Source organism: Panicum virgatum, chromosome 2K (genome assembly GCF_016808335.1).
Source record: "Panicum virgatum strain AP13 chromosome 2K, P.virgatum_v5, whole genome shotgun sequence".
Classification (NCBI taxonomy): Eukaryota; Viridiplantae; Streptophyta; class Magnoliopsida; order Poales; family Poaceae; genus Panicum; species Panicum virgatum.
In genome coordinates, this window is record NC_053137.1 from 14,934,795 (window position 1) to 15,078,973 (window position 144,179).

General features: G+C 44.6%; 7 protein-coding genes, 3 long non-coding RNA genes and 2 other non-coding genes across 17 annotated transcripts; 6 read left to right on the top strand and 6 right to left on the bottom strand.

The window, feature by feature from the left end:
* Positions 1-2,661: 2,661 nt before the first annotated feature.
* Positions 2,662-4,661, top strand: LOC120668465 (putative F-box/LRR-repeat protein At3g18150). Its single transcript, XM_039948184.1, has 3 exons — positions 2,662-3,716; positions 3,829-3,963; positions 4,093-4,661. Exons 1-3 carry the CDS (start codon positions 2,676-2,678, stop codon positions 4,456-4,458), a joined length of 1,542 nt encoding a protein of 513 aa, XP_039804118.1. The 5' UTR covers positions 2,662-2,675; the 3' UTR covers positions 4,459-4,661.
* Positions 4,662-11,201: 6,540 nt separating this feature from the next.
* On the top strand, positions 11,202-11,698 carry LOC120695935. The gene is made up of 3 exons (XR_005683954.1): positions 11,202-11,270; positions 11,345-11,452; positions 11,525-11,698. It is a non-coding gene; the product is annotated as an uncharacterized LOC120695935 (long non-coding RNA).
* An 18,169-nt stretch (positions 11,699-29,867) lies between these two features.
* On the top strand, positions 29,868-31,561 carry LOC120695141 (F-box/FBD/LRR-repeat protein At5g53840-like). Its single transcript, XM_039978450.1, has 3 exons — positions 29,868-30,848; positions 30,943-31,077; positions 31,199-31,561. The coding sequence occupies exons 1-3, from the start codon at positions 29,868-29,870 to the stop codon at positions 31,559-31,561; spliced, it is 1,479 nt and encodes a 492-aa protein (XP_039834384.1).
* A 1,696-nt stretch (positions 31,562-33,257) lies between these two features.
* LOC120668474 (putative F-box/LRR-repeat protein At4g15060) lies at positions 33,258-35,164 on the bottom strand. The gene is made up of 3 exons (XM_039948197.1): positions 34,130-35,164; positions 33,877-34,011; positions 33,258-33,748 (listed from the first exon to the last, which is right to left on the bottom strand). Exon 1 carries the CDS (start codon positions 35,029-35,031, stop codon positions 34,210-34,212), a length of 822 nt encoding a protein of 273 aa, XP_039804131.1. The 5' UTR covers positions 35,032-35,164; the 3' UTR covers positions 33,258-33,748; positions 33,877-34,011; positions 34,130-34,209.
* A 3,353-nt stretch (positions 35,165-38,517) lies between these two features.
* LOC120695936 lies at positions 38,518-39,494 on the top strand. Its single transcript, XM_039979132.1, has one exon. It carries the CDS (start codon positions 38,864-38,866, stop codon positions 39,233-39,235), a length of 372 nt encoding a protein of 123 aa, XP_039835066.1. The 5' UTR covers positions 38,518-38,863; the 3' UTR covers positions 39,236-39,494.
* Positions 39,495-63,860: 24,366 nt separating this feature from the next.
* On the top strand, positions 63,861-67,279 carry LOC120668480. Its single transcript, XR_005672443.1, has 4 exons — positions 63,861-64,175; positions 64,445-64,499; positions 65,330-65,580; positions 66,762-67,279. It is a non-coding gene; the product is annotated as an uncharacterized LOC120668480 (long non-coding RNA).
* Positions 67,280-67,738: 459 nt separating this feature from the next.
* On the bottom strand, positions 67,739-94,425 carry LOC120668487 (WAS/WASL-interacting protein family member 3-like). 2 transcript variants are annotated; one of them, XM_039948221.1, is made up of 4 exons: positions 94,135-94,351; positions 71,206-71,813; positions 69,540-69,688; positions 67,739-68,805 (listed from the first exon to the last, which is right to left on the bottom strand). In XM_039948221.1, exons 2-4 carry the CDS (start codon positions 71,535-71,537, stop codon positions 68,711-68,713), a joined length of 576 nt encoding a protein of 191 aa, XP_039804155.1. In that variant the 5' UTR covers positions 71,538-71,813; positions 94,135-94,351; the 3' UTR covers positions 67,739-68,710. The 2 variants fall into 2 exon arrangements, with proteins under 2 accessions (XP_039804155.1, XP_039804146.1); XM_039948212.1 differs by lacking the exons at positions 67,739-68,805; positions 69,540-69,688 and adding an exon at positions 69,833-70,612 and having other exon boundaries at positions 94,135-94,425.
* A 363-nt stretch (positions 94,426-94,788) lies between these two features.
* On the bottom strand, positions 94,789-97,046 carry LOC120668499. Of its 5 annotated transcripts, XR_005672458.1 has the most exons (6): positions 96,933-97,046; positions 96,569-96,857; positions 96,291-96,438; positions 95,941-96,018; positions 95,632-95,797; positions 94,789-95,068 (listed from the first exon to the last, which is right to left on the bottom strand). It is a non-coding gene; the product is annotated as an uncharacterized LOC120668499 (long non-coding RNA). The 5 variants fall into 5 exon arrangements; XR_005672456.1 differs by having other exon boundaries at positions 96,291-96,357; positions 96,569-97,036; XR_005672455.1 differs by having other exon boundaries at positions 96,569-97,036.
* A 14,599-nt stretch (positions 97,047-111,645) lies between these two features.
* Positions 111,646-114,105, bottom strand: LOC120668513 (paramyosin-like). Its single transcript, XM_039948255.1, has 2 exons — positions 113,758-114,105; positions 111,646-113,660 (listed from the first exon to the last, which is right to left on the bottom strand). The coding sequence occupies exons 1-2, from the start codon at positions 113,804-113,806 to the stop codon at positions 111,727-111,729; spliced, it is 1,983 nt and encodes a 660-aa protein (XP_039804189.1). The 5' UTR covers positions 113,807-114,105; the 3' UTR covers positions 111,646-111,726.
* An 11,551-nt stretch (positions 114,106-125,656) lies between these two features.
* Positions 125,657-128,145, top strand: LOC120668520 (paramyosin-like). Its single transcript, XM_039948264.1, has 2 exons — positions 125,657-126,009; positions 126,107-128,145. The coding sequence occupies exons 1-2, from the start codon at positions 125,961-125,963 to the stop codon at positions 128,038-128,040; spliced, it is 1,983 nt and encodes a 660-aa protein (XP_039804198.1). The 5' UTR covers positions 125,657-125,960; the 3' UTR covers positions 128,041-128,145.
* A 7,190-nt stretch (positions 128,146-135,335) lies between these two features.
* On the bottom strand, positions 135,336-135,444 carry LOC120696294. Its single transcript, XR_005684072.1, has one exon. It is a non-coding gene; the product is annotated as a small nucleolar RNA R71 (small nucleolar RNA).
* A 7,483-nt stretch (positions 135,445-142,927) lies between these two features.
* LOC120696420 lies at positions 142,928-143,036 on the bottom strand. Its single transcript, XR_005684190.1, has one exon. It is a non-coding gene; the product is annotated as a small nucleolar RNA R71 (small nucleolar RNA).
* Between the last annotated feature and the right edge of the window lie 1,143 nt (positions 143,037-144,179).

Consider the following 144,179-nt stretch of genomic DNA (forward strand, 5'->3'; position numbering starts at 1 on the left):
ACAATATCTCCAAGACACAAGTGTCTAATGGAGAGTTCCTCAAATCCACAAAACAAATGTAAATGCAATGAACATAAGGATTTGTTTTACCGAAGTTCAGATTCACCCCGTGCACCCACGTGTGAATCCTAGTCTCCGTTGAGGAAGCTTATATCGACCCCAAGGTCAAGCTATTTCCTCCTTCCACTATATGACCATGCGCCCTCGTGACCCAAGATCGGTGCTGCAACAAACTTGCCGCTGCTCACCACAATCCTTGGGACCTAGCCGGCGACGCCTAGCCGTCTAGGAGGCTTCACCTCCAAGAGTAATAAATGCGAATCACACAAATCACGGCTAATCTCAAGTGCTCAAGGTTTGCTGTGCTCTCTAGTGCTCTCAAGTATTCACTCTCTCAACCCAACTCAAGGATATACACTAATCACACAATCTCACAAAGAGAGGCTGGGGAGAGCTCAACTATGACTACCAAGTTTCTTGGGACGACCAGTAATGAACAGAATAGAGCCTGGAACAGCAGCCCACCAAGGAGGGGGCTAAGGGGTATAAATAGCCGGTCCCAACAAAACTAGCTGTTATGTGACAGTTAGAACCCGAAACTTCCATATTCTACAACCCGGAACCTCCGGATTTTTAAACCAACAAGCCGTTAGTGCCACGTGTGCCAAATCCGGATTTGCCGTGGCAGCAATGTTAAAATGTATACGTGAGGTTTTTGTGTCTCTCTCAACTCACATGGGTTACTTGAGCACTGAGACTAAGCCAAAGACCATTGTGATGCATCCCTCTTGATAGTACGGCATACCTAAACTCCAGATCAAAGATAAATTACATTTCAACTTCTTGAGCTTCTCTTTTTCATCCTATGCCATGTGTTGATCAATCACAATCTGAGGTGTGCATCCAACTTGGCTTCTTTACTTTGAGCACATCTTCCTTGAGCTAGTGACCTTGAACCTTTATTCTTGAATGAAATCCACTTCTAGTTCAAGTCACCGTCTTTATAATAAGATTCTAGAAAGATTGATACTTAACAACATGAACACCACACATGACCAAGATTCTTCAAGTTGAACCCAAAAAATATTTCGTCACTCTAGCATTGGTTCCTCAGCACAACCACAATTGCCCTTCTCCAAGCTTAGTACCTAGAAACCCATTTCCGAATTCTAACTCTTCATCCTTGCATCACATATAGCTTCATGTAGGCTTGTATCACATTAAACTTACAATGAAATCCATTTTGATTCACAAGCAATTTTTCTTCTCTAATGAATGACACTTGTCAATATGAAATTCACCATGTCTCTTAGAATTCTTGGACTTTATCATTATCGGTTTCTTTGCTCATGCCAAGCCTTTGCTTACATAGCCTCTAGAAACACGCCTTTCGATCCCATCCATTTATCCTCAAGAGCCCTCTTGAACTCACATTGATTTTGCCATTACAATGAACATCATTTCTTTCATGCTTGCTTGATCATCAACTATCTCATACATTCCTTATGACAAGTTTCTCCAATTGTGAGACTATGCCTAAGCATACACCTTTGTCTCATTCATAATACCTTGGCTTGTCATTTTGAATTCCACTTACATCAACAAGCTTCATTTGGATATACGAATAAATTTTTTATCGTTGATACATATCTTAATTTCCATGGTAGCTGTTGCTTGTTAATATTCTCATACTAGAACATGTCATTCATCTTGTCATATGAGCATATGTCTTGAATCTTGATTCATTTCATCACATAGATTACAATTATGATAATCAATTCCTGCTCATATACTCAACAAGATAGTTAGTCCTTTAATCGTGGTGTCAATCAATCCACCAAAACACACTAGGGGCCGAGATGCACTTTCAAAAGATAAAATTAAAAATAGAAAGAAAAAAGTGGAAGGAAATAAATAGCTTGAAAAAATAAGCAAAAAGTGAAAGGAAAAAAAAATAAAATAGCATGGGTCGTGAGCCCTAGCTGTGTGTTGGTGCTGGAAATAAAACAACTAAACATATAATAAGAAAATTTAAATAAGTAAATAAGAGAAAATAAATAAATAAATAACTAAATAGATTAGCAAGATACAAAAGAAAAAAAATAAAGATGGCGACAAGAAAGAAAGGGCGGAAGAAGATGGAACTGTTAACAAAGGAATAAAAAGGAACGAGAGATGAAAAAAACAAAAGTGAAAAAATAGAATAAAGCACGTCACATATACATACACACAACAAGATGCCGGTGGTTAGGTCATTAGGTGGGTCTCGAACGAGGCTGGATAAACATTTGGAGTGATGGGCCACGTGAACAAATCGAGATATTATATATTGGGCCGAATTTCTGATAACAGCCCACTTAAAATCCTTCAGGCGATGGATTACCACTTTGTAGTCCGGGCGATATATATAGCCACGGGCGTGAATCACCTTCCAGCACAGCCTAAGATTTCGCTTTGGAAGCCCACTCGAGAAACCCTTTAGGTACGGATGCTCCAACAGTTCAACTGTGAGCGGACTTGAGCTGGTCTGGGCCGGCATTTTGTTGGTGTTGGGCCATCAAACAGGGCATAAAAACAAAGGCAGCCCAACTCTCACTGTCTGGCCCAGATCCTCCACCCAGGGTGTTTTTTTTTAGAGCGCCGCCACCTGCCGGCTGCCGCCCACCCGCACCCCCATGGCCACAAGCCGCCGGCCGCCGGCCGCGGAGATGGAGCCGCCGGGTTCCAGTTCTAAAAGGAGGAGGTCAGATTCGGTGGAGCTAGAGGCCGGCGAGCCCCCGCAGGTGGAGGCCGAAGCCACGGAGGTGCCGAATCCCCAGCCCGCTACGCCGCCATCTCCCTCCTCTCCACCAAGCGATGAAGGCGGAGGCGGCGGCGGCGGCGGCGTCGATTACATCAGCAACCTCCCCGACGCCATCCTCGGCGAAATAGTCGCCCTCCTCTCAACCAGGGACGCCGCCCGCGTCCAGACCCTCGCCTCCCGGTGGCGCCACATCTGGCGCGACAACCCTCTCAACCTCGACTGCGGCGAGCTCCCCCACTCCGGCGACGAGGCCCGCGCCCAGACCGTCTCCCGCATCCTCGCCGACCACCCCGGCCCCGGCCTCCGCTTCTGCATCCCGTCGCACCTCCTCCACGACCGCCCGGCCACTGTGGACGCCTGGCTGCGCTCCCCGGCGCTCGACGGCCTCCAGGAGCTTGACATCCGTTTGAGCCGGATTTACTGGCCGCGCCGAGAGCCGCCGGCGCCTACCTTTCGATTCGCGGCCACCCTCCGTGTGGCTACCTTGAGCAAGCTCGACCTCCTGGGTGGCATGGTTGAGGCGCTTCACTTCCCTCGGCTCACGCACCTCGCACTTGAAGATGTCTGCATGTCCGAGGGCTCCCTGCACACCATGATTTCCAGTTCCACCTGCCCTGTCATGGAATGCTTGCTGCTCGAAGACTGCTATGGGTGCCGCCGGCTGCGGATAAGCTCAGATAGCCTCAGAAGCATGGCTGTCGGTGTTGATAGCGATACTGAAAACCATACTGGCAAGCCCCGGTTAGAGGAAGTCATCCTTGTCAACGCCTCTTGCCTTGAAAGGTTCCTCCATATTAACACAGACGAGGCAGTCAATGTGTCTGTAATTGTGGCGCCGAAACTGGAGACCTTAGGCTGTCTTACTGATGAGCCCGGTTCCTCCAGATTCGTGTTTGGCACCACGGTTCTTCAGGTAGCCACTGGATTCTAGTTTCTTCGCAACTAAAGGCTGGTATGTATTGTTTTGGTTACTTAATATAATCTGCATATGGCCTGATGGTATGTTCTTTTTATGCTTGATTTAGGGATTCCTTGTTGTGAGTTTGACTACGGTCGTGCACAGTGTCAAGATTCTGGCTCTCAAATCATATGAAATTAAACTTGATAAGGTTATTGACTTGATGAAATGCTTTCCATGTTTAGAGAAGTTGTACATAAAGGTTAGGTTCTCTTCTTTGACAGTTCTCGAGTTGTTCATAATTGTTCTTTTCATTGGCTTGTTGCTATATATGCCAATCCTTGTACCAATCTGGTTTGAGTTTCCCCATTTTAATCTGTTTGCTCTGTAGTCTTGTATTTCAGGCCGAGCAACGAATCTGTGGCGTCGCAGACATAGGGATTTCATTAGATGCTCTGATATCCGTCTTAAGACAATAGTGTTGGAGCAGTATCGAGGCATCAGATCACAAGTCAACTTTGCCTCATTCTTTCTACTGAATGCGAGAGAGTTAGAGTTACTGACACTTGAGATTCAAAGCAAAGATTACAATGAAGAGTTTGTTGCAGAACAACATGGGATGCTTCAGATGGAGAGAAGGGCTTCAAGAGGTGCTCGGTTACATTTTATTACAACAAACAGATGTCAGCATTTTCTTATGCACGTTAACCATGTCCGTGATTTGTCTATAACCGATCCCTTTGAATGTAGATGTTAAAATTAGCCTTGGTCGTGACGCTTTTATCATTTTTCCTTTTCACTCTCATTTGGTACTTTGTCTAAACAATTGTCTCATGACTGTAGTGTTTTAAATATTCCTTCACTCTGAAAACTTGGGATATCAAAATATATCCATTGTTAGTTGGTGGTCTATGCAGTAAACAGATTTTAATAGAAATGGTGTTTATTTGGAACTTCAAAGACCAGCTACCTCCTCAGTAGACTATAAAATCTTCATTTTGTAGTACATGTTGCCTTGTACTCCGTAACTTGCTTGCCATGTACTGTAATGTAGTGTTTAGTTAGTTGACTCATGTGTCTGGGTTATGAAATCTGCATACTTAGCAGCCAACCATTTTGCTTAACAATCTCGTTAATTTCCTTAGCCTACCATGTCTTCTAGTAGATCTGAGCCAGCTCGTGTTACCTAGATTTTTAAGCATGCCAGGATCAATTTGTTACTGTTTCGGTGTTTCCTGACCCTTGGATGCCTTGCGTAGTATGATACTTTTCAGAAGCTGCAGTATGATACCTTTTGGAGTTGCTATTCCAATTCCGTGCGTGAAATAGAATTTTTTATGCTGTATTTGTATCTTTATGTTCTTTATATATATGCTGACCCTATTGGACAGTGGGGATGGGTGGGTGGGGAGTTTCAGTCTTTCAAATTGACTTTCCCTTTAAAATATGTTTTCTCACGAATCTTTGATCCATTTGTGAAACCGATTGCTCCATATTTGTGAGTTCCATTTATAAAATTCAATAGTTAAGGTGATGCAATCAAATGAGATCCAATATGAATATTTTTATTTAACTTTTAAAATTAATAATAATTCAAATATTCCATTAGGAGATTCTTAATGATCCATTTCAACACTTTTAAGTAAAATGTTGATTTATAAATTTCTGTAGTAGGTTTCAAAAATTGATTAATGCAGCATTTTAAAATTCTGAGTGCAAAATAAAGCTAATAAATTAACCTAATAGTTAAGGGGGAAAGGGGAAAAATAAATTGAAAAGGAAACTACTGTAGATGCTCCGTGCGCGCACAGGTGTCCTCCGGTCTGATGGGCAACCGTGACTAGGGGTGGTAATGGGCCATGGCCCTAGTGGGCTCTTCACAGCCCAATAAGGCTCTTAAAATTTTTAGTTCAAAATTACATAAGATTAAAGCACGGCTCTTAGATTTTCTAGTTTAAAATGTTGGGTCCTTTACCACCCCTAGCCGTGACTGGCTTTCTGGGTTGTGCGATATTGAGTTTTTATCTTCAGATAAATAGGAGCTCCCGTCGTCTCATTTGGTTCCTCCCACGGCGAAAGAGAGGTAGAGTCGCAGAGACGTCTCGGGGTGGCATTCGGTCTGAACCGAACCGATCGGTTCCTTAAATTTTGGTTCCTTAAAAACAGGTACTAATCGGTTCCTTAAATTTCGGTTCTCTATAAACAGGAACCGATCGGTTCCTTAACTTTCCAAGAACTAATGAATTTCGATCTCGGTTAGTTTGGTTCGGTTTCGGTTATACCCGAACTACCAAGAAAGAGTAGAAATCGGCGACGCTCACACTCGTCGGTGTCTTGGGCCAATGCCGCTCTCGCTTGCGGCAGCCACCAAGCAGCGCACGCGCTGTTGTCGCATCATGCACGCGGTCGCCGCCGATCGCTCGCCGCATAAGCTGGTAGTCGGAGTCACTGTTGCGCAAGCTGGGGACGCCGTCCCGTTGCCGCTGCATCGTGTCGCGGCACTCGCTCGCCTATCCCCCGCTCGACTCAACGGCCGCGCTACGGCACCCGCATCACCTTCGACAGCGGCGGCGCGCCAGGGAGGGGAGAAGGGCGCTGCTGCCGTGGATGGACAGGGAGGGCGCCGGGCATGGCGGCGGCGTGGGCGGGGACAGGGGTCCGGTTGTCTGGGGGCGCAGCCTCGGATGGCTCCGACGGGCGCCGATAGCGGTGGTGGCAGCGGCGGGCTCCGGCGGACGCCGGCGGTTGGGGAGGCTAGCGGCGGGTAGGGCAAGCTATGGGACTAAGGTAGGGATCTGGGGTCAGGGGCAGCTGGGGCTGGGAAGGAGGCTGGGTGGGGAGGTTGGCTGGCGTGTGAGTTAATGGGCTGCGTAAGTTGGGTTGAATATTAATTAGCTCGGTTCTCTTGATTAAACTGAAAATCGAACAAAATTAAACGAGTAATTTCGGTTCCTGAGAAATAAGAACCAAACTTAGAATTGAAATTCCCGGTTCCAGTTCTTTCGTTTCAGTTCTCGATTATTTCGGTTCGATTCTCAGTTCTCGGGGAAATTTGCCCATCCCGAGAGACGTCCAGCTGACCTCCACTGGGGGCGGCTCTCCTGCTAAGAGAAAGCAAAAGCATACTCACACTGATCACGGCAAAAGTTATTTAGATGGAGAAAACGTAGCCAAGAAACTACTTCGATTACAAATTACGGCTATAAAATGCTTGCAAAATTGTATTAAAAAGATCAAAATACTATCAAACCACTTTTGAAGACAAATCTGGCTACCACTTTCAAAATTTGAATCGAATATTCAAAAAAGTGGATGAGAGTTATTTTTACAGGCAACTCAAACCTACGCTTGTTTTCTTTTTTCTTATCAGAAACCTACGCTTTACTGTTATCTAGCGATGATATTGCTCATTCCTTTAGTTAGAGCATATCAAAAAGTCCAGTCAAATCTCACTCTCTATTTTCCCATTAGATATCCATTTAGCTAGAATTTTCTTTTTGTATTTAGCTACATTGAGTAGTAAAATCTCACTCTCCTCTCTCTCCATCCTAAAAAAAACTCTCCTCTCTCCAACTCACTGACGTAGATCCCATAACGTCATCCACTCTCCTCCTCCTCGTACTCCCCATCCATGGCTGCATGCAGCATCACCCAGCCCAGACCTTCCACCGCTGCCGCCGCGGCCGATCCGGTCCGACTGCGGGCTCATATCGTCCCTAAGCTCGCGGTCACGGGCCACGCGGGCCACAACCTCACCTCGCCACCCGTACCCTCGTGATTGCACCTGCAGCGCATGCGCAACCACCGGCCAATCTCCCCGAAGGAAGGCTGGTCCGAGCCCAGGAATTGGTGCCCGCACGGGGGGCACCTCCGCCTCCCATCCTCTGCTCCCAGCGGCGGCGTGGCGTGGCCGGTGTGTCGCGCGGCCAGAGCGGAACGCCGCTGGGCACCAAGAACGAGGGTGAAAAGGGCAAGGTAGCAGCATGTACGTGCACACGGCAAAAAAGTGTGCTCGAGCTAAAGGGGGAGGCTTGCATGGTGCCGTAGCACTTTAGAAGGCAAACACGCAATGTTTGCCTAGCATCTGCTCACAGATTGGCTTGGGATTAGTTTGAGATGGCAACCACCAGAAGGCTTACACGTTGGGAGGAGGAAGAAAGCTGACGGGGCTGACCCCACCCGTCAGTGGCTGGTGAGGGAAGGACGCCGTGGTGGGCTGGTGGCGGTGTTGGGCTGCTGGGCCGTGGTTAGCGCTGGTGTGCTGGTGCTTGTGGCGTTTTTTTTTTATTTTTATATTTTTTATTTCTGTTTTTTACAAAAACATATTTTCGATTTGGAAATTTACAGAAATATACCCCGGCCACCCCGCAGCCGGGACCTGGCCGCCCGGCAGGGGCTTATTAGCAAAAAAAAAGGAAAAAAATTGCGGACAGGTCCCTAGGAACTGGCCGCCCGGCAGCCGGGCGGCCGGCCTCCCAGGCCGCCCGTCTGGGGGGCGGCCGGCCCCCCACCTCTATATAAGGGTGTTGGCTGCCCCTCCCCCCTCATTTGCCTTGCTAAAAATCCAGAAAAAAGAAAAGAGAGGGAGGGAGGGAGAGGAGGGGTGAGGGAGAGGCAAAGCGGCGAAGCCCTGTCGGATTTTCAAGCCCGCGACTTTAGGTAACTAAAATTTTCCATATTTTATAAATAGATTATGTTGTAATTATTTTTTTGAAACAGTAGATTACCAATCAGTTCAATTATTGTTAGTAGTGATTAGTGGTACATTTAGGTACATTTACTTATAGTGATTAGCGTTGATATAGTACATTAAGTGTTAGATTTAGTATTAGAAAATACTAAAAAATTGTTAGAGAAGTATTAGAAAATGCAAGATAATATTAGAAAATTGTAGAAAATGTTAGAAAATTGTAGAAAATGTTAGAAAATTGTAGAAAATTGTAGAGAATGTTAGAAAATTGTAGAGAATGTTAGAAAATTATAAAAAATTATAGAAACTATTTTGTTTAAATAGTAGATTAGCAATCATTTTAATTATTATTAGGACTGATTAGTGGTACATTTAGGTGTAGTTAATTGTAGTGATTAGCGTTGATATAGTACATTAGCAATCTAATTAATTAATCTTAAAAATTGCAAGATAATATTAGAAAATTTCTAAAATGTTACAAAATATTAGAAATTATTATTAATGGTTAGAAAATCTTATAAATTATTTAGGAAATATTAGAAATATTTAGATGTGTGTGATTGTATTGTATTATTTTGATCTTACGTGGTAGGTATGGCCGGGGTTACTCCTGCGTTGCTGGACTCAACAATAGACTCGGGTCACCGGTCCTTCCTTGCGAAGGTTCAGCACCAAGAACTAAACGTGCTGCGTCCACGTCCACCTGCAGAGTTGGTTGCTGTAGACCCACGATGGGTGCCTAGGTGACATGTCGTATATTTTCTGTTTTTATCCGTTATACATTTCGTTATATAATGTATTAACATTTGAGCACTGTATGAGGCAGGCTGAGCGAGGCAGGTCTTCTCACAGTGGCTCGTCTTGCTGAGAGTGCTTTGGTGAAGCTAGACAGGTCTCTACTTTCAGCTCTCGTTGACAGATGGAGACCTGAGATACACACGTTCCACCTCCCTTGTGGGGAGATGGCACCGACCCTGCAGGACGTTGCGATGCTGCTTGGTCTTCCTATCACCGGAGACGCTGTCGGGCCCCGCGTGGTACCTTCTACGTGGCTAGAGGATCTTGAGGAATGTTTTGCAGGTGTTGCCACCACGATTGATCCTGAAGATTTCAATGAGCACCCACAGTCGAAAGGCCCTTCCAAGTCATGGCTACTACAGTTTCAGGTACAATTTCGTACAAAACGATGTGTTGATGTATTTTATGGCTTTGAAATAACTCATGTGTTTCTTATTCTCAATGTTCGTACTTTATTGCAGCCGGATCTGTTGGCAGCCCATGCTGATGACTACAGCGTGACTAGATCACTCGAGGCATACCTGCTGTGGTTATTTGGGTACATCTTGTTCAACAACTCACACGGGCACTGTGTGGATAGGGTGCTTCTACCATACGCACAGGAGATCGCCGATGCAGATGAGGATGCCATACCCTTATATAGTTGGGGGTTCAGCTGCTCTTGCATGCACATATCGTGGACTCTGCAAGGCATCACGGCAGAATGATAGGAATGCTGTCCTAACGGGGTGCCCAATTCTGCTACAGCTTTGGTCTTACGAGAGGATTGCGATCGGTCGTCCCATGATTGACCAGTCACCGTACACGCCGGATATGTACGGTGACATGGAGGACGACAGACCCACCATGGGGACTCTCTGGTACTCTCGACAGGTATGGACCCGATAAAAATTTATATTCTATGCGTACTATGGTCATACATTGTTCCCTCAATACCTTTCTTATGGACACATAATTTTTATTTTTGCAGAAAACATGGGCACATGTACAGACCCGGCGGTCTTATCCTGAGTTTGTTGCCGAATTTGATCGATTGACCCCAGAAGACATTGTGTGGGAGTCATACAGTCCTTCGGCTATAGCCGCACGTGCACCGCTTGGGATATCTTCGGTGTACACACAGGATCAGGTCCTATGGATGACTACTGCAGCTTTGGTGTATGACGTTGCAGTTGAGGCCCACTGCCCGGATAGAGTCATGAGGCAGTTCGGTCGACGCTAGTCTTTCCCTGTGTCTTCAGCGTTGGATCGTGTTCAGCGCCACGATCATAGGTAACAAAAATGTATGAGCACCCATGTACTAATAACGTGAAACTAATTTCTATTTAACGTGCAGTTTATCAAGGGCTGGGCATCCTTTCTCGACAATGTGGGTCACTCGATTACAACCATGGGTGGCTGCGTGGGATGATGCAGACGAGTAGTTGGCTGAGGATACCGGTCCACACACTGAGCCTTCGTTTCGGGCGTACCTGACCTGGTACGAACCGAAGACTCGTTGCCGTTTGACGTATGTTGACATGCATCCACAGCCGCATGTTGCGACTTCGCAGGATCGCTATGCACGACACAGGGATGAGGCATTAGCTGGGGCAGTGAGTAAATGTTGACGGCATTTTTGATCTTTTAATATTTGTATACTAAGTTTTTTTGGTTGCAGTTCGAGGCATGCAGGCTGCTTGAATTAGATTGCTCACTGAATGTAATGAGGATTCATGGCGGGCCTACGATGAGCGTGCCGGCACAACTCGAGGCCGGGACCACTCAACGTGGTAGAGCCCGAGGTATGCTTCAGGCCTTTGGTACGTGGACAAAGTACGAGGATTCCTATGGATCGTCGCAAGCGTCGATGTCGGTTCCTTGTGGTCCCGCATGGCAGCAGCCTCCCTTATACCACCGATAGGCAGAAGGTATGGTGTGATATTTACCGATCCGTATGTTTATATGCATTATTTAAATACGACTCCACACAGGGTACGGGTACCCCGGTTCTCAGCCCTATGGAGGGCCAGGTGCCTCACAAGGGGCTCCATTTCATGGAACCCCGTTTACCTCTATACCACATGCTGGAGGGACTTTAGGTAAATACGTGATGCATAATTTTATTTGCTTATGTTTTATGGTCGAAGGCTCATACGTTATTATTTATACTCAGGATCACAACAGTTCACCGGAGCGGGGCCGTCTTCGTATCACCCTATGCCGTCACCAGTAGGATATGAAGGAGCTTCTTCCTATCCACCACCACCTCCTCCAACACAGGGTACGTACAATAATTTGTACGGAATTGCATTCACCTTTTGAATGTTACTTAAATTTTTTTTGTGATCTGTAGGGTGGTCTGAAGACAACGCTGCGGCCTCCTTAGACGAGTTTACACGGTTGTTTGCTATGCCTGCCCAGGACGATGATCCCAGCTTGCATACACCTCTGGCTCAGTTACGCCATCCTGCCAGAAACGTGGGGCCACCGGAACGTCATAGCTACCCTATAGATCACGTACACGCACAACGTAAGAGAGGTCGGAATGGTAGGGGTCATTAGTTGTTGGGTCAGTTGGATCCATGCCACTCCAACTTCTTGAAATTGGATTTCATGTTGAAATCCATACCATTGAGTGGCATGATTTTGAACATAAAACCCAATTTCACGGAGTTGTGGTGGCATGAATCGAATTTTCCCTTAGTTGTTTGCACTTGTTTCTCCGGCGGCATTATGGACTGTTTCGACTGTTCGGATTATGATTGTTTATGATTGTGGTAGTTTACTTGTCATTTGTTTCTATAGATATTATTGATGTGAACTTGTTATGTTGTTTGTGGGTTCCATAATGCTCGTGAAATAAGGGAATTTCTTGCGAATTTTTTCCGTGATTTAATGAAGGACAAGTTAGTTGTGGGAGGAGTTAGCGGCCGAGATCCCGCCGACGATGATGATGACTATCGCATACAGAGTAAACTTTGTGACACGCTCGTATAGCTCAAAATAGGGACCATAGTGTATCTATCTGCGAGTACGAGATCATAGGTTGCCACTGCTCAGCACGGCGATCACGGGTTTCGCATATGTCGCATTGTTTGCCCAGACAAACGTGACAAAAGACGACAGCCCAATAGTAGTGCCCTTTCACCATTTCAAAAAGATGTGACAACACGGCAACTACAACTAGCTTACATTCAAAGCAGTCTCTCGGGCGAGGACGACGGAACTGTCATTCTACAGCGAAGCTCTGTGGCGTGTAGTGGGGAAGGAGGCATCTAGGCACGATCGACCGAGCGGCAGCGATGCAGTGCTGTGAGTCTGCATGCACTTAAATGCTCTGCATGCACAGAGATGCATCGAGTAGTCAGTTCGATAATTGAATCTAGCATTTTCAGTGTTCGGTCAGCTAGCCTCTTCACTGTGTTGTCATGTAGACTTTTGAGGTCCATTTACACTCCACACTCCGGGTATCAGACCTTTGTGTGCCTATAAATACTCCGAAGTTTGTGAACTCCCAGCAGCACTCAAATAACAAAGCTCATTGTATACCCAATGTCTAGAGGTGGGTCTAGCGGGAAGAATTACTACGGTATTGGAAAAGGAAAAAGGTGGAAGAAAGGGATACCCCATAATATGGGAGGGGCCTCTTGGACCTGATTCTTTTCCGGAACCAGTATTTGAGTTTCCGCCACAGCACAAGAGTGATTTTACCAATGAAACTCCTCTACGACAATACGATAACCGTAGAGAACCGTGGCCAAAATGCAGACATGGTGAGGACTGCTTAGTGCAGATGTGCACCGATGGGATGGATGACGGTCGGCGTTTCTTCAAATGCCCACACGCATGGGTAATACTTAGTTGTTTTATTTCTTTATCTTCGTTGAGATACCTTACATGAAATTTATTTTGCAGTCTTCAGATGCTCCAGAAAACTGTGGTTTTACCAGATGGGTCGATCCTGCACCAATTGATTCAGTTCAGGAGTTCATCGAGTACCTCCAGATAAAGATCTTTGATCGGGAATGCAAGGTAAACCATTACGAGGAATTGAGCGAGGGTAACAAAGACGACAAAGATGATGATACCAGCAATGTTGCCGCTTCACAGGATGAACCATGCACTATTCCTTACTGCAACTGCCCTTGTCACAACTCACAAGAAGAAGGGCCCTGCCCCTCCGGCACCCCCGCCTGCACCACCTGCAATGGGTGGATACTGCGGAGAAGGCTCAACGCAGTTTGCTACGTGGGGGTACGACTACTAGGACTACCTATTGCTAGTCACATGCTGTATCGTTGTGTTTGTTGTGTTTTTCTAAATTACCTAAGGCATGTTAGCTTAGTTCAGAATCTGTTTACCGTAGTTGCAACGGGTTCTGCCATGCCACTGCATGTCTGATGTGTGCTTCATTAATGTTGTATTATGATGTAATTCCTATGGTTTATATTATGTAATGCAGTTTTTAGTTCTTAATTCTTACCGTTATATTTGATGTGTGGTTCACAGTATTCTAGTCTCCTGAAAATGTCCGAAAATATTAAAGGCAAGTTCGAAGATTCACTAGATTGATTGCTTGTGCGTGCGTGGCACCTCGGCGCCGTGATCTGTGGCGTCAAGACGTGTTATCTCGGTGCCACATATTACAGCGCCCACCCCAGGGTCTATTTCTGCAAAAAGTTACAAAAAGGGCACATATGTGAAATTATTTCGCGAAAAGGACTAAATTGCAAAAAAAAAATCCGGCCGCCCTGCAGTCGGGCGGCCGGTTTCCAGGGGCCTGTCTGCAATTTGTTTTTGTCTTTTTTTTGCAGGTAAGCCCCTGCCGCCCGGCAGCGGGGCGGCCGGGGTATATTTCTGTAAATTTCCAAATCGAAAATATATTTTTGTAAAAAACGGAAATAAAAAATATAAAAATAAAAAAACGCGGTGCTTGTGATCGGAAAAAGAAAGGAGGAGAATCCACTCAAAGAAAAAAAGAAGAAGAAAGGAGAAATGGCAGTTGGGCTTTACGTGCTCGTTGACGTAGAAAAAAGAGGATTGGGTTTGCATTCACAGGCAAGGAAGAAGGCCGGCCTGTTTAATTTGCTTGCTCGTCGTTGAGCACTACTAGTGCTTCACGCGAGGAAAAGGAATTAGCTAGAGTGAAGGAGAAGGCCAGGGCATAGCGTGCTCGTCTAGGCTGGTGTGCTAAACTGCTACGTGGTTACGATTAGCAGGTTAGATATAGGGCCGGTTAGCTCCACGTGAGCAGCAGCATGCACAAGAGATAGGTGGATCAGACTAAATAGGCTGTGAGAGCACGTTGATGTTAGCTGTTAATTAATTTGCTTTTGAATCAACAATTCAAATACAAATCTCACTCATGATGGCGGCTTTGATGATCGTGATCCTTCTCCTAGCGTCGTCTCCGCCTGGGCAAAGGGCTACGAGTACTACGACTCCTCCAGCACTGGGAGAAGAAAAAAAAAGACCTCATCCTATCCCTCCCGCCGGCTGGCCCCAACAACAAGAAGTAGAAAAAGGTTGAAAAGAAAATAGGCCCCTCATAAGAAATTAGGTTACGAGATGACCAACCAGAAAACAAGGGAGCAAGTGGCATGCGAGGTGACAAAACATTTCAAACCTAAAGTTTCAAAGGAAAGGGTGCCAGTAGATCTAGAAGTAGCAGCAAAGGTCTACACATGCGTGAACAACCCACCAGGATAAAAAAAAACTTCCCTCAAACTATGACCGCATGCTGATAAAGGCCCACCAAAAAAAATAAGAAATGTGAGAAGACTGGGCACACAGCAAAAGGAACTCGAGCCCCTCCTGGTGCCGAGGGAGGAAGACCAACACGAGATGGAATTCATGCATGAAACGGGATTCACGCGTGAGCAGGCGGCAAGAGAAACGAATGATATTCCAATCACTCAAGTTGTTGCTTTACCATACGTGCACAGAAAACCTTTTGTCACAGAGAAAAATGAGATCGGTCTAGGCACATAGATGTTCAGATTCCACCAATGGTACCTAGCTAAAAAAGTCGAAGCAAGAATAGAGTTAGTATCGCGACCAGGATTTCTTCCGTGGGGAGAACGACTTCTTGGTGGACTTCGAACATGTGCATGCAACGTCTCTATCCTCACCATTTGGATTCTGTAAGTGTCGATAATCTATAGATTAATATATTTTGTTAATTAGCATCGTATTCTTTGTGCACTATCTAATTTATATTGTATCATGTAGTATCGAGATTCAAAGATGCAGAAAAAAGAATGGCAACATCAGGTGGGCTTCGTGATGCTCTTGCTAATCAAAGGGGAAATTTTGAGGAACAAATATAGGAAGACGTGTACAAATATGTACAATTCTCTGACTGCGCAATATTACAAACCCTATATAATGACACCCTATGCCATTAAGTAAGTCTTGATCGACTCGTAGCTCTTATATTCCTAAATAAATGCTAAGTTTGATGCATGTATATCTATATCTGCAATTTTCATTGAATTTTGCTCGTACTTTGTGTGGAGAGCGGCAGACTAATAGTGTTTGACTCGATGAGGAGGAAAAAGGAGACAATCCAACATATCATAGACCCATTGAATAGGTAAATTTAATTTGCACAATCAAATACTTTTCATTTTTGGATCAATTAAACATCAAAAACATACTTTTAAGTGCTGGGTGTAGAAAAAATTATGAAAAAGAACAAAGGAAGCGGAATCGAACATTAGGATTTTTCGATATGTGTTGTCGCTAACATTTTTCTGATCTCAATTGTTATTTATAGACATACACAAATATTGTATAACTAATTTATTTCTCCTATAGTGTGTGAGATAAAAATAATGAAATAATTGGTGTAGGTACTATGTATGTTAGTTCATGCACTATTTAAGCCATTGCAGGAGGACTACGACAGAAGACCTAAGAGTATGTACACACCGTTCACGACTACGTTTTACTAATTAAACTGATGCGATGAATTAATGTATTCAACTTTTTTTTTCCCAAAATGATAGATGATGCTTATAAGGGATGAAGTTTATGATGTGGATAGAGAATAAGGGTTGTGTTGAAACAGCTCATAAGATTCATTATGAAGGAGATCCTTGATCCTAGAGACGAGTCCTATCACGACGACCATAGCAATAGACAACCCGCATCGACTAATGGTGACAACCCGCATAGACAACCCCTAAATCCTAAACCCTAAACCCTAAATCATAAACCCTAAACCCTAAACCCTAAACCCTAAACGTCGTGATGGGCTACGTACTGGCACTGTAATCGTGACAAAAATGATTGGTCATTACATCTCTATAACTTGTGATAGTGACATTTGTATAATTGTAAATATTATTATGTCTAAAAATTTAATTACATCATTAATAGTGATATTTAGTTATTTTCACATATTATTTTAACTCAAACACGACTAATGGACGTGTAGTAGTGTATAGCTTGGGTATGTATAACAATTCTGAAAGAATAAATAGTAATAAACAATTGAAATAACATAGAATTTGGAAAAAAGGGGAAAACCTTTTGGTACCGGTTAGAAAGTTCAACCGATACCAAAGAGGGCCTCCTGCTTGCGTCAGCGTAGTGGCCCCATTGGTACCGTTTGGTCTTTCCAACTAGTACTAAAGGTGGCTTTAGGCATTGGGTGAAATACCCGGTGTATAAAACCCTGACTATTGGTCTCACTTCCCTAGTATCGGTTGAAAAACCGGGACCAAAGCCATTTTCCAACCAAGTACTAAGTGGCTGTTTTCCGGTATTGATCTTTTCTGATAACTGTGCGACATATAATGTACTGTATAGAGGTGCATGTATGTTTTTTTTACCAAGGGAGGTGCATTAAGGGTGGTAAAGGGCCGGGCCCTAATCTTATATAATTTTGAGCTAAATAATTTAAGGGCTTTGTTGGGCTGTGAAGAGGTCACTAGGGTCATGGCCCATTACCACCCTTAGGTGCATGTATATATGATGAGTCAACTATTTATAAAGTAGGAAGCAATCAATAATAGCCAATATCAAAATTCATATATACTGCCTCATCTTGCTTCATTTACGCAAGTCATCATGGCCTATACTATACCCATCCTTGATTTCCACTCCATCGTTTTCTGACAATCTGCTCGCAGGCTGCGTGACCAACGAGCAACGACTGATATATGAGTGCATTTCATTGCATCTTTTAGAAAGAGGATAACATCATCCGAGTTGGTGCTCATTCACACAAAAATGATACATACATATGGCCACACGGAAACACTGACCCAACTCCGAATGCCGCGGATAGTTCTAGTACCTTGTTTTGTTACATTAATTCCATGCATCTATCGCACTAGTTTTAAAGGATTTAAAAACGAATTGAAGTTTAAGACATAAATATTTTCAAAAAAATTGAATCAGCACACACCTTACCTTTTTTTTTAGCACAGCACACACCTTACCGATAAGTATGCTGCCACTGTGTAGCGATTTGTGGCCGCTGCCACGCATAGCTCTGCACCAATACCAGTAGGAGAGCAGCAGTAAAAACATGGGGTTGGCCACTTTGACTTTGTTGATGGACCAGACCAAACACTTTCTCCTCGTGTGGAGAACAGAAATTGTTTCAAGCTATACAGATTAAGAATTTGTCACCCTAGTGATATATAGGGGCCGTTTGGGAGGGTTTCTCCCAAAACGGATTCACTAGTGAAGCTAAATCCGGTGAAACTAATTTAAAAAATAGCTTCACCCAGCTTCTAGTTCATCTTAGCACAGGCTTACAAAGCGGCTTCACGCTACAGTATCTCGATTTGCACAAAACAGGTGAAGCCACCAAAATAAGCCATACGAAACAGGCCCATAGTCGGTACATTGAGGCAAGGTGAGGGTGGTCGCCCAGGGCCACTAGTTCAACAGTTCTATAGATGGCCAACGGGCCAGCCCGGCACGGCCCGGCACGACATCGGGCTGGCCCGGCTTGAAAGGGGACGGCCCGACACGGGCCGACGGGCTTCACGGGCCGTGCCGCTGCGGGCTTCGTGCCTGACCATCAGCCCAGGCACGGCCCTATGGGCCGTTTTTCGTGTCGTGCCGGCCCGTACAAGAAGCACAGCCCACTTCACGGGCCGTGCCAGCCCACGGCCTATCACCCTTAAAATACCTCAAACACTTCACAATTCTTCAAAGTCATCAATCACCAATAGTTTTAACATTCAGTCAGAAAATCACAAGTCACAACACACAACACAAGAGATATAGCAAGAACATGATAATCAAAATGAGCTGATGTGCAATGCTGCCTCATTAAAAACCTTTCTAGGTAAAACTCAGCCTTGTGAGAAACCCTAGAAAGAAAAAAAAGAGTGCAGCCAGCTCAGAATAAATCTTAGTTATTAGTTACAATCCATAGTGGCACAGTTCAAATGGCCACCCAAAATGACAATGAGTTCAAATGGTCACTCATCTCACATCAAAAGCTAACTCACTCTCTCAGACTCTTAGCTCACAGCATGAGCACCACCACCACCAGTTGCTTCTTCTTCGTCAAGGTACAGATTCTCTCAAATGCATCTTGAAGCTCTGTGTCCAAAGCTTCGTGCTGCTCCCTTCTTGCTCCTAGCTCCCAATCCTTGATGCAACTCAGCATCTCCACATTTTCTGGTAACAGGCGACACCGCTGCTCTTCAAGTATCCTGCCTGACAAACTGAAACAAGATTAGGAAGAGACAGTAGATACAAGAACTGACATGATATCTCTAGCCATTATAGACAGGATTGGATAGGTTAGCTTATGGTCATGCCACCAGAGAAGTAAGTCAAAATCATCATCATAAGCAGTGACATAGTCACTATCTAAGTAAGCTGAGAGCTCACTAACAGCACCAGATGAAGATGAGGAGGAAGAGACAGGGGGAGGACCAACAACACCCGAACCAGCATGTTCTCCAAAGATCTTTGCCCATGCTTGCTTTTTCTTACCTGAATGAGCTGATGGCTATGGAACCCTTTGAGATCTAGCTGCACCAAACTTAGTCTCATATTTTCTAAACAGTTTATACAGTTCAGATTTGACATCGGCATAATATGAACTGTAAGAGGCTCCAGTACTATCAGCAAGTAATTGCAGTGCATTAAAAAACCTTTCATCCTAGCTCTAGGATCAAGAATGAATGCATATGAATATAACAGTGGTATGCCCTCCCAATATTTAAGAAATTTAAGCTTCATAGGAGCAACAATGTTTCTAAAGTTATGATCTCTTTTAGCAGCATGCAAATGAGATACAATCTCTAAGATATGATGCAAAACAAGTGGACTTGTGGGATAATAAACACTAGACAGAACAATAGTAGAATCATAGAAGAGTTCCAGGAATTCCATTACTTTTCAGCAACAAGCCAATGATATCTAGACAATAATTCTAAACCATAATGAGAATTAATGAACACATAAAAGATATCCTTGTATGGAATCAAGTGTTTAAGCATCTGGTAAGTAGAATTCCATCTAACATCCATATCCAAGCCAAACTTTCTAGGTCTAACACCCTAAGCATTACAATACTCTTTAAACAATACAATTCTTTGATTAGAGGAATTCAAGAAGTTAATTGCAGTTCTAAAATCTTCAGTAACAAGTTTCAACCTCTTCAATCCAGATTTGACAATAAGATTAATGATATAATAGGCACAATGTTGATGCACAAGACAATACTTGCGCTTATTAGGATAAGGAGTAGGTGCAGGATTAGAACCCAAGTAACCAAAGAACATAGGTGTCTCCATAGCCTTAGCATTAGAAGAAGCATTGTCTAGAGTGACAGCAAAAATCTTATCAATCAAACCAAACTCCTCAACCACACTAGCTATCCTTTCAGCAATGTTTTCACCAGGATGTTTAACCTCAATCAGCCTAAAACCAATAACCCTTTTTTGCAACTCCCAATCGGCACTAACATAATGAGCAACCACACTAATATAACAGAAGAAGCAGCAGGCAACATAGATTTCATAAACACATCACGTCGTTCAGCAAACAATTTACCAAGATCTCTAGTGGTGGTCTGTCTAGAAACCTTAGCAAAGGAGGGTTATGAGCACGACTAATGTAATCCTCCCCGGCCTGTGAGTCACCTATGCCCAATGGAAGGTCCAGTCTAGCAATCAACCGGCACAACTCAGTATGAGCTACAACAGGATCATACACCCAGTTATGGAAACCATCATGATTAAGGGCAAGCCTAGACTGGACCCTATGAGCATGATCAATCTTTTTCCTACAAGATACCTGGTGCCTAATCAAATGACCAGTACCAGCACAAGATCTAGCACTACACATCTTATAGATAGCAGCAACTCTAACATCATTTTCCTTGACCTCCTTAAAATCAGCCCAAACACTAGATTTGCGCTTACCACTGGATGAGGTACCATGAGTGTCAGTGGAGCAAGCCCCTGTCGCTGCTGCGGCCCCTCCACCAGCGTCGCCAGCACCGGCATCGACATCGATGATGTTGTTTGGAATGTTGCTGTAGCCGACATCGATACCGAATAACGCCGCTGTAGCAAAAATGGCCTCTTATGCCATATTTCAATATAATATTTTGGTGATTGATATAGACAACACAACACTTGGACTAATATAATTGTTAAGATAACCATTCTCAGGCTTTTAGGTTCAAGTGATGACAAAGAGAAGATAGACGTAGCAAGGCCCGAAGGGCCGCCCCTACGGTGGTTCCGCTAACCGATTAGCGGACGGGGGTCGAGGGGGAGCCACCCCTCACAAGTCTCAAGGCAGCGCCCTGAAACCTCTTCGGTCCAAGGGACAAGAATTTAAGAGACCGTGAAGAAATCCAAGTCGAAAAGATCAAAACAGAGACAATTTACTATCACCGGTTAAACCGACGATAGGGAAATTGTACTCACCGGTGCAACAGACTCAGAGAAGGCAAAATCAGCAGAGTATGCCAGTTGAACCGACGTTGGTTTTTGAAGCGTCGGTACAGTTGTCCAGAGACTCCATTTTTGGGGGTTTCTATGATTACATGCACCGGTTAAACCGACGTTAGTTTTGAGAGCGTGTTAGTTTTGAGAGCGTCGGTCGATTGAAGATTACATGCACCGGTTGAACCGACGTCAGTTTTGAGAGCGTCGGTCGATTGATCAAGTAGCCGTTGAAGTATAACGGCTAGTTGGAGAATGCACTCACCGGTTAAACCGATGATGACAAAAGCTAGAGCATCGGATTAACCGGTGTTAAGGGTTTTTGTCAGCCTTTTTCCAACGGCTAGTTTGAGGGGTTGGGGCTATATATATGCCACCCCACGGCTCATTTGAGAGTGCTGGAGACCAAGGAAGTATACAAGAGCCAAAAATCATCTCCAACCACCATAGTGCTTCATTGTACATCATATAGGCTTAAGCACACTTGTGAGAGTGCTTAGTGCTTGATTAGGCTTAGTTCTTGAGAGAACTAGCTTGAGAGAAAGCCTGGTTGCGGCATACAACTTGTGATCCATCGTGTGACCCTCTGACTTGGTGTGGAGTGGCAACGACACTTTGTGCGGGGGAAGAGGAGACCCCCTCCTTGGTGGAGAAGCGCCGTAGTGGATTTCGGCCGGGTGACCGAGAGAGACGGTGGCGGTGCACGAGACTTAGTGTCTTAGGGGCACTTGCCTTTGCTTGCCGGCATCGCCTTGGTGGCGTAGTGCAAGACAGTGATCGGAAGAGCCTCGGTGTCCCGTGGACGTAGGCGTTTGTGCCGAACCACGTTACATGACCGTGTCTACTCGGGAGTTTGCATCCCTCTTGCACTTACCTCTTTACTTACCGTATTACATTTCCGCATTTACTCTATCTTGCGTACCTTTACTTTCCTAGTTGGTTTGATTAGGATTGGCTAGGTTGCAAGTCTTTTAGGGGTAAGTAGAGAGTAGCATAGATAAACCTTAGTCATAACTAGCATGTATAGGACGTGTTAGGTTTATCTTATGCAAGTAGTTTGAGCCCTAGGTTAAAAAGCGATTAGCGACCCTATTCACTCCCTCCCCCTCTAGGGTCGGACACTCCGGTGATCCTTACAATTGGTATCAGAGCTTGGTCTCACACCTCTTATGAGGATTAGCCAATTCCGTTGGTAAATTTGTGAGAAAGCTCGTAAGAGACCCGTCGACTTCACCGTCGAGTTAGTATAATGTCCGGGGAAGGGATGAGTACTGATAGGGCTCTGTTTTTCGATGGCACGGGGTTTCCATGATGGAAAGTGCTTATGCAAGCACATCTCCAAGCCCGTGGGCTTGATGTTTGTCGCGTCACCGAAGTGGGCATGAAAAATAAGAATAAGGCCGAGAGACAATATGATGCCATTGCAAAATCAATTCTATTGTCTTCTCTATGTGATAGTGTGTTTAATCGTGTATTTGCAAATGAAAATGCTCATAAGCTATGGAAGCAAATTGTCGAGAATCATGAGGGCACAAAGGATGTTGCCAATCAAAAATATCATATTCTCGGCGATGAGCTTAGTAGCTTTAAGCAACTTCCAAATGAAAATGCTCATGACATGTACTCACGACTAAATACTCTTGTCAATGAAATTAATGCCTTAGGTCTCAATCAAGTCAAGGATGAAGAAATTAACCGCAAGATCCTCCGAAGCCTTCGCAAGCCCGATTATGACATCATCAACACACTCTTGCAAAAAGAAGACTTGGTCAAGCTTACACCCAACCAAGTCATCAATCAAATCATTGCCCATGAATATAGTATGGGGATGACAAAGAAGAAAGAGCAAGAGTCCACCTCTTCTTCAAGCAAAAAGAGTCTCGCCGCCAAGCACTCATGCAAGCATCAACCAAGGCGACAAGACTCATCAAGCTCAAGTGAAGAAGAAGAAGAAGAGGATGAGGAAGATGGTGATGATGAATCAAGCTCAAGCGATGAAGAATATCCAAGGATCGTGTTATACCATCACCGCAAGATTGCCGAGCATGTACATGAGCTCTATGAGCTTGGGTACAAAACACTCATTAAAGGGAGTGCGGTTGGGATGGAGAAGATGGCGAAGAAAAAGAACAAGTCAAGAGCCCAAGCTCTCTCCACCATCCACAAGCCCAAGAAAAGTGGTGAAAGCTCAAGTCACAAGAAAAATTCCAAGAGCTCTACCACCCATCACCCTCGGAGATTATCACCACCACCCATGTGTCTTATGGCACTAGGTAATAACGATGTAAGTGATGACTCCTCCTCAGGTGATGAATCCGATGTTGAAACCAATGAAATTTGTGAGATGATGATCCTTCTCCATAATCAACAAGAATATCTCATTAAACAAAATGAAGAAGTCAAAGCTCTCAAGGCTAAAGAAAAACTTCATGCCTCATTTGTCTCAAGATATGAGAACTTGCTAAACAAATTCAATTTGTTAGACAATGAGCATAAAGAACTTAAAATGAAATATGAGAGTCTTGAATCTAAAAGTGAATCATCATCGGATAAATCTTTTCCTTGCAATATTCCTTGTGCTATTCCTATTGACAAGGTAGATGCGTCTATCTCTTGTGATCTAACCCCTTGCAATGAGGATGTGATTGTAGAAACTTGTAATGATCTCATTGCTAAGGAGAATGATGAGCTTAAACAAGAGGTAGAAAGGCTAATGGCGGACTTGAGGCGGCTCAAAGGAAAGTACACTCAAGAGCAAGTCCAACCTTCTCAAGATAACACCTCCGCGGGCGTGAAGAAGCTTGAGAAGGGAGAAACCGTGACTTGCTTCAAGTGTCATAAAGAAGGCCACAAGTCCTACCAATGCAAGGAAAAAGAGGGCCAAGCAAAGAGCAAAGAAAACGGCAAGCCCAAGAACTTGAGCAAGAGCAAGAAGGGCCACAAGAAGGCTAAGGAGATCAAGAAAAACACATCTCCATACTTTAAGGCATCCTACATGTACACCAAGCCCACCCACAAGAACAAGCAAAAGAGCAACCACTACATACTTCAAAAGAAGAAAAATGGCAAGGTGGTAGCTCATATCATGGGGTGGAGAACATATGGATGGAACCGGCCTATTTGGGTGCCCAAGGATATTATTCATACCATGAATGGCTCTCAAAAGGTTTGGGTCCCTAAGACTTAGGCACCAAACAAGAGCGACAGGGAATTTGGAGGCTTGACAAGGTTTGGGATGCATGAGTAGGGATGCATCATGCAAAGATAAAGTAAAGCCAAGTTGTGGATTAAAGATTAGTAACCCAAATTCCCCTCCCATACATATGAGGTAATGAGCAAGGTAAAAGGATGATCTCAATTTAATTTGATATCCTTCATGCATCATTGTAGCTCAATGCCTCTCTAGGAATGCATGATCTTATCTTTACAATTGGTATTTACTTTTGGTATCTTTTATTTGATATGCTTTCCTAGAAATATCATATGGTAGGTTGTTTTGGTACTAACTTCTTATCTAGTGCAACCTACATGGGCGAAAAACCGTTGCTTCTCCATGACACATATTTTTGAAAGAAAATACCAAAGTCTACAATTGGTATCAATCCTATTTTTGGTATTCTTTTGGTGTCATGTTTTCAAGTTGTAGAGTTTGATCCCCATTTTGTGAATTACAAGTGCATACATTTGTTTAAAGTGATTCAAACACTAATGCACACATTTAGGGGGAGCTAACTCTATAGCTTGTGTTTTTGTGACTAACATGCTTTCAAAGTGATATTTGTTGTAGTCACACTCCCTTAGTCCATATGGTAATACACTCAATCCTTCGATATCAAGATGATGCACATTGCAATTAACCTTACAATTGGTATCAATTGATCAAGAAAGATTGGACAAGGGAAGAAGATCAAGCCATAACTCCCAAAGGTTAAAGAGATAAATGATATAGGGAGGCATGGCTAGTCACCTAGAGCTATCTCCATGAGTTTAATTTCTTTTGAACACTACCCCTACAAATCACAATTGGTATCACAATGGATGTCAAGATAGGAGGTGCCACAAGCTTTGAAAAAGGGAGAGCTTGTTCAAACAAAGGGAGATATGCCGAATTTAGTTGGTATAACACTCTATCACTAGTGAATTTCTTTTTGCTACTAATGCTCTTTGTTGCTAGTGGTGATGAAGCTTTTAGGTGTTTGATGACAAAGGGGGGAGAAATGTACCCTAAAAGCAAGCAAATAGTTTGGAGTAAATGATGCCATTAGCAAGGGGGAGGAATGGAAAATGCAATGCAATAAGGATGCATGGTGATAGGGGGAGGTACTTAGTCAATGTGGGGGAGAAGTGCAATTTGATGATCCCATGGACTAAGGTACAAAAAATTTTCATTGCTCATATGGTTCAAACCTCACACAAGCCATTGTTCTACAATTTTTTCTACAAATTGGTATCAAGGGCTTTTAAAATGAGCATTGAAATGTCATCCAAGCAAGCTAAGTAGTTTCTAACTTTTCAAATTGGTATCAATTTCATATTCTTGCAATTCATCTTGCTTGCTTTGGTTGTGTTGTCATCAATCACCAAAAAGGGGGAGATTGTAGCGAAAATGGCCTCTCATGCCATATTTCAATATAATGTTTTGGTGATTGATATAGACAACACAACACTTGGACTAATATAATTGTTAAGATGACCATTCTCATGCTTTTAGGTTCAAGTGATGACAAAGAGAAGATAGGCGTAGCAAGGCCCGAAGGGCCGCCCCTACGGTGGTTCCGCTAACCGATTAGCGGACAGGGGTCGAGGGGGAGCCACCCCTCACAGGTCTCAAGGCAGCGCCCTGAAACCTCTTCGGTCCAAGGGACAAGAATTGAAGAGACCGTGAAGAAATCCAAGTCGAAAAGATCAAAACAGAGACAATTTACTATCACCGGTTAAACCGACGATAGGGAAATTGTACTCACCGGTGCAACAGACTCAGAGAAGGCAAAATCAGCAGAGTACGCCAGTTGAACCGACGTTGGTTTTTGAAGCATCGGTGCAGTTGTCCAGAGACTCCATTTTTGGGGGTTTCTGTGATTACATGCACCGGTTAAACCGACGTTAGTTTTGATAGCGTCGGTCGATTGAAGATTACATGCACCGGTTGAACCGACATCAGTTTTGAGAGCGTCGGTCGATTGATCAGGTAGCCGTTGAAGTATAACGGCTAGTTGGAGAATGCACTCACCGGTTAAACCGGTGATGACAAAAGCAAGAGCATCGGATTAACCGGTGTTAAGGGTTTTTGTCAGCCTTTTTCCAACGGCTAGTTTGAGGGGTTGGGGCTATATATATGCCACCCCACGGCTCATTTGAGAGTGCTGGAGACCAAGGAAGTATACAAGAGCCAAAAATCATCTCCAACCACCATAGTGCTTCATTGTACATCATATAGGCTTAAGCACACTTGTGAGAGTGCTTAGTGCTTGATTAGGCTTAGTTCTTGAGAGAACTAGCTTGAGAGAAAGCCTTGCTGCGGCAAACAACTTGTGATCCGTTGTGTGACCCTCTGACTTGGTGTGGAGTGGCAACGACACTTTGTGCGGGGGAAGAGGAGACCCCCTCCTTGGTGGAGAAGCGCCGTAGTGGATTTCGGCCGGGTGACCGAGAGAGACGGTGGCGGTGCACGAGACTTAGTGTCTTAGGGGCACTTGCCTTTGCTTGCCAGCATCGCCTTGGTGGCGTAGTACAAGACGGTGATCGGAAGAGCCTCGGTGTCCCATGGACGTAGGCGTTTGTGCCGAACCACGTTACATGACCGTGTCTACTCGGGAGTTTGCATCCCTCTTGCACTTACCTCTTTACTTACCGTATTACGTTTCCGCATTTACTCTATCTTGCGTACCTTTACTTTCCTAGTTGGTTTGATTAGGATTGGCTAGGTTGCAAGTCTTTTAGGGGTAAGTAGAGAGTAGCATAGATAAACCTTAGTCATAACTAGCATGTATAGGACGTGTTAGGTTTATCTTATGCAAGTAGTTTGAGCCCTAGGTTAAAAAGCGATTAGCGACCCTATTCACCACCTCCCCCTCTAGGGTCGAACACCCCGGTGATCCTTACAGCCGCCGTGTGTTCACAAACGTCATCGTCGTCATCCTCGATTTCCAGCTCATCCAGGTCTGCCGAGAGTCAAAGCCATGGAGGGTACTCATCCGCCCCCACCATGGCGACCCTGAGCTCGGACGGGCCCTGATCCCCAGCACTGTTCCTTGACGGTGCTCGCTGGCGGTGCCTAGCCATGTCTATGCCAGAGGAGGAAGACACGGCATCGGGCACCGACCTGCGCAGAGGACAAAGAAGGAGAGTGAGAGACTGAGAGTGTGAGATAGATCTAGGGTTAGGGTAAGGGTTCGCATACCTGCACTACCACCTGAGCTTGGTGCCGAAGAGGACGCGGGAATCACAGAGGAGATAGACACCGATTAGAAATTAGATCAACGGCGAGCGGCGGAGGAGGAACTGGTCAGTAACACGGACTCACATAGCTCGCTGAGAATTCGAGATACAGAGGAGAGGAAGGTAGAGGAGGAGGGAGGAAGGAGCTGAGGAGACAGGGTCACCGGAGGCGAGGTGGAGGAGCAGCGGAGCGGTCAATGGGGTCGGTCGGAGGCGAGCGGCGGCGGACGGATCGAGAGGCGAGGCGAGAGCGACAGTGTGTGGAGTGAGCGGCGGCGGATGGCGGGTGGGCGGGTGGGTTAGGGTTTGGGGGGCGGGGGGGGGTTCATTATATAGGGGCGCGGGGCTGCTAGGCTAGGCTCTCGGCTGGGCCGAGAGAGCCATTGGGGGCACCAGGCCGGCACCGGGCCGACGGTTTAAAAGGGCCATGCCCGTGCCGTGCCAAGGGCCTGGGATGCGACCCAAGCACGGCTCGCTTCCTCGGGCCGTGCTAGTCTAGGCCCGTTTGTCACCGGACCGGGCCGGGCTTGGGCCGAGCCAAAAAAAACGATCCTCATGCAGGGCTAACGGGCTCGGGCTGCATGGCCAACTATAAACAGGTCCCCCAACTTCATATAATTTTTTTGTGAAATATAGTACAGATACAGATGCTCACATACACGAATGCAACCTGACTCCAATTAGCATCTTCAAGAGACTGATCCAGTAGATCATCAAAATTGACAAAATCAACACACGCCTCGCTATCTATGGGGACATCGCCTACCACTAAAAGAATATAACACCAGTTAAATCTTGGAATAAATTTAAAAAAATGCGAGCACCCGTGGCGAGTCGAGGACTGAAACTCGGGTGGATAGATTTAACCACAAGAATCTTTACCAGTTGAGCTACGCTAAGTTCGCCAACTTTTCATATAGTCACTTTCTAAAATTTGCATCTAAAAGCCTCAAACCATTTGTTTCATAGCATTGTTTGTTGCAAATGTCACATAAATTCATACCATCTTTGTTTAGAAATAATTAATTGTTGTTTGAGATAGAGATGGGCTAAACATGAATCTATTTTTATTACTATCTGCTATTTATAAGATGCATGTAAAATATAGAAATTATAAAACCGCTTTTGAAGAAAAAATTTGGACATTACCATTTTCATAAGTCATATTACTAAATTAGAGTATTGGAAGAGATATGGATAACCAAAGTTTATTCGTACATGCAACTCAAACCAGCACTTGTTTTTTTAACTAAAGGGAGTATAGCAAATATGGAGAAGTTCTTGCAAGACGTAAGAAAAGAGAAGTGAGTAATATATCTCAACTATGGCGTCATTGCTGCTATCAAGTGAGGACCAAAGTCGATCTGGATGGTTTGCTAGGGATGAGTCTCCTCTGCAGTACTGCAGGGGACTCACCCGCTGATGTGTGGGCCCGAGTGTTGTGGAGCCCACACAACAGTGAGGGAGAGTCTCTCTGCAGTACTGTAAAGGAACTACTTTCTGCTTGCTAGACACTAGGCATTCTATTGGACTATATATAAGCACAACCTCACATTTTTCCTTCTATGCGCTGTCCACATTCATTACCCAAAGGTCAGGGCACGTGACGGTCCACAGGATGCAATACACCCCTCGAGTACTTACCTTTTATTCTCCCACCGCAATTCCTTCCCCTTCCCCACCTAACACCATCGTGCCGTGCAGCCTTCCCCCTCCCCTCCGCCTTACAAGAGACATCTTCGGCGGTGGCGTGGCCCGCCTCCAGATTCTTCCACCCAAATTTTTTCTCTTCCCACCGAACACCACCGTGCCGTGCAGCCTTCCCCCTTCCCTCCACCTCACAAGAGACATCTTCGGTGGCGGCGTAGCACGCCTCCAGATCCACTCCCCTACCCCTCTCCCCTCCCCCCCACCCCCTCTTCAAGATCTACCGATGCCTTATTCTTCCAATTCGGCCTGGGCTCTCCAGCCTCCCACCTGGACCTGATGCCGCATCACCGCCCTCAACGATGCAGCACTAACCACATCAACTCCCTTGCCCCGCCGGCAACCCGACCCACCGGTTGTCCTCCACCACCTGACCGGTGATGTTATCACCACCTGCCGCATTCACCCCCCCCCCCTAAGTAGGGTACCGCCGAACCCTAACCCAGATCCATCGCGGGAGTGCTCACCAGAGGAGTTGGTGGCTGTCGAAGAAGCTCGCGCAAGCAGACTCTGGTTTTGCTTTGTTCCTTCATTCTCTTTTTTTTTCCTTTGCAAAATTTAGAAATTGATTTGGCTAAGCATGCAGAATCCCCCACAACTCACCCGAGTGCGGAGATGGAGCCATCAAGTCCCGATACTAAGAGGAGGAGGGGGAAGTTAAAGGTGTCACCGCCTGGTGTGCGACCGCCTGATGCTAATGCTAGGGGTGACGAAGAAGAAAGTGTCGATCACATCAGCAGCCTCCCAGATGCAATCCTTGGCGACATAATCTCCCTCTTATCCATGAAGGAAGGTGCGCGCACCCAAATCCTGTCCTCCCGGTGGCGCCACTCTTGGCGCGCTGCCCCTCTCGTCCTTGATGGCTCCGAGCTCGTCACTCCCATGGACCTTAGAACCGATGAGAAGGTACTCGCCGCTGACGACGAGGCCCTCATTGGCACGGTCTCACTCATCCTCTCTACCCACCTGGGCCCCGGGCGCCGCTTCTGCATCCCAGCGCACCACCTCTTTGAGCGAGCCACCACTGTCGACTCCTGGCTTCGCTCTCCGGCGCTCGACAACCTCCAGGAACTTGATTTTTGGGATGATGGGATATATGGGTATCTTCGGCAGTTTGCACCGGCACCCCCACCAGCATCTGCTTTCCGGTTCTCCGGCACCCTCCGTGTTGCTACCTTCGGCAAATGCCAGCTCCCAGATGGCTTGGTGGAAGGGATTCACTTTCCCAACCTCAAGCAGCTCGGCCTTGAATATGTCAGTATCTCGGAGGGCTCACTGCACGCCATGATTTCCAGCTGCCCCGTTCTGGAATGTCTGCTCCTTCACCTCAGCTTTGGGTTTAGCTGCCTCCGGATAAGCTCCAGCAGCCTTAAGAGCATCGGTGTGGGTACTAATCGTTACCATTACCAGCCCCAGTTACAGGAAATCATCATTGCTGATGCCCCGTGTCTTGAAAGGTTGCTTTTTCTTGAACCATACATGTCCATCGATGTATCTGTGATCGCAGCACCTAAACTTGAGACCTTAGGCTGTCCCACTGATGGGCCTGATGGGTATGATCCTTTCAGAATCGTGTTTGGAACGACCACTATTCAGGTAGCTGCAGAATTCTTTGCTTCTTTGCCACCAAACGTCTGCTATCTGCATTTGCTGATGGCTTTGTTCATGTTTTGTTTAATGCTTGGCTTAGGGATTGCAAGTCATTAACATGACGACGGTGGTGCGCAGCGTCAAGATTCTAGCTGTGAGATCAACGCATATAAATCTTGATATGGTGATTGACTTGATGAAATGCTTTCCATGTCTGGAGAAGTTGTACATAAAGGTGACAGTTCTCCACTACACTACAACCTGTAATGTTCAGCTTTTCTTGTAATTGACATGCCGTCGTTCCAATCCTTGTTCCAGTATGGTTGATGGTTTTTTTTCCCTACTTTCTTCTATAGTGTTGTATTTCAGGGGATATGAATCGGTGGCGCCGCAAGCAGAGGAAATTCATTAAGTGCTTTGACATCCACCTAAAGACAATAGCGCTGCAGGGGTATCGAGGCACCAGATCACAAATCAACTTCGCCTCGTTCTTTCTACTGAATGCAAAGAAGTTAGAGTTGATGACACTTGAGGTTGACAACAGAGTTACCAATGACGCGTTTTTCGAAGAACAGCATGGGTTGCTTCAGATGGAGAAAAGGGCTTCGAGGACTGCTCAGTTACATTTTAGATTAAAAAGATGCCGCCGTGATGCACATGTCAACCATGTTCGTGATTTAGCTATAACCGATCCCTTTGAGTGTTTATATAGATGCTGACTTTGGCATTGGCTTTTGCCCATTCCAATCTCAAGTGGTGAAACAATTAGTTCGGGTGCATATGGTGTTTCATATATTTTGTTATCCTCAAACCATGGACTGCTTTTTTTAGAAGAAATGCTCATTGTCTGTTTTATGTATTGCTTTTCTATAAATAATAAAGTTTAGAACTATGCACAATAAAACAATATCGCTTGTACTATTTGTTTTATTCAGATGTCTTAAGAGCAACAACACTATTATATTTTTCTGTTGTAATCAATCATCCAATGTACCTTCACTACTGTAGAAAGGACTTTTGTCCTGGTTAACCCGAGACCTCTTGCCACGTGCCTAGCTTCCTTGCCATCGTACCTATGCAACTCACACACATAGTTTTGAGCTAACCTGTAGAGAGCCTTTTGGTCCGGGTTGGCAGCACCAACCGGAACCAAAAGATAATCATTTAGCTTTGGTTGGTGACACCAACTAGAACTAAAACTTTGAACTTTTAGTGGCCTCAAGTGGTACTAAATATCCCTGCCTCAGGCCACCTAGCTAGCTATTGGGCCCGGGACTAAAGCCTCTCGGGCCAAACAGGAGCCAGGACTTATGTTAAAGATTAAAAACCATTTCTATAGCTGCTGACGGCCCGAAACGCAGCAGGACGGCAGGACGAAGCCGCCATCCTGCGGGCGCCGAGCGACAAACCAAATCTACGGTGAAATCAAGTGTGTGGGTTGTGGGGGGGGGGGTGCGGGTGACTTCGCGAACGGCTTTGATGGCACGACGGCAGAGCCATCACGAGGGAGGGGGTTAGGTCGCACCAAATTTTTTTCTCCTAATCGTTTTTTAGTAGTGTATATATATATAAGTAGTAGAAGTAGATAGTAGAAGTAGAGATAGAGATGACGAACTGTTCTTAGGGTAGATATTTTGATATATGCATGTCAGCGGTTCTGTAGGTCGTCTCATGCAATGTCACTTAAGATTTTTTAGTGATGTGGAGGAGAGAGAGCATGGTGAGAGAAAGAGGTGGTTGCCTCGCGAAACAATATCTCATAGGCTAAAATTTAGGAGTATGAGACTTTCCCCATAATTATACAAGTTGTTGTTGTCATGCAACTCAAAATATTTCTTTATTTCATCCACAAATCAAGGGATGTGGTATAACTATGAGACAACTAAAAAGAAAAGTCATTGTAGAAATTGTCTGGTAAATCGACTCAAGATTACATGCCATTGCATGAGACCGCTTTTAAGACGATACTAATGTACTTGCTCTTAACTGCACTGAAAAACAGAAGGCCTTGGGCTGCCCCGTTTTGACGATAACTTGTAACTTCTTATTAGTTATGTCTAACATCCATCCATTGTTGTGTGGAAAACACAAACTACCATGTCAAAATCTCGCACCCATCCATTATTGTTCTATAGCTTCAACTTATTCAAAATAAAATGTGGGCAACTTGAGCATGTACACTTTTCTTGAATCCGGTGCAATGTATGATGTAGCACTCTTAACTTTATTGAAATTGAAAAATGTATGATGTAGCTGATTACGTCAAGGATGAAACAACAGCTGTAAATCGAACCTAGACATATGATCATGATGATTGAATAATATGAGAAAAATATTCCTTTACTTCAACAAAAAAAGAGAGAAAAATATTCGAGCAATAATAATGTGGTGAATCAAAATGAGCACGCCAAGAAGTTGTATTCTACAGGTAATCTGGCAATTCAAAGGCAAATAATATAGCTCAAAAACGTTGTCCAAATATTCACAAGCAAAGTGAACTAAAAAATTTGGTTAAAGCAACACAAAGTAGAGTAACTGGAAGAGCTATTTTTGAAATTTTAAAGTACATATTCAAAGGGCTCTGACAACTCATGGATGTCTTGAGGGCAACTGAAATAGTGAGAAGTTGCAAATTCAATCTGAGCAGCACTAGAAGCCCGATTCTCTAGCTGGAGATGCTTGCACTGATTTTCAGCCCACGTCATGTTTCGCACTTGATAAGTTTCAGCAACAAGTATCATCGACTCCAGCACCCTCGCATTCAAAATAAAGAACGAGGCAATGTCAACATGTGATTTATTGCCTGTATAAAAGCCCATCACTATCCTCTTCAGATGGAGGTCAAGGCATTCTATAAGATCTAGGGGTTTATTGGCTTGTGTGTTTTCCATGCCCGAAGCATTCGTCTGAAAAGCGAAAAGGTTATAAAAAGTTGATCTATTAACATTAATTCATATAAAGGAAGATGCAACAGTAATGCAGTAGTAAACATTAGTGAGTGAAACTTGAGCAGCGAAGCCGAAATTGTTGTTACCTTTATGTACAACTTTTCCAAGCATGGGAAGCATCTCATGAAGTTAATAATCACATCCAGGCTAAGATTAGAATCTAAGAGGGCTAAGACCCTCACGGACCTCATCACGGTTGCCAGTCTAATGAGGTGAAATCCCTGAATTGCGTACGGGTCAATAAGGATCATAGCACAACAGAGAGAAAAGGGCATATATATATATATATATATATATATATATATATATATATATATATATATATATAATCACCAATACCTGAAAAACAGTGGCACCGAACTCGAATCTGCCGATTCTATCCGTGAGGCGACCCAACATCTTCAATTTTGGCGCTGAAATTACTGAGACACGCATGCCATCATCTCCAAATGTTCCGCAATGGAGCAGTGTTTCAAGACACGGGGTGTCCTCAAGAATGAGTTCCTGCAGCATGAGTTCAGTGCCTGGGAGATAATGGTAAAGCACGGCGAAACATCTGAGGCTCGGGGAGTTGATCCGGAGGCGGCGGAAGCCGCAGCTGTATCTGAGCACCAAGCTGTTGAGGGCAGGGCAGCCGGCGAGCACGGCGTGCAAGGAGTGCTCCGAGACGTGACGCCGCGGAGCGCGAGGTGCCGGAGGCTGGGGAAGTGGGCCTGACCCTGGCCGGCGGCAGCGTCGGGGAACTGGCAGAAGCCTAGACGCGCGGCAAGGAGGGTGGGCGAGAAGCGCGCCAGGGCGGAAGGCGGCAGCGCCGGCGCGGGCCACGCAGCGGGGCTGAAGGCGACGTCGAGCTCCTGGAGGCGGTCGAGGGCCGGGGACCGGAGCCAGGCGTCGAGGCCGGCGAGCGCGAGGTTGGAGACGGCGAAGCGGCGGGCGGGGCCCCGGTGCGCGGCGAGGACGCGGGAGACGGCGGCCTCGTCGGCGTCCTCCGAGCCGCCGCGGGTCGCGAGGTTGAGCGGCGCCAAGCGCCAGAGCGGGCGCCACCGGGCGGAGAGCGCCTGCGTGCGCGCGCCATCCTTGGTGGGGAGGAGCGAGATGATGTCGCCGAGGACCTCGTCGGGGAGAAGGCTGATCAGATCGGGGCCGGGGCATCCGCCTCCGGCACGCGGCGGCGGTTCATGGCCGCCCGATTGCTGCTGCAAGCTCTTCCGCTTCGCTTGGGCGCGGGTGGCCGCACCCATGACGGGATCCGATCGGAGCGGCGAGGGCTATCTCCTCCTCCTCCTCGATGGGAATTGGGAAGCGGCCACCGGAGGATTCGAAACGGCGGAGCGGCCGCGGCGGCGGGGGAGTCGAGCGAGGGAGGGAGGCTGGTGGCTGGGCCGACTGTGCTTAGTCAAGGTCCAATCTCCAAGGCCCATATGCGGAAAGAGAAGGACATGTGCATGGACGCAGTTATATGTCACTTCAAACGATAGGATCTCCCAACCAGGGTTAACAATTTCGGCGAAATTTCGCCGAAATTTCGGAAAATTTTTCGTTTCCGCTAGTTATCGGGATTCGAAATTTTGGTATTTTTCGGAAAATTTCGTTTTCAAATTCAAAATTCAACAAATTTCGACCGAAATTCACCGAAATTCGCCGAAATTTACCGAAATTTCGGAACGAAATTTCGTTTCCGGTAAACACCGGGATTTGACCGGAAAACGAAATGGTTAACCCTGCTCCCAACATCATCTCAAGCAGAAGCAGAGTCGCAGCAGAAGCATGTTCGGTGGGCCGCTTTCTAGCGCAATAAATATGACTATTTACTTGGAGAGAAAAAATATGTATGTAGAAAAAATAAAACAATAACATCACTCACATGCAACATAAGTTTGAAGTCAAAAAAATCCATAAATCCCATAATGAATATCCAAATTAAATTCTGATTGCACCATTGTATTTATTACGTCAAGATCTTCAAAATAAGACTACACTTGACTATTTAAAAAATTTATTTTTCAAATTTTTTAATAAATCTCAAATGTGTGTACTACTGTGAACAAATGCATATCTCTTTGCGAACAAAATATTAAACCCAACAAACAATTAATTGTACACTGGGAACAAAATTTGAACGTCGTGAACAAAAATTGGTGCATGCATGTTGTCAGCAAAATAGAAGAGAGGTGCTGCGCATGCACTTAAAGAAGATCACAATAGTTTTTAGAAATATTTTTTCAATATACAAAATAATTAATTTTATTTACTGCGAACAAATAATTACGTAATGAACAAATAGTAATATACAACGAACAAAATATTACTTATTGTGAACTTTTAGATGTATAAATAATAAAAAAATATGAATATCTTGAAGAATGGATCAACATCGTGAAAAATTTAATCTATAAAAGTCAACAAATAATTAGCGTTCCGAACAAATAAATAAAAAAAAATCTACCAAAACATTGCAAATAAACAGTAAAAATGATAGGGAGGAAATTAGTACAAAAGAAATAAATCAAATAAAAAACAAAACAAAACAAAAAAGAAAGAAAGGCGCGTCCGTTGGATGGTGACTAGTCAAACAGTTTTGCACGTGAATGGAATGAGGAAGTTGCATGCATGTGCATGCAGCAAGTAGGTGGATAGTCAAACAGTTTGCATGTGAATGGAATGAGGAAGTGTGGGCTCCAAAGTAATAACACTAAAAAGGATCTGCGCATGCATGTAGTAGACAAAAAGTTTTGACATCACCCACATACATGCAAATCCGAGTCTAAAAAAGTTATAACTATCAAGCTGAGCATTCAAATCAAATTTAGATTGCGTCATTATCTTTCTTATAACAAGATCTTCAAAACAAGACCACATTTGCCTATATTTATATAATTATTTTTTAAAATATTTTTTAATACTAACTACTAAATTTTGGAATCTGGGAACAAAATTATTTTCTAAGAACAAAAATTTAAACATAACGAATAAATAATAATGTACAACAAACAAAAATATTATACATCTCAAATATTTAATTATACAAAATAAGTAATAAAAATAAATATTATGAACAAATGGGTCAATGTCACGGAACAATTTACTCTACAAAATGAACAAATAATATAACATCGTGATCAAATAATTACATGATAAATAAATTATTCTTACATGTTAACAATTTATAGAATGGAAATGAATAGAAAATAAAAGGAAATAAATAAAGAAGGAAGGAAGGATATGTTTTGCATGTTGCATGTGCAGCTATGCTCGACTGCATGCATGATCTGCACGGTAAAAAGCTAACAACATGCCATCGCATAACTCGATGACAGGCTGACAGCAGATGGTCGTGTTGAATTTTTCTGCTATAGTTTGTGTGGATCTGATAGCATTCTCTAAATTATTTATGGGCCGAGCGTACGGACCTATGTTTCTGTTTTTCTGGAGTTGGAGTGCTGCCAAACAAATCATTAATTGGGCTGATTAATTCCATACTGACGGCAATGGAATTCGATTTTATCGCGAGAGCGATATATATCTTTTCCGATGTACAGGGTCCGGGGGATGTATTATTATTTGTTTCCTTCTCGTCACGCGAGTTTTTGACTGTCATTCAAGTGATTTTGTTTCAAGTTTTCATTCACTTTCTAATCCGGTGATATGCATGATAACATATGTTTGGAACCCATTTTAATTTGCATCCAACCGTTTTAATTGTTTCTATTGTGGTGATGACCCCATGCAAAGCTACATCCAATCCTACATTATTGTAGCGCAATTGAGGCCATGCATGATGACTGCGTTTGTGTTTGCGTGTGTATAACGACCCGGCCTGAGATAACGGCTAAGATCTACTCTACATGTTGAGTAGACCACACCTACTAATTAACTCTCTTGCGCTTTCGTCCTCGCTTCGCGCAAAAGGATCGATCCGGAGTTACTAGCTTCTCGCGACCGGCTATTTAACTTGGTCTGCCTCTCGTTCCGTTTCCGGTATGGGACTAACTGGGAAGTACTGTGCTGCTGCTACCGTACCCGCGACACTACAGTAGTTTTTTGCTACAGTGTCACACGTTCGGTCTGGCCCAAACGGCCCACGGGCTGTGACAATCACCCCCCGTTGAGGACTCGACGTCCTCGTCGAGACATCGAACCAGTTTACCCATACGGGACAAAAGGAGCAGGATCAGCTCTCTTGGCCCACGTCCCATACGTCTAGTGCTAACGATCCCATGTGCCACGTCCGTGGGTTCACTGCCAGCAGCCCATGTGTGTCCGTCCACATGCTGTTGTCATCTGTGTTTCCACGCGCTGACGTGCTCATGTACGCGCACTTCTACGCGTACGTGGCGTGAAACCGCGAGAGTATGGCTCTGATACCCCTTTAACGACCCGGCCTGAGATAACGGCTAAGATCTACTCTACACGTTGAGTAGACCACACCTGCTAATTAACTCTCTTGCGCTTTCGTCCTCGCTTCGCGCAAAAGAATCGATCCGGAGTTACTAGCTTCTCGCGACCGGCTATTTAACTTGGTCTGCCTCTCCTTCCGTTTACGGTACGCAACTAACTGGGAAGTACTGTGCCGCTGCTACAGTACCGCGACGCTACAGTAGTTTTTGCTAGAGTGTCGCACGTTCGGTCCGGCGGCCCGCGGGCTGTGGCTGTGCCTGACCGATTATATTTCTAGACAGAGGAGGCCATTGCAGCAGCCAAAGACACTTGAACCAGTGACAGTTCACCACAATGTACGCTAGCTAGGTAGCCGCTCGCGAAGAAGCCGCGCCACCGCGGTCTCCCATCGCCGGTCAGCCGGGCTTCCTTTCCTCCTGTCCACCACCCACCTCCATCGATCTGGGTCACGTCAACGCGCCACCACCCATCCTCATCTCCCTCTAGCCCACCGGTTTCTCCTCACGCACCAATTCTGCTGAGGCCCATGCATGAATTCATGCAGCCTAGAAATACACACAACCTGTTGATGCATCCTCTCTTCGTCGACCTGCAAATTCTAATTCGTTCGTTCGTCTCTGACGAAACAAGATCGAGAAGGTCATCGTCAACCTCTGTCTGAGTGCAACGCCCACAATGCAAATGGCAGGGTCGTCGTCGTCGTCGTCCCGCTCCGTCCTGCTCCTCGTCGTCCTCGCCGCGGCCGTGGTGGCCGCCTTGTCCGCCGCGCCCGCGCCGGACGAGTCCGGCTCCGACGCGAGCGTTATGGCACCCGTCGAGCACACCCCGGTCGGCTCCTTCGAGGGCGCCGACGGGCCCGTCGCCGACGACGCCACGGAGGACAAGGACGCCGCGCCCGTGGGGTCCCCCATCGGCACGACCATGACGGAGCCCAAGCCGGAGCTCGCGCCCCCGGGCCCTCCCGACAGCGGAGCCACCGCTGCTTCCGCGCTCGTGGCTGCTGTTGCCGCCGCCGTGGCGGCCGCCGGCGCCGCCTTTGCCTTCTGAGAGGAGGGCGTGGGTGCAGCACGCACGCACGTACCTTGTTTCCTTCCTCTTTTCATTTCTCTTTCATTCAATCACTTGATGAGGCTCTGTGAGGGACAGCGTGAAAGCAAGCCTATTGTTACTGACTAATTGACGGGAAATTCCTAGTATCGGCCAGGTTAATTATTAGTTTCTTTTGTGTAGAAGTAGTGCTACCAAAATGTAATAGTCCAATTCTTTTGTTGTATCTCAATCCATCAATGAAACCCTAGTCTAATTTATGTCCATTTTCATTATGTATTAGATCCATTGTTGTCCACTTGGCATGGGTGCTTATTACTCCTTCCGTTCAAAATTTTAATTCGTTTGACTTTTTTGACCCTAAATTTGATCACTCATCTTATTCAAATATTTGTGCAAAATATCACTTTTTTGTTGTGGCTTTCTTTATATTAATAAAAGTTCTTCAAGAATGACTTAAATTTGACTATAGTTGCATAATTTTTTGAATAAGATGAGTGATCAAACTTGTTGGTAGCTGGTTGTGCATCATCCACTGGATTGTTGGGCTTGCATATATATGGCTTTCCAACAATTACTCATTTTCCTCTCTCGGACTTATATATTCTGGTCTAATCTCACAATTCTTCACCACTACTAGCGTGCTCTTCATAGGAGTAAATTTGAGAGATAAAAGTGCGAGAAATTTTTCGATAAATATGGAACCCAATACAACCACAAGACTCAGAGAGATATTTTTTTATCTTTTATCGCGTTGTAATAGACTTTAGTTATTACCAAGAGGAAATTCCTTATTTGACACTGTGAAAATGACCCGTTCGTTCCTTGGCCCTTAAAAATTTTCCGTTCCTTATTTGACACCCACATTATGTTTCATTCCCTATTTAACATCACCGTTGCTTCCATTAGTCTCTAGTCTCTACCGTGAATCACCCAATAGGAACATTTTGACACGACAAAATTACCCCCGAACCTCCCACCCCCAAGCGAGACTCGTTCTCTCCCCCCAACCCCCAAGCCCGACTCTTCTTCCCCTCGTTATCTATGTTTAATGTATTTATCGCCACCATTATTTATGGAGATATCTTATTTATGCATCTATCCAGCTGTTACACATGATGCAAATAACGACTTGTTATTTATGCATAATGGCTTGGTTATAAATGATGCAAATAAATTGCAGCAAATTTATTATTGATGATGCAAAAATAGTGGTGCAGAAAAATATAAACAAAGTCAATATATTGCAAATAGAAAAGAAGCAAAAAAGAATACATGCACCAATAAAACTACATTGTTGTACAGGTGCACAAGGATAGAACTAAAGCTACATTGCTGTCCAGGTCAATATGAGGGGCAAATGCGTCTTTTCAGGTGGCATTTAACACCGTTAGCATCCAAATTTAACGGCAGTGTCATTTTGGAAATGAAACATAATGTGGATGGCAAATAAGGAACACAAAATTTTTTAGGGCCAAAGAAGGAACGGATCACTTTTTCAATGTCAAATAAGGAATTTCCTCTCCAACTGGGGAGGTGGGTGATTTTTAGAAAACACAGTAGATCTAATAGCTATTATTTTTCAAGGATAATTTGAGTTCACCGAATTGATGACCAGATGTTTCTTATTTCTGTTAGAGTTTTTATGGTTTATCTTTGTTCTACTTTGTTGCTTAAGGATTAATGTAGAGGCTTGCAAGGAGAACCTAATTAGTAATAACAGATTATCACAACCATTTTCCAACTTTCCCATACATGTAGTAGGTAACAAAAGTAAAAATTTTAGGCATAAAATATTTTCGATGGTTATTGTATTTGATAAGCTTAGGAATGACTCACATATTTAAGTGAGTAACAACAATTTACATCTTTAAGTGGGGTTTCTGAAGTTGGTGGAGGAACTTATGTAGTGATCTACACATACTCTCCCTAGTGAAATCCAAATCGTCTTCAATGAGGTATATGTTGGTAATGTATGTAATTAGCAACATTCAAGGTATGATTCACTCAATATTGCTCATGCACAACAATAGGATGTCGTTTATCCATACTGTAGGATCCCATTCAATCAATCAATTAATCCAAGTAGCAGCAATTCAATAATGTACAAAAATAAATAAACATACACTATCATGATAGAATCCTATATTTCAAATGATACTCAAGTTATTTAATAAACACGTCTACTTGAATTGTAACGAACATGGCACCACTTATGCCATTTCGAGTGATTTTGGTGATCGAATGACAACGCAATCAATGGGACTAATGGTTTTATTAAGAGAACATTTTTAGATCACAGGGATGAAGTATAAAGGCCATACAAAGCAAAACATGAGGAAAGAACTCAAAGAAACGCTGAAATGGATGAGTTCTACAGAAAACTGTAGCGCCGGATGAACCGACGCCCCCAGCATCAGTGCATCCGATGGTTGTCGGATGATCCGACGGCCCGGCTCTGACACGAGTCTGTGCGCCTCTGAAGATCAAGTGAAGATCATATAGGCACCGGTTGAACTGACGGCGGCATGTCAAGGCATCGGTGCATTGGACATACTATGTACCAGAGACGATGTCAAGCGTCGAGAAGAAGATCCTTCAGCACCGGATCAACCGACGGGGCATCGGAGCAAAGCATCGGTGTAATGACGTCAGCAGAAGAGAAGAGCCCAACGGATAGTCAAGTTGCCGTGAGAGGCCGGTTGAACCGACGCCCTAAGCATCGGTTTAACCGATGGTCCCTAGAGTTGCTGCAACTATGTCAGAGAAGCCAACGGCTACTTCAGTTGCTTAGAGAGACTGGATGAACCGACGCTACCCATGCCAGAGGCATCGGTTCATCCGATGATACGCAGATTTCTGCTGACCGTTGGAGCAATGGCTATAAGACTTGGAGGCCTATATATATGGCATCCCCCGGCCATTTGATGTTTGCTGGAGTTGCTAGAAGTCACACACACACCCAAGATCATCTCCAATCCATACAAGAGCCCATTGATCATATCCTTAGCCTTTAGCACTAGCCTTGTAAAGTGTGAGTGCTAGATTAGCTCTTAGTGAGTGAGATTGCAAGGCCTTGAGCCCTTGTGCTGTGGTTCTCTAGTGAACCTAAAAAGAAGAGCTTGGCGTGCCGGCCCCTTGGAGCTGTGAAGCTCGCCAGCAACGTCATCGGCCCTCCGACTTGGTGTGGAGCGGCGACGACATCTTTGTGTGGGGGACGTGGAGACCCCCATCCTTTGTGGAGAAGCTCCTTAGTGGAACCCGGGGCCAAGGTGACCGTGATTGTGTTCACGAAAGAGACTTGGTGGCTGAGTAGCAATACTTTTAGTGAGTGCTACAACAACGTGGATGTAGGTGTGCCTTTGTGGCTAACCGAACTACGGGATAAACACCCGCGTTAAGAGTTTGCTATCTCCTATCCCGCATTAAACTTCCGCATTTCATACTAGCAATTTGTATGCCTTTACTTTCATAGAGTAGTTTCTTGATAGGAAAGGCTATAGGTTGCTAAACTCTTTTGGGATAGGGGTTTCACACTAGAACAACCATAGTTGCACATCTAGATAGCTTGTTTTAGTTTAAGTTTTGTGCAAACTAGTTGGAGCCATAGGTCTAAGTTTTTAGAGCGCCTAATTCACCCCCTCCCCCTCTTAGACTAGAGCACCCGATCCTTTCATGAATACTGAATATGTAGTGTACACTTAACAAGGATCAAATTATGAATCCATCATTATACTCACCTTCAAGAAAGCCACAAATTTTGATATCCTGAAGTTGAAATATGAAAGAATTAACAATACATATGTATGGTACGGTGTACATATGAATCAATGGAGTCAAGATAGTGCCTTCCCTGTTTTGGACATCGTTTTCAGCATTAAACATGACATAGAATGGAGACATTGCATTAGGTGAAATGTAGAGCATATATTATTCAAATCAACAAACTGGAGACTAAATCTGAGGTTTAATGATGTGTTAGATAACCAACTATATTTCCAATGAAACAAACGTATTGCCAAATTGTGCAATTCTATCCATCAAAGGAATTTATACGTAGCCTTGATACAAGTCATCAACAATGCTTACTCATAAAGTATATGATTCACTCCATTTCCAGAAAAAGGTGCAAGATCTAATTTGCCACGGTCTCCAAAGGTACACTTTGACCCATGCTCTTAAATTGCAACATTTTAGTAACAAAATCATAGCCAAGATAGTAATTTCAAATATAAAACCAATTATACCACTTTTTGTATACTGAATTTACCTACTGTAGTACTAATTTTTAGTTAAAGAGTATGATATTTGAACATTGGAATGTGTGTGTGTGGGTAATAAAAAATATAATGTGATGTCATAACATATGTCGACATACTTAGGTTTGAAGTATATGATGTCATTACTTACGTCACCCTAAGATGAAGTCATCACTTACGTCACTATCCTTATTGTGTGGTAAGAAGAAGCAAAATTAAACATTACAACCATGCACTTTATAAGGAAAATGGTTTGTAAAGTTAAACTTTACAACATATGTTGAGTTTTATGTGAGAGTGGAATTATATTTATGGTATGAAAATACAAATTTCTTTTAGTTGTAAACAACCAACCATGACATCATTGCATTTGTTAGGGTGAAGATGATGCCATCACTTATGTCATCATGTTTGTAGCACCTATGAAAGGTAGAAAGGGTAAAGTTGAAGTTTACAGCAACCACTTTCTTTGGGAGGGTGAGGGGGAGTTGGGGGTGGAGGATTTGGAGCTGTGAAGTCTATTGAGTTGGATTGGAACTTAGTTGTAAATAACCATCCATGATGTCATTGCAGATGTCATCATCATTAATATGATGTCTACATAGCTGTGATGATGAGCGTGGCATCCAAATAGCGAGCCATTGACACAGAATGGGTCACATAGGATACATCAAGACAGCTGGCATGCACCAGGGCCATGGGGCATTACAAGGGACACCCACACTAGCCCCCATCAAATCATAAAATGAGCCAAGAGGATCGTCTGAGGAGAGACATGCAAGATCGTACCCTTCCCACCAGTGACTCCGGATTCTCGATGGAGTTTGTTGGCCAATCCAAACCAGTACACTACCTGTTTTCATATGATAGAGAAAACAAAGCAAGGTTAACCTGTTTAAGCAATAGCTACCAATAAATGATATAATCATAGAACATTAATAAAACTCTTAACTAGTTCCTTCCCCGGCAATGGCACTAGAAAAGGCTTGTTGGTATATTTAACGATCACGAATAAATCCGCAAGTGCACGGATATACTGTTGTAGTATTTCAAACAAGAGTACTCCCAAGGGTATCGTATTTCCCAAAGGAAGGCAGGTTGGTCAATAGAGTTACTATGATCATGAGTATATCTTAATTCGATAGACCAAAGTTCATATAGGGGTAAGGATAATAGCAGGGTAGAGTGGCACACAAGAGAATCAAACTTAAGATAATAAAGACTATGTTGACACCCAAAATTGGCGAATACCGAGGTTTGCTGGACAATCTGGGCAGACTGGTCAGACCTGTTATATAAACTGGTCAGACCGGTCAGGACAACATTGTCAAATCATCAATTGGACTTCACCATTGCGTAGATCTCATCGAGATGATCGAAATGCATATATAGAACGTCTAATTTGGAGTCCGGATGAGAAAGTTATGCCTCCAGGAAGACTTGCATCTCGGTCTGACCGGTGAGACCGGTTCGGAGACCGGTCAGACCTGTCCGAAAAGGCCAATCCGAGTTAAGAGTTGTATTTTGACACGGGATTTGTAAGGGTTTCGACTCCTAATGGGTACAGACCACCCCACCCTATATATATAAAGGGCCACGGCCGATTGAGGGTATCCCCAATCTAATCAACATATTTACCCTACTTTTTTCTCCAAACCCTAGCTTTTCCAACCCTATCTGCTGTTCTTCTTGCGTCTCTATGGCGTTCAAGGGCGTTTGAGTGGTCTGCCGACCTCAGGACAACCCTAGATCTACAAGCCCCGATGGGGTTCTCTCCCGAGCTCGTGGTTCTAGGTTTTCGCAGCGTCTCTGTCTATACCGGTCAGACCGGTTTGTATCCCCAATTTAATCAACATATTTACCCTACTTTTTATCTCCAAACCCTAGCTTTTCCAACCCCATCTGCAGTTCTTCTTGCGTCTCTATGGCGTTCGTGGGCATTTTGAGTGGCCTACCGACCTCAGGACAACCCTAGATCTACAAGCCCCGATGGGGTTCCCTCCCGAGCTCATGGTTCTTGGTTTTCGCAGCGTCTCTGTCTATACCAGTTTGACCGATTTGCAGAACCGGTCTGACCGGCCTGCGCAGGACTTTGCTAGTGAGGATCGTTTGCGATCTGCGCATGCTAGCGCATTCGTGTGTTGACCAAATTTGCGTCAATATATTTTGGCGACTCCACTGGGGACGAAGAAGTCCACATCAGTTAACATGGCCGATGAAGATGCTTCCAAGATTGATCTGAAGAACAACGTCGATGTCAAGTATGATGATATACCTGAAGCACATTGCCAAGATTTTGAAGCCCAGCTCAAGAAGCAAGCTGAGGAAGCCAAGATGAAGTTGCTCTCGAGCTATTGGAGGACTCGGAACAAGGTGATAAAGAAAGCAGAATTTACCATGTCGTCATTCCCATCTACTACTTCATCAACCTCTATGAGCAACGTAAGCGATCTGCCCTCTGATTTTGTCGGTAAACTCATGGCTGCATTAGTTAAGAAATACGATAAATCACAATAGTTTACACATAACTTGCTCATTGGTATTGATGAAAAAATTCAATCGTTGGAAAAGGGCAAAAGGGTAGATAATAGTTATTCTACGAAAACCCTTAATGCCAGTTCATTGGCAACACCCATATCTACATCACAATCATTGTATGGTATGCTGTCAAACTATTTTGCTGGGTAGTCACCGCCACCACGTTCGGCCCTACCAAGCATGGCCGAGCCGGTTAGACCGGTCCAACTGACCGGTCAGACCGGTGCGATGGTGGCCAGCTCGGCAACACCAACACCGATTCATCTATTTTTTTCTTCGTCTGACCCTAACCGAACGACTGAATTGGCAAATTTTGATTCCTCATATACTACTGTAGTGTGTAGTGCGCCGCCTATTCCTCCGCAAAGATCAGGTGTCCATCTTGGACCGATTCCGGACGATCTGCATAGTGATTTGTTAAAGTGCACACCCGTTAGTCCTGTACAAACGATGACACAAACTGATCCTATCATACATCATCTAGCTTCTAACGCGCAAGCATCTACGAGTGGTAATTATGAGGCCGATCTTACTAGGATGAAAGAAGATCTGGCAAAATTTCTTAAAACTCAAATTGGGCAACTTGGTTTGAGCACTAGTAGGAACAGTCTATATCAACGACCATATCCTGATTCTTTTGATTTGGTTCCTTACCCTGCTAGTTGGCGTGTTCCTGATTTCATCAAATTTAGCGGCGATGATAATAGATCAACTTGAGAACACATAAGTCAATATGTTGCTCAACTTGGTGAAGCTAGTTCCTGCAATGCTCTATGCGTTCGTTTGTTTTCTTTGTCTTTGACTGGAACTGCTTTTTCTTGGTTCTCTTCATTGCCCCAAAATTCGGTCCGCTCGTGGAACGAATTGGATCAAAAATTTCATGATCACTTTAATAGTGGGGACAATGAAGCTAAATTGACAGATTTAACATCGGTTAGGCAAGGAAGAGATGAGTCAATCTCTGATTACTTAAGAAGATTCAAGGAAATTAAAAACCGATGTTTTAATTTGTCAATTTCTGAAAGAGATTTGGCTGGTTTAGCTCTTGGTAGTTTATGCTCTCATTTTAAAGAAAAGCTTGAAGGTTTTGAATATTATTCGATTAATCAATTGCAACTTAGAGATTTAAACCAAGAGTATAAATTTAAGAAGGCCAAAGAGAGTTGTGAATCTCATCAGTCCAACACACATGTTGAGTGCGAATCCAATAGTTCGGACGATGAGAGAAAGGAAGTTTAGGTTACTGAGTTTGTATGGCCATCTGAGGCTATGCCATGTTCTTGTCCATCGCTTAAGCCGATTAAAAAGAATCAGTGAGAAGAAGCTCGTTTCACTTTTGATGTTTCTAAGTGTGATCGCATATTTGATAAATTGCTTAAAAGTGGAAACATCAAGTTATCTCATGCCATACCACCGCTTGAGAAATTGAAGCGACATGCATATTGTAAGTGGCACAATTCATTTTCTCATGCAACTAATGACTACAATGTGTTTCATCGACATGTACAATCGGCCGTTAACGAAGGACGATTGACTTTGCTTGAGTTGCAGGTTAATGAATCTCCCTTCCCTGTTCATACAATTGATCTGAACAACGCTAAGGTGCTCATTCGGCCAGAACAAGCCGAAGGAGCAAAAGGGAAGAATGTGATCATTGGTGAGGAGAGGCGAAAAAATGTCAATCACAGGATTTTGGCCAGGAAAGTGGTGCTGGAGAAGACTCCTGATGGTAAGGAGTCATTGAAAATTACTGTCAAAGCTTCTAGACCCGAGGGGCAAGCAAATCCTCCATTAGACTTAAGTCGGCCTGCTACCTAGCGCGACCAGTCAGACCGGCCTCTCCGACCGATCAGATCGGTCAACCCCAGGTCTGACCCAAAACATTCAAGCCCAAGCGCCCGGAAGTGGGTACTCGAAAGGCAAATGAATTGAAGGTGCAGGGGAAGATGGCAAGGCAGAGACCGACCTTTGATCAGTTGCTGAAAAAGTACTCAAAGGCCATTCAACAAGATCGACCACTAAAAAAGGATCAAGATCACCTCCACATCAAGGTGGTTCCTCTTCTCCTAGGGGAGGACCTAGCAAGCGCAGGGGTGACGCTACTACATTGTTTTTCCCCCAGAAGGTATATGCTACAATGCCATGGGCGTCACTAGCATCGGATTCTTCTTGCCCAACATGGGAGCATGAAGGGGTTTGGATGCAATGCTATCCGATACCACATCCACCATCTCATCAGAGGGGGAAAGACTTCAGAAGGCCTGTGTTTGACAGGTTGTCACGACCGGTGCATGACCGATTGGGCTCTTACCAATCAGGTCAGAGGCAACAGCTCACACCAGTTGCCGACCGATCAGACCGGTCTCACAGGGATCAGCTCTTCTTCATTCTTCATGGCAAGAGTACCGCATTAAGGAGAAGAAGGAGGGAGCACAACCCATGTGGGTTGATTCAGAGAAGACAACAACTCACGATGTTGTGTAGATTAACAATGTTAATGTGGTTGTCAAGGACGTAGGCAAGAGACCGATGAATTTTGGCAATTCAGTCGATTCTTCTGTCCAGAAACCTGTTATGGGCAATGATCATGAGGCCAGCATTAGTAATACAACCTCAAAGTACTTTCAACCAAGGTGGTGTCTGTTGGGGTTGACTCATACACAGAAGAGAAAACTGCAGCGCCTACGCTTTCAAGAGAAGAGGGAGCAGGAGTCCAAAAAGCTAAGGGGCGAACAATTCAACCAATACAGGCCCTTGGTCCCTCAGGGAAAGGTATGGAGGGTCAAAGCAGCTGGCCAGCCAGCACGACTGGTCAAACCACCTCAGACGACCGGTCTGACCGGTATAAACCGGTCTGACAGCCTTGAGCTACCGGTTAGACCGGTTGAGCCTTCAATTTAGCAGAAAGCCGAATCAGCAGTGCCTGTTTCGGTTTATTGCGATGAAGAAACACCACTGGCACCTTCAGTACAAGATGATGAGGAGTTAGTGGATTATGAGGCTACACCAAGAATGCAACAATATGGAGCTCAACGAGACTTTAGTGCTTGGGGGGCAAAATATTGGCGAATGATAATTTACCTCATGAAACTTTTATTCAGTAGATCAGTTTGCAAAGGGTGCTCAAAGTTTTGATTATGTTTTGAGGTCCTAAGCCGATCGAAAGATTTGACACTAGCAAAATAAAGCTGAATTAGATTTTTTCCTTTTTCAATTCGAGCTAGAAAGTTTGCAAACTGTCAGTAAGGACATGTAGAGGTATCTGGTGGCTCGATGTTGAAGATATCTAGACATGAAGGTGCAGGATTGACACTCTAAAACAATGGGCATCAGGTCACCATGTGCAAAAGATATTTTTCAAAGACCAATGTTTTGCAATGCAGAGGGGCACATCCTGGACAAACCGGTCTAACCATCATTGACACCGATCCGACCGGTAGGACTGCTACTTCGGCTATTGAAGTTTCATAACTTATTGAGGTCGAGCTTAGTAGTTAGAAAGCTTGTTGTTGGACATTTGCATAATCCAAGATGCATTGAAAGATCTGGTGAACGCAAACAAGACGGGTTCAAGAGTGATCTGGTCATCATCAAGTCCAGAACTGAAGTCAAAATATTGAGCAGAATCGAATGACATGGCCGATATATAATATCACCTTTGAAAGCAAGATGGGATTGGTGCACATGTGCTTCTCATTCTTTTAGTACAATTTTGGGCTTTGAGAGATGTTTCTTGGTATGCAAGCTTTACCAAGAAACAGGAGGACATATGTTGACACCCAAAATTGGCAAATATCGAGGTTTGCTGGACAATCTGGGCAGATCGGTTAGACCTATTATATAAACCGGTCAGATCGGTCAAGACAACATTGTCAAATCATCAATTGGACTTCACCATTGTGTAAATCTCATCGAGACGATCGAAAAGCATATATAGAACGTCCAATTTGGAGTCCGGATGAGGAAGTTATGCCTCCAGGAAGACTTGCATCTCGGTCTGACCGGTCAGACCGGTTCAGGGTGGTCAAACCGGTTCGGAGAGCGGTTAGATCAGTCCGAAAAGGCCAATCCGAGTTAGGAGTTGTATTTTGACACGATATTTATAGGAGTTTCGACTCCTAATGGGTACAGATCACTCCACCCTATATATATGAAGAGCCACGGCCGATTGAGTGTATCCCCAATCGAATCAACACATTTACCCTACTTTTTATCTCCAAACCCTAGCTTTTCCAACCCCATTTGTTGTTCTTCTTGCATTTCTACGGTTTTCGAGGGCGTTTTGAGTGGTCTACCGACCTCAGGACAACCCTAAATCTATAAGCTCCAACAGGGTCCCTCCCGAGCTCGTGGTTCTAGGTTTTCACGGTGTCTCTATCTATACCAGTCTGACTGGTTTGCAGAATCGGTCTAACCGGCCTGTGCAAGACCTCACTGGTGAGGATCATTTGCGATCCGCGTGTGCTAGCGCATTCGTGTGTTGACCAGATTTGCATCAACAGGCTGAGGCTAGGGAGAAGGACAAAGACATAGCTATAGGTTCATATGTACTTTCTGTATATAACTGCACAGATTATAATAGTATACATACACACATGTTTAGAATGAAGCCTATGCACCCAGGCACACACGAGGAGATAGTACCTGCACTACTTATGCCCAGTGAAGTTACTATTGATTTACGAACTCCTACAATGTACTCGAACATGAAGGATTACAAAAGATCCAACAGGGCTGTCACCACCAGTGGCCTACCTCTATCTATCCTTGGGGCACACCCATATCTAATGAAGTTAAGCAACCCAAGCACCATGCTTGCATTGATGAACAACACTATAGCCCCCCATGGACTCCTACCATCCCGGACAGCGAGCGTAGGGCTAGAGCCATCATAAAGATCATTGGACTGATGCCATAGCATAGATCAACTAGTCTAAACATGTATTGCATATGCAAACTCATATAAACCATGGCAAGGGCATATGACTATCACAAGAGCATATAAGCCTAGCATACTAGTATGTCACGAGTATATGACTAACAAGGAAGCATATGAGCCAAGCACAACACTATATAAAGAATATATATCTTTGAAGTAGAATAAAGTCTTACAAGGAAATAAAGATACACGTGCCATAACTTTAGCCCTAAGAGGACTTGGAACCTGAGTAGAGCTACTACAAGCCTAACTCCACTAGCCTTAAAACTAAATGGAAGAGAGAGTGCTTCAAACTTGTGGTGCTTAGAATGGAGCCCCTCCTCTCATATTTATAGGCACTTGGGGGTCGGTGACTGAGAGAAATAGTCAGGGAATATTTCACAACCGCCATTGGGACACCACGAGGAGCCAACACATGGAAGATGGAAACAAGAGCCCACCAGAATGGTTCGGCCAAACTGGGGTTTCGGCCGACCCCTAGTCAGCTCCCCTCCCACTGTCTTTCGTCTAAAACACTACCAGGTGGGTCCCCAAGTAGGTACAGGGTGTTTGGTGGTTAGTTTAAGCGGTTTAACCCCTGATGTGGGCTCTCCAATCCGTGTGCTGCCCCCTTGGCAATCTCTCATTGGTTGGAGTTGTGTTTCTTCGCCACTTGGGTGTGTTTCCTCCTCCTTTCTAAGGATAAGTCACCTGCATACAAATTCTCACCAACACTTGTGGAAATGGTTAGTAATAAACCCCTACCACTTGGTTGATGCTTGTCTTTCTAGTGTTTATGCAGGATTTGACGGCCTAAATTGGTAATTAAGAGCCATCAACAATGGTTTGATCTTGGCATCTTTCTTTCACAACTCGACTTAAGGTCGATGTGTTTGGAAGCACCACTCGACTTGTTACTTGAAAAGAATATTGCAGACAGATTATCACAATACAATGTTATTGGTCTTGAAATGTTGTCAATTACTCTAAGGTCTGGAATAAAATTCTGAAGCCACACAACTTGTCCAGCTACTTCATAGCATGCCACAAACTCAGCTTGCATCGTTGATGCTACAACTAAACTTTGCTTAGAGCTTTTCCATGAAATTGCTCCTCAAGCTAAGGTGTAGAACTGTAGATATAACCTGATGTAGATTTTCTACTATCCACACATCCAGCAAAGTCGGCATCAGAATATCCTATGACTTCAAGATTATCTGACTTTCTATATGTGTGCTTGAAGTCTTTGGTCCTTGGCAGTAACGTAACACCTTCTTGATACCTATCCTGTGGATCTTTCCTTGATTCTTTTGATATCTTCCAAACACTCCGGTAGCGAATGCCAAATCTAGATGCGAATAGACTTGTGCATACATTAGGCTTCCAACAGTAGAAGCATAAGGGATATCCTTCATTTCATCTGATTTCAATTGGTTTTTAGGACATTGTCCTTCATTAAACTTATCGCCCTTTGCTATTGGAACAAGTGTGGCTTTACTCTTGTCCATGTTGAATATCTTAAGCATTTTCTCAATATATGTCTTTTGAGATAATCCTAGCACACCTTTGGCCCTATTGTCGGTGTTTTGTACCAGCACCCTACTTAGGGGTATCACTAAGTAGTAGATTAGTTGGTGCGGCTTCGGCAAGATCAGGAACTCGATGGTATGCACAAGGGAGACAAGACACAGATTTATACAGGTTCGGGCCGCCAAAATAGCAAATACCCTATGTACTGTTTGACTATAGTATATTGCGCCCTGTGCTTGGTTGTTTTGGTGTTGGTTCTGGTTCACCTGTATGTTGTGTAGTCTATTGATCTATGGACCCCTGCCTGCCTTTATTTATCCCAGGGGGGCAAGGTTTACATGACAAGTATCCTAGTCAGTGACAAAGTAGGAATCCTAACCATAGTAGGAAATCTATCTTGTGCCTTCCTTAGAGTACCGGGGGTTTCTATACCCGACAAGCCCCCCGAGCACTTCATTGTTGAATCTGCAGTCATCTTGAATGATTCCAAAGCTTTGCCGGTAGTTTGTACTCTCATCCAAGTACTTTCAATAGCAAATCTCTGGAAATTCTTCAAAGGCTGCGTTGAGGCTGTGATGTGCTCAAGCCCGTCTTGAAATATTTCATTGGAGTGCACCGGCAAGGTGCACCCAATTGGGTAGCCACCGAGCCTCGTGCTGCTTGTAGCAAGTAGGTCGAGGATCTTGAATCTTCGCTTTGTATCCAAAAAATATCGGACAACAAAATATATCTATGCGTCATAGCCCCCGAGCCTCGAAGTGAATGGTTCACCATTCGATCCGAGGGTCTAGAAGCATAATTCTTGAAGTAGCTCCGGTGAAGCATAGATGTCCGAGTACCGGCCAGAGAAAGTACTCGCCTGACATCGTGGTGTTGCGATGATTGAGTCCCGACTAGTCTGAGTACTCGGCTGGCATTATGAAGCCATGTTATCTGAGTCAAGACTAGTTCAAGTACTTGGCTCGCGTCGTAGTGGCGGAGAAATGAGGTAACGCTCGGGTCCTGAGTAGTGCGACTACTTGGCTGGTAGCCCTGTAAAATAAACATGCAGAATGAGTAGTGTCTGATGTTGAAAATATTGTCTTTAAAGAAAAATATTTATATCTCAAATTATAAAATTTCTTTTGTGTCTATCTCTTTTTAAGTTCATAGGTCCGAGTAGTTAGTCCAGCGCTCGCTCGCCCGCTCCCTACAAAACATAGTCACGACGAAGAGAGCATGGTCTCATTCGCATTTTAATGACTTAGGTTGCAAGTGAGTCTTGGTTCGCGATCGATGTCAGACGACATGTTCTCTCGAGTGCCTCGACTTTAAAGATAAGATGGAACAATAATAAAGAAGTCGACGAGGGTTTTTCACCCGTAGGCGAGGGTTTTCTACACATCTGCGAGGGTTGTTTTACCCACTGGTGAGGGTTTTCTACCCGCCAGCAAGGGGGTTTGGTGTAGCCCCGAGGTCACCACCGTCAAGGGTCATACACAGAGTAGTCGGCTCGAGGCGTAGCCCCCGAGCAATCATACACTGAGTGGTAGTTAGCTCGTGGTGTAGCCTCCGAGAGTCATACACACAGTAGTAATCAGCTCATGGCGTAGCCCCCAAGAGTAGTCGGCGCGTGTCCAAATGTATGGATACGAGTTGGAGAAATTATATTGAAGAAAATAATAATTTAAAACAATAACTTAGCTTGATTTTGATGAGGCCTCTTACATTTTGGGCATTGAGAATTTGAGATACACCGATATTGGGCCAAAGGTGTACTAGGATTATCTCAAAAGGCATATATTAAGAAAATGCTTAAGAGATTCAACATGGATAAGAGTAAAGCCATACCTATTCCAATAGCAAAGGGCAATAAGTTTAGTGAAAGACATTGTCCTAATAACCAATTGGAATCAGATAAAATGAAGGATATCCCTTATGCTTCTGCTTTCGAAAGCTTAATGTATGCACAAGTCTATACACGTCCAGATTTGGCATTCGCTATTGGAATGTTTGGAAGATATCAGAAGAATTCAGGAAAGGTCCACTGGATAGGTATCAAGAAGGTGTTACATTACTGCCAAGGTACTAAAGACTTAATGCTCACATATAGAAGTTTAGATAATCTTAAAGTTATAGGATATTCTGATGTCGACTTTGTTGGATGTGTGGATAGTAGAAATTCTACATCAGGTTATATCTACACCTTATCTAGAGGAGCAACTTCATCGACAATCTCTAAGCAAAGTTTAGTTGCAGCGTTGACGATGCAAGCTGAGTTTGTGGCATGCTATGAAGCAACTGGACAGACTGTGTGGCTTAAGAATTTTATTCCGGGGCTTAGAGTAATTGATAGCAATTCGAGACCAATAACATTGTACTATGATAATCAGTCCGCAGTATTCTTTTCAAGTAACAATAAGTCAAGTGGTGCTTCCAAACACATCGACTTTAAGTATCGAGTTGTGAAAGAAAGAAGCCATGATCAAACCATTAAGATTGAGCACATAAGCACTAAAGCTATGTTAGTGGATCTGCTCAGTGAAGGCTTACCACCAAATGTATTTAAGCAACATGTTACCAACATGTGTCTGGTTGATAGCTTTTAAGGTCTTGGTCTAAAGAACAATATTAACTCCCAAATGAAGAATAAGGGTTCTAACAAAATGTTTCAATGAGACTGTGGGTAATGGAGTCCTAGTATTGAATCAAGCCACTGACGATGCATTGGTCCAGTACTTAGTGTTACACTGAGGGTGAACATTAGCAATATACGGACATTAATCCTTAACCGTTCGATCAAATGAGAGAATATTTGAAAGTGATCTTCACTATTAAGGAAAGCAAGAGCAAACATGAAAGGTGATTTTCACTTTTAAAGAAAGTCAAAAACATATAAGAAAAATGTTTAAACCACCTTAAACATGATTAGCTCATGATTAACACATAATCACATTAGTGGGCTGTACTAGATGGGCCCACACTCAGTTTCCATCTAGAGGGCAAGGCCCTGCCCCCACAGCACTATGAATAAAGAGAGAATGGCACAGCCATTTGACACACACAAGCCCTACTCGTGATTAGCCACGAAATCCGATTGCTTAGAGTGTTGGAGAGGAGCAGAAGCCCTTGCCCTCGACCAGGGCAGTATAGGTGGCGCTCGGAAGGATGCCGCTACCCTGCAGCGACGACTACGACCACTACAACGACTGCAGGAGGATACCTGATGGCTGCTAACGCTGGTATAAGCAGTACCGTACCCACCACCACTTTCCGCATTAGTAGATTGATTCATGATTGGGCTAATTAGATCCTGGGTGTTTAGGTGCTAATCTTGTCACTGTTAGCACAGATTAAAAGATCCTGCAGAAACCAACCTAAAAACTGAACAAAGTTACGATATTCACCAAACAAGCTTCTTCAGTTCATAAGCAAATATCACAATTCACTTCAATTTGCGAAGCAATTAGTTCACATATACCCCTTGTAATGGTTTTTGCGAGCTCTTTTACAGTGTCTTATGCATACTACTACTTAGTGGTATATAGTTTAGAGAAAGATGTAACCATCTATTGTTATGGGTAATTTAGTAATCATTACATAGTTATTGATTGACTCGCTTACACGGCTCCATCTTTAGTGTCAAAAACATATTATAGTGACGCCATTTGTGTTTTTTATCCAAATATCCTTGTACTACATATACTACATATCATTGGTGAATTTTTTGTAATATATAATTAATTTTAACCATCGGATGTTTTTAGGAGTATTTTTTAACACTAGTATAGCATAATTTAAGTCACCATAAAATGGCCATTTTTTTCAAGCAGTACAGTAAAAGCAAGAGGCAAAAATAAGAACAAACTTCGGATCACAGAAATATTATAAAGTAGACTTGCAGAAAATTTGCACGAAGACATTTATTCACAACTTTCACATAGAAAGTACTGGGGAAAACACCCGTCACCCGTCGGATCATAGCATAATTTGCCTGTTGTCCAAGAATAAATTTCTCACCCAGGAGCAAGCAAGTCTGTTCTCCCTCTGTGAAAGATTGACTGTTCACCACCTATTTTTATATTGCTTGTTGCTAAACGTGCTTGGACCTTACTAGCTGAGATCTGTGTCTTGGCAGTAGCTTTTTTTTCGAAACGGGGTAGATTGTATTAATGAGGCACAGGACATCTAGTACATCCCCTTTTATATAAAAGACCCTTGAAGAAGTAGAAATTACAATGAGGTCGTGATCTTCTTCTGCTTCGCCTGAGCACCAGAACGGAGACTCCAAATCCACCCATCTCCATCGCTGGAGCCTGGAGGCTCCAAGCAAGTGGTAAGCCGCAGGAGCCAGCGCCTCAGACCCGCTGGGACGCATTTTCTTCCATTGAACGAACATCGATTACCTCTGCACCATGGACGATGGAGGAACTGCCACCGACGGCAACACACTGGAGCAGGAGTCCAAATCGGCTGACGATGAAGCCGCCACCCAACCAGACAGAGACCCCAACAAGGGGAAGGACCACAACTCAACCCTAAACGCGAAGAGGTAGAGGTCAGCTAACCTCGCTCTCTGCACACCGAAGATAGCGACGCCGCCGGCGACGCCCCCGAAGAGCACAGGGAGGCCCCGAAGAGCACAGGGAGGAAGAAAAGGCTCCTATGACCCTCGCCGAAGATGACGCCAACACCGACACCGCCGCCGCCATTGCCGAAGAAGCACAAGAGAAAGATGACCATAGACGATGACCCGCATGTCGTCACCGGTAGAAAAGAGATAGTAGACCTACATCTATATCTGTATCTATACAGGTCCCATCCGCCAAGGTGCTGGGCTCCCCTGCCCACTTCCACCCCCCCCCCCCCCCGGCCGCCAGAGGGGAGGGGGCTGGCGGATCGACGGGGGAAAACGGATCGGCCCTTGGAATCGCCTGTGGCTACTGTAGCAAGAGGGAAAGAAAGAACCTATGTAGTGCTGCCTTTGATGTGTCTTGGCAGTAGCTAGGGGTATTGATGGTACCGATATTTCCCAACCGAACATTTTTTTGGATATCTGATATTTTTTTTTGCGTATCTAGTTATTTTTTCAATATCGAACATGGATTCAATGCTTTTTACCAGATATCGGATTCAAATACAAGATGCTCAATATCCGTAGAATGTCGAATATCTGACAGTTTATTAATAGGATATATCCAGCTAAAATCCAGATAGGTATCTGACTATATCTACATATATTTGTTGAGCCATTGGCTTGCGGCGCTGAGAGCTTACGCTTTGGGCCGCGGCGTCCTCCTATCCGCTGCATCGCCCCCCCCCCCCCCCCACCCCCACCCTCCTCAATGACGTGGCACAGATTACAAAAAGTATCTTCGAGAATAAAATCTGTAATTCACAGCTAAAGCATCCAAATTATTTTTTGATTGCACCATTATGTTTATTATAACAAAATCTTTTAAACTAGACCACACTTGGCCACGTTTGGCCAAATTTATTTTGGAACATTTTTTTATGCAGATATGAAAGGATCGGGTGCTCTAGCCTAAGAGGGGGAGGGGGTGAATTAGGCACTAATAAAAACTTTGACCTATGGCTCCAACTAGTTTGCACAAAACTTAAACTAAAACGTGCTATCTAGATGTGCAACTAAGTTGTTCTAGTGTGAAACCCCTATCCCAAAAGAATTTAGCAACCTATAGCATTTCCTATCAAGAAACTATTCTATGAAATTAAAGGCACACAAATTGCTAGTATGAAATGCGGAACCTTAATGAGAGGGATAGGAGATAGCAAACTCTTGACGCGGGTGTTTATCCCGTGGTTCGGTTAGCCACAAAGGCACACCTACATCCACGTTGTTGTAGTACTCACTAAGAGTATTGCTACTCGGCCACCAAGTCTCTTCCGTGAACACAATCACGGTCACCTTGGCCCCGGGTTCCACTAAGGAGCTTCTCCACAAAGAATGGGGGTCTCCACGTCCCCCGCACAAAGATGTCGTCGCCGCTCCACACCAAGTCGGAGGGTCGATGACGTTGCCGGCGAGCTTCACGCTCCAAGGTGCCGGCGCACCAAGCTTTTGTTTTGGTTCGCTAATGAACCACAGCACAAAGGCTCGAAGCCTTGCAATCTCACTCACTAAGAGCTAATCATTTACACAACACTCTCAAAATGTGCTAAGGGCTAAGGATATGATCTTGATGCTCTTGTATGGCTTGGAGATGTTCTTGAGTATGTGTGGGAAGTCTAGCAACTCCAGCAAACTTCAAATGGCCGGGGTGAGGCGTATATATAGGCCACCAAGTCTTGTAGCCGTTGCTCCAACGGTTAGCAGAAAATCTGCGTATCATCGGATGAACCGATGCCTCTGGCTGGGGTAGCGTCGGTTCATCCGGTCACTCTAAGAGCCCAAGTAGCCGTTGAACACCTGACAGCTGACACAGTGACCACCGGTTGAACCGATGCTTGACCGTCGGTTAAACCGGTCACTCACAGCCTTCTTCTCTTTTGCTGACGTCATTACACCGGTGATTTGCTCCGATGCATCACCGGTTCATCCGGTGCTGAAGACTTGGCTCTTGCGCGACTTGCAACATCTTTGGAACACAGTACGCCCAATGCACCGATGCCCCTTTTTGAACCATCGGTTCATCCGGTGCCTATAAGCTGACTTGGCTTCGAATTCCTTTTGCACCAAAATACCATGGCGTCGGTTCTTCCGACAACCATCGGATGCACCGATGCTCATGCGTCGGTTCTTCCGGTGCTACTGACCGAAGAGCGGAACCCCCGTAGGGGCGGCCCTTCGGCCTAGCTACGCCTATCTTCTCTCTCTTTGTCATCACTTGAAGCTAAAAGCCTGAGAATGGTCATCTTAACAATCATATTAGTCCCATTGATTGCGTTGTCATTCGATCACCAAAATCACTCGAAATGGCATAAATGGTGCCATGTTCGTTACAAGATAGAACAATTAATTTCATTTCGATCGAACAAATCATCCCAACTCGTGGAACAAAATGTTATACCGAAGGAATAAACAATTATACAAGTGAAACAAATATTGTACGATAGAAATAAACAATATAGGAATAATAAAAAAAATATCATGTAATATCTCATGTAAACCATGCGAACAATCCAAACAAGATCATGAAACATCTCATGTATATTCTGTGAACAATCCAAACAACATAAAGGAACATCGTATGAATGTTTTGCGATCAATCCAAACAACACATAAAACATCTCATAGATACTATGTGAACAGTCCTATCATAGAACATCACGTGGATAGTGTGGGAACAATCAACATCATGGTATATCTTGTGGGTATTGTGGAACGATCAAAATTATGAAACATTTCAGATATATTACGAGAACAATTAAAAAAACATTATGAAACATCCCGTGGATGGTACATGAACAATCCAAGCAACACTATAAAACATCTCGTGCATACCATACCAATAATCCAATAGGATATTTTATAATATATTATTATTATAGTATAGAAATAATATAAACAATATCATAAAATATCCCACGAATATTATCATAACATGGTTTAAAAAAAATGATCACCTACAATAGCAAGGGATTAAAAAGAATTAAAATAATAACAAAAGAAACAAAAGAAAGTATATAAAAAAAGAGAGAAGAATATACATACATCATACATATATATACATACATACATATATATATATGTATATATATACGGCGAGGCTAAAATGCAACAAGGTGCATTCGCTACAGCAAATGCACAGATCCTCCGTCGGTCTCATATAGCTGCTGGTCCAGCCTTATGCATGCAAAATTAAATGCAGACAAACAATCACAGCTCATTCCTCCGCCACCCACCAGGAAGCTTGCATGCGGAGAATCTTTTCTTGATTCAAATTAAAAAAGTGCAATATCTCCTAAACCGTAGCTCCGATTTCAGATCCGTTTGCACCAGGTTGTTGGAAAAAACTGTGCTTAACAAACCGAGATCCATGAAGACTATATTTAATGAACTTATTTTTTCAAGTACGTAATTGCAATTTTACTGTATTATGAGTTGCCATAATAGCTACAACACAATTACAACATGGCTGTAGCGTAGTTAGTGCTTATTGCAACCACTTAGAACCTAGTTTTTATCCAATTGCTACTAGTGCAACTAGTTACAATCTAGTTGCAAGTCTAGTTAGCGAAAGTTGTTACCCGTTACTACTCAATTACTACTTGTGTAAGCAGTTACTACTTATTGCAAGCCAGTTACTATTAGTGCAATCGGTTAATACTAGTTGAAAATCAATTACTACTCATTTGCAACCTAGCTACTGCTGGTTGCAATCAGTTACTAGTTAGTTGCAACCAGGTAGTACTAGTTGCAACCTCTAATTACTACAAGTTACAATTCAGTTACCGTTCCAGTTGCAACTTAATTACTAATAGTTGCAATCCAGTTACGTGCAATCAGTTACTACACAGTTGCAAGTCAACTGTTACTCTTGTTGCATACAGAATTATAGATGAACCTAATTATAGAGATCAGATGCAAATAGTACATATAATTATAACTAGTTGCAACTCAATAATATATAGAGTTGCAATCGATGGTACACAAAGATGCAATTTGCATAAAAAAATATAATGATATTGGATCTTATTTTGTTAAGCATATTTTTTTGAGTAAGATGCAACAAACGGTTTGTCAATCGAAGTTACGGTTTAGTAGAAATTTTGTTTCAAAGAATTGAACCAACAAAAGATTCCATCCACGCATGCATGCAGTTTGGTTGATTTTTGTGCTACATGGCTTTGTATGGTAGATAGACGATATAAATTAGTACGGGAAGCATGTACAAATATTTGATCGGGTGCATGCGTGCGGCACGGGGGCGGTTGGTCGGGCTCGGGTGCCTGGTCGGACCAGGCGTGCCAGTTGGCCTGAATGCATTCTATGTAAGTTTTTTCTACACTCGCGTATAGCTACTCTCATTATCAGTATACCATCGTATATATGTCTCCATACTCATTTATCACTTTGAGTATGTTCATATACTTATTCTAAGATACTTCAAAGGTATATATATGAAAAAATTCAAATACAGCCCTATTTTTTAAATATACTATGATTATAACTTAGTATTAGTATATAAAATAAGTATGTCCATATACTCTATGTATGGTCACATACCCAACATATATATCATCATATATATTCTAGTATAAACTCATACTCTATATACATACTCTTCATTGGATCAGATACGTCATATATCATGAGATACACATATGGGAGTAGCTACAAGCGAGTGTAGAAAGGAATTTTCATATATATATATATATATATATATATATATATATATATATATATATATATATATATATATATATATATATATATATATATATATATATATATAGTACTATATAGTACCCAGGGTACTGAATTATTATTCAGTACCTGACCCCAATCCGCCGGACCCGACCGCACCTCACCGGACCCGACCGCACCTCGCCCCCCGTACGGTTTTGGGACAATTGCATAACTGCCCTTGTTTTGAGCAGTAATTGCATGTTTGCCCTTATTTTTTTAACTTTGTATGTTTGTCCCTGGTTTTCAAAATTGAAGGCACCGTTTGCCCCCAGTTTGTTAACACCATGAGCTAGAACTCAATAATAGTCCCAAAAAATTTTCGAAAAAAGAAAAAAAGGAAAAAAGAATATACTACCCCTTATCCAAAACACATTACTCCCCTCCTCCCAATCTCCTCTGCTTCTGCTTCGTGACCCAAACACCACCAGCGCTAGGGTTTCCGGCGACCGGCGGTGTCGTGCTGGTGGCGGTCGGACCCCAGCGCCCGGTGGGCCCAGCGGCGGGCGACGCTGCGGAGGCAGGCGGCGAATGGCGCGGCGGAGGCGGGCGGGGCCTAGCGCGGCGGCTCGGGCCCCTCGGCGCGGCGGAGGGGGGCGGGGACCGCCGCGGCGGTAGGCGAGCGGGGACTCGCGCGGAGGCAGGCCGCTTGGCGAGGCGGAGGCCAGCCGGGACCGGCACGGCGGCAGGCAGGGATTGGAGCGGAGGCAGGCCACTCGGCGCGGCGGCAGGCGGGTGGCCGACGCTGCTCGGGCTGCTCGGTGCGGCGGAGACGGGCTCCTCGTAGGATCTCGAGCAGCCACGCCCCACGAACAGCATCCGGCCACCCAGCGTGCCCAGCTCGCTCCATGCCCAGGTGCACTGAGCCATGGGGAACTCGGCGTCGGCGTCCGGCGTCTGCCGCTCCGCCCCCAGGAACACCTTGAACGCCGACGTCCACGGCTCCTGGGGACGCGGCCTGATCCTGACGACCATGAGCAGCTCACCGCGGGACACGAGAGGTAGCGAGCGCGGACGAGCTGCTCGTAGCCGCGCCCGCCGGGGTGGTGGAAGAGCCGCATCCCCCGCTGCACGTCGAGGCCGTCGTTGTGGTCCTGGACCGGTGTGGCCACGTGGGAGTTGTCACTCTTTGTGAGGAAGAGGAAGGCGGCACCGTGGTGCACAACGTCCTCCGCCATCGAGCCGGACCCGATGTCCAGAGCCTCCTCCCGCTCCATGACCCAGAGCACGAGGCGGCGTTGTCGCGGCAGGGGGCGCCGTCGGCCATGAGTTATGCTATTGACATGTTGAAGGCATTTTTATCTTTTCAGCTTGTACTTATCACTGTTAACTCTCCTTCACGGAACAGGGGTAAGTGGAACCTTCAGATTCAAAAAAAACAGGAGTAAACATGCAAAGTTAAAAAAATTAGAGGCAAAGATGCAATTACAGCTCAAAACAAGAGCAGTATTACAGGCCCTGTTTGGTTTAGAGTAGTACTACTAGCACGAAAAAAAATCTTGTATGCATGAAGTACTAAATGAAGTTTATTTGTAAAACCTTTTCACAGATGGACATAATTTTTCGCGACGAATCTAATGATCCTAATTAATCCACGATTAGCTACAGTAGATCTACAGTAAACATCGTCTAATCGTGCGGTCAAAGACCTTATTAGATTCGTCTCATGAAGTAGCACAGGGCTGTGGAGTTGGTTTTGTAAATTACCTTGATTTAATACACCTAGGAGTTGGTTTTGTAAATTACCTTGATTTAATACACCTAATTAGTGGTCAAAGTGAGCTACAATAGTTGTGCTACTAGTTGTGCTACTAGTACTAATGAAAAACCAAACACGGCCGCAATAGACCCTTAGGTTTTCTATCCTCGCTGGTTTGCCGCCCCCGGAACCGGATCCGCTACAGTTACCTCCCCTGCAGTTGGGTCACTGCCACATGAGCCCCACGTGTACAGGTCCCACACGCAGTGACTCAACTGCACGGCGGCCAACTGCAGCGGAGCCTCGTCCGCCGCCCCCCCCCCCCCCCCCCCCCCCGCTCTCAACAGATCGCGCCCACATCCTCGATCTCCCCAACCTGGCCTCCCCCCGGCGACCCTCCGGTGGAGCAGGGCGCCTCCCCTGCCGCCCTGCGCCGCCCGCCCCCGTGCCTTCCTGCGCCGCCGACTCTCGTCCCACCCTGCGCCGCCGGCTCCCGCGACTCCCTGCGTCGCCGACTCGATCTAGTCCCGCCCTTCGCCGCCAGCTCCCGTACCGCTGGTGTACCTCAACAAGGTGACAGAAGGGTGCGTCGGCCGCGTCGCCGCCAAGCTCGAGTCCATGAAGCCCTGCTCCAGCGTCAAGGATAGGTGGGCTCTTCTCCTTCTGTAAAGCTTTCCCACTTCTCGTCCTTTTTACTGTACATCGAGGGATGGATTATGTGAGACGGATCTGTTCTTCCTGCATACTCTGACTGAAGTTTTTTAGTCGCTACATCAGATGGATGGATTACTTGAGTAGAATTTCAAGTTTTTCCTTGTCATTTAAGTATATCTGCGGTCACTTAGGTGTCATGGTGGTCCTTTGCCTTCAGGACCTTGAGTTGAAAACTCATGCTGTATGTCGTTGTTTTGTGCAGGATTGGCTACAGCATGATCACTGACGCAGAGAAGGGCATGATCACTCCAGGCACGGTGGGTGAATGAACCTTTCCGAGCATTTCCTTTTTGTTTGAAAGAAACTTGTGGCTTGATTTGCAGAGTGTTCACTGCCTTAGTTCAGACATATATGTTCAATAGGAATACTAAGTCTTATATACCATCAAATCCAGAAGCATGTGCTTGCTGCCATTTTTCGTTTTTAACGGATCTACTCTGCATAAGAAAGTTATCTAATGTGCTGGTCTGCATGTTCCATTTCTGGTGGTTGTTATTTTTGTGGAGTTGACTACAGAATTAATTTATTCTGCATTCTTTTGTGCCTAGTACTACCTTAGTTGATGCAGATGCTTCAGTTAAAAGTATTTGCTTCTGATCTATCCATATGGTGAAGTCACAATAAATAAATTGGCGTGACTAGTCTTCAAACGTTTCATAGTGTAGTGTGTACATCATTAACATATTGCTTGATCAGTATCTATTTAAGTACAAGAAACAAGCTTTACATATCTTTTAGAGAAGTGGGAAGCAATCTTTGTCTCTTCTCCATCCGGCTGCATGATTATAAGTTTATAACTTAGAATTATTGGATTGCTCTCCCTCCATCCTACAATAGCATAGGTGCCCTAGTACTCGATGGAGAATCCCATTAGCGTTATTCTGCAGCTGAAATGACCTAGATTATCGCTTCTGCCTAATATGATATTGTTAATTCCATCTTACAAAATGGCATTTTGAATTGATCCAGGACTAAACAGAAGCCATTGTTTAGCTTGATTGGTGCTAGTATCACCTGACCATTTATAAGATTAAAATTTGTTTTTTTTTTGGAATTAGTTTAACTGAATCTCCATAGACCTCCACAGGAATGCCGTCGGAGACAGCCCAATCCTCCCGAGCTTTGCCGAGTTCTTGGCAACTCCCGAGCTTGAACGACCTCCTCCTCTGCAGCACAGACCTCCACAGGAACGCCATCGGAGACAGCTCAATCCTCATCCCCAAAGTTGGATTGGTGTCCGCCGGCTGATCTGTGCAATCTGTTCTGAGATTGCCTCCGCCGTGCCTGCAGGAGTTCCTGGTGATTTGGTGAATCGCCCTCTCATCTAAACCAGTGGAGGTAAGCACTCACGTTCAATATGGCGATGATTTTTAGCCTACTTTTAATTGTTTGCCTATTCGTGTTGCACTGGGAATTTCTGTTGTAGCAAAATCTGCTGAAACGATGCCTTCACAAAAATGTCGTTGCCTTGTTTGCCTATCCGTGATGCACTATGAATTGCTGTGTTGTGGAGATTATATTTTTAATTGAATACTAATTCAAGGTATACAGTAAACTGTGGATTACACTGTCGATCCCATGGCTTTGCTAACTGAACTAGGCTTCACTTTTCTGCAATCCTGCTATCTGTATCTTATATCTTAGTTTGTATATATTGAACTTCAGGCTTAGGTACTATTTTCTGCCGGATTTCTGCAACTGATGATAATACTAGATCAGCTATATGTTTTGATGGATTAATAATCCGGTGCACAATTTATTAAGGCTTCAGATTAATAATCTTAAATGATGTTGTGTAGTAATGCAATATTTTCATTGTATGTGAGGTGCTTCAACATTGCCTTTGTTATCTGATTGCTTTGTATTATTGCTTCATGACATAAATGCATACCTTTCTGTTCTGCTGTTGATTGTCTCCATAACTAAGCAATTTATTATCACTAATTGTTTTCCTGTCGAGTATTGGTGGGGGACTACCTGTTCAGATGACTAGAGCTTTATGCCCTTCTAAAAAAATGGATTGATGACTTTATTTGTTTATGTATTAAGTACCTGCTCGGAATTTAGATACACAATATGATTTTGTTTAGAGATGGAAATGATTTTGTTTATATATGAGTTCTCAAATATGAGTTTATGCTTCATAATTGATGTTTAGCTATATTAATTGATGGCTTAATGTTTAAAAAATCGATGGCTTAATGCAGTGCACAATTGATCTAGTACTGTTCAGCTTTTACTAATACAGGCGTGGAGCAGTTACCTTGACATGTTGATCTGATTTGCTAATCCAATTTTGGTGGTAGGTGAAGACATGAATTGGTTGGATTGCCTGATATGAGTTAATATATTTGGATCAATATACTTTTTTAATTATTCCAGATGTTCTAAAGATTTTACCTCTATATATTGCGGTGCAAGAGTCATTATACAACGATCAATGTCTGAAATGCATATGGTATGCCGTATGTCTGATTGGCTTCGTGTTTAATCCCTGACTCGAGTTGCTGTCTCTGCAGTGATGACGGGATCAGTCCTGCTGCCATCCTGTTGAGCCCATTCGAGTGTATAGCCAGAGGCGACGAGCAGGACAACAATATGACGTGAATCCCCCCATCCTCTGCTAGCTCCGGCCCAAACACAGAGCATCCTTCGTACAGACCATTTGGGTCCCTGGATCTGAACTTGTAGTATGTTTAAAATGGTGCATGATCATTTGCATTTCTGCTTAATCGATATCTAACTAATTATCTGTTGTTCTGAACTATTGATATCTGCCTGCAACTCCACGATCACATTAGAACACATTGGTCTGAACAAAACAAGCTTGACTTTTGTTTGCATCATGGAAGACATCCATCTAAGCTGTTAGATAATGGTGAAGGAAGTGTAGAAAAATCTTGTTCGTGTGATTTTTCATGTCTTTTTGAGACATCCATTTGTACTCTGTAATGTGATCCTTCCTAACCCTTGTGATTGCGTGATGATGGGATTCCAAAGAAATCATATGCGATCCTGATGCAGGCGAAGGCTGCTATTTGCATGTTTTTTCTTTCCTTCATTTGTATGCCAAACACTGGCTAGATTCTAGATTCAACTTCAAGGCATTCACGGCACACATCTCATTACAAAATCTTTGATTACAAATACCAAAGTGCCAGATTTTTTCCAAGACGAGGCTCACAAAAGTGGCAGATTCAAATACAAAACAAATGCACGCAGCTCATGTGTCATGTCAATCTTTAGATTATTCTTCTTTACTCCGATTGATGTAGTATTTACGTTATGACTAGTAAGGTGCCCGTGCTAACGCCACAGATAAATACGGATAAATTGCAGATTACGAAATAAAAAACACGAGTTCCAAATATCCAACCGTCACCACCCACGAGTCCACGACTGGCAAAAATGTTAGCATTGTTACAGTTGAAAGCTATACGACAAACAAAACTGCAATGTAAGTCAAATAGTCTCTTTCTATAATTGAAACACACGGGCCATGATCGACATCACCCACGATTATCCATAACTGGAGTTTTTACAAGAATCATCAAACCAGGCCATACATAGGAGTTTAGGACATGATAGGCTAATACAATCCCATATCTTCAGTTGGAGTAAATCGAAGATCGAAGCCAACAACTGCTTCTCAATGATATTTTTGTTAATCATATAGCGGATGATGAAATAGATTAATAGCGTATGATGAAATAGATTAATAATGCTCATGCTAACGCTAAGGAAACATTTCAGCCAAAATAATCTGTAAACTCTCACTCATATACTTAGGGGCTTGTATATTTAGAGACAGAGAATCAGCATATGAAATAACTTAGGACATATTTATTTAGAGTGTGTTTGGATGGAAGCCGATGCTCGCCTGACCAAATAATTGGACTGGACACAATATGCTTGTTTGTATAGAAGCTGACGTTTTATCACCCACGCCCACGTTAGTTCATCTAAAAGCCCGTGCAATTAATCCGATTCATTCTTAAGTAACACATCAAAGTGATTTACAACAAACTAAAAGGGAAGTGGATTGGAGAGTAAGGAAACAAATGCAGGAGTAAGGAAACATTTAGTATGAGTATTACACACTTATAGTCCGAAATAATGGAAATCTGATTGGATTGGAGAGAAACCACAACATAAGAATTACATAGGAAGACTATTATAGTACCACATGATGTAACTGTCACATTTCTCTTATGCAAATATACCAGGCATACAATTTATCAACGCCTACATGTCGTTACCTTGTACATGGCTATAAAATGGTGTTAAGTTGTATGTGATTTAGAATTGGAGCCAAAATCTGCACTCTTAAATCCTAATGCCAAAACAAAGTATATTGCCTAAGCATGCCCCGCATAGGGACCAATTCAGCTTCTCATAAGGCCTGCACACAATGCTCCACCGCTCGCACATGGTCACAACTCTCAACGAAAAACAGTAGGAGTAAGCATCAGACCTTGGTCGACGCCGCATCCAACTCGTCCTCACCCTTCCCGCGTGGCATGGCGGCGAGGACCCTGGACGGGAGCTGCTCGAGTGTCCTCCCTGCCGTGTGGAAGTGGACACAGTGACATATGTTAATTCTCCAGATTAACTGAGAAAAATCTTAGATTGCTATTTTGGCACCATGAATTTGGAAATTTATTATTCTGCAGCCCAACATATTGAATGATATAATTTTTTGTGGACCCAAATGAAAAGCCCCCTGTTTTAGTGAAATGATAAATTGCACAGCAACAAGCATAACCAATAAAAATGCATGTGTTTCTATATATTAAGAAAAATGACTAATCCATATTAAGCCACTGCAGCTTAGCATAGCATAAATGTTTATTTAAGATAGTGGAGTGCAGTACTCCTTAAGAACAGCTACTTTTTGCATGTTTCAGAACAACTAAACTCTGCTCGTACTCTAGATTCATAGCATAGTGAATGAGATAATTTTCATACCTAAGATTGCCTGAAACTCTAAATGGTGGCACAAGCATTGTACTCTAGATTCCATATAAAGTAAGATCTGATTGTTTCGTGAAAAAATGTATTATTATCCATTCTCAGATCAATTATTTATACATAGTTGCCAAAGACAATTTACATACATATAGCTCAGTTATTGCAACATCATTATTCCAATAATGAATTAATGATATGAAATCATAGCCAACCTGCTCGGTTAGCTTTAAAGATAATAAGCTGTACATATTCAATCTGGGGAACACAACCATCCTAATTTGGTTGCTCTTAATTGAGAGAATTAAAGAGGCCAGAAACATAATTACCTGAAAGTACTCGCCTATTCCGAATCCCAGTTTGAACCGCAATCCATTCATCTGACGTTTCAACTATTTTTGAAAGGTTAGCATTTGAAATGTTAAGTGTCGGGATCGCCGATCCGCATCCAATGAGCTTTGAGCCCATGACAACCACTCTGCAATTTTTCATTCATCTAATACAGGTCATCTGACAGGTGGAGATTGTAGGCTTTATGATTAAAAGGTGCAGATAAAAGAATTTATCCTGGCAATACAGTTGGGCCAACACAAGTATTGCCATACAGTGGCAGCTAAAAATATAGCAACAATCACCATGATATTTTTTTTCTCGAATACGCGCGCAGCGTATCATTGTATTAAGATGAAGAAGAAATTGGTACAGTGTTCGGTTACAACCCAAATGGAACAGACTCCAGATGGACACAAGCCGGCAAGCCAGCTGAACACAACCCGAAAGAAAAATTCCAACATGAACTACTCACATCCCGCACAATCTAAACGACTGGCTCTAAGCATAGCCCTCAGTCAATGCTCCATCCCACGGAGGGAGAGCTCTTGCTCATGTTCTTCAACATCGGAAGTATGTCTTGCAATGCGTCCATGTGGTGCGGCGTAGGTCCTTCGCGAAAGAGTTGCTCCACCGCTTGCTCTGGCGAAGCCGCCAAGGGCAAAGGCACGCCAACCTCACCGAGTCGGCGCATCAGGAGCACCGCCCCTAGCTTTGCCGGCTTGACGGCCGAGAGAGGGTCCAAGGCTTGGCGATGGCTTCGCCGGAGGCCATATGCCTTAGACGGAGGCAGCTGAGGAGGTGCGTCGATGAGAACAGGGTCAACTCGACGGCGACGAGGCGGCTTGTCCACAAGAGGCGGCGGAATATTCATCGTGATTTTGCTGATGAAGTCCTCCAAGGCCGCGGAATTGCCGTCCTCCGACGCCCCGACCATGCCGGTTGCCTCCTCAAAATCCGACACCACAATCTCGGCCGATGGTGGCACCTCCACAGGTGGCACCTCGGTCGAGCAAGCCTGAGCAGCATCCGGGGCTTGAAGTGTGTTATCCTGGGCCGACGCAGAAGGGTCCTGGACCGGCATCAAGACGCAAGAGCCCACCAGGGACAATCACCATGACATTTAATGAGTAAGCTGACTACATGCAGATCCCAGTCAATAATTAGGGAAACCACGGCCTACCGTCAACTTTACTTTATACATCAGCGTGGCCAATTCCAGTGAGTGGTGAGACACGGTAACACTATCAACTCGAGGCGTCAAAGCTACAGACACCGTCAGAGCATCAAGGGACACCATGGGCAGGGACACCCAGCCTACATGGAACTACTGGATTTCGATCGTAAGGACATATAACCCATACGTGCAGAAAAGCAAGTCCCAGAGCTACCTCATGCAGTTGGTGCCAACCTTCAACCTTGGCAGGAAAAACAGGGAAAGCCAAAATAGGTATATCCCGTGACAATCACACCATTCCCACAAAAATAAACGGTTGTAGCACAGCTAGTATAGAGTATAAGAATAACACGAAAATCACACCATCTGCACGAGAGCAGGACAGAAAAATATCTACAGCCACCGGCGGGCACCTTCCGCAATCGCGTCACGACAGCCCGACCATTGCGTGAATGGGGTTCATAGATGGGCAGAGGCACCGGAGTTACCTGGGGAGGCGGGGCTTGGAGGCCTCTGCGGACACCACGCCATCTCCGACTGTGGACGCGCAGCACCGGAGCTGCTGCGGTGGCAGCGCCACCGGCGGCACGAATCGGAGGAAGGCGGGGCGGAGGCCAGCGCGCGTGCGCGCCGGGCAGGGTGCGGCCGCCCGCTGCAGCGCGAGGCCGGAGGCAGCGACCATGGCGCGAGCAACCGGAGATCTCGCGGCGGCGGCGGCGGTGGAGGGAGCGCCGCGGTTCACTTGGGGTCGGGAGGAGGAGGAGCGAAGGGGTGAGCGGGAGCAGGATAGTAGAGGCGAGGGTGAGGGTGCGGCGGCCATGGAAAGATGCAGGCCGCCGCGAGCCGCGAGTTCCGCCCGCCGCCGGGATCCTCTCCGCCACGTGCTCCTGCGCCGGAGCCGTCGCTAGTGAGGGGAGGTGTGGAGAGGCGGCGGCGACGGTGGATGCGGAGGGCGCGAGGGGAGGCGCGGAGAGGAGGCCGGCTCCCCGCGACGCCAGCCGAGAGAGAAGCGCCCCGACCAGATCCGGCAAGGTGGCGGCCGGATCCGGCGATGGGGCGGCCGGATTTGGCCCAGGCGTCGGCCGGCGACTGACGACTGCAAAAAAAAAAGACGACTGAGGAATGGAGGCTGGGGAACACTACTAATACTACAGAGCAGACCTTTGTTCCAGGCCATATTTGTCCCGGCAGCCTTTGGGCCGGGATAATAGGTGGTTTTTGTCCCGAGTCCAACGACTAGTCGGACCAGCGGGGGACAGGGGCTTTTTGTCCCAGTTGGAAACACCAACCAAGACAAAAGGGGTCTTTTATCCCGGTTGGTGGTTCCAATCGGGACAAAAGGCCCGCGTAGCCTTTTGTGCCAGTTGGAGCCACCAACCGGGATAAACTCCTTGGCCCCCTTATCCCCTTCCCTCTCCCCCCGCCCAAGTCATTCAGCTCACTTGTTCCACCAACCGAGATTAGGGATGAAAACGGTCGGGAACGGTCGGGAAAACCCCTCAACCGTTCCCGCAACTATATTTTTTTGTCGGGAACGGAAACGGGAACGGGAAAATCGGACGGGAAAACGAAATCGGTATTACGGGATATCGGGAACGGAATCAATCGGTCGGGAGCATGCCGATTACGATCGGGAATCGATAACTCAAAACGGGAAAATACATACAACCACTTCAAACATTTAACTCGATAAAATAATTACAACTATGCATAAATAACATGGAAACAAGACTCGTATAACTAAGAAACACAGGTAAAGTGAATCACGAATTCACAATTCACGTTGGAACACATGCAAACAACAATTCACGTTTCCAACACAAGTAACACAGCCGACTACGACAAATACGGGAATTCCCGCGGGAATTTTCCCGTCTGAAAATGGGAACCGTGAAAACGGTGGGGAAAACACCCCAACCGTTCCCGTTCCCGTTCCCGTTCCCGTTCCCGCCCGTTTTCCCGTTTTGTTTTCCCATTTTCCCATTTTTTCGCGGAAACGGTTTACGGTCGGTTTACACGGTAAACGGAGCCGGTCGGGACGGGATTTTCCCGTCCCATTTTCAACCCTAACCGGGATAAACTCCTTGGCCCCCTTATCCCCTTCCCTCTCCCCCGCCCGAGTCATTCAGCTCACTTGTTCTTGCTATTTTTGGCTCGGGAGAGAGGAGTTCTTGCTCATTTCTTCACCACATTTGTGAAGATCTTTGATTCCCCGTCCATCCATCAGCGCTAAAGGTTTGGGGGTTGTTTTTCTCTTCTTCATTGGCTTGTATAGCTCATTTCATGCCTTATAAATAGAGAACATGTGTAGCTAGCTCATTTCTTGGACATTTAGATTGCATGTGTAGGTGTGATTTTCTTTTAGATTTAGATGAGTATGTGGATAGCAGAAATTTTTAGAATGAGTGTAGACACTTCATGTGATGTACTTGTATATATGACCATATTGTGGATAATTGATTTTTGTATTCATGAATGAATTAATGAAATGAGTATATTAGAATTTTTTGTATTATAAATGGATTATTTTGACATTCTAGTGATGTATTTATTCAGGCTCACATTGAAACCATCTAGAAGCTAAAAAAATCTTTATTTCGAAACAAGTATACGTCGTTAATCTCCATCCAACAGTGATGGCACTACCTTTCGGGGATACACGATGCGCTGTAAGGACGTCGCAAATCGGTTGGTCGCATCACCAGCACTTCCGATTGATAAGAAGACAGCATTTGACGCAGTCAGCATGACCGATGTTGTACTGAGAGCATATCAACGAGCACGATGCCTGTGCCAAGTGCTGTGCCTATTAATCGTAAATGTTGGTGCTGCGACTGGCCGATTGGTGACATCCTTGTACCGCACCGTGTCCCCCCGAAAGGCAGTGTCATCACCGCAGGGTTGAGGTTACTGACATATACATTTTCAGAAATATAGATTTTTTTTCTTCTAGAGGTTTTCTGGATATTGAAAAGAGTGTACTCCTAGAACTGAAGGGTGTCAAAGTAATTAGAAGTTATAGAGATTTCTTTCAATTAATTAGAAATTTCTTTCAATTAATGATACATTTCGTCTTTTTTATATAATTTCATTGTTATTTGCAAGAGTTATTAATCTGATCATTATAATTGTAATAGTAAATAATATTTGTATTGTAATGGTAAGAATTTATAATTTTGTGGAAAATAAAGGTATTTTTCAATAAAATATGGCTTCAGCAGCCGGAGGGAGTGGTGCCGGTGGGGGTGATCGTTGTCCTTCTGGAGAGAAGGGTACAACTCGAGTAGGTCGTCGGTCCAAAAAACCTAGTGCTTTTCATAGGGCAGCGCTCCGTTATTTGGAAAAAGAATATAGAGAATGCATGGCAAGGGGCGAGGAACCTCCATTTGATCTTGAGGATTTATTGCGGCGTTACGATTCGTCACCACCAAACTCGGAGGTTTCAGTTCCGCCATCTTCTTCTGCGCCAGCAAGAAATCCGATAGAGCATTCTGCGTTCCAACGCAAAGACGGTTGAAAACCTATGTGTTGTTGTCCGAATTTTTAAGTTTCATGTATAGTACTCCTTTGTTATGTTCTGTAATGGATTAAGTACTCCTTTTAATTAATCAAGATGTATGATGGATATTGCAGATCTTTTAATTATTCATGTTATGTTACATTTAGTTTAATTTAGGTTTGATATATTTTATTTATTCGATCCGTGTAAAGAATTCAAATCGATTTATTTAAAATGCAGATGGAACGGCAATGGATGTACAATGCTGACCGACGTTCGAAAGAATTCATTGATAGCCTGCATTTTTTTGTCTATGGCTGAGACAAACAAGCAGAATAGTTTTATGTGCTGCCCATGTGTGCATTGCAACAATAACAAGGATTACTCATCTTCAAAAATCTTACATAGCCACATTTTCGCAAATGGTTTCATGGAGAAGTATGTTTGTTGGACGAAGCACGGAGAACAGGGGGTTACCATGGAAGACAATGAAGAAGAAGATTTTGATGACCACTTTCCCGGGAATGCTGGAATCGGTGCATTCGATGACGATATTCCCATGGAAGAGCCCGAAGTAGATGTAGCAGAAAATGATCCCAGCGACGATTTGGGGCAGCCATTGCACAATGTGCAGGCAGACTGTGAGAGTGAAACGGAGTGGTTGAAGTTCCAGAAGTTTTTAGAGGAGCACCGTAAGTTATTGTACCCAGATTGTCAAAATGGATTGAAGAAACTTGGCACCACTTTTGAGTTGCTGCAATGAAAGGCGACAAATGGTATATCCGACAAGGGATTTGGTGAATTACTCAAACTTGTTAAAAAATGTTTCCTAAGGACAACAAATTGCATACCACAATGTATGAAGCCAAACAAGTCGTTTGCCCTTTAGGATTGGAAGTGCAAAAGATACATGCATGCCCCAACGACTGCATCCTCTACCGAGGCGAGTATGAGAATTTAGATGCATGTCCCGTATGCAGTGCATTGCGTTACAAAATTACAAAAGATGATCCTGGAGATGTCGAGGGGGAGCCTCTCTGGAAGAGAGTTCCTGCGAAGGTCATGTGGTATTCGCCTATAATACCATGTTTGAAGCGTCTATTTAGAAATAAAGATAATGCTAAGTTGATGCGATGGCACAAAGAGGAACGCAAGAAAGACTTGATGTTGAGACACCCCGCTGATGGGTCGCAGTGGAGAAAAATAGATAGAACGTACCCTGAATTTGATTTGGATGCGAGAAACATAAGGTTCAGTTTGAGTACGGATGGCATGAATCCTTTTGGTGAGATGAACAGTGGTCATAGCACTTGACCTGTGACTCTTTGTATGTACAATCTTCCACCATGGCTCTGCATGAAACGAAAGTTCATCATGATGCCAGTGCTTATCCCGGGTTCAAAGCAGCCCAGAAATGACATTGATGTGTACCTAAACCCATTGGTTGAAGAACTCTTATTGCTCTGGGGCGATGAAGGTGTACGGATGTGGGATGAATACAAACAGGAAAACTTCAACCTACGAGCATTGCTGTTCGTAACGATCAATGACTGGCCTGCTCTTACTAACTTGTCAGGATATTCGAACAAGGGATACAAAGCATGCACACACTGTTTAGATGATACCGATAATATATGGTTGACTCACTATAAGAAGGTTGTATACATGGATCATCGTCAGTTTCTTCCCATCAGGCATGCGATATGAAAGAAGGGCAAGCATTTCAAAGGCCAAGCGGACCACCGAACAAAACCGATGCACCGTAGTGGTAAAGACGTCTTCAACATAGTAAAAAATCTAGAAGTTATTTTTGGAAAGGGATCTGGTAGCCAACCTGTTCCGAACAAAAACGCAATGGCGCCCATGTGGAAGAAGAAATCTATATTTTGGGAGCTACCATATTGGGAAGTCTTAGATGTTCGTCATGCAATTGATGTGATGCACCTCACGAAGAATTTTTGCGTCAACCTGATAGCATTCTTGGGAGTGTACTGAGGAATGTTGAGTACTCTATCCTGCCTGTGATGAGTGAATTGTCAACCGTGTGGTGTGATCGTGCGCTTGGTCTTTGGATTGCAGGTACACGGGCGTCGACTGTCGACGGAGAGTTGTCGTGGAGGAGCTCAAGCCGGGCGATAGCTGTGGCGTCCACTCCTAGATTGAGGGCGCAAGCGGCGATGGAAGGCGGGTTTCTTGGTTTGCGCCACAAAACCAAGCAGGCGGACGACGGTTGAAGACGCCAAGTCGTGGAGGCACGGGCGTCGGTCTCGGGACTGGCGGAGGCGACGGGCGTCGACGGCGTCTAGGGCCTCGCTGCGAGCGAGGAGGTGACGGGCGTCGGGCGGCGTCTAGGGCCGTCAGAAGGCCGAGGCGGGAATGACGTCTAGGGCCATGGCGTGGAGGCGGGAATCTTCCCCCGCGAGGAGTTTTGGCGGTTTTCTCAAAACTGGCCATCTACCCGGGTTTCGCGGACCCTCCAAAACCGCAGACCGGATCTTCGTCAACGTGGAGGCATCACAGGGAAGACTTTGAGTCGAAGAAAGAAACTGCACCGTTGATTGAGGACGTGTACAGGGCTGCTGAAGACCCGATCGGTCTGGCCGCAGCAGCTGGGTATAAATACCCCCACCAGCCCGTGGCTGGGTGAGTCTCTTGAGTCTTTTTGTATCTTCTTCGTTTTTCCTTCTCCCTGCCCCTGCTCCAGGTTAGGGCCAAGGACTCCAACGCAAAAGAAGGTTAGGGTTTAGCTAATCTCTCAAATTAGTTGGTAGGATGATGGGCGGATGGCTCTAGCCTTTGTATAGGTGAATTCCTCTGAGATTAATAAATGAAATTCGTTTGAGATTCACCTTTGTGTGCTGAGTTCTCGTCCTCTCCCTCCTCTCTTGCGTTTTGGGTTCGAATTCTCCTCTTTTGGTGTGTTTTGTGTTTGGAGGAGACAACCCTTTGAATTCATGCTTTGTTGTACTCTTTCTGACGATTCCTATGCATCTAGCTTAGTGCCAATCCCTCTGGAATCGCAAGTTCTCATGAATTGGAGTTTTTGTGTTCTTGAGAAAACCCCAATCCACTTTGGTCTTCCCTCGAATTCTCAAGATCCTTTAATCTTTTGGGAGAGATCTCTTGGGGATATGTTCACGGGACAGATGTGAAGGTATCCTCAAAGTTTCGTTGGATTTGGACTTCGTTTGCTCGAGATTCAACATTTGAAGCTTTGTTTGCGGGTTGTCTGGGAGCAACCGGTCTGACCGGTCGGTGAAACCAGTCTGACCGGTCTGGGATTTCAATTCCAGCCCGACCGGTCTGACCGGTCTGTGTAAGCGTTCTGACCGGTCTGCGTCTGCCAGGTCTGCTGATTTTCTCGTTTGCCTCTAAGTTTTCGCTCTCTCGTTCTAGGGCTTGTTTGTGATGGTTTAGCTCTTTCATAGCTATTCCAAACTTCACCTAGAACTCTTGAGGACTTGTGGTGATTTTGGGATATAGGCCGACGGATCGTTTTCAGAAGAAATTTTGATCGGCTCCCATTCACCCCTCCTCTGGTCGCCGGTTTCGGTCCCTCAATTGGTCTCAGAGCTTGGTTGAGGTTTTCAGTACCTTAACCGGTTCGAAAACCACTTGGCGACCATGGCGAGTCTTGGTAAGATCCCTGTGTTTGCCGGCGAGGACTATGCTTATTGGAAGGTGCGTATGCGAGCCTTCTTGCAGAGCATGGGAGCCGAGGTTTGGGAGATCACCAAGAACCAGGCTTACGAGGTGCTTGCCGTTCGGACCACACCACTTCAGGTGTCCAAGCACGAGGCTAACGCCAAGGCTGTCAATGCCTTGTTCGCTGGCGTTTCTCGTGCGGAGTTCTCACGCGTCCAGGATTTTCAGGAAGCCCACAAAGTTTGGACGTGCCTTGAGAACTACCACGAGGGCACACCTCAGGTGAAGGCCAGACTGTTCGAGACTCACCGGCGTGAATACGAGAACTTCACACAGGGGCCGGGTGAGAGCATTGGTGACATGTTCAGTCGGTTTCAATCGATTGTGAACAAAGTCAATACGAACAGATCTGCTGATGCCCTTGAGTACATAGAGCATGAGAAGGCCCTCAAGCTGCTCTACGCACTTGACCGCTCTGTGTGGGATCTCAAGGTGAACACGATCATTGAGTCTGCTGGCTATGAGACTCTGACCGTGAACGAGTTTTTCAGCAAGCTCAAGGCCACGGAGGTGGATAACCAGACACGAGCCAAGCTCAATGGTGCCCCTCCTTCCAAGAGCATCGCTCTTGTGACTGGCCCAGGTGGATCGAGCTCTAACGCTAACTCTGCTCTTGGTTTTTCTCTTGCCTCTTTGCCTTCTATCACAGATGAGCAGCTGGAGACGCTGGGTGACGAGGACTTGTGCCTCCTCATCAGCAAGTTCCAGCGCGTCTACCACAACAGGCAAAGGAAGAAGAACCCCGGGTGCTACAACTGTGGCGATTTGAACCACTTCATCGCCGATTGCCCCAAGAAGTCCAGCGGTGGCCAGAACAACCACTTCGACTACTACCGCCACCGCGACCGCGACGAGGGAGGCTCCAACAAGGAGCGTCGGCGCCACAAGCACCGCAGTTGTGACCGGGGAGGACACTTCGACAAGGAGTCGCTCAAGAAGCGCTTCCAGTACAAGGCCAAGAAGCGGGAGAAGGCCTTCCTGGCGCAGCTCAGCGACCTCGACAAGAGCTCCGACACCGACCGCTCTTCTTCACCGACCTTTGACGACGACGACAAGAAGAAGAAGAAGCGGGACAAGGAAGTCACCGGCTTCATCGGCCTGCGCTTGGTGGCCGGTTGGCGCAAGGGATTCTGCACCATGGCGGGCGAAGCCGATGGTGCTCGTGCGTCTTCAGGTGGACATGCTACACCGACGCACGCTGACTCTTCTCCTGGATCCGAGAGTGATTCAGAGGTAAACTCCACGATCGACATGCTAGATATAGAGGTTAGGGAGTTGTACGCCGCTCTCGACAACCAGAAAAGGCTGCTTAAGGAAGCAGCTAGAGAGCGTAGAAAGCTTAGGGCTGAGCTGGCTTGTGCTAGGGAAAAATCTAGTGAGGATGAGTGTGCTGGCTGCATATCTCACATGAACGATCTTGTTGCTCTCCGTGTTAAGCATGATGAGAACATTGCGAACTTAGATGTTGCTAAGACTTCGCTTTTTGACGTGTCTCATGAGCTCGCTAAGGCGAAGCATGAACTTGAACTGGTTAAGGACGCTCCCATTGTTAGTGATGTGCTTGAATGTGATGAGTGTCCTATCCTTAAGGCTGATCTAGCTTCTTTGCAGTCAAAGTTTGCTACTGTTGTGTGTGAACTAGAGGAGCTTAGGTCTATGCCTGTTCTACTTGGTGCCTGTAAGTTTTGTCCCACGCTTAGGTCGGAGCTAGATGAGAAGAACGCCTTGGTTAAGTCTTTAGGGAAGACTAAGGTTGTGGAGTCTAGCCCACCTATTGACTGCTCTGTTTGCCCTGGTTTGATCTCTGATTTGGATAGTCTTGCGGTAGAGAAAGCCTACTTGGAGAATGAGAATACCTATCTTAGGGCGATTCTTAGTTGGGTTTCTGCTAGTGAGCCGCAATTGGGCATGATGATCAAGCAGTTCAAGCGTGGTGATGGTTTTGGGGTCGGTTACACCTACACGAAGTCAGACTTTGACAGATTGTATGGTAAGATCGGCAAGGCTGCTGGAGTTCAGAGTGCCCTAAACACTGCTAGTTCGAGCACGCAGCCTTCGCTTGTTGACCCCATGGATGGTGTGCTGAAAGAACCATCAAAAGCACCTCCACAGAAGCAGGTTTGGGTTCCAAAGCCCAATGAGCTGAGGAATCCCCTCGACACTCTAACTGCTGCCGCAGCTCAGGTTGGCCGGAAGAAGAGGGCTGCTTCTCCACGTCCGCAGGCTAGGCCTCCACCTCCCAAGCGTGAGGTGAGGTACCACTGTGAGTTCTGTGACAGAGAAGGTCACCTGGAGGAGTTTTGCTTCAGAAGGAAGCGAGCTATGAGGCGTGAGCAGGAGAGACGGAACACGGACATGTACTCTGCTCGGGTGCATGGTCCTCCTCGGCGTGGTGGAAGGCAAGATGCTAGGGCGCGTCGTGTAGGTGGAGGTCAGGGAGACGGTGGTGGTTACCGTGCTCCAGCGGGTGGTCGCTTTGCCGGTCGTGCTCCTGGTCATTTTCAGTACGGCTATGGACCACGGGACCGAGGCTTTGGAGGAGGTTTCGATGCTCCACGCTTTCCTCGCGGTGGTGTTCGTTAGTCACGCGGTAGACGGGACGGGGGATACGTTTTGCCTGGTTTTGCTAACCCTTCTGTAGAGCAAATGGCTCGACACTGGTTTGCTTCTCACTTTGCTAAACCCAGTGTTGAGACATTTGCTCACCCTTTGTCTCACTTCTGATGTGCAGGTTGGAGGCTTGGAGAGTTGCTACATATGGACACAGTAGGTCCTTCTCGGGTGATATCTATTGGTGGGAAGTGGTACGTTCTTGTGATCATGGACGACTTCTCTCGCTATTCTTGAGTCTTTTCATGAGAACCAAGGATGAGGCTTTCAAGTTTGTTCGAGACTTGATCTTGAGGTTGAAAAATGAGCTACCCCAGGCCATGCGAGCGATTCGCAGTGATAATGGCACAGAATTCAAAAATGCTTGTTTTGACACCTTTTGCAGTGATCAAGGGCTTGAACACCAGTATTCTTCTCCTTACACTCCACAGCAGAATGGAGTTGTAGAGCGGAAGAATCGGACTCTGGTTGAGATGGCGAGGACGATGCTCGATGAGCATAGGACTCCTCGCAAATACTGGGCTGAGGCGGTTAGTACCGTTTGTTACGTGTCCAACCGTATTTTCTTGTGTGCTTTCATGCACAGGACCTCTTATGAGTTGCGATCTGGACGCCAGCCCCATGTTGACCATCTCAGAGTTTTCGGTTGCCGGTGCTTTGTGCTGAAAGATGGAAATCTTGATAAGTTTGAGTCTCGCTCGTTTGACAATATTTTTCTCGGTTATGCTTCTCACTCCAGAGCTTACCGTGTGCTGATTATTGATACTAACATCGTCAGAGAGACTTGTGAGGTCACTTTCGACGAGACTGCACCGTGCAATTCTTCTGTCTTTGAAGTTGCAGGAGATGATGAGCTCGGCACCTCCATCTTTGAAGATGAGGAGGAAGAAGCTGCGGAGGGCGACGCTGAGGCTACCACATGTGCTGTGGACCCAGCCATCTCTGCCATGAGCTCGGACGATGACGACGGCCCCGACCCGACTATGTCTACTTCCCGGGGGCCGATCGAGCAGGTGACTCAGGCTTCACCAGTTGCACCTGAGGAGACACTAGATTTGGTTGAGGAGGGGGCGACTTCGACGCGGAAACCACTACGACACATTCAGCGTCGTCATCCACCTCAACAGATGCTAGGTGATCTCAACGAGCGAGTCACCAGGTCCAAGGTAACAAGTATCGCTGGCTTTGCTCATTCAGCATTTGTTGTCTCTTTTGAGCCCAAGGATATTGGACACGCTCTTTCTGATTCTAATTGGGTCAATGCCATGCATGAGGAAATTGAAAATTTTGAAAGAAACCAAGTTTGGGTTTTAGTCGAGCCTCCACCGGCTTGTAATCCCATCGGAATGAAGTGGGTTTTCAAAAACAAGCAGGGTGAGGATGGGTTGGTTGTTCGGAATAAGGCTCGTCTTGTTGCCCAGGGGTTTTGCCAAAAAGAGGGTATTGATTTTGAGGAGACTTTTGCCACTGTTGCTTGTTTGGAAGCTATTCGAATCTTTCTTGCATTTGCTGCTTTCAAGGGTTTTAGAGTTTTCCAAATGTATGTGAAATCTGCCTTCTTAAATGGTTTTATCGAAGAAGAGGTTTATGTGAAACAACCCTCTGGTTTCGAAAATTCCAAGTTTTCAAACCGTGTTTATAAACTTCAGAAAGCTCTTTACGGTTTGAAACAGGCGCCTAGAGCTTGGTATGATAGACTGAAAACATTTTTGCTAGCTTAGGGTTTTAAAATGGGATGTGTGGATAAAATTTTGTTCCTCATGCGATCTGGCACTGATTTTCTATTAGTTCAGATATACGTGGATGATATTATCTTTGGTGGCTCTTCTCACGCTCTTGTCTCCAAGTTTTCTGAGCAGATATCCAGGGAGTTCGAGATGAGCATGATGGGTGAGCTGCAGTTCTTCCTAGGGCTGCAGATCAAGCAAACTTCCCAGGGCACGTTCGTCCATCAAGCCAAGTACACTAGAGACTTGCTGCGGAAGTTTGACATGAGTGACTTGTCTCCTTAGCCGACTCCGATCAGCACATCGACGGCGCTTGATGAGGACTTGGATGGCGAGGCGGTGGAACAGAAGGAGTACAGGAGCATGATCGACTCCCTCCTGTAACTGACGGCGACGCGGCCGGACATTCAGTTCGGCGTCGGCCTCTGTGCGCGGTACCAGGCTTCGCCGCGCACCTCCCACAGGCAGGTGGTGAAACGCATCTTCAGATATCTGAAATTCACCCCTGAATTTGGTCTTTGGTACTCTGCGGATTCTTCTCTGATTTTGGTGGTTTTTTGTGATGCCGATTTCGGTGGGTGTCGGTTGGATCGCAAGTCGACATATGGCACTTGTCAATTTCTCGGTACATCTTTGGTGTCTTGGTCCTCTCGCAAGCAGGCTAGCGTAGCGCTTTCTTCCACAGAAGCTGAGTATGTTGCCGCTGCTAGCTGCTGCTCCCAAATACTTTGGATGAAACAAACCTTGCAGGATTATGGATTGAGTTTTGGTAGGGTTCCCATCTTTGTAGACAACATGTCCGCTATTAGCATTGCAAAGAACCCAGTCCTACACTCCAGAACCAAACACATAGATATCCGGTTCCATTTCCTGCGAGACAATCATGAGAGAGGCCACATAGACTTGATCCATGTCCCTTCAGAGAGGCAAACCGCAGATATCCTAACCAAACCGCTTGAGCAGGACACCTTTGCTCGCTTGCGAGGGGAGCTTGGGGTTTGTTACCCCTTTTGATCGCTGACTTTTCTTTGGTTAGCTTTGTAGGTTGTATTTGCTTCTCTTCGTTTTCTAGGTTTGGTAGTTGCATTGTGCATATGCATTGTACATGTTTGCATTTTGCATTGCCTCACTTGCACTAGCATTCTTGTATACATTGCTATGTTCTTCTAGTGCCTGCTAGTGTGAGTTGATAAATTTGATCATGTATAGCTTGCTCCACTATGTATATGACATCATCTGAGTTAAGCTATTTTGATTTGAAAATCTGAAAACATGATCACCCTGTCTTGGCTACTAGCATGTTAGGGCGTGTTGATATGCTTTTCTATCTTATTCATGCTAGTGTAGCCTTTCGTTCAGCAATTCATATTTGAAATGATCTAAATTTGATAAAATTGCTTGAACTATTCTTGAAATGGATTGAAAAGATCCAGGTGGGATTGCTTGTCGCACTGATCGAGTTTTCGGGACGGCTCACTTTGCACTTGTGAGAACCCGGGCAAGGCTGTACATGACTGAAACGAGTGTCTTAAGCTTCTGATTGTCTTTGGCATAGGCTTGGCCTCGTTGCTAAGTAAAGCATGACAAGCTTTCAACCCCTGGCATTAATAATTGCTTGATATAATTTGATTGAAAAATGAATGTTTGCAACATGCTTTGGCTGGTTTGGCTCACATGTATGAGTATGATTAGCACTGCTTTCCTTTCCCTACTTGTTAGTGCTAGATCATGGGTGATGCTTTTATTTCTCAAAAACTGAACTTGCCTAGCTCTAGACTGATCTGATATACCCTGTTGAGCTAGATGCAGGTCTTGTTTATGGATGCACACGTGCTTGTGACTAGATGTTGCTCATATCCTTGTATCACTGAATGCTTTCACTTACACCTCCTGCATTACATTCATTGCATAGCATCTGTTCAGGGAGAGTCACAGTTTCAGAGGGAGGTTTAGGCATATTTTAGGCTTGATGTGTGCATGTGCCAACAAGGGGGAGAATTTTTGGGAGATGTGATCGAACAAGGGGGAGACTTGTTGTGCACAGGTCTTTGAGAGTGCATCATTTTGGGAGAGTTGCACTTGTGAGAGGGAAAAGCTTTGCTTGGGGAGTGTCTGCTTTGCTCTTTGCATGGGGAGTGTCTGCTTTGTTTTCCTCGTTTTCCCTCCGCTTCCAGCATGACTGCGTCGAGCGTTACCTCTGTCTTTGAGGAGTCATGTTTTGGCTTTTGATCTATTGCGTCGAGTCGTTGCCCTTGTCTTAGGGGATCGATCTCTGCTTGAGTAAGTGACTATTTGCTTTTCTGAGCTTTTTGTCACTTGCTTGAGTTCTTCGCTTTCTTGTTTCTATTTTATCACTTCTCTGGTTTCAGGTGGTGTGTTGACAATGCACTCATCAAGGGGGAGATTGAGGAATGTTGAGTACTCTATCATGCCTGTGATGAGTGAATTGTCAACCGTGCGGTGTGATCGTGCGCTTGGTCTTTGGATTGCAGGTATACGGGCGTCGAGTGTCGACGGAGAGTTGCCGTGGAGGAGCTCAGACCGGGTGATAGCTGTGGCGTCCACTCCTGGATCGAGGGCGCAAGCGGCGATGGAAGGAGGGTTTCTTGGTTTGCGCCACAAAACCAAGCAGGCAGACGGCGGTTGAAGACGCCAAGTCGTGGAGGCACGGGCGTCGGTCTCGGGACTGGCGGAGGCGACGGGCGTCGACGGCGTCTAGGGCCTCGCTGCGGGCGAGGAGGTGACGGGCGTCGGGCGGCGTCTAGGGCCGTCAGAAGGCCGAGGCGGGAACAGCGTCTGGGGCCACGGCGTGGAGGCGGGAATCTTCCCGCGCGAGGAGTTTTGGCTGTTTTCACAAAACCGGCCATCTAACCGGGTTTCGCGGACCCTCCAAAACCGCGGACCTGACCGGTCTGGCCGCAACAGGTGGGTACAAATACCCCCACCAGCTCGTGGCTGGGTGAGTCTCTTGAGTCTTTTTGTATCTTCTTCGTTTTTCCTTCTCCCTGCCCCTGCTCCAGGTTAGGGCCAAGGACTCCAACGCAAAATAGGGTTAGGGTTTAGCTAATCTCTCAAATTAGTTGGTAGGATGATGGGCGGATGGCTCTAGCCTTTGTATAGGTGAATTCCTCTGAGATTAATGAATGAAATTCATTTGAGATTACCTTTGTGTGCTGAGTTCTCGTCCTCTCCCTCCTCTCTTGCGTTTTGGGTTCGAATTCTCCTATTTTGGTGTGTTTTTGTGTTTGGAGGAGACAACTCTTTGAATTAGTGCTTTGTTGTACTCTTTGTGACGATTCCTATGCATCTAGCCTAGTGCCAATCCCTCTGGAATCGCAAGTTCTCACGAATTGAAGTTTTTGTGTTCTTGAGAAAACCCCAATCCACTTTGATCTTCCCTCGAATTCTTAAGATCCTTTAATGTTTTGGGAGAGATCTCTTGGGGATATGTTCACGGGACAGATGTGAAGGTATCCTCCAAGTTTCGTTGGATTTGGACTTCGTTTGCTCGAGATTCAACATTTGAAGCTTTGTTTGCGGGCTGTCTGGGAGCAACCGGTCTGACCGGTCGGTGAAACCGGTCTGACCGGTCTGGGATTTCAATTCCAGCCCGACCGGTCTGTGTAAGCGGTCTGACCGGTCTGCGTCTGCCAGGTCTCCTGATTTTCTCGTTTGCCTCTGAGTTTTCGCTCGCTCGTTCTAGGGCTTGTTTTGTGATGGTTTAGCTCTTTCATAGTTATTCCAAACTTCACCTAGAACTCTTGAGGACTTGTGGTGATTTTGGGATATAGGCCGTCTGATCGTTTTCAGAAGAAATTTTGATCGGTTCCCATTCACCCCCCCCTCTGGTCGCCGATTTCGGTCCCTCATGTACGGAAAGACAAAAGATACAGTAGAAGCATGTCAGGAATTGCAACGTATGAAAGAACGAGATGCCTTACATCCACAACAGCGAGATAATGGACGACAATACTTAAGTCCTGCTAGCTATACTCTTAGCAAGGAAGAGAAAGAAACCATGTTTGACTGCTGGAGCAGTATAAAGGTTCCATCTGGATACTCATCCAATATATAAGGAATCTTAAATTTGGCAGAGAAGAAATTTACAAATCTCAAGTCCCATGACTGCCATGTGCTTATGACCGAACTTCTTCCGGTTGTGCTGCGGGGGATTCTGCCTGATAACGTCCGGTTAACCATCGTGAAGATATGTGCCTTCCCCAACGCAGTTTCTCAGAAGATAATTGACCCGGAGATTTTGATAAAGCTGCAAAACGATGTTGTGCAATGTCTTGTTGGCTTTGAGCTGACATTTCCACCATCTTTCTTCAATATCATGACACATCTTCTTGTGCACCTTGTGAAAGATATTGATATCCTCGGACCAGTATTTCTACACAACATGTTCCCATTCGAAAGGTTCATGGGGGTACTCAAGAAATGTGTTCGTAATCGAGCTCGTCCAGAAGGAAGCATCGCCAGTGCCTACGGAACTGAGGAGGTCATTGACTTTTGTGTTGACTTTATTGATGACCTTAAACCGATTCGAGTCCCTGAATTGCGATATGAGGGGAGACTAACTGGAAAGGGTACATTAGGAATGAAATCTTATGTGCTCACGTGTAGTTCAAGAAAGCGCATTATACGGTTCTTCAACAATCATCCTTGGTTGACCCATATATCGAGGAACACAAGAAAATTCTGCTCTCCAATTTCCCGGAAAAGTCTGAGGCATGGATTACACGTGAGCACATGAACACTTTCTGCAGCTGGTTGCGGAAGCATCTAATGCATAACATGGATATAAGTGAACAACTGTTCTTATTGGATAGGGGACCATCTTGGAATATCTTAACATACCAAGGGTACAAGATAAATGGAAACACATTTTATACGATAGCCCAAGATAAAAAGAGTACCAACCAAAACAGCGGTGTTCGTATGGATGCCACGGACAATAATAGAAAAAAGGACACAAATTACGGCTACATTGAAGAGATATGGGAGCTGGATTACGGTCCCAATTTCAAGGTGCCTCTATTTCGTTGTTAATGGGTTAACCTATCTGGAGGAGGGGTAACAAAAGATGAGTATGGGATGACAATAGTTGATCTCAACAACCTTGGGTATAGAGACGAGCCATTTGTCCTAGCCCAGGATGTCGCTCAGGTTTTCTACATTAAGGATATGTCCAGCAAGCCAAAGAAGGGGATAAACAAGCAAAAGGATGAGCCTAAGCAACACATAGTTCTATCAGGAAAGAGAAACATCATTGGAGTGAAGGACAAGACAGACTTGTCAGAAGAATATAATAATTTTGTTGCCATTCCACCTTTCGAAGTAAATGCTGATCCATGCATCCTGCTAGTTAAAGATGATGCTCCATACTTGCGCCATGATCATAATCAAGGGACATTTGTGAAGAGAAAGTCTGTTACCGCTAATCCTTCATGTACTTGAATCATTTTATATTATTGTATAAAAACGTAATCGCAATTCGAATACTTTTATTATATATGTACTGTACAATTATACTTTATGTGTTATATATATATATATATCATTTTTTATATTTTTCACTTAACTACCAGACTCAATTATAATTTTCATTCCATAATGGATTACTGAACTAATTTTATTTATTTCATGAAATTACATTCACATTAACACACTATACTCTCTCACTAACACACACAATCTCACTAACACACACACTATCTCTCAAACTCACACACTACTCATTAATATCATGAAATTACTTAATTTTATGTAAAATTCACTTTTTAAATGTTAATATCGTGATAGAATCCACTTTCTGTCGAAAAGCAATAGTTTGAAAAAATTTGTTCACCTAATATATTTTTGCATGGTCAAAATAACAAATATGATTTCAAAAAAGTTAGATATTTCGTTGACCCAATCACTTGAATGAAAATTAATTATTTTTGTAGCGTGTATCAAGTTTATATAGAGATAAGAAATTTTGTTCCATAATTTTTGGAATCAAAATTTATTAAATGAATTAACAAATGAAAGCCTATTTTAAAAGAGAAGTAAAAACTAACAAAAACAAACATAAGATTTGTTGGGAATGAGGGAAAACAGGCCCCTTTTGTCCCGGGTGGTAGATCCACCCAGGACTAAATATGGGCCGCGGGCTAGGAATTTTCCAGGCCCGCCCAAAAATACCTTTTGTCCCGGGTGGAGCCACGACCCGGGACAAAAGGCCCCCCATATATTTCTTCCCCTCGCCCCCTTTTCCAACACTTAGCCACTTCTGCACTGTCGATCCTCCTCGCCGCCATCGTCCCGAGCTACACGCCGCCCCGACCGAGAGCTCCGCACCGCCGCCCCGAGAGCTCCGCGCCGCCGCCCCGCGGTGCCCCGCCAAGGCCCCGAGACCGCCGCCGCGTCTTGTCCCCGCCCACCGCCCGGAGGACGTTCCCGCCCAGTGTGCTGCCGTCGTCCTCCCCAAGCGCCGCCCGGAGGACTTCCCCGCCCAGTGCGCCGCCGTCGTCCTCCCCGAGCGCCGCCCGGAGGACTTCCCCGCCCAGAGGACCGCCTCCCTGAGCGCCGCGCCCAGAGGATCGACGCGCTGCGCGGCCTCGTCGTCCCCGACCTCCGTCTCGCCCGTGCGCCGCCGCCGAGCCCAGCCGTCGCCGCGCCTGTGCGCCGCCGCTACCTCGCCGCCGTACGTGAGCACGTCGGCTGTGGGCCGCCGCCACCCCGCCCGCAAACCCTACATTTTTTGTGAATTAGGACCAAATTTTAGTGATTTATGACCAAATTTTAGTGAATTTTGTGCAAATTAAAACCATAATTTGATGTAAATTAGGTGTTAATTTGTTTAATGTGTTTAATGTGTTAATTTACAAATTTGAGGATATGAAATTTGTTTAATGTGTTAATTTGTAAATGGTAAATTAGGGTATTTAATTTGATGTAGTATGAAATTAGTTGATAATGAATTTTAGTAAATTTAATTTGTTTAATGTGTTAATTTTTTTGTGTGAATTTCTTAAATTGTAAATTATGGTATTTAATTTGATGTAAATTAGGTGTTAATTTGTGTTAATGAGTTAATGTATAGTGAAATTATATTTAATTTGTAAATATATGAATGTGTATGTATATGTGTGTATGTATATGTTTATGTATATGTGTGTATGTGTGTACGTACGCCGATCCAATCCTCGTCCAGCTAAACGTACGCCGATTTGATCCTCGTCCATCTAAACGTACGCCGATCCAATCCTCGTCCATGTAAACGTTGTCGTCCCATCCAATACTCGTCTATCTAAACATACGACGATCCAAAGAAACGTCCAGCTAAACGAAGTCCGATCCAAACATAGTCTCCTTCTTGATCAGGGCAAATAAGGACTTTTTGGAATCCTTGTGACTAGATCTATTCAGTATAGTCATAATATGGGAATTACTTAGTGAATATTTTATTGAATTACTTAGTGACATACTTGGAATTACTTAGTCAATATTGATGTGAATTATTTAAAGAATTTTTTTAAGGGTTTTATTTGTATTCATATTTTAGTTACGATGGACCCGCGACACACAGACGCGGAAGACGAACAGTTCTTGTTGAATATGATTGGCGAAGGTCAAGGAGATGTCCCTCAACAAGCTGATGATGGCAGCAATACCGACATATATTTGAATATGTCCGGTGATGGAATTGAGCCACCATCTATTCAGGATGACGCTGCTGCTGAACAAAGTGCTAATGTACATATCACAACTATACTTATTTGTAGTGACAATCATATTTTTATCTGAATCTATATGAATACTATGAATGTCTTTTTATAGCCGTCTGGATCATCGTCGCAGCAGAAAAAGACGAAGCGAGGCCCAACAAAAAAACTGGAAGGGCGGTTCATTATAACAGAAGTTGATCCAGATGGCGAATCGATCGCTCCAGAAGCTGCCGCCAAAAAATTCATAAGACAATCCGGATGTATTGTCAAGGACCATATCCCGATCAGCTTCAGGCTCTGGAAAGCTTCCAATCCAAGCGAGGAACGGAATGCGGTACCCGAAAGAGAAAAAGAATGGTGCTGGCGGGAGCTTAAGAAAAACTTCACGGTTCCAACTGAATCCGAAGAGATATGCAAGCGCTGGACCCTGAGTAAGATGGCCGAACAACTGCAATCATTCAAGAAAATTTTGACGAAGAAATATATCAAGACCGGGACCACACCCGTATTTACCGGCGAGCTCGAAAAGCTCAGGGGTCACTGGAATGCATTTGTGGAATACAAGTCTTCAGAGCTTGGGCTTCAGAAGGTGCAGAAGGCCAAAGACAATGCCTCGAAGAAAGTGTACCATCACACTCTAGGCCAAGGAGGCTACAAGCTTGCAATACCCAAATGGGAGAAGATGGAGCAAGATCTGCTTGACAGAGGCATCCAACCTATGACCATGAACTGGCCTGAAAGGTCAAGGATCGGGTTTTATGGTCACGGGGGAAGCTTGGACCCATTGACTGGTGACTGCATCTATGGGCCAAACATCCAGCGAGCAGCCTAGAGACTACTGGAGGTCATACAAGCAGCGGCCGAGGGAACATTCCAGCCGGATAGAGAGAGGGACGAGCTGACTTACGCCCTTGGAAATCCAGAGCATCCGGGCCACACAAGAGGCAAAGGCGTGGTTCCGTGGAAGTATGGGTTCAGGGATTACATTGAATCATATAGAAGCCGGCAGAGAAGAAAGAATGATGAGCGGGAGCACTTGCGAAGGCTAGAGAAACGGCTCATGTCACACAATCAAAGACTGGAGGAAGATGTTCAATGCCAAGTGGCCATAGCAATGAGCCAGCAACAGCAAGCGCAAACGGTGCCTCCAGAGCCTAATGTCGCAGTTGATCATCTGTCTCAGCGGAAAAGCAGCTGCGCTTCCACAGACGTCGCCGTCATCGAGCCAATGGGGATCCAGGCAGCAGTTGAAGCGACGGCCCCGCAGCGATTTCCAGTGGATGAGATCACCCAGCGGACACCTTGTGACCTGCAGACTGCCATTAAGAACTTAATATTCACTGTTGCGTACGGTACCGCCATGCCAACCCAACCAGGCGACGTGTACCATAGGCAGCAAATTCTGCCAGGATACACAAGAGTTGGCGTGGAGCAAGTGTGCCAGGGTTGGGAGACGCTCGAGCTTGATATTCCTGGAGGCGATGGGGAGAGGACACTAGCAGAAGCCATTCATGACTACATCCTATGGGATAAGCGCTACATTGTCCTAAAGTCGGATGATCAAACACCAAGACCAGCATCTCAGCATGCCTCTCCAAGGCCGGCATCTCCGCAAAACTCCCCAAGGGCAGCACTGTCTCGGCAAGGTTCACCGGCACATTCTCCATCACCATCATCTCATGCGCCGATGAACACTCAAGCGTCACCTTCGCCTCCATGGTCACCACCTCCGCCGCCGGCAAAGAAGCAGAAATAGCCGCCGGCAAAGAAGGTAGCTGCACCAGCTAAGGAGCCTCCAAAGAAGAAGGAAAAGGAGAAGAAAACCAAGGAGGCTCCTATTAAACCCTGGGACATGAGCCTTGAAGAATGCGATCGGATAACTCAAGAAAGAGTTAAAGAGCACTTCAAGCCGAAGCCGAAGCCGGAGCCCGAGAAAGTGATAAATCCGATAGATTTGAAATTTTTTAAGGGAATGTGCGAAGCAAATAAGAGAAAATTCATTCCGAGAGATCCCCCTTCAGACTACAAATGCACAATTATCAAAACTACTAAGAAAAAGAAGAGACAATCAAAGTCGTCGTTGTCCGACGTTCCACAGCTCGGAGCCCAAAAGAAATAATTAATAGAGCCTCTCGTAGTGGGACAGACGACGCAACAACAAGACTTTGTTACATTTTTGAAAGAATCAAACCTGACGACGGCTCAGATTGCAGGGGGAGAAGATATTCCAAAGGCCGATGTGGTCGTCAAATGGACGTATGAGCTGGGCAAAACTCTTGTACCCCCCGAAGTAGTGTCCGTGCTTCCAACGCAAATGTATAAGCTGCACCAGCACTACATGCGTGCGATGGCCGATTGCATCTTCATGCATGGCGCAAAGATTAAAGATGATGATTTCTTATGGGGGGAGGCCATTATATAGATAAACTGGGAAGAAATTTACCAACTATTCCATCAGGAGGACCTCGACATCTCTATGGTCAGCTTGTGGGTTCTGTAAGTATTTTACTCTCCTTACGTATTGTTTTGCATGATCTCAACATACTGATCCCTTGATTTATTCGGTATCATGTAGAATGGAGATACAAACTTACAGGAGAAAGGGATACTCTCACCTCGGCTTCATCGACCCAATTACTTGTAATTGGAGGATTCCACGCGACACTTCCGATGAGCTATACCAAAACTTGTTCAAGTACATAAGCGTTCATCACAACAAGAAAATGATATTATTTCCTTACAACTTTGCGTGAGTGATTCCTTCCGTCTAACTCTTTCTATTCTGTAATCGAATTGTTTAAACCTTAACTACCAAGAATTGCCTTCGTATAATCTTGCAGTGAACACTGGGTCCGGATTGTCATAATTCCCGAGAAGAGCCTACTCGTGGTTATGGACTCATTGAGGAGAAATCCAGAACAATACAAAAATCTTCTTAACATGATGAAAAAGTAATTCTACTACTACTCCGTCGATGACCGATAATTTGAATCACTTTGTTACTTGACTATAATTGTTCTAATCATGCACAGGATTTGGAAACAATTCGCTAAAAATTATTCAGGCAAATTTGACAAGGAATTGAAGATCAAGACAGATTTTGCGGTACGCACTTGGATGATTTGTTGCATGATTCATTAGTTTTATTATATATTCTTGTAAATACCTGATAATTTCTTCTCTCTTAAAGTGTATGAGGCAGAAACAAGGCACTAATTTATGCGCATACTATATATGCGAGAACATCCATGGTCTGGTAGGTCCTCCAAGGGCCTGGACAGATTGGGAGGAGGAAGTAAGTAAAAATCTAGTTAATATTTGAACTCGTATTTTAATTAGTCGAAATTAATTATCCCCTTTTTCCATAGGTCGAGGAGATGCACGATAAACTCATACCGGAGGAAAAGATTATGGCGATTCAAGAACAATTGTCCGGACTTATTGTTGAGCAAGTCCTCGATCCAAAAGGCGAATTCTACTATGATGGACTATCTAATATTGACAATCGCAACAAATATGATAATATACGCGTATATATATAATTAAGAACAAATATACCTATATAAATATATATGTGTGTGTATGTATTAAATTTCTATTTATGAGTATGTATGTATTATATATATAAGCCCTCTAATAATATATATGTGTATATATATATACATATATATTTATATAATATTGGTCTTAGACATTTTCATATGTAAATGAATTCACATGTATAGATATGTGTATACATACATATATATATATAAGTGAATTAATTTATATATGAAAACTATCTAGGACAAATATTATATAAGTAACTATCTATATATATGTATATATTAGTGAAGATCATACACACTGAATTCCAATATATAAGTTTAATTGAAATGCAAAAGTATAATTGAAATAGAAAAAAAATTGAGAAAAGGAAAACATGAAAAAAAGACCTTTTGTCCCGGTTGGTAACACCAACCGGGACAAAAAGATAGCCTTTTGTCCCGGTTGTCAGATCCGGGACAAAAGGACCCCCCCTTTTGTCCCAGCCTGGCGTTCTCGGTTGGGAAACCGGGACAACAAGGGTTTCTCAACCGATACAAATTAGTGTTTCTGTAGTAGTGGAAGAGAAAGGAGGGAAGGAGGCACCTGCGGCGGAAGCGGCACATGCGGCGGCACCTGTGGCGGAGGCCACGGCGCCGGCCGGCGTTCTCGGCAGATGGAGGAAGACGAAGGCTTCACCGGCGGCGGCCACAGCGGCGCGATCCGTCCTAGTGAGGATGAGGAGTTGTGGGCGCGTTTGGTGTGATGGAGGCGGCGTGGCGCCGGCGGCGAGGCGACGGCTAGGGCCGGCGATGACAGGAAGAGGAAGAGTTGCGTCCGTCTGATTTTTTTTTGAAAGGGCTTGCGCGAGAAGCGGTTGGGTTAGAACGCGCGCGTGCATGCGATGGGTCCGAAGGGAGGGATGATCCCGCGGAGATTGGCCGTTGGATGTGATGAGCCAATCATCTGGTGTGTATGAGCCACTGATTTTGAATGAGTAGGATTTGTGTGTACAATTTGCTGGGTGGAAGTCAGGTTTTGCATCTCAGCGGGGTTCACAAACATGGGTGCCCCTAGCTAAATTTAATCTGTACTTTAGGGGAGGGACTAAGATGGCCCGTGGTAACACTACGGGTATAAAAAAACAACACACGTAATATTTATGTGTAATAATGGTATACACTAAATAAAACAAAATGTTACATTTGAGCAACAAGATCAATGCAATTTTATCTTTCTGAACTTCTGAAACTTAACTAAAATATTTATAATTGGACAAATATTCAAGAAGAAGCAACCAATACACTGAACCATTGACATGGCCTTGATCATTGACATTTCTACGTTTTATTCTGTGCTTCCTATGAAAGTTCAGAGAGTGATAAAATTAGCCTAATACTTAAATCATTAAGGTAACTTAATCAATCCTCTAAAACACATCAACAAACCTGTACAAACTCGGATCACTTCATATGCTATGTTTTCACCCTCTCTATCACAATCAAGCCATAGCACCGGCTACTGGCACCTCCTAGCTTCTTCCAAAGTATGTTTTTATAGCCTACTTGTCCTGCATTTTGGAGGAACAAATTTATGAATAGAACTAAGTGTAAATAAACCAAAATGTTACAGTAACATCATGACATGCCACGGTTCATATATGTTTTACAGCCTGCTTGTCCTGCATTTTGGAGGAACAAATTCATGAATAGAACTTGAGTTCTATTACTGCATACATATATAAGTTTGAACATGTTATCTTAGGTATATAGTGAATTAGAAAATACATACATAATTTTTTCATTTATGTATTTGTTAGGCACTAAATCCCTGATAGCTTCCTTTGCAGTATGGCACAATTCAAATAGGTAGTACAATCGGAATGCACAGTATAGCACAGTTCAAATAAAATCGGAATGCAGTACAATTGCTAAATTCTTCCTGAAATCCATCTGTAAATCATGTAACGAGCATCATTCTAATTTCAAATCTCACTGTACTACTCCAGATAGCTAATATTTCACAAAAAACTTGTATAGTTCGAATGATATGATATCCATCAGGCTCCAGCAAATGACACAACGGGGCTGAATCAAATAAAAAACTTTATGAGAATTTCCTGGAACACATTACCTACACGTGCATGGAGGCAAGCAGATAGGAAGTCTGCACATCATGGCCAATGCCACCGCCTGCCAATCCGCTTCAATCGGTCCTACTCCGTCACTCGCGTGGAGGAAAGGGGCCACTATGCCATGGCGGATGTTGGGAAGCTCACAACGGGGCGTCACCAACCGCACTTGGGGCACAAACTCAACAGGGATGGTGCGATGGGGATGGGGACAGGCAGAATGTTTTTAGTATTATTGACAAACTCAATATCCATATGATAATGTTTTAAAACATGAGTAGTTGATAAAAAGAACTATGGAGTAAACTTACAGTTGTTGCTCCTCAAATATTTGGTTGTGAAGTGATGGCTCGGTCCTTGCCAAGGGCTGCAAATGTCTTATTTTTAAACTAATGAAATTGAGAAAATAATTAGCACTTCATTATTGTATAGGGAATATTCGCTACGTTCCATACTATACATAGCCAATGCGTGAAGCCAGAAGAAAGAACAAATAACAATGCATATTTGTCTTATGATTTCGTGACAATAGAAATTCCTTGAACATGTGGTTGGTAAAGCACTGTGCATAGGCACAAGTAGATCACAAGCAGCTATTTAAATATGAATTCCATGAAAAAATTAGTTCAATACATAAGTGATGCAAGTAACAAAGACCAACCTCGAGATTGGGCATCACGTGGAGTATTGTGAACTGCTGGTCAGGCAAACAAGAACACCATTGTTTCCTGCAGAAAAATCCTATTTCAATTTACCCTAAAACTTATGGAAGAACACCATAACCAGAACAGATCCATCTTGCTTGTTTCCTGAAAATAAGAATAGGCATTGGTCGATGGATTCTAATATCGGGCATATATGCATAGCATATCACCACAAAGTAAACAACTCGCAAGTTCTCCATAGCCAATTAAAAACTGAGCATGGGGTTGGACCTACGGGGTATCCTGCAGAGCTCCTTCATTTCTAGGCCTTCCTTCTTTGCCCATGTGTGTCTTCACAGGAAATATATACGGCATATGCACAAGTAGATCAGCAAGTAGAATAAGAAATAGGATTCATTGAGACACTGGACCTTAGAGTTGTGGGTCGAAGAGCAAGTAGAATAAGAAATGGTCAATTCCTTGGCTGAGATGAACCCTGAATGTTCTGACAGTTGAAAGGCCAACCCAGTTTATACAATCAATTCTTGCATAGGCAACCTCACTGACCATGGCGGAGCTGGTGGCTAAGAAGAGCAGGCGGAGGTGAAGGCCACAAACTTAAGAAGAAGAGGAGATCGAGCACGGGGATGGGGATTAACTCATGGGAGTTCCCTGGAGCCTGGATCCGCGGGCGGAAACTCGTCATTGGCGGCCGGCGAGCAGGAACGGAGGCTCGTCACCGGCGAGCGGAGGTGGAGGCTCATCGTGGTGGCAGGCGGCTGGCGACTAGGGTTGCGACGTCACCAAGGCGGGGACGCAGCGCGAGGCACGGGTTTGTTGGGGCTGGCACTTGCGGGGGTGGTGGCGGCGGCCGGTGTTCTTGCACGATGGGGTAAGAATCGGTTTGGTAGGGTTGGGCGTTTGATTTTTTCGAAGGGCCGGCGCACGAGAGGCGGCTCTCCTTTTTTTCTGGTCGAGACTCGAGAGGTGCGCGAGATGCCGGTGCTGGGGATCGAACCCGCGACATGCAAGCCGAGTCGGCGGGGTGCGGGGGCGGACGCGCGTGGGCGCGCGGGTGAACGGTGAAGGGAGGGATGATCCGGTGCAGATGGGCCGTTGGATGGACTGGAGCCAATCATCAGGAGTTTTTCAGCCATTGATTTTGAAGATGTTGTTTTCCTGGGTACATATTGCTGGGTGCAATATAGTTTTGACATCTCAGCGGGGGACACAAAAGTTGGGTGGCCCTAGCCAAATTTAATCCTTCCTTTAGGGGGTAGATAGATTTAGGGTGTAGATACAGTTTGCTGGGTGGAAGTCAGGTTTTGCATCTCAGCGGAGTTCACCAACATGGGTGGCCCTAGCTAAATTTAATCGGTGCTTTAGGGGAGGGATAGGTTCCCACTGTCCGTTTCTGTCCAGCGAGGTGTAATGCCGTGGACTCTGAAGAGGGACGGCAAGATAAAACTCGTGCGCGCGTGGGACTTGGGACGGAAAAAAACCCGCACACGTGTGGGAACGGACGGAAAACACCGTACGCTCGCTCACGCAGGGAAAACCGACGTTAGGGAGGCGTCCGCATGCGCATCGGAAGGTAGGCACGGTGGGTGGGGTTGGGTCGGGTACTGACACTTTTGGAAAAAGCCTTAGTCAAGAGTTGAATAGGGCCTTAGGTACCGGTTTTTCCAACCGGTAGTTTTAGTACCGGGTAACACAACCGGTACCAATGCATTTATTTTTGTTAAAAATATGCATGCAGTGGTGGCTGGGATTCGAACTTGTGACTTCTTGTGTCACGTGCACCTTTCTTACCATCTCACTTACACATCACTTGTGATGGGAAGAGAGATATTTTCCTTTTGAAGTAACCCTTGGATGAGCATTAGGTACCGGTTGGTGTTAAGGCTCTTGTTACCAACCGGTACCTAAGGCTCATCCATAGGTACCGGTTGATGGTACCACCCGGTATTAATGTAAAAATTACTACCCGGTACCTATGATGAGCCTTAGATACCGGTTGGTGTTACCAACCGGTACCTAAGGCTCATCCATAGATTCCATCAACCCAAAAGTACCGGTATGAAGATGAATCGGTACCGGTTCATTTTCATACCGGTACTTTTAGAGTGGACCTTTGGCTTGTTTTCTACTAGTGTAAATAATATTCAGTATCCAGGGTAATATTAGCGGAGTCATATATATATATAGGACGAGACTAAAATGCAACAAAATATATTCTCTGTATAAAATGCACCCATCTTGCAGTTGTAATCGAGAGACTACACCGATTGCAACTGGACGGAACTGATTGCAACTGAATGCGAACTAGTTGCAACTCAGACCGACCCGGTTGTAACTGGACGGAAACCAGTTGCAACTGGACGCAAACCAGTTGCAACTCAGACCGACCGGTTGCAACTGGACACGAACCGATTGCAACTTACAACGACCCAGTTGCAATTCAAACCTTCCCGGTTGCAACCGGAAACAATCCAGTTGCAACTAGAACTGTCACAATTGCAACTGAGAGGATGTGTGCATTCTCTATACAAAATGCACCCATGTGCATTATAACAAAACACTATATATATATATATATATATATATATATATATATATATATATATATATATATATATTCCATATTTAGCACCCTGCCCTGCGTGTCAAATAAGTATTTAGCGCGCCTGCTGCCCAACCGACCGAACAATTCGAGACTACCAGCCACTTTCAGTCCCGCAACCGGAACAGCACTAATTGTAACCGGAAAATTTGACAAGGTCACAATTGTATCTTTATTTGTGAACGACGTCGGTTGTTCTCATTTTCCTCCGAACGTGCTTTCCTCTCGACGAATCATCTCCTCGATGCAGGCAGTTCCTTTTGGACCCGTCGACAACCGCAGCTATTCCGTACCCACATCGATCCTTTCGGCGATCCCCGGCGGCTGCTCGGTTGCAGCACGGTCGTCTCCCCTTGCGATGCAGCGCGGTTATCTTTCCCCTCGTGATTCTGGGAGGCGCCGGCTGCCGCCAGCTGCCGCCAGCTGCAGCTACGATGCCCCACTACCCTGATGATCCATTTGCACCTTTCTCTAGTCCTTAACGGTGACGGGCGGTTGTAGCAGCGATAGTATTGATCCCTCCGTATGAGATCCCTCCGCACTTTTCCCCAATTTCCAGAGCTAGGGAGGAGCGGGTGGTTTCAGATGTGGTGCTCTGATGCACCAGGTGATTCCCCTGCGTTGTCCCCAGTTTTTTTAGTCGTGATGGAGCAATCTAGTTGAATATTCATTTGATTCATGTATAATCCGCACCAAAAATTGACAGTGTTGGGGCTTTTGTCCAGTATTTTGGGGCCGATGATTTGGATCACAGAAGAGGCTTGTGGGGTGATTCAAGTTGGTGGCGCAGGGACATGCTACTGGATATTCAATCGGCTGTCTCCCGTCCAACTTGCCTGTAGTTCTCCTAATCTGCTTTTCCTTCTGATGCAAATGTACAGTGATGAATGATCTTTATTAGCAGTACAAATTCTACGAGGGGATGTGATTCTGGACCTGCAGAACAGAGGTACTTTCCCCCTCATCACCATCTCATGTTTCCCTCAGTGTGGTGTGTCATTATGCGCATTGGAGCTGATGATAATTTTACCAAGTTGAAGTTACCCTACACACGAGTCTGTATTGTGAACAGGCCTAGGTGTTAACTCTTGGTGGCCGCTGGCAGGATCCATGGTGTTTACTTCCAATCTGGTGCTTTAAATTGTATTGATCTTTCGCAGTTATGTAGAACTATTATACAGTCAATTACGATTATGTATTTAGATTCACTGATAATTGAATTGTGAACCAAGCAGTGAGGTGTAGTAGATTGCACATGCTGAATAAGAGCCCCTTTAACCATGGCGACCAATAATTATCTCCAATTCTGATTGTTCATATTCTAGTTTATTTTTCTTTCAAACCTACATCTGTTCAGAGTGTTTGATCTAGCAACCATCTGATACTATCAATTTTATTCTAGTTTATTTAGGTGGAGAAAAAGGTGCAGCAAGCAACCTGTTTCAACGTCTGCAAAAGTGACATCAAAACTGCAGTGCAACTTCATATTTTTGTTTTTCCATTAGGCATGTAAAAAATACATACTAAGTCCGGAAAAATCTTATTCATATTTGCTTTCATCTGATACTTGAAATTTTCTTTACAGTAATTGGTACATGCATTTTATGATAATTCATATGTATCCATTTAAAACACTATATTAATTATTCTTTAACTAGTTGTAGAACAGAAAACCTCAAACTTTGTATTCTTGATTGCTTGTCTAGATGGCAATCTGATCCTTTATACATTTACTTATTTAATTCTCTGTGTTCTCGCTGCAGGAGCATCTATACAAGGATATTGGGGAAGCAATGGGACGTATCAGAATGTGCAAATTGACAGAATACCTCATCCATGTGTAAGACTGAATATGACGATGAAGGAGGGAGATGGAACCACAAGAGAGGCAATATATGAAGGAATCAACTAGCTAGCGATCGACGTGGCTTATTTTAGTCCCCAGCTTATGTCGCTTGCAAATAGGAGCTAAGTGATCAATGATATCACGTAATAAACTCTGCATTTTGTGACGACATGTCATCTGTGTTTGTTACCATAGTTTGATTTCTATCACCTGAAGGATTGATGTTGTAAACAATTGTGTTGGGAAAATAGGAAGTCATCATACAACTGTTTTTCATTGTTGTAAAAGACCAAACGTTTTTTCCTTTTCCAGCTCTGCACTATTCCATTCAACGTAACTTGTTTTGCCTAGTTACTAATATATTTTCCTGGGAAAACTTTGTTTGCTTTCCGGTTACAGCAGTATGACTTTCCGGTCTCTCAATTGGTCTTTGCTGTTGGACTGAATGTAACAACATTTTCTAAACGTTTTCCAGTCACATTGCTCTTTTCCTGGCAGTAGGAAAGAAGCTATGCGTGATTTAATCAACAGCAAATTTTCCGGTTGAGAGGAATAAAAAATTCCAAGCGGAAACAATGATTTATTGCTTTTTCCTCATTTAGCATCATATTCCGGTCAGAGATCACCTATGTTCCGATCCAGCTTTGTTCTATTGTTACCCATTAGGATCAACAGCTTTGTTATATTGTTTTCCGGTCAGGAGCAAATAGTTTTCCGGCTGTGGAGAAAAATTTTCCAGTCCTGTGCAATCCTGGTGGACTGTTCTAGTGTCTTCGGATTGCCCATCACCGGACATATTGAGGTACATGTCGGTATTGCTAGCAACACTGGCTTGTTCATCAGCATCTGCTTCTTCGGCATGAGCAGCCACGCCGCTACCGGATGCAATCATATCTATTAGAAACTGTTCATCATCCACTGTACATCGCGGGTCCATCTTAACTAACAATTGAATACAAATAAAACAATTAAATTTTTTTTCTTAATTTTCTAGAAATTTTCCTAGTCATCGAAGTAAACATACAAATTTACTAGAATTTTCTAGTCATATAAGTAAATATACAATTTTCTAGAATTTTTACAAGTCACTGAACACACAATGTCCATTGAATTATATTTTAAATACATCTTTGTAATTACATCCTAAAAATAATATACATGAAATTCCAAAATTAAATACATTAATTTGAGCATATATTAAAAAACTAACTCTAACTAAACAATTGAGTGTACATATAACTGGAATCCTAAATATAATTCAAATAAATCTAGTAATTTACTTTAGTGACTATGCAATATATGGGAAGTTTACTTTAGTGACTATGCAATATACGGGGCATTTACTATACTGACTATGCAATATACGGGAAATATTTTCCTAGTCATTGAAGTCACTATGCAATATACGGGAAATATTCAAGAATTTTATCTAGACACAAAAGTCACAATGCCCATTAAATTATATTTTATATACATCTCTGTAATTACATCCTAAAAATAATATACACGAAATTACAAAATTAAATACATCAATATGAATACATATTAATTTGAAAATTATATATGGGAAATTTTTCTAGTTGTTAAAATCACTATGCAATATATATGAAAATAATTCTAACCAAAGCTAATTAATTAAAAAACCTAACTAGTTTTTCTAACAAAATAAACCTAACTAGTTAAATTAAATTCTAACTAATTAATTAGACTTACAAACTAACTAATTAACCATCTAATAAGCTACAAAACTAGTTAATTAAAAAACTAATTCATAAAAAATATACAAATTACCAAATGAATAAACCCTAAAACCTAACACACACATGCACACACACACACATACATGGCGGCGAGGGGGCAGACGGGTACGGTGGCGTGGGCGGCGTCCTGCACGGGGCACGGGGACCACAGGCGGCGAGGGTCATGCGGCGTGGCGGAGGAGACGGCACACGGTGGCCACCGCGCATGCCGGCTGAATGGCGTCGCGCTGGGTGCGTCGGCGGGGCGCGCGGAGAAGCGGGCCGGGTCGAGGCAGCGTCGGAGGAGTCGGGCAGGTGCGCAGCTGGGAAGGCGACGAGGAGGGCGTGCCACAGTTGGACGGCCGCTGGGCATGGGAGCGGCGACGGCGCGGCGCAGGAGCAGAAGCGCAGCGACCGGCAGAGCGCGGCGCGCTGGGTCCGTGCGACGAGCTAGAACGGTAGAGGGCCGCTGCCGGAGGGGGTGGAGACGGCAGGCAGGGGGACTCTGGCGCAGAGTACCACCACGATGAGTCAACGACAATGGCGCAGAGGTGGCGGCGGTAAAGAACGAGATCAAAATCAAGAATGCGGCTAAGTGCCGGGGGAGGGGAGAGGGCCGGGTTATACAGGGGGAGACCCTTTGGTCCCGGGTGGGTGGTGGCTTCACCCAGGACCAAAGACCCCCCTCCCCCCAAGTCCCGAGTCCTGCCACCAACCGAGACCAAAAACCTTTGTTGCAGCTCGACCCCGGACCAAAGGTGTTTTTTTGGCGGGCCGCGGCAAAAATGCGGCCCACCTTTTGTCCTGGGTGGATCTACCGCCCGGGATAAATAAGGCCTGTTTCGATCTCCCGCCAATTCTTTTACTATTTTCATTTATTTCTTTTATTACACTTTTATAAATGGGTTGTCAGTTGTTAATTGCGTTAAAGATAATTTATGAGTCTAAAAATTACCAAACAAATTTTCTAGCTTTGTTTTCATTTGATATACACAAGAAAAATATTTATTTTTATTCATGTGTTTTGATCCATAAAATATATAATTTGCTACACATTTTATTTTTCATTTTGACTATGCAAAAATGTATTAGATAAATGAAATATTCTAAATTATTGGTTTTTGACAGGAAATGAGTTTCTCACCACATTAACTTTAAAAATGAGTTTTCCATAAAAAATAAGCCTTTTTATGGTAGTAATGAGTGTGTTGTTAATTAGTGAGTGAGCTAGTGTGAGTGTGTGTTAGTGTGCTAGTGAGAGAGTGTGTGTGTTAGTGAGAGAGAGTGTGTGTAGTGAGTGTGTGAGTAATAACAACAAAAACTTATTTAAAAATTATATTTGAACCTAAAAATTATATATTGCTTATACATTTGATGAATTAAATGTGAATAATTGAGTACTAACCCTAAAAATGGTTGGTGCTCTTTTTATCTTGGGCTCTCGTGTAAAATGGGTTCCCATTTATCTCGTAATCTTGGTATGTTAAGATATTCCAAAATGGCCCCCTACCCAACAAGAATAGCTGTTCACCTATATCCATGTTATGCATTAGATGCTTCCGTAACCAGCGGGAAGTGTCCATGTGTTGACGTGTAATCCAGACCTCAGACTTTTCTGGGTATTTGGAGAGCAAAATCTTTTTATCTTCCTCGATATACAGATCCACCAAGGATGATTGTTGAAGAACCGCGTAATGCGCGTTCTTGAATGAGACATCATCTGTGCAGACACATAATTTTTTCCCTAGTGTGCCCTTTCCACAGTCTCCCCTCATACCGTGATTCAGGGACCCCAATTGGTTTAAGGTCATCAATAAAGTCAATACAAAAGTCAATGACCTCCTTTGTTCCATAGGCACTGGCGATGCTTCCTTCTAGACAAGCATGGTTACGAACACATTTCTTTAGTACCCCCATGAACCTCTCGAAGGGAAACATGTTGTGTAGGAATACATGTCCGAGGATATCAATCTCTTTCACAATGTGCACTAGAAGATGTGTCATAATGTTAAAGAATAATGGTGGAAATATCAACTCAAAGCCAACAAGACATTGTACCACATCATTCTGCAGCTTTATCAGATTGTCTGGGTCAATTACCTTCTGAGAAATTGCGTTGAGGAAGGCACATAGCTTCACGATGGTTAATCGAACGTTCTCAGGCAGAATCCGACGGAACACAAGCGGAAGAAGTTCAGTCATAAGCACGTGACAGTCATGAGACTTTAGGTTTGTGAATTTCTTCTTTGACATATTTAGGATTCCTTTTATATTGGATGAGAATCCGGATGGGACCTTGATACTGCTCAAGCATTCAAACATGCGGCCCTTCTCTTCTTTGCTAAGAGTATAGCTGGCAGAACTTAAGTAGTGCCGTTTGTCTCGCTTTTCTGGATATAGGGCATCTCGTTCTTCCATACGTTGCAATTAATGTGCTTCTAGTGCAATTGACACAAAGATTCTTCGTGAAGTGCATCATGTCAATTGCATGGCAAACATCTAAGACTTCCCAATATGGTAGCTCCCAAAAAATAGACTTCTTCTTCCACATGGTCGCCAATCCATTTTCGCTCGGAACAGGTTGGCTACCAGGTCCCTTTCCAAATACTACTTCTAGATCTTTGACCATTTCAAAGACGTCCTTACCAGTATGGTGCATCAGTTTTGTTCGGTGATCCACTTGCCTTTTGAAATGCTTGCCTTTCCTTCGTACCGGATGTCTGACGTGAAGAAACTGACGATGGCCCATGTATACAACCTTTCTGCACTGAGTCAACCATATACTGTCGGTATCCTCAAAATAGTGTGTGCATGCTCTATATCCCTTGTTCGATTGTCCCGACAGATTACTAAGAGTAGGCCAGTCATTGATGGTTACGAACAACAATGCTCGTAGGTTGAAGTCATGTTGTTTGTATTCATCCCACATCCATACACCTTCTCCGTGCCATAGCAATAAGAGTTATTCGACCAATGGTCTTAGGTACACATCGATGTCATTCCCGAGCTGCTTTGGGCCCGGGATAAGCACTGGCATCATGATGAATTTTCTGGTTCATGCATAGCCATGGTGGAAGGTTGTATATGCATAGAGTCGCAGGCCAAGTGCTGTGGCCACTGCTCATCTCACCGAATGGATTCATGCCATCCGTACTCAAACTGAACCCTATATTTCTTGCATCCAATGCAAAGTCTGTGTAGGTTCTATCAATTTTTCTCCACTGTGACTCATCCGCTGGGTGTCTCGACATAGTGTTACTTGCGTTCCTCTTTGTGCCATCGCATCAACTTAGCATTCTCTTTATTTCTAAACAGACACTTCAAACGTGATATTATATGCGAGTACCACATGACCTTTGCAGGAACACTCTTCCTGGGATGCTCCCCCTCGACGTCCCCAGGATCATCTTTTCTGATCTTGTAATGCAATAGACCGCATATGGGGCATGCATCCAAATTCTCGTACTCATCACCTCGGTAGAGGATGCAGTCGTTGGGACATGCATGTATCTTCTGTACCTCCAATCCTAGAGGGTAAATACGCTGTTTGGCTTCATATGTTGTGCTAGGCAATTCGTTGTCCTTAGAAAGCATTTTTTTAAAAGTTTCAGTAATTCACCAAATCCCTTGTCGGATACACCATGCGTTGCCTTCCATTGCAGCAACTCCAGGATAGTGCCAAGCTTCTTCAATCCATCTTCGCAGCCTAGGTACAACAACTTCCTATGGTCCTCTAACATCTACTAGAACTTCATCCTCTCCTTTTAACTCTCACAATCTTCCTGCGCACCGCGCAATGCCTGCGCAAGATCGTCGGTGGTATCATTTTCTGCCACCTCTACTTCAGGCTCTTCCATGGCAATATCATCATCAAAGGCACCGAATTCAGCATGGCTAGAAAAGTGGTCGTCACAATCTACTCCTTCATTGTCTTCCATCATAACCCCTTTTTCTCCGTACTTGGTCCAACAGATGTATTTGGGCATAAAACCATGAGCGAAAATGTGGCTGTGAAGGGTTCTTGCAGAGGAGTAATCCTTCTTATTCTGGCAATTTATGCACGGGCAGCATATGAAACTATTCTGCTGGTTTGTCTCGGCCACATCCAAAAAATAATGCTGGCGATCAATAAACTCCTTGGAACGTCAGTCAGCTTTGTACATCCATTGCCGGTCCATCTGCATTGTTCTAAAAAATAAAACTAATTTCACTACTAAAATTCTCATTTGCATAGTTCAAATGGATAGATTTTGTTACACGTATCGAATAAATTAAATATAACCAAATGAATAAATTCTCATAATTATAATAATATGAATAAATAAAAGATCCAAAATATCCATCACACAATTTGGATAATAAATTCACAATACACCATGATTAATTAAAAGGTCTATATAATCTATTACACAACATGATAAAATTAAATGGTACAAATTAAAATATAGGATAAGATACATGCTAATACAAACTACTCACGGGACCTAATACAAAGATATGAAATGCAATCTTAATCCAACGATGAATACGATTGCTAACAAGTCCAATACGCTCCTCAAGGCGGAACTCAAGGGGTGCGCTTCAGATTATTGCGTATCGATGCCCGAGCGGACGCACGACGCTCCATTGTATCATATTGCAAAGCCATATTCACTATACTTATCAAATAAATGTAAAAACTGAATAAATTCATAGAACGACAATGAAAAATATAATCATACTCACATTGAAGTTGACATTTCACAATAACTATTTCTAATCCCTAATAATTTTGACACTATTCAGTTTGAGGCGAACACTCTTTGTCCAAGGCCGACACCATATGGGATGCAATCACGGTTCACACACTTTATTTCAGGCTCAATAACCAAAATTCATTTAGAAGTAAAAAAATCTTTATTTAGGAACATGTATATGTCGTTAACCTTGACCCTACGGTGATGACACTTCCATTTGGGGCCAACATTGATATCCGCGACACGGTGCAAAACAAAAACAAGATGAAGGAGTACGGCTTTCGTCCCAATGGTGGCATCCTCACGTCATGTAAAGGTGCAGATTTCTTCATTAGGACCAATGTCGTACCCCTTCATCACATCCTTATACCGCACCGTATCGCAGATATCACATAGGTCCCAATGGGCAGTGCCATCACCGCTGGGTCAAGGTTAACTACGTATAATTGTTCCGAAATAAAGATTTTTTAACTTTTAGATGGTTTCAATGTGAGCCTGAATAAATACATCACTAGAGTGTTAAAATAATTCATTCATAATACAAAATAAATACCAAATAAATTTCTTTTTTAACTTTCAATAATTATTCAATTTAAAATTTCACATTTAAATCCACATATGGTCATATATACATACTCTCATTCTAAAAAAGTTCTACTATACTCATTGTCATATCCATATTTTATCAACTAATAAAAAAGAATTCATTTGTAATACAAAATAAATACCAAGTATACATCTTTTTCACATTCAATAATTATTCAATTAAACATTTCATATTTAAATCCATATATACAAGTAAATCACATCTACTATATATACTCATTTAGATCAACTAATACAAAATAATTCATTCGTAATACAAAATAAATACCAAGTATACATCATTTTCCACATTCAATTATTCAATTAAACATTTCACATTTAAATCCATAAATACAAGTAAATCACATCTACTCTATATACTCATTTAGATCAACTAATACAAATAAATCATATCTAAATATGTAAACCTTAAGTACCACATTTGAGCTCAAATGGTGTATAAATAAAAAAAAACTCCAACATTTTTCTAATCTAAAAAACATCACATTCCTCTATTTCTAAACCATGAAATAAGCTACAAAAGCAATAAAAGATGAGAGGAACAAGCTCCTAACCTTTAGAGCTATTGGATGGATGGGGGAATCAAGAGCCTTCATAAAATTGTGGAGGAAATGGGCAAGAACTTCCGCCACCCGAGCCAAAAACAGCAAGAACAACTGAGCTGAATGGCTCGAGCGGGGGGAGAAGAAAGGGGATAAGGGGGCGAGGGGCCTTTTGTCCCAGTTAGAGCCACCAACTAGGACAAATGAGTGGCCTTTGGTCCCGATTGGTGACTCCAACCGCCATTTGTCCAGGTTGGTGGCTCCAACCAGAACAAAAGGCCCCGCACCCCCTGCCTACCCGGCTAGCCGTTGGACCCGGGACTAAAGCGCCCATTGGTCCCGGGCTCAACGGCGGCCGGTACAAATGAGCAGGATCAAAGGGGTGATCTGTAGTAGTGATATACACTATGGGAGACAGGGGGTTTGCCATGTGCCTGTTGCACACGGAAAAGCCTGATAAACACACGGAAAACCCTTTGCCGTGTGTAACACACGGCAAAGGGCTTAGGTCATACAAACGTCGGCAAAGAGCTCTTTTGCTGTGTGCCTTTTATCGGGCACATGGCAAAGGGTTCGCCGTGTGTTTAAGTGGCACTCGGCAAACAATTTCAGAATAAATAAAAAAACACCACATCTGCCGCCGCCGCCTCCACCACCAGCTGTCGCCGCCGCCCCGCACGCCGGCCGAGCTCACCCAGCACTGCCGGCCGAGCCCGCCCACCACCACCGCACCGCCGCCGCGATCACCACCAGCCGTCGCCGCTGCCCTGCACCGCCAGCCTAGCTCGCCCACCACCACCGCCGGTCGAGCCACCCCTCTAGACCTCTACCCTCGCCGGATCTGAAGGGGAGGACCCGGGAGGCCGCCGCGCAACCGATGGCCTAGCAAGAGAGGAATAGAGGGGGAGCTCGAGGGACTCACTAGATCTGGTGCTCCGAGGATGCGCCATGGCCGCCGCGCCGCTAGATCTACTCACGCTCATGTCACCACCACGCCATGGCCGCCCTCCACCGCACCTACCCCCCGCTCGAGTCGCCGCCGCACCTCGGCCCGCGCGCCGCCGCTCCTCACAAGCAGAGGAGGGGCAAGCGGAGGGGGGAGGGGAGAGGCAACAACGGGAGGGGTGGAGAGAGGGCGGGTGCCGCCTGTGCCGTGCCGGAGGGAGGGAGGAGCGCCTCATCGGCTGCGCCGTAGGGAGGGAGCAGCGCCGCTTTGGCCACGTTGGAGGGAGGGAGGGACGCGCGGCCGGCAGGGATGGAGGGGCGCGTGCCGGTGGGGAGGGAGGGGTGGCGGTCGGCGCGTGAGGTGGGGGTAGGGTTTTGTGGTGAGGGAGGGGGTGTGTGTTGGGCCGGGCCGGGATGTTTGTTGGGCCGGATAAGTTTGCCGTGTGCCCCTAACTAAACACACGGCAAAAGGTTTTATTTTTTTTGCTTTTTCTTCCTATTTGAAAATACACTATTTGCATATATATTTTTTCAATATACTTTAAATGTTTTTTGAAATTACTAAAATTTCACATGAACCAATCTAAAATTAATAAAAAAATTTGATGTCAAACAATAGTTTGATCGTCACTTTGACTCGAAATCTGAAACAGTCCTTCTTTAACTCTACGAAACTTCTTCGGAGATTCTTCGTTCTGTAAGCAGCGTATGTGACAACTTGTGCGAAACATTCTCATTTTTTTCCATGACATCTACATATGATATCTTGATGTCATGGCAAATTTCATGGTTTTCAGACTTCATTTGGTTTTTATATAATTTAACTACAATTCGGCGACACGTTGGTGCTCATGTTTCGTGTTAGAGATGTTGGAAATTCCCTTTTATTTTATGTACACGGCCTCAAAATGGACTCAACAACAAGAATACCATTTTTCCTTTTATGAAATTCTAGTATCCAAAGCACTTGCAATGCAAATTGGACTTATTCTAAAAAATTCATGTAAGGGAAATAAATTAACAAAATATAGCAAAAAGACCTACAAATGTACGATATTGTAACACATAGTACCAAATATAGTATGAGGAGAGAAGAAAAAGTTTAGCAGGCAAAGGAGGAAAAAAAAAAGAAATCAGATTTGTCGTGTGCCATATAAAGACACTCGGCAAAGCTCCGATTTTGCCGTGTGTCACAGAGCGCTCACGGCAAAGCTCCGATTTTGCCGTGTGCCAACAGTTAGGCACTCGGCAAAAAATCATTTTGCCGTGTGTTTTTTCGTCGCACTCGGGAAAAACTCAATTTGCCGTGTGCTTAATTTTTACCGTGAGTTTTTTTTGTCTGGCACTCGGTATATATTGTGTTTGCCGTGTACATAACTGAGATTTTCCCGTATATATTAGGGCGTGTTCGGTTCCCCAGCAAGACTTGCTTTGCCTCGGTCATCTGAGCAAGCTTGCCTTGCCAGCGCCGGCGAGCCGATTTCGCTCTCCGCGAGAAGCAAGGAGGAAGCTTGCTCGCACAGGCCACGAGGTGAGGAGAGGCTAGCCCTCGCCGATAAACCAAACGCGCCCTTAGTCAACGGACATCTTGCATATTGCGATCGACCAATGTTCAAGTGTATACTACCTTGTCACTCGATGACTTTTATCGTTACGTGAGAACACCGTACCAGTATACATGCACCAAAGAATTGTTACGTACGTTCACGTATTATGTAGTGCAGTGTCTTACTATCATGTACTAGATCCCGTACCTGACTTAAAATGTGCATGTTATCGTGGATCGCATGCGATCAGATTAGATTAACATGGATTGATTACCAAGACTAATCACGTTGCCATTAATACACACGTTACTTTAGCGTGGTCAGATTAGATTACCGTGGACTGACAATTAACAAATCTAATCACTATGATTAAACGATGAATTGATGGTGCATGATGGAGCGCCACGTTATTCTGGTTGGACTAATCTACTGGAGTTGGATCAAGTTGAAAGATATTTTGCCTATCTTCTAAAATAAATTTTAAAAATATTTATTTCTCCAATTACCTCTTAGGAGGTAATATATGGTAATAACCATCTAGATCTATTTAAATTGACGGTTCATATTCATTTTGGAGTACTGTAACAAATCCCCTTAGATGATACAATAAAAGTTAAACGTTATGGACAATGTAAAGTCCCAACCATTTGTCTATAATTGGGGTCATTACTAAAGGGAGATTAGCTTTTTTTGGGTAATAGTCTTTCATGTGGCATATTTTTATCAAAGTGTTGAAAATACCAGCTTCATAAAATACAGAGAAATCAATAAAACGAAAACTCAATACATGATGGAAGCGAAAGTTTTATTTCATTACATAGTACCAACCAATCACCATTATGTGGTAATACAACATGTTGGCAATCTGATTATTTCGGGATACATGATGACAAGCATGTCTTTGCTGACAAATTAGCCGGAATGCCACACTTTTTCTTCCTTTTCTCCTCAGCCGCTGTGACATGTAGCAGTTCAATGTCCTTGCTGAGGATATCGATCTTCCCCATCTTTTCTTCCAATGCGGCTTTCAGTTTGCCAATCTCACCGTCCTTTTCAGTATTGTAATTCTCAAGTGCCTCAATTTTCGACTTCATGACGGCTGTTTCAGCCTTTTCAGCATCCAGTGCTTTCTGGACCGAATTCTTCTCCTCATTCAAATGTGAACTTTTGGTATCAAGATCGTTATAGGATGCTTGCAGTTGCGACATAGAAACATGAAGCCCCTCCAACTCAGCCCTCAGTTTATCAACCTGAGCATCCTTGTCGCGCTTTGCTTCCTCAGCTGCTTCCTTGATGGCCTGGCTTTCCACCACCTTTCTCATAAGGTCTTCTGATTCCTTTATGATTTTTGCCTTCTCATTGTCAAATGCCTTGGCAGCTGCCTCCTTCGCCTCCACTAATGCACTTAGTTCCATCTTGAGGCTCTCAATTTCTGCTTCAAACACGCTATGCTTCTCTTGTGCGGTCAGAACCTCTGACCGAAGCTTAGCATTTTCACTCATCACCAAATCCTTGTTGGCCTGGATTTCCTCCACCTTTATCTTGAGGTCCTCCAATTCTTTCTTGATTTCTGCCTTCTCAATATCAAATGCCTCAGCAGCTGCCTCCTTCTCCCCTACTAGTGAATCCAATTCAGTCTTGAGGCTTTCAACCTCTGCTTCAGACATGCTATATTTCTGCACTGCTGTTTGAACCTCCGACCGAAGCTTATCATTTTCATCTATGGCCAAATCCTTGCTGGCCTTGATTTGCTCCACCTTCCTCTTGAGCTCCTCTGTTTCCTTCATGATTTCTGCTTTCTCAGCATCAAATGCCTTCGCAGCTACCTTCTCTGCCTCTTCTAGTGTATTTAGTTCCATCTTGAGCCTCTCAACCTCTGCTTTGAACATGCTATATTTTTGCTCTATGGTCAGAACTTCCAACCGAAGCCTATCATTTTCATCCATTACCAAATCCTTACTGGCCTGGATTTCCTCGACCTGTTTTTTGAGGTCCTCTGATTCCTTCATGATTTCTACCTTCTCAGCATCAAATGCCTTGACAACCGCCTCCTTCGCCTCTTCTAGCTCACTTAGTTCCTTCTTGAGCCTTTGAACCTCTGCTTCATAGATGTTAAGTTTCTCCTTTGCGGTCAGAATCTCCAACTGAAGCTTATCATTTTCAGCCGTCATCAAATCCTTGCTGGCCTGGATTGCTTCCACCTTTGTTTTGAGGTCCTCCAATTCCTTCATGATGTCAGCCTTCTCAACATCAAATGCGTTGGCGGCTGCCTCCTTCGCTGCCGCCAATGTATCCAATTCCATCTTGAGCCTCTCAACCTCTGCTTCAGACAAGCTATATTTTTGCTCTGCAGTCAGAAGCTCTGACTTAAGCTTGTCATTTTCACCATCCACCAAATCCTTGCTTGCCTGGATTTCCCCTATCCTCCTCTTAAGATCCTCGGATTCCTTCACCATTTTTGCCTTCTCAGCATCAAATGCCTTCGCAGCTGCCTCTTTTACCTCCGCCAATGCCGCTAATTCCAACTTGAGCTTCTCAACCGCTTCTTCAGACTTGCTATGTTTTTCCTCTACAACCAAAACCTCTAACCGAAGCTTATCAATTTCACCTTTCAAGCTCCTCTCCACCTCCTCCTTGTCGGTTGCGAACTCCTTAGCCGCCGCCTTGGTCTCCTCCAATTGCTTCTCTAGTTTACCCTTCTCACGGAGGAGTTGGGTCTTTTTGAGCTCCAACTCCCACACCGCGTCCCGAAGCGCCGAGACTTGTTGTGATAGGGACTTTACCCTGTCATCCGTGAAGAGATCTGCAGCTCATGTTTTAGAATGGGCATTAGAGGAGAGAAGACATGGCACCATGATGCACAGGAATTGGACGGAGAAGAAAACAATCTCTTCGCCCACCTGCATACCACGACCTGGTCTGGAGGCTTGTAGAGGTCGGCAACGCCATGTCTGTTGCTGTTGCCACACACTCCTCGGAGGTGCAAGACGCCTCTGGTTATCTTTGCAGTGAACTCAGCCGAAGGATGAGCTCCGTGTTCCTGCCCCTGCTGCAGCTGCTCCTCGGTGAATTTATACAAGATGGGAGAAGGAAAGGACAGAGGGGATGAAGTGTCGATGAGGAAGATGGAAGACGCAGGGCAGAGAAGGGATGGAGTATTGGTGCAGAAGAGGAATGGCGCAGAGGGGAGACAGAGGGTGGAGTGTCGGTGAGAAAGAGGGATGGAGAAGCAGCTCGTCTGTACTTGCTGGGACGTTGTGGCCAGCAATGGATAATTCGATATATCTGAATAGTCCACTTGCATCTTCTGCCAGCTTGACGTTAACTGATACTTGTGGTTAACTGATACTCTAGGATGCTATAATATATCGATCCTTTAATTTTTTTTACAATGTTTGTAGAAATAATATCACAACCACAAGATGCACAAGATGCACAAAATGAAAAGAAAGCTATTGGTGTTAGTTTCTTTAATGACAATGGCAGTACTTTATGAACATGTATTAGGGCCATTTTGGTTTTTTTCTCTAGTTAATTAATATGGTAAATTCAGGCCTTGAAGGCGAATGATGATGCTTTTTTCTCCCCATTATTAAAATATACTTATTAGACAGTTATGGGAGAGTTTTCACACACGAACGAGCGAGGTTATTCTGGGATTGAGTACAGTGTTTCATTTTTACGACACACCGTACGTACTGGGATATGGAATCTCCTGCGTGCTACTAGCATTGAACAGGCGTACGTGTCGGCATACATACCCCTCTCCATTGGCCAAAATCCCTTTTCGGGATTACATTTTCCGGTTTCAGGTTGGGGGAGGGCGCTGTTTCATTGGCACCCTGGTTGCTAAATAGAATATATATATATATATATATATATATATATATATATATATATATATATATATATATATATATATATATATATATATATATATATATATATATATATATATCGAGTTCGTACTCCGCTTGAATTCCAACACAAAAGTAAAATTAAAATGAAAAAGATATGAATCGAAAGAAAAGCAAGGAAAATAAAAAAATGGGGGTCTAACACCAACCGGGACCAAAGGTCGTTACTGGTCCTGGTTGCCTGACCCGGGTACTAAAGGCCCCCCTTTAGTTCCGGCCTGGCAGCCGCGGTTGGAAAACCGGAACTAAAGCCGGTTCCCAACCGAGACAACATTCATGTTCTGTAGGTTGCATTCAGCGAAAGCTGATGCATCCACGTGATTTTGTCCTCAAGTAACGTTAACTGTGCAATGAAAGAGGGAAAGAATAAATTAAGGCAGGGCCCCAGCACTACGGGAGACGCCCCCTTTGCCGCGCACACGGCAACCAGGCGTCAGCAAAGCCGGCCTTTGCCGTGTGCTATATATCGGGCACACGGCAAAGGGGTTGCCGTGTGCCACTCTCAACCCACGGCAAAAAAAAGTAGCCACCCAGGAACGATGACGTGGCCAGATCTTTGCCATGTGCCCTGCAGACGTGCACACGGCAAAGTTCAAATCTTTGCCGTGTGCCATGGTTTTTGCACACGGCAAAGGTTGGCATGGTTTTTGCACACGGCAAAGGTGCCATAACCAATTTTTTTGTTTGATTATTATGTATATGGTACCCCAGAAAATCATATATATCATAATGATTATTTCATGTATCCGAATAAGCATCACAGGCATTTGATACACACATACAAATAAAGTCTTGTTTCGTTCATCGACAACCACAAGTACTGGTCGAGTTCATATAAGTTCATACAAATCAAGTTCAAATAAATCCATAAAAGTGGTACAAAGCAAGTCCATACAACATAACTCACGGGGCCGACGACGGTGGTGGCGGTGGCGGGTGCTGCGGCCACATCGGCGGGGGCGGCTATGTAGGCATCTGCGACCAACCTTGCCGCGGTGGTGACGGGTGTTGCTGCTGCTGAATCCAAGCCACCCATTGAGGCGGTGGCCACACAAACTGCTGAGGCGGCTGCATCGGAGACGAGAAGTTAGGGGCATCATATTGCATCGGAGACGAGAAGTTAGGATTCACTAGCCCATCATTGGATGCCGCCGACTGATTCTGCACATAAACGAATATATATATTGCATGTGTTACATAAGAATTAAGTTAGGGGCATTCAAACTTAGGTATAACAATTGAGTTACATAAAACGAATGAAACTTAATAGGCACTAAGACATAAGGCATTATTTCTAAGTCATTCTAGATTAATGCTAGGTCACTAAGACGAATGAAACTCAATAGGAGTCAAAGCCACATACGGTAGGAGGAGTTTCTGCCCGATGAACAAGTGGGGGGGGGGGGAGGGAATTGTGGAGGCGAAACACCCATCACCGAGCCCAGGCTTTGCATAAATGTTAGAGCTTGATCCAATTTTGCCTGGATGTTGTCCCGCTCGGCCCGTCACCTCTCCTCTGTCGCCTCCTGCCATGCTTGAAAGGCTGCTTCCATCTGTGCCGAAAGGATTTGATCCCAGGGTTAGAATTCAAAGCAAACGTGTGTAAAAATGGAGGAACGACAGATGAAATAGAAATAACCTTGACAGCCTCAATCTGAGCCTGTGTAGTGTCTGGCCGTGGGCGTATGGCAGGGCTTGAGCTGGTACTCCTGGCTCGAATCTGCGAGAGAGTGGGAGTAGTCGCCGTGTCGACTAAGCTGTCGCCAAACCAGTACCGTCCATGCTTCTTGCCTCCTCCCGCCCTCATGACGACTTCTCCATCAATGGGCTCATTGATCGCATCAAACTCCGGCCCATGAACTTCTTGTGCCATCGAGGTGTACCCGCTGAGGCGGCTGTGGACGCTTGCGTTGCTGTACGCTTCGGGCGGATCCTGTGGGTTGAAGGTGACATCAGACGTCGCCTTCCCTTTGTGGGCCAAACAGTATGCCTGGACTTGGGTGCAAGGCACACCACCATGTGACGCCGACCGCGAAAAAAGGAAGATGATTAGAAATTATGCAAAATTGAGCATAAGAATAAAGAAATTAATTCACTTACATATCTAGCCGCGTACGCCTTGAGGTTACGATTGCCCTGATGGTGCGATGCACCTGGCATCATCAAACGCCGCTGCCGGGCAGCCTCGTGCATCTCCAGCCACTCTTGCGAGCACCACCAGTCCACTATCATTTCCCAGCATGGATAATCATTGGCAATCCATCACGGAGGCACCTGCACATCATCAAGTTATGACATGTAAGAAGAACAAATGGAGTATAGTTGATTTAAGTAAGATTGAGTATTTACCCGCAAGTACTATTCCCGGGTGAGTCTGAGGTCTCCCGCAGGTCCTTTGTGGGTCCTCACCCTTTCGATCTTAGCCTTGTAGTCGATGATGGCCTGGATGCGCGCCTCGTAAAGCATATCCGCCACCAGCTTGTAACATGCTTTGCTCGCCACCTGTATCGCCGTGGGCATCATTCCCTCCTCGCCCAACACCCGGTGCGCCTTGTTGTCGAATTATTTAAAAAATGTCTAATGAATATGATTTATTCGTAAATGTAGTGCCATGAAGATTTACCCATAGTGCGCTCGACACCCAGTGCGCCTTGTTGTCGAATACCCTGCCTTCCTCATCTGGTGCATCCGGTTTGGCGATGTAGTGCTCCCACAAAGACGCCGACTGACGTACCCCAGCAATATCCATGGCGCCTGGGTAGTGTTGCTTGTAGAGCAGTCCCAGGTTGCCATTGGCCATACGGTTGTGAGCAACACTTGGAACAACTATCACAAAGTTCCTGCGCAAGTTATTGAGAGATAATATTAGTGTCAATTGTGATTTTGAATGTATCAAAAGGAAACATATTGAAATCTTCTAAACTTACTTACCGGTTACCGTCAGGTCAGAGGACCAGTTGGTGCTCTAGAGGTATCGGATGATCCGGGAGCCTCGAGGGGCCTCGCTGCCAGACGGCAGGTACGCCCAAGTCCTCCTCCTCCTCGGCCCCCCTCCTCCTCCTCCTCCTCCTCCTCCTCCTCCTCCTCCTGCTCATGCTCCTGGTCCTGGTCCTGGTCCTCCTCCTTCTCCTCAGCACCGGCCTCCTGCTCCTGCTCCTGCTCCTCCTCCGCCTCCTCCTCCACAAGAGGAGCCCCTCTCCTGCTCCTCCTCCCAGCCCTCCTCCCTACAGCCGTGCCAGAGCCCTCAGCGGCGTCGCGCGTCGACGAACCCGCTCCACTCCTCCGACTTCTCCTTCCTATCCGTCGAGTCCTCCGGGAGGACTCACCTGCGTCGGTAGATCTGCCGTCCAATAGGTCTGTGAGTGACCTCATCAGACCTCTGCCACGCCCCGCCATCATCGAACAATTTCCTGAAATTAAAATGAGTAAATCAATCTGTAGATGTCATTAAAAAGTAGCACAATTAGCATTTAAAGTAAGTATAATTACTAAAATGAACAAAAATAGTACAACAAAATAAATTAGTACAATTCTTACATGTATTAGAAATAGTCATCATGATCCGAATTAGCCGGATCATATGTCTCATCATCGCTATCACGTGTGTCGATATAATCACCATCGATCTCCATAGGAGGAACGCTGTCATCATCACTGTCATTGCCTAAGCGTAATCGCTCTAGTAATTCTAAGTCCTTGACATTGTTAACCTCATCCCCTGTATCGTCGTTATCAATTCTTTCATTGTCCAGTTCCATTCCCATCGCTTCAGTTAAGTCTATCTGAAAAGTCCCTTCTAGCCCATCTTCTTGAAAGAACTCACCGGCATATGTGTTTGGGTCTATGTTGTGATCTTCATTGTTCAGGACAGGTAATTTACCGTGTGGCGATACCTTGTACACAACATCCCAACCCTTTAGACGATTGTCGGTTTGGCACGGATATGAGAGATAATAAACTTGTGTGGCTTGTTGAGCCACAATATAGACATCGTCTCCTGGATACACGGACGCTTGTTGAACTTCAACTAGCCCAAGATTCTAGGTCCATCTCACAGCATGAGGATCAAACCAATGGCATTTGAATATGACAGGTTTCAGAGGTTTCGACCCATGAAACGTGAGTTCGTATATTTCTTCAATTCTTCTATAGTACTCGAGCCCATCGTCTCCTGGCGTAAACACTCCGGAATTTGTGGTCCTTCTGTTTGGTCGACTCTGCTCGTGCCTTGTTGTGTGGAAGCGATATCCATTCATGTCATAAGCTCCAAATGACTTAACCCTATAGGCACAACCATTGGCAACCTGACGCAACTCGGCACTCAATGAGGCATCAGTTTGGGCCTGCAAGTTCAAGCAGGCCAAATTATTTACACTTACGAGTAACTTATAATTTCATACTACGAAAGAGCCACGACATAGACATTACCTTCTATTTGAACCAAGAAATAAAATCAGGCCTTCCATTTCCCGCACCCTGTCTAAGAAGGGTCTCAGCTTCCTGCAGAGTAGGTGTCCTTGATCGATGCCAGAATTGCACATGAAATTCCCTGTTTGAAAGAGAAACGAACGGGTTGGATGCCGAAAAGGGAGTACTTGAGAACTAAATGACTGCACAAAACTTACTGTATGTACGGCTGCACTTCGGATAGGTTGGTCAACACATATAGCATGATACTGCGCCACTCTTCAAAATTCAAGGTCTTGATGGTCGCAACACTTGCACTTTCGAGTTACCCTTTGAAAAGGCTGAGGTTCAAGTCAGCTTCCCCAGTATTATAACATGAGGGTGGATTATGCACGCTAGGAAGATTCTCAGTATAATATTTCGATGTGAAATTTGACACCTCTTCTAGAATGTATGCCTATGCGATGGAAGCTTCAATTTTGCATTTATTTTTACATTTAGTTCGAAGGACTTTTTGACTTCTTTCAATTGAGTAGCACCAATGACCTTGCACCGGCCCCCCCCCATTCGTGCCTCGTACGGTAGGTGCAAAATCATATGCTGCATCGGGTTGATGAAACCTGGTGGAAATATCTTCTCCAACTTACAGAGCAACACAGGTGCCATTCTTTCCATTTCTTCAATAACGGTCAGAGATAACTCCTTAGCACAAAGCTGGCGGAAGAAAAAGCTCAACTCTGCCAGCACTTGCCAGACGTGATCAGGGAGGTATCTTCGAGCCATCACCGGAAGAAGCCTCTCTATCCATATGTGGTAGTCACGACTCTTGAGCCCATTGATTTGCATAGTAGACAAGTTGACTCCCCTTCTCAGATTCGCTGCATACCCATCAGGGAACATTAAGGTTTGAAACCATTCTAGCACTTCCCTCCTCTGGGGCCTCGTCAGGACAAAATCGGCCTTAGGCTTTTTTCATGCCTTGCCTGACCCAGGAGGCCTCATGTCTAGTTTCGGTCTATCGCATAATGTTGCTTGATCCACTCTGGCCTTAACGTTATCCTTTGTCTTCTCTGCAATGTCCATGATAGTTCCGAACAGTGCCTCGGCGACATTCTTTTCAGAGTGCATCATATCAATATTATGTGGAAGGAGGAGATCTTGCATGTAGGGAAGCCTCCACAATCCCAACTTCTGCGCCCAGGCATGTTGCTCACCATATCCCTCAAAACCACCTTCTGCATTGGCTACAAGACTATCTAACTGAGCACGAACACCAGCACCTGTCATAATATGAGGGGGAGGGTCCAGAACTTCGACACCTCATGAAGTTCTTCTTATCGCGTCTGAATGGATGGTCAAGAGGGAGGAATTGTCGATGTTTGTCGAACGAAGAATATTTCCCACCCTTCCGCAACCATATGAACATCAGAGCTGCCTTGCATACTGGGAAAGGGAACTTTCTGTGAACACACCAGCCGCAGAATATCCCATATGCCGGCAAATCATGGAGGGAATAATGGTACCAAACATACATTCTAAAGTTTCTCTTTGTAGCTCGATCGTATGTCCAAACCCCTTCCTCCCAAGCACTGAGCAAATCATCAATCAGGGGATCCATGTAGACACTCATATTATTTCCCGGATGTCCAGGAATGATCAGCGACAAGAATATGTTCTGTCATTGGAAAATCACGCTTGGAGGGAGATTGAGGGGAATAACGAACACATGCCAACAAGTGTAAGGTGCAGCCGACATTCCATTTGGATTGAAGCCATCAGTTGCTAGGGCAACACGCACATTGCGAGCTTCATCTGCTTTGACTTGATGAATCCCGTCAAAGTAGGTCCATGATTCAGCATCGGATGGATGTACAAGCTTATCAGGATTGTATCGAGTTCCCATTTTGTGCCATGTCATCTGTTTCGCAGAGTCCTCAGTCATGAATAGCCGTTGGATCCTTGGTATTGGCGGAAGGTATCGTAGGACTTTCACGGGGACTGCGAGCTGTCTCTTCTGACTATCACTAGTCTCTACCTCTACGAACCTAGAGGATTCACACTTTGGACAGTACTTTGCTTCCGCATGCTCTTTCCTAAACAAGATGCACCCCTTGGGACATGCATGTATCTGCTCGTACGGTATCTTCAATGCACGAAGGAGTTTCTATGCCTCATACATGCTCTTTGGAAGAATGTGACCTTCTGGAAGCATAGTGCCAATAACGGTCAACATAACATCAAAAGCATCTCGACTTAGGGTAAATTGGGACTTCATGGCCATCAGGCGGGCAATGGCATCCAGTTGTGAAATCTTGGTATGCCCATGAAGCGGTTCTTGTGCTGCAGCCAACATGTCATAGTACGCCTTCGCGGTTGGCTCTGGCTCCTCCTCCCTACGTTCTCCCTCGAAATGTGCTTCATGGAAGTCATCTAACATATCTCCTACCCCGGCATCAGCATCATGATCTTCAATGTGTTGCCTAACGACCTCATTTCTCATACGATTGGCTTCACCATGGTAGGTCCACCGGGTATAGTCTCTCGTAAATCCATAATTGCAAAGATGTTGTGTCATGTTTTCCCGTGTCTGTCGACGTGTGTTTCCACATTTGGCGTAGGGACACCAAGTGCATGAGCCTCCTTTAACCTTTGAAAATGCTCGATCCAAGAAAGCCTTGGTCTTCTGAATCCATTCCAAGGTCAAGTCCCCCCTTTGTTTCCAACCAGAGTACATCCAAGCATAGTCATCCATACTCTATCATATCAACGAGTAATATAATATGAAAGATAATTTTTTGCATCTACATGATGTCTAAACTTTCTACTAGGTTAAGATAGGTCCTAATCCCACCCGAAGATGCGTAGCTAGAGTCAATTTTCATGCTCTACTCCGATCCGGGACAAAATTTCGGCAGCATTTCCCCGCTGTTCTCCAAATACACGTCCCAGAAGGGAGATTGTGTATCCGGAGAACAACGAGAAAATGATGCCGATACTCTGTCGCGAATGGGAGTAGACCATGGAAACTAACCCCATCTACGCATCCTCGGGTTGTCCAAAAAACATGGACTGTTCGAAATAGATACGGTCGTACATATGCAAAGTTCTGCATATTTCCATCCGTATCTATATCGAACGGGAGACACCTAACTAGGTTACGTGATATACGAACAAGCGGTACGAAAAGGGGAGTCTTGTATGTCTCACCTTGCTATACATCCTGCAAATTGAGGTGGGTGACACAAGTGGCCCGGTGGCAAAGGCCCGCGACGGGAACTAGGAGCCGGTGCCCAGCTCCTGCAAAAAAAAACATTTGTCAGATTATAGTCAGCGTCATGTTACTTTTGATCAACTCAATAGAAAACATTGAACTAGTGTTTTGCCTCAGATATGTTTCGTTTCATTTGATCTTGAACTTGCAGCGGGAGAAATCTTCTCAACAAAAAGGGTTCATGATAGACATGGAACCATGTGACACATCTAGCCCAACCATCATATCATCACAAACGAGAGTTGCTTTGGGCATGGATGTGTCACATGGTTTGATGGCAATCATGACAAACATATAACTACACGACACACTGAATACAGCCACAAGCTCAAGATCATCATATGTTACCCAGAACAAATCTAGGTATCAATTTATATCATCACGGGCAACTAAATTATGTAATATATTACGAACATGAGAAGGAACGAAGGCCTTTTTCACATGCTCACCTAGGGCTTGATGGCGGACTAGCTAGGCAGAGACGCGCAATGAACGATTCGAGGATGGTGCAATAGCCTCTCCTGCCAAAAAACATGTGTCAATTATATTGATTTAATGCATTTGGTCATGACAAAAATTAATTGCATGCAAGTTCCACTAAGCAAATTCACCTAGGACTCGATGGCGACCGTGGTGAGCACGCCCGCGTGGAAAGCCCGGGCGGCAGCAGAGGCGGGGTGGACGGCCCCTGCCGCACGGGCCGGGGCGGGGGAGGCCGGCGCCGTCGACCTGCCGAGCCCTGGCGGGCGCGTCGACGAGAGCCGGCCGGAAAGAGAGAGGAGGCGGGGGTGGCCGGGACGCCGGCGTGCCAGGCACGCCAACTGGGGCCTGCCAAGCCCGCCTGCGCGCGGGCCGGGGCGTGGCGGTGGTGGCCGGGGCACCGGCGTGGCGGCCGAGACCGGCGCGAAGGCGTGGTGGCGGGGAGGGCGCGGCGGGCGGGAGGCGTTGCCAAGGGGCGGCGGCGCCGGGTGAGCGGGCGGGCGGCGGTGGCAAGGGGCGGCGCGGCGGCTGGAGACGGTGGAGAGGGCGCGGGCCAGGGTGGCGCAGTGTGATCGGGTGAGCTGTGTGAGCGCCGTGTCGGAGCGGGTGGCCAAAAACGGCTAAGTAGGGGGTTCCCGCTTTTGCCGTGTGCCACCCGAGCCGACACACGGCAAAGGGGGATGCCTTTGCCGTGTGCCCCGATCCGGCCCACGGCACAGGGCCAAGCGGGCGGCGGCCGGAGCGGGCGGCACGGCGGCGAGGCCCGCAGCGGTTGGGCGAGGCCGGCATCTAGCGAACGGCCGGCGAGGCCCCACGCCGCGGCCCCAGTTTGCCGTGTGCCTTCGGCCTGGCACATGGCAAAGGCCGCGTTTGCCGTGTGACATCGGCATGTGGACACGGCAAACTTTTTCCAATACTTCATTTCAAATTTTCAAACATTTTCTTTTCAATTTTTTTTCATTCTCTTTGGTATTCTATTTAATGTTTAAAACTTTATCACATTTTCTAATTACTTCGCTAAAAGTGACCGGACAATTAATGTTTTATTTGGATATTGCTATTATTTCATGTGTTGCAAATAAATATTTAATTTCCAAAAAAAATTATAAATATACCACTTATCCGAAAATTAACCAAAATTTGGCATTAAAGAACCTATGTTGTTTTTTGCAAACACAAAAACTTTTAAAGTCAACTGCCAATTCGTAAGTAACGTTATGTTCAAGTTTAATCGATTCCTTCTCAACTCTACGGAACTTCTCCGGAGATGTTTCGATTTCTAACAAGCGTACGTCAAAACTATTGCAAAATGTTCCAAAATTTTTTCCATCATCTCCATGCATGAAATCATGATATCATGACAACTTTCATGATTTTCGGAATTTGTTTGCTTTTAATGGAATTTTCTAACGAATCTTTCAAACATTTTTGGAAATTCAGACTTACGTCATCACATTGCACTCCATAACATGAAGATCATTTTTCTATCCATTATACTCCACTATTCAAAACACTTCCAATTCAACCCCAAAATCTCAATTAAAGAAATTAAATGACTAAATATATCAAAAGTAACGAGAAATATACCTAATTTTAACACGGAGTACAATACACTATATATGTATAGCACAAAAAAATAGGGAGTCTAATTCTATTTTTTTTTCATAATTTCGCCGTGTGCCAAATGATTGCCGTGTGTAATAGGCTAGACACACGGCAAACAAGGCTTTTTTGCCATGTGCTAGGCCTTTGCCGTGGGCTTTATTTGGTAGCACACGGTAAAAGGACACCTTTACCGTGCGTTGGGACTTTGCCATGTGTTTTTTTGTCCTGACACACGGCAAAGAAAATATTTGCCATGTGCCAGTTAGTTGCCGTGTGCCCTTTCTACTGGCACACGGCAAAAGGTGAGGTTTGCCGTGTGCTCGAGTTTTGGCACATGTCAAAGTATTTCCCACACGGCAAACTGGAGGTTTTTTGGTAGTGCAACTTAGATCAGCAGAAGACGACCAATAATATACGCATACTGATATGATTTACTAGTGCTGTATATATATATATATATATATATATATATATATATATATTATATATGGAGCATATCTGTCGGCAGGCATGTGATTCGCCCAGAACACACACAGTTACTTTGACAGGGAAACATCCAATAATTGACCAGTGACCCACACAGAAAAGGGATTTTGGCCAATGGAGAGGGGTATGTATGCCGACACGTACGCCTGTTCAATGCTAGTAGCACGCAGGAGATTCCGTATCCCAGTACGTACGGTGTGTCGTAAAAATGAAACACTGTACTCAATCCCAGAATAACCTCGCTCGTTCGTGTGTGAAAACTCTCCCATAACTGTCTAATAAGTATATTTTAATAATGGGGAGAAAAAAGCATCATCATTCGCCTTCAAGGCCTGAATTTACCATATTAATTAACTAGAGAAAAAAACCAAAATGGCCCTAATACATGTTCATAAAGTACTGCCATTGTCATTAAAGAAACTAACACCAATAGCTTTCTTTTCATTTTGTGCATCTTGTGCATCTTGTGGTTGTGATATTATTTCTACAAACATTGTAAAAAAAAATTAAAGGATCGATATATTATAGCATCCTAGAGTATCAGTTAACCACAAGTATCAGTTAACGTCAAGCTGGCAGAAGATGCAAGTGGACTATTCAGATATATCGAATTATCCATTGCTGGCCACAACGTCCCAGCAAGTACAGACGAGCTGCTTCTCCATCCCTCTTTCTCACCGACACTCCACCCTCTGTCTCCCCTCTGCGCCATTCCTCTTCTGCACCAATACTCCATCCCTTCTCTGCCCTGCGTCTTCCATCTTCCTCATCGACACTTCATCCCCTCTGTCCTTTCCTTCTCCCATCTTGTATAAATTCACCGAGGAGCAGCTGCAGCAGGGGCAGGAACACGGAGCTCATCCTTCGGCTGAGTTCACTGCAAAGATAACCAGAGGCGTCTTGCACCTCCGAGGAGTGTGTGGCAACAGCAACAGACATGGCGTTGCCGACCTCTACAAGCCTCCAGACCAGGTCGTGGTATGCAGGTGGGCGAAGAGATTGTTTTCTTCTCCGTCCAATTCCTGTGCATCATGGTGCCATGTCTTCTCTCCTCTAATGCCCATTCTAAAACATGAGCTGCAGATCTCTTCACGGATGACAGGGTAAAGTCCCTATCACAACAAATCTCGGCGCTTCGGGACGCGGTGTGGGAGTTGGAGCTCAAAAAGACCCAACTCCTCCGTGAGAAGGGTAAACTAGAGAAGCAATTGGAGGAGACCAAGGCGGCGGCTAAGGAGTTCGCAACCGACAAGGAGGAGGTGGAGAGGAGCTTGAAAGGTGAAATTGATAAGCTTCGGCTAGAGGTTTTGGTTGTAGAGGAAAAACATAGCAAGTCTGAAGAAGCGGTTGAGAAGCTCAAGTTGGAATTAGCGGCATTGGCGGAGGTAAAAGAGGCAGCTGCGAAGGCATTTGATGCTGAGAAGGCAAAAATGGTGAAGGAATCCGAGGATCTTAAGAGGAGGATAGGGGAAATCCAGGCAAGCAAGGATTTGGTGGATGGTGAAAATGACAAGCTTAAGTCAGAGCTTCTGACTGCAGAGCAAAAATATAGCTTGTCTGAAGCAGAGGTTGAGAGGCTCAAGATGGAATTGGATACATTGGCGGCAGCGAAGGAGGCAGCCGCCAACGCATTTGATGCTGAGAAGGCTGACATCATGAAGGAATTGGAGGACCTCAAAACAAAGGTGGAAGCAATCCAGGCCAGCAAGGATTTGATGACGGCTGAAAATGATAAGCATAAGTTGGAGATTCTGACCGCAAAGGAGAAACTTAACATCTATGAAGCAGAGGTTCAAAGGCTCAAGAAGGAACTAAGTGAGCTAGCAGAGGCGAAGGAGGCGGTTGTCAAGGCATTTGATGCTGAGAAGGTAGAAATCATGAAGGAATCAGAGGACCTCAAAAAACAGGTCGAGGAAATCCAGGCCAGTAAGGATTTGGTAATGGATGAAAATGATAGGCTTCGGTTGGAAGTTCTGACCATAGAGCAAAAATATAGCATGTTCAAAGCAGAGGTTGAGAGGCTCAAGATGGAACTAAATACCCTAGAAGAGGCAGAGAAGGTAGCTGCGAAGGCATTTGATGCTGAGAAAGCAGAAATCATGAAGGAAACAGAGGAGCTCAAGAGGAAGGTGGAGCAAATCAAGGCCAGCAAGGATTTGGCCATAGATGAAAATGATAAGCTTCGGTCGGAGGTTCAAACAGCAGTGCAGAAATATAGCATGTCTGAAGCAGAGGTTGAAAGCCTCAAGACTGAATTGGATTCACTAGTAGGGGAGAAGGAGGCAGCTGCTGAGGCATTTGATATTGAGAAGGCAGAAATCAAGAAAGAATTGGAGGACCTCAAGATAAAGGTGGAGGAAATCCAGGCCAACAAGGATTTGGTGATGAGTGAAAATGCTAAGCTTCGGTCAGAGGTTCTGACCGCACAAGAGAAGCATAGCGTGTTTGAAGCAGAAATTGAGAGCCTCAAGATGGAACTAAGTGCATTAGTGGAGGCGAAGGAGGCAGCTGCCAAGGCATTTGACAATGAGAAGGCAAAAATCATAAAGGAATCAGAAGACCTTATGAGAAAGGTGGTGGAAAGCCAGGCCATCAAGGAAGCAGCTGAGGAAGCAAAGCGCGACAAGGATGCTCAGGTTGATAAACTGAGGGCTGAGTTGGAGGGGCTTCATGTTTCTATGTCGCAACTGCAAGCATCCTATAACGATCTTGATACCAAAAGTTCACATTTGAATGAGGAGAAGAATTCGGTCCAGAAAGCACTGGATGCTGAAAAGGCTGAAACAGCCGTCATGAAGTCGAAAATTGAGGCACTTGAGAATTACAATACTGAAAAGGACGGTGAGATTGGCAAACTGAAAGCCGCATTGGAAGAAAAGATGGGGAAGATCGATATCCTCAGCAAGGACATTGAACTGCTACATGTCACAGCGGCTGAGGAGAAAAGGAAGAAAAAGTGTGGCATTCCGGCTAATTTGTCAGCAAAGACATGCTTATCATCATGTATCCCGAAATAATCAGATTGCCAACATGTTGTATTACCACATAATGGTGATTGGTTGGTACTATGTAATGAAATAAAACTTTCGCTTCCATCATGTATTGAGTTTTCGTTCTATTGATTTCTCTGTATTTTATGAAGCCGGTATTTTCAACACTTTGATAAAAATATGCCACATGAAAGACTATTACCCAAAAAAAGCTAATCTCCCTTTAGTAATGACCCCAATTATAGACAAATGGTTGGGACTTTACATTGTCCATAACGTTTAACGTTTAGCTACCATATTGGGAAATCTTAAATGTTCGCCATGCAATTGACATGATACACTTCACAAAGAATCTTTGCGTCAACCTAATAGGATTCTTGGGGGTGTATGTTGACAGTCCTTAAGTGCCATTTTCAACCGTCAACTATACTCAATAATGAAGGAAAACCATATGCCTTACTCGCATATTTGTATCACTAACCTCGCTCCACAGTTGTTGTTGAGTTTTGTACATTTCAGATGAGCAAGAGCTGAATAAGATGAAAACAGACAGTAGACGCCGTACAACTACGCAAAATATCGCATCCGGCATCACACCCTTACAAAGAGGGCCCACATGTCAGAGGAAATGGGGCCTACACGCAAGATGCACCAGAGGATTAGGATAAGGATCAAAGAATATACCATCCAGCAGAAGATCAGCTCGTTTGGCTGATAGGTGGGGTCGGCCGACCCCTAGGGTCGGCCGAACCTGGCATGCAACGCGTCCAGGTGCATCTCGGGGAGGAGTCACGGCCAAGGCACCTGATCACCTTCCATATGTGCATTTGGCGGGAACCGACCACTAGAGCTATAAATAGGGCCTCTCCCCCCCCCCCAACACACACTCTCATTCCACCATTCAAAGAAGGCTCTCCTCTCTCTTGCTCTCTTAGCTAGGTAGTGGAGCTAGGCTAGTTTTTCTTTAGTGAACAAGTCGTCCTCGGGATCGTTGAGCAATCCTCGGCTCCCGGTATGGCTTTGTATCCGACTTGTCAGACTTCTATTCATAATATAGAGATATGTCATGGTTGATAGTTTATCAATCCATGCTTAGTTCGTTCATGAGTTATGCTAAGGTCTTGGTTAGGCCAGATGATCCGGGTACGTATAGAGGTTCGTTGTGCTTTCGGGCTTGCTCTAGTGTTTTACTCGTCCATCCGAAGGGTGGGAGACTTGGGGACACTAGAGTAGTGACTTCATACACGGATATGATCGTGCTCCACAATGTGACTGGGGTAGACGGCAGGTGGTGACAGCCCTGTCCGTCCGGCGTAACAGCGGTGTTGCGTTTAGCGTACTCCCCGACATTCGGGTTCGGTGTAGGAGTTCATGCAAAGAGGTAACGGGACCGGACGTTCTCCAGTGCGGGACCTTCTCCCCGCTATCCCATTTTTCTGGCACCTATAGTCCTAACCATGTCCTAACATAACCCCATCTTTGGATAGAAGCACTAGGACACCTAACCTAGCCTAAGCTCCAGCTGACTTAATGTAGAGTAGAGTAGTTCCTTTCTTTTGTCGTTTCTCTCTTTTATTCCTTCCTCTTGGAGTGTGGATGTGTGCTGTGTCGCATTACCCTTACTTATTCTTTACCTGGACTTACCCCTGTTAGAGTTTTGCCTATTGCTTGAGGCACAATGTCATGGTTAATGTTAAGTACAATACCTTTGCCGCTGCCGTTCTTTGGGACACAAATAAATGACGATACCCTTACTCTCCGGGTGAAATGCTACAATGGTATATCTGTGCGCTTGCGGATTCATCTATAATCATATTGATTATACCACGAGAGTGGCACTCCTTGGGTGCAGTTGCTAGGATGGGTTCAGCGCCCTCATTTCTAGTGATTGCACTAAGGACCGCCAACAGGCAATTCTGAGGTTGTTACCAAGGTCATCGCAAACCTGGCATCGACTTAAGAAATGCCAACAAGCAGGGGACGACATGTGAACAAAGATATTGTGCTGATATTAATCTAGTCTTTGTACTTAGGATATAGTCTTTACTCTTTCAGGCTAATGTCACTTTATGTCTTCTTTTATTTTTTATTTGAAAGAAGACAGGGGTAGTGTATGACTGGTTTCTCCCTGCCAGAAAACTACATAGGCAATCTAGAGAGGCTCGTGAGGAGGGCACGACCTCGCGTCGTTCCTCCGCTCACTATCCTCCCGGCACAGGAACCCATTCAAGAAGCACCACTCGTTCCTGAGGCTATGACTGAAAAGACTCTCCGCGAGTTCTACGTTCACTCCACCGACAATGTGGCCACTGGCCCCAACATCAACGTCAGGGACGTGAACTTCGAGCTCAAATCAAGCCTCATTAACATGGTGCAGGCTAGCCCATTCTGTGGCAAGCCAAATGAGGACGCAAATGCACATTTCACTACAAAAAATCTGTTAATCCATGACGATTAAATTTCGTCACAGATCACTAAAAAATCGTCATAAAACAGTATCTATGACGATCTCAAATTTCGTCATGTATTGAGCGTCATAGATTACACCTCGTGACGTTTCTTAAATTTTCGTCACGAATTGCTTGATCCATGACGTTTTGAAATCGTCATAAAATATCCCCGGGCCCCCGAAGCCCAACCCAAGCCCATTTTCTATGATGAAAATAAACGTCACAAACAACATAATTTTCGTCACGAATTGAATTGCCATGTCACACATTGATGACATGGATGATGACGTGGCTATTGACACGGTGATGACATGGATGACAATGATGACGTGTAAATTGACATGGACAATGACATGGCTGATGACATGGGAAGTGGTGCTGACATGGCAGGTGACGTGGCGATCGACGTGGCAAATGATGTGGCTGGTGACATCAGCACCACAGCCCATTTGTGAATGGGCCCAATTCTTCGTGGACCACTAAGTTGGGTCTAATTTCAACTCAACATTAATTACCAAGAAACAAGATTCAGCTTTATACACGAGCCATATAAAAAATAGCCCACATAATCAGTTTCAAATTAGAATGCCGTTACATCATACACCTCAAGTTTTCCGGCATCACATCACATCACACATCAAACAATGCTTCAAGTCATTGCTTCATTCGCTATATAGTCCATATGCAATTATCCAGCTTCAAGTCTTCAACCCTCAAACTTCAGCAGGATGACACTACAAGAAATAAAAATAATAGCAGGTCAAATTACTAAATTACCAAGGAACATGCATGCTTAAATTAGATAGCAGGTCAGTCATAGTACAGATTACTAGAGGTGTAGTTGATTTTGCAGATTTAAGAAATAAAAACATGATAGTAATCTGTGAGATTAACATTCAACACTAGCACATATACAATAAGAACAAAAAAGGTTCAAATATTCAGAAACTTCTTACAGCATCATGTTTTGGAAAATGCATTATTGAAGAAAGAAGGCATTTAGTACAGTGTTGAATCAGCACTCATTCTCATAACTGTGTCCCAACCTATCTGTAATGGGCAATAGATATAGTGAGTTACCACAAAGAGGTGCTTGCAGGTAAAAAAAAACAATGTATCAACATTTCCAATACATCCTGGGGATCAGCTAAATAGCTGGTGCATAATGACGTAGGACCAAAGAAATACTTAACAGCATGCCGTAGGAGAACACAAAATGGGGCCTCAAAACATGGTAGTAGTTAATTGTTCTGCAAAAATGAGCAGCACATTTGGACAATGCGGAACATGGCAGACCTACACCCCTACTTGTAAGATGCCAACTAAACAGAGTAAAACTCCCTGACCTCTCAACTTCAACATGAAACCAACAAAATGCAGTTAACAGCTAGAGTAATAGATAGAAACTGAAGAATTCAGACATTTTTACGAGTATTGAATAGAATAACAATAATGAGAATTCAAAAATTCAGACATGAATATAGGGTGCAAATAAGCACTCTGTTGTATCAGTGGAGTATAAGATTATCTGCTTAAAACTGTCATCCTCCCACCCTAGGAACTGATGAAAGAACTAGGCATCTTGAGACAACAGAACAAAAGTACATTCAAGGAAACGACTGCAGTCAAGACTTAATGACATAATGCGGTGGGCCAAATTCTAGGAAACACTGCTGTCTAGTAGTAAAATCAATCAAACAGAGACTAAGATTAAGGGAGGCAGCCTTATATACTGCATTATATACTATTTGTGATATGTCATCCCATCCATGTTATTGCAGATGCAGCCTTATGTCAATGTGAAGCAAGAACAGCCACTGCCTGCAGACCGAAATCAAAAGAATTAGGGGCGGGTTAATGCGCATGGGGATCAAGAATAGTAGCTTAAATCCAAAGAATTAGGGGCGAATCTCGGCCTCCTCCTCTGTCTGCAGCACCTCATCTAGCTCCGTCTTGTCCTGTGGTCTCGGCCGGAGCTCCGCACGCTCGCACTCAACGCCAACCGTGTGCTGCTCGCCGAAGCTCGGCTGCATGCTTGAGAGCAAGGTTGAGGAGAGGGGCGCAGATCTGAGGGGCGGAGGGAGAGAGGAGCAAGCCCCGGACGAGCCGAGCGTAGACCTTAGCCCTCCTCCGACTTGCCATGCCCTTGCCGTAATAGAACCCTAGCAAGAAAGTAAAGGGGATGAGAGGAGGAAGGGACAATGCAGAGGAGATGGTGAGAAGGGAATGGAGGGGTGCAACTGAACCTGGATCCACCGCCGCCATGTCATTCGCCGCCGCATCTGCGTCGTCGGTGACCTGCGGAGGGGCTCCTAACGCTGGCGGACGAGGCCGAGCGCCGCTGCGATTTTGCGGCCGCGGCCACCTTCCTTGAGTCTGCTTGGCGCCCGCCCTACGCCGCCAAGCTACTCCTGCTCGCCGAGGCCCGCGCTTGGGCGGCGTGAGGGGAGGGAACGGGGATGGCGACGATTTGGGCGGGATGGGGACGAGGATGGAGACATGAGCGAGATGGGCTCTCTGTCTTGTGAGTACGGAGGACGGCGATGTGGTCGGGAGGCTGAGGAAAGGGTAATGGAGCTAGGGTTTCAGCTGCTTTTATACTATTGGATCACGATTACAGCCGTTAGATCGGAAATGGATGGTCATGAACAACTAGACCAAGTAGGCCAAGCTAGAAACGGCCCATACCTAATAATTTTCTTTTTCTTTTTTCATTTTATTGCACCATTGTGAAGTAACATATAAAAATAATTATCTTATATATGCCAATATATTTTTTATATATAATAGACTACATATAAACACTCTTTTAGAAGTTTAAATAATTTTCTAAATCATCTACTATTTTTAATAGTTTAAATGAATTTCTGTAGGTCCATTGAAAATAATTATAATTTGAACTACATTTATCTTAAATAATATATACAAATTCCTCAAAAGTATATTTTAAGTGTCTTCTTTCTATTATAGCTCAAATCCTGAAAATAGAAGAGAATTTTAAATATTTGTTAGGGATAATTCAAACTTCTACATGCAATCTTATTATAAAGTAATAATTATAATACCTAAAACTTCTCCGAAAATTCTGAAAATTGCCATAGAATCATTTTATGGATGGATAAGCTTGAAATAAAAGTTTCATTAGATTTTGCAAAAATTAAGTATACATTGTTCACAAAATGGATGGATCTCTCACACTGTTTCATATAACTCAAACTCAAACTTTAAAATTTATGCACCCTAAAGTATTTTCTTGCTCATATATACCTCAAATTTGGATAAATTATTACCTTTGCCCTCCTATTAACATTTTTTGATTTACATTGCCACTTGTTGTGCACAATTTTTTTTTCTATTTTTAAATATCTAAGTAAGACAACCATGTGAAGTAAATTGCAAAACTATCTATCTTATAGCTCTCAATACAATTTTTATATGTAATAGACTACATCTAAGTTTGTATGTAGGAGTTTCATGAATTTTCGGACAGATTTGGTATTTTCAACCATTTAAATGAAATTTTGCATGCTTGTTGAAAGTAATTACAGTTTGAACTACAAGTATCTCAAATAATATTTAAAAAATTCCACAAAAATATAGCTCAAATAATATTTCAAGTGTCTCAGTTTTCCTATAGCTCATATCCCGAAAATCAATGAAAATTTCAAATGTTTGCTAGTCATAATTCAAAATTCTACTTGCAATGTTATTATAAAATAATGATAATAATACATAAATCTTATCTGAAAATTTTGTAACTTCTTCTAGAATCATTTTACAAATGCATAATCTTGTCATAAAAGTTTAATAACACAAATGTATAATCTTCATCTCGGTCTACCTAGTAATGCCTTATTATAAGTAAAATTCGCACTTACCAAACAAATCAAAGGCCGCAGCCCAGTGGACAGCTCGGCTCTTGCGAATGGCAAGTCGCTGGTTCGATTCGCTCCGGGCACTTGTTGTTGTCTCTATTTTTTCAATTTTAACTATGCCGCGCACGTAGTGTATACAAGTAAAGTTAACACCACAATTGCACAAATGACAAGAGCAATCTAGTGGTTAAGTATCCACGTGTGTGGACTGGAGACGAAGGTTCCCATAGGCTCAACATTACTACCGATTTTTATGAATTAAGACAAGATTTTGGTATACAAGGAAAATTAAATACCATATGTAGTCACAAGTGAAGGTGCAGCCTGGTGGTTATGCGTGTGGTCCGGTGTTGCTTTCTCCAAACCAGAGTTCGACTCCCCTTCGTTCTTCTACTTTTGCGGAATGAAATTTAATTTCACCATGACAGATGGACCCCACTTGTCAGGACTTGTGAGGCTGACAACAGGTCCATGTGTGGACAATACCACGTGGGCGCTGACTAGGCTGCCTCGTAAGCATCAAATAAGAGAAGAAAAACTTGAATAAAATTGATGAATGTCAAAACATATAGTTAAAATAGCTATGACGATTTTTATGAGATTAATGTTAACATATCATGTTTTGTGGGCTCAATTATGACGAATTCAATAAAACGTCACTAAGTTTTGGGCCTAGGGCCCATACCTTCAAATTTATGACGAAAATCTGAAAATTATCATGGATTGTGTGCAATTGTGACGTCTTTATAAAATGTCATAAAATTTTTGTCATAGATCACCATATTTTTTTGTAGTGTTTGCAGAATTTTCTGGAGCTCTGCAACACCGTTATTATACAGGGTGTCGCCGCTGATGTTATCAAGCTTCGTTTGTTTTCTTTGTTTTCCTTTTCCCTCATGGGGAAGGCGAAGCAGTGGTTTTACAAGAAAAAAGACATCGACACCTGTGCCAAATGCTACAAGGCGTTCCTCGCAAAATTCTTCCCGCTGGGCAAAAAATGCCCTGTGCGGAAGAATATCAAGTTTCCAGCAGACAGGTATGGAATCCATCCCAGAAGCTTGAGAAAGGCTGTAGGAATACATCCTGGGCTATCCTCATCATGGCATGGACGAGTGGCTCCTCCTCCAAAGCCTCTACAACGGGATCACAATGACATCTCGAGCCAATATTGATGCTGCTGCTGGAGAAGCCTTCCTAGACCTGGCCATAGCCAAAGCCAAAGAATTGGCCGAGAAGATGGTCTCCAATCAGGGTTGGAGCGATGAACAACTCCAACCCCGTACGAAGGGCTTGCATACCGTCAAGGAGACGGATATGATTGCCACAAAACTGGACCTCCTCATCAAAAAGATGGAGGAAGGGAGCAAACAGCAAATCCATGCGCCCATCTACGCCATGGGTTCGCACTTCACGTGCGAAGTCTGCGGTAACGATGGACATTCGGAGAACGACTGCCCCGAAACCCGTGAAGACTGCGCCTACCTCAACAACAACAATAACAACAGGTACCGTCCACCACAAGGAGGCCAGGGGAGGAACCAGCCACGTCCACCATTTCAGGGAGGTAATAACTATAATCCTTCTTATAATTCAAATTTCAATTCGAACCAACCTCCCTTGAGAGAACTTGTTCTTGGCCAAGTTAAAATCAATGAAAATATAGATAAAAAGCTTTTGGCCAATGACAAATCCCCAGAAAGTTTTAATGTTAAGCTTGAAACTTTGTCTTCCATGTTTAAGAATCAGTTAAGTTTCAATAAAATGATCGAAACCCAGCTTGCACAAATTGCTGCTTCGTTACCTGCTGTTGAGAGTGGGAAGAACCCGGGGCAACCCGAATCTCCCATTGAGAATGTTAGCATGGTGTCTACCGGACGGGGTAACTCGTCGCGGAGGCCGCCACGCAATAACCATGCAGGCAGGTACAATCGCCCAAAAAACGACGTTTGGGATGGCATGGTGGCAGCAGTGCAAGAGGATCCAGGGGTCCCCATAATCAGCTGCTCAATCTACATCAAACACTTCGAGTGATACCTTTGCGATCTGGGGGCAAGCGTAAATATAATGCCCAAGGTAATCTATGAAGCACTTGAATATCCTGCTCTTTCCCCAACAACCATGCTCGTGCAGTTTGCAGATTCGACTATTCGGTATCCCGAAGGGATAGCCAAACACATCTTCGTACTAGTACGGGATTCCATCATCCTTGCCGACTTTGTAGTAATGGATATGGAGGGCGACCTTGGAGTCGACCTCGTGCTTGGGCGACCTTTCCTAAGGTCCGCCAAGGCAAGGATCGATGTCGGAAAGGGAGAAATCTGCTTCCGCGTCGGAAGGGAGGATATGTTTTTCAGGTTCAAGAAAAGGGAAGAGCAGTGCTTCATGATTCAACAAGACAGCAAAGGGCAAGCACTCTGGGGTGCACCAGAACCCTGACCCTCGGCACCTAAAAGAAAGAAGAAGGCAAAGAAGGTGTGGCGGAAGGTCGAGAGTTCGGCCTCGTCCAATTCTCCAGGACGAGCCGACGAATGGTAAGAACGTTGGAGAAAAGTCGTGCACGTAAGACTATAAACGACGCGCCCTTGCCAAAGGTAAATTGGTATTTATCTCATATTTGCTTTCTCCACTTTTTCAAAATTTTCTTTGCACCTCATTTGATTTCTCCACTGCATGTTTGAAATTTTCAAATTTATTTTCTGCATGCTGGAATTTTTCTAGCAACTTTTTTCCTTTCCACAAAAATACCAAAAATATTTTTTGAGTTTCAAAATCCTTTGAAAAAATAATTTGGACATTTTTTCGAGCAATCTTTTGGCCGTGCACCATGTTTTCAAATTCCTTGACCATTGAGGAAGCATCTGGCTTAAGAGGGGCACCAGGTGGCCCACCCTGGGGCCGGCCGACCCCACAAGTCGGCCGACCCAGGGCCAATGGTTCCTCGGCCCCACCTTCTCCAACGGCTACCTGAATGTTGTGGCTTGCCTCTCCTCGGGTGCACATGACGAGTTCTCTTTAAATAGAGGCCGAGAGAGGGGTGAGGAGCTCTCATGCTCACTCTCTTCACTCTCACTCCTTCTCACACATTCTTGCTCGGGTTTCCTTTGGATTTTGGCTCAAATTTGATTGCAAGAACACACACACACACACACTCTCTCTCTCTCTCATTTCTTTGCTGCAAGATTGTTCACACACTTGGAGGAACAACTTTCGGGTAAGAGTTTCATTTTCATTTCACTAACATATCCCAAATCGAGTTGTTCTTGTTCGTTCTTGCTTGTTCTTATTGCAAGCATGAGAAGTACAGGACGTAACATTTCTGGAGCTCTCAAGAGGATGACGGGCTCAGGCTCATCCCATTCACGGGGTGAGTCAAGCTCTCGTTATTCCCCCGAACCTGCACCAACACCGACCACGATGGACTATAAGCAAGATGAACAAGAAGAACAATTCGAGGAGCAAGCTGCAGAGCCGCAAGCCGAGGACATAGAAATAGATGAAGATGATGCACCGTACCTCGACTTGCGTGACGACCGCGAGCGTCAATCCAATGCCATGATCAAGAATCGAAGCTTTGGTCATACCAGAGCCTTTGATCCGGACCTTCTCGAAAAAACAGGTATGGACATTGACTTCGCTCGTGTTTGGCATGCGATTGGATGGGATGGTTTTGTGCCTATTGAGGAGAATGGTTCTCATCTCCTCACCATCCAGTTTCTTTGCACTCTTTGGGAGGTGGACGATGGTGTTTCTTTCCGACTTTTTGGAGTTGAACGCTATTTTAATTGGAGAAATTTCAGCCACCTTCTTTGTTTTAGCGCGCGCTTGCTGGTTTCCCTTGCAAAAGCTTGCCGCTGTTTTGATCGACATGAGTTTTGGGGTTTGATTTCGGGTCAAGTTGTTCATGGCAAGTTTGCACCTCGGTGCAATGACATTCAAAATCCGACTCTTCGTTTGATGCACAAGTGGGTGGCTATCACTCTCTTTCCAAGAGATGATCCACGAATAGTGCGAAACGATGAGTTGATGATATTATACGCCATGGTCAACAAGATCCGAATCTCCCCCGCAAAGCAATGGTTACGCAATGGCTCACAAATTTTCGAATGACGGGTCCTATTGAATGCACTTCTTTGGTTACCCGCATCGCATCAAACATGGGAATCTTAGATGGGAACCCTGTTCCTTTCATTGAGGAGCCCGTGTTATGATAGATGAGGCGTATTTGGTTCAAGGCCACATACTCAAGAAAGGCCCGGATGACTCATTGATTTTCTTTTCGCTTGGTTATGCAAATGAAATCACGTTGCCAAACGCGGGATATCATTTGTATAACTGCCATTCGCTAACCATTCCTCTTGTTCCACAAGAGGAGAGCCGCCAGCATAGTGTTTCTGGTCTTCTTGGCAGGGTTACAAGAAGCAGGGCCAGAAGGGAGGAATTCATGAAGCAGCAACCTCAGCCTCAACCATAGTAATATGAGGCTGGAGGTTCGTCATGGCAGAGTGCTAGCTCCACCGAGTGGGCACGGCAGGCCACAGGGCACCGATCCACCAGCTCCAGTTCCAGTGGACCCCCGTAACATATAGCTTCATCCAGAGGCTTCGCCACTCTGACTCGGCAGATGAGCGAGCTGAACATGCGCACCACCAACATCGACGAGTCGCTGGTCCAGCACATCGAGTCAACTCAAAACTGGTAGCGATACACAGGCGAGAGGATCCGCAACCTGGAGCAGCAACAGCAGCAGACCTAGGAGGAGTGGAGGGCCTACTACCGTTGGGCTGGGTTTAACCCCAACCAACAGCAATGAGCCTGAAGCTAGCTTGGGGGAGGACCCCCATGAGAGGTACCTTGTATCAAACTCTATCTTTACCACTTTCAAAACCTTGCATGAAACCAAACAAAAATTTGCATAATTCTGAAAATCCATAAAAATTTGCATAACTAAAATCAAATAAAAATTGGCAAAACCTTTGAAAAAAAAATTACTTGCTTTCTAGTATGTGTAGTAAGCATGTGTAGTTTTTCCTTATTGAGATGATGAATAGTTGCTCTGCTTGTTCCTTTCATATGCCTAGTTACAACCTTGTGCTCTTCCTAAGTTTTGAGTTTGGTGGCTAGTTGTTCAAACCTTAAGCTTGAAACTTGTGGGTAGCGAAAAGCAGAATTCGAATCTAGGTTGTTGTGGGTTATGATATGGCTGAAAAGAGTTGCTATGATCTTCTCCTACGTGATGCTTGATATCCGGAGTATTTCTTTTTAAAAATATAAAAATAAAATAAAGTTCCTCGGTGATATGCAATTCCCATCCAAAGCCATATGAGTTATAAGTCTGAAAAACCTTTCCACATATGCAACTTGTCTTCTCATTTAGCTTTATCAAATTGTTGTGACCCTTTGAGAGAATCACTTCTTACGCCCATGATCAAGATCACGTACACGTCCACTCACATGCTATACTTCTACAGTTGGAAGATAGCAAATACATCCATCCATCCACAAATAAAACTCCAAGCTGTACCATGTTTGTCTCTCTCCAAAGTTATCACCATAATGTATGGGCTATACAAAAAGAAATAAAAGATGCATACCCAAAGAAGGTATGCCACATGCCCACAAGGCATGTCAAAAAAAAGAAGAAAAAGGAGAGAAAAGATGCATACCCAAAGAAGGTATGCCACATGCCCACAAGGCGCGTCAAAAAAAAGAAAAAGAAGAAAAAAGAAAATATAGCCCATACCAAAAAAAATATTACAAGGGAGAGAGACCATATGAAGGAGTTTCATCCACCATCCACTAAAAATATCCACACACTTGCACTTCTTGATCAAGGCTTATGACTTGTTTCTCCTTTGGATCTGGTCTTTGACTTAGAAAAATGTGAGAAGCAGGTTGCCATCATATCCTCCATATATACAGATCCACCAAAAAGAGCCATTAGTAGGATGGTAAAAGAAAGGCGCATAAAAAGGCCTTGGTGAGGAATGAAACACATTTAAGCAATCCGAGAGATCACCCGAGGAACTTACAAAATTTCTTTTCAAAAACTTTATAAAACCTCCAGATTGACGGTTGAACAAAGGAGTGGTAAGTAGTACTCTACAAGCCGTTCTGACCCTCAACCGCCAAAGATGAGAATGATGCTATAAGCCCAGCAGGAGTAAGGTAAAAGGTGCGAACAAGGACAACTTATTCAGAATGAAGGTAAGACCACTTGTTGTGCCTTGTGCATAAGTTAGGAATGCGACATTGTAGCAACTCCTGATTAACAACCTAAGTCTAAAACTTTGCTCGGGACGAGCAAAGGGCTAGCTTGGGGAAGTTGTTGACGGTGCTTAAGTGCCATTTTCATCCGTCAACTATACTCAATAATGAAGGAAAACCATATGCCCTACTCGCATATTTGTATCACTAACCTCGCTCCACAGTTGTTTTCGAGTTTTGTACATTTCAGATAAGCAAGAGCGGAATAAGATGAAAACACACAGCAGACGCCGTACAACTACGCAAAATATCACATCCAGCGTCACACCCTTACAAAGAGGGCCCACATGTCAGAGGAAACGGGGCCTCCATGCAAGGTGCACCAGAGGATAAGGATAAGGATCAAAGAATATACCATCCAGTAGAAGATCAACTCGTTTGGCTGACATGTGGGGTCGGCCGACCCCTAGGGTCGGCCGAACCTGGCCTGCAACGCGTCTAGGTGCATCTCGGGGAGGAGTCACGGCCAAGGCACCTGATCACCTTCCATATGTGCATTTGGCGGGAATGGACCTCTAGAGCTATAAATAGGGCCTCTCCCCCCCCTCAACACACACACACACACACACACACACTCTCATTCCACCATTCCAAGAAGGCTCTCCTCTGTCTTGCTCTCTTAGCTAGGTAGTGGAGCTAGGCTAGTTCTTCTTTAGCGAACAAGTCATCCTCAGGGTCGTTGAGCAATCCTCGGCTCCCGGTATGGCTTTGTCATGGTTGCTTTACTATCTTGATAGTTTATCAATCCATGCTTAGTTCGTTCATGAGTTATGCTAAGGTCTTGGTTAGGCCAGATGATCCAGGTACAGATAGAGGTTCGTTGTGCTTTTAGGCTTGCTCTAGTATTTTACTCATCCATCCGAAGGGTGGGAGACCTGGGGACACTAGAGTAGTGACTTCATACACGAGCATGGTGCTCGGGTATGCGGGATCCTTTGGATATGACCGTGCTCCACGGTGTGACTAGGGTAGACGGCAAGTGGTGACAGCCTTGTCCGTCCGGTGTAACAGCGCGGTGTTGTGTTTAGCGTACCCCCCGACGTTCGGGTTCGGTATAGGAGTTCATGCAAAGAGGTAACATGACTGGATGTTCTCCAGTGCGGGACCTTCTCCCCGCTATCCCATTTTCCAGGCACCTGTAGTCCTAACCATGTCCTAACATAACCCCAGCTTTGGATAGAAGCACTAGGACACCTAACCTAGCCTAAGCTCCAGCTGACTTAACTTAGAGTAGAGTAGTTCCTTTCTTTTGTCGTTTCTCTCTTTTATTACTTCCTCTTGGAGTGTGAATGTGTGCTGTGTCGCATTACCCTTGCTTATTCTTTATCTGGACTTACCCCTGTTAGAGTTTTGTCTATTGCTTGAGGCACAATGTCATGGTTAATGTTAAGTACAATACCTTTGCCGCTGCCGTCCTTTGGGACACAAATAAATGACAATACCCTTACTCTCCGGGTGAAATGCTACAACGGTATATCCGTGCACTTGTGGATCCATCTGTAATCGTATTGATTATACCACGAGAGTGGCACCCCTTGGGTGCAGTTGCTAGGATGGGTTCGGCGCCCTCATTTCTAGGGATTGCACTAAGGACCGCCAACAGGCAATTCTGAGGTTGTTACCAAGGTCATCGCAAACCTAATATCAACTTAAGAAATGCCAACAAGCATTTCTGGTGCCATTGCCAGGGATGGCATGTGAACAAAGATATTGTGCTGATATTAATCTAGGCTTTGTACTCAGGATATAGTCTTTACTCTTTCATGCTAATGTCACTTTATGTCTTCTTTTATTTTTGATTTGAAAGAAGACAGGGGTAGTGTATGACTGGTTTCTCCCTGCCGGAAAACTACATAGACAATCCAGAGAGGCTCATGAGAAGGGCATGACCTCGCATCGTTCCTCCTCTCGCTATCCTCCCAGCGCAGGAACCAATTCAGGAAGCACCACTTGTTCCTGAGGCTATGGCTGAAAATACTCTCCACGAGTTCTCCGTTCCCTCCACCGACAATGTGGCCACTGGCCCCAACATCAACGTCGGGGACGTGAACTTCCAGCTCAAATAAAGCCTCATTAACATGCTGCAGGCTAGCCCATTCTGTGGCAAGCAAAATTAGGACGCAAATGCACATTTGCAGAATTTTCTGGAGCTCTGCAACACCATTATTATACGGGGTGTCACCGCCGATGTTATCAAGCTTCGTCTGTTTCCCATTTCCCTCCTGGGGAAGACAAAACAGTGGTTTTACAAGGAAAAAGACATCGGCACCTGAGCCAAATGCTCCAAGGCATTCATCGCAAAATTCTTCCCGCTGGGCAAAACAAATGCCCTGTGCGGAAGAATATCAAGTTTCTAGCAGACAGGGACGGAATCCATCCCAGAAGCTTGGGAGAGGTTGCAGGAATACATCCTGGCCTATCCTCATCATGGCATGGACGAGTGGCTCATCCTCCAAAGCTTCTACAACGGGCTCACAACGACATCTCGAGCCAATATTGATGCTTTCCTCGACCTGACCATAGCCAAAGCCAAAGAATTGGTCGAGAAGATGGTCTCCAATCAGGGTTGGAGCGATGAACGACTCCAACCCCGTACGAAGGGCATGCATACCATCAAGGAGACGGATATGATTGCCGTAAAACTGGACCTCCTCATCAAAAAGATGGAGGAAAGGAGCAAACAGCAAATCCATGCTCCCGTCTATGCCATGGGTTCGCACTTCACATGCGAAGTCTGCGGTAACGATGGACATTCGGGGAACGAATGCCCCGAAACCCGTGAAGACTGTGCCTACCTCAACAACAACAACAACAACAACAACAACAACAACAACAACAACAACAACAACAACAACAACAATGGGTACCGTCCACCACAAGGAGGCCAGGGGAGGAACCGGCCACGTCCACGATTTCAGGGAGGTAATAACTATAATCCTTCTTATAATTTGAATTTCAATTCGAACCAACCTCCCTTGAGAGAACTTGATCTTGGCCAAGTTAAAATCCATGAAAATATAAATAAAAAGCTTTTGGCCAATGACAAATCCCTGGAAAGTTTTAATGTTAAGCTTGAAGCTTTGTCTTCCATGCTTAAGAATCAGTTAAGTTTCAATAAAATGATCGAAACCCAGCCTGCACAAATTGCTGCTTCGTCACAAAAACCTAAAGTCTCATGACTGCCACGTGATTATGACTGAACTTCTTCCGCTTGTGTTCCGGGGGATTCTGCCTGAGAACGTCCGATTAACCATCGTGAAGCTATGTGCCTTCCTCAACGCAATTTCTCAGAAGGTAAATGACCCAGACAATCTGATAAAGCTGCAGAACGATGTGGTACAATGTCTTGTTCGCTTTGAGTTGATATTTCCACTATCATTCTTCAACATTATGACACATTTTCTAGTGCACCTTGTGAAAGAGATTGATATCCTTGGATCTGTATTCCTACACAACATGTTTCCCTTCGAGAGGTTCATGGGGGTACTAAAAAAATATGTTTGTAACCGTGCTTGTCTAGAAGGAAGCATCAGCAGTGCCTATGGAACAGAGGAGGTCATTGACTTTTGTGTTGACT

Excerpts from the sequence above, each read along its gene's own strand:
- LOC120668474 (XM_039948197.1), bottom strand. The coding sequence starts at position 35,031 with ATGGGTGCGGCCACCCGCGCCCAAGCGAAGCGGAAGAGCTTGCAGCAG.
- LOC120695936 (XM_039979132.1), top strand. The coding sequence starts at position 38,864 with ATGCAAATGGCAGGGTCGTCGTCGTCGTCGTCCCGCTCCGTCCTGCTC.
- LOC120668520 (XM_039948264.1), top strand. The coding sequence starts at position 125,961 with ATGGCGTTGCCGACCTCTACAAGCCTCCAGACCAGGTCGTGGTATGCA. Across the intron at positions 126,010-126,106 it reads GACCAGGTCGTGGTATGCAG|ATCTCTTCACGGATGACAGG; the intron begins GTGGGCGAAGAG and ends CATGAGCTGCAG.
- LOC120668513 (XM_039948255.1), bottom strand. The coding sequence starts at position 113,806 with ATGGCGTTGCCGACCTCTACAAGCCTCCAGACCAGGTCGTGGTATGCA. Across the intron at positions 113,661-113,757 it reads GACCAGGTCGTGGTATGCAG|ATCTCTTCACGGATGACAGG; the intron begins GTGGGCGAAGAG and ends CATGAGCTGCAG.
- LOC120695141 (XM_039978450.1), top strand. The coding sequence starts at position 29,868 with ATGGAGCCATCAAGTCCCGATACTAAGAGGAGGAGGGGGAAGTTAAAG. Across the intron at positions 30,849-30,942 it reads TTGGAACGACCACTATTCAG|GGATTGCAAGTCATTAACAT; the intron begins GTAGCTGCAGAA and ends TGCTTGGCTTAG. Across the intron at positions 31,078-31,198 it reads TGGAGAAGTTGTACATAAAG|TGTTGTATTTCAGGGGATAT; the intron begins GTGACAGTTCTC and ends TTTCTTCTATAG.
- LOC120668465 (XM_039948184.1), top strand. The coding sequence starts at position 2,676 with ATGGCCACAAGCCGCCGGCCGCCGGCCGCGGAGATGGAGCCGCCGGGT. Across the intron at positions 3,717-3,828 it reads TTGGCACCACGGTTCTTCAG|GGATTCCTTGTTGTGAGTTT; the intron begins GTAGCCACTGGA and ends TGCTTGATTTAG. Across the intron at positions 3,964-4,092 it reads TAGAGAAGTTGTACATAAAG|TCTTGTATTTCAGGCCGAGC; the intron begins GTTAGGTTCTCT and ends TTTGCTCTGTAG.
- LOC120668487 (XM_039948212.1), bottom strand. The coding sequence starts at position 94,399 with ATGCACGCGCGCGTTCTAACCCAACCGCTTCTCGCGCAAGCCCTTTCA. Across the intron at positions 71,814-94,134 it reads CGCCGTGGCCTCCGCCACAG|TCGTCAGTCGCCGGCCGACG; the intron begins GTGCCGCCGCAT and ends TTTTTTTTGCAG. Across the intron at positions 70,613-71,205 it reads TCCAAGCCCCGCCTCCCCAG|GACCCTTCTGCGTCGGCCCA; the intron begins GTAACTCCGGTG and ends ATGCCGGTCCAG.